Source organism: Delphinus delphis, chromosome 11 (genome assembly GCF_949987515.2).
Source record: "Delphinus delphis chromosome 11, mDelDel1.2, whole genome shotgun sequence".
In the NCBI taxonomy this organism is placed as follows: Eukaryota; Metazoa; Chordata; class Mammalia; order Artiodactyla; family Delphinidae; genus Delphinus; species Delphinus delphis.
In genome coordinates, this window is record NC_082693.1 from 81,384,348 (window position 1) to 81,528,526 (window position 144,179).

General features: G+C 39.8%; 2 protein-coding genes across 6 annotated transcripts; both read left to right on the forward strand.

Annotated features, from left to right (window-relative positions):
* The first annotated feature begins 2,152 nt into the window (after positions 1 to 2,152).
* NR1H4 (nuclear receptor subfamily 1 group H member 4) lies at positions 2,153 to 68,158 on the forward strand. 5 transcript variants are annotated; one of them, XM_060025457.1, is made up of 11 exons: positions 2,153 to 2,373; positions 18,124 to 18,280; positions 18,924 to 19,058; positions 33,873 to 34,238; positions 47,959 to 48,111; positions 50,039 to 50,172; positions 51,671 to 51,769; positions 52,095 to 52,194; positions 57,010 to 57,156; positions 64,577 to 64,690; positions 66,658 to 68,158. In XM_060025457.1, exons 3-11 carry the CDS (start codon positions 18,980 to 18,982, stop codon positions 66,894 to 66,896), a joined length of 1,431 nt encoding a protein of 476 aa, XP_059881440.1. In that variant the 5' UTR covers positions 2,153 to 2,373; positions 18,124 to 18,280; positions 18,924 to 18,979; the 3' UTR covers positions 66,897 to 68,158. The 5 variants fall into 5 exon arrangements, with proteins under 5 accessions (XP_059881440.1, XP_059881441.1, XP_059881442.1 ...); XM_060025458.1 differs by having other exon boundaries at positions 2,154 to 2,373; positions 47,959 to 48,099; XM_060025459.1 differs by lacking the exons at positions 2,153 to 2,373; positions 18,124 to 18,280 and adding an exon at positions 20,267 to 20,623 and having other exon boundaries at positions 18,949 to 19,058.
* Positions 68,159 to 84,516: 16,358 nt separating this feature from the next.
* On the forward strand, positions 84,517 to 103,982 carry GAS2L3 (growth arrest specific 2 like 3). Its single transcript, XM_060023888.1, has 8 exons — positions 84,517 to 84,540; positions 89,486 to 89,654; positions 90,814 to 90,929; positions 93,199 to 93,340; positions 97,433 to 97,496; positions 98,421 to 98,559; positions 100,987 to 101,094; positions 102,620 to 103,982. Exons 1-8 carry the CDS (start codon positions 84,517 to 84,519, stop codon positions 103,946 to 103,948), a joined length of 2,091 nt encoding a protein of 696 aa, XP_059879871.1. The 3' UTR covers positions 103,949 to 103,982.
* Positions 103,983 to 144,179: the final 40,197 nt, after the last annotated feature.

The following is a 144,179-nucleotide window of genomic DNA, read 5'->3' on the forward strand; positions in this document are numbered from 1 at the left end:
CCCTGGCTCAGAGAACCCATGGTTAATTTAAATTTTCAGGTTTTTCTGAACTGGTTGTTAAACATAGTCACCATTAAAAGTTAAATTACATAAACTTATAATTAAATACATTTTAAATCAAAGGTAATAACTACTTAAAACTCATCACATTCTAACTATTTTACTATATTTCACAACTGTCTATGCTCTCATAGCTATTCACATCTATTGTATCTGAACAGTGGAAACCCTAAGTAACAGTGTGCCTCTGTACAGCTCTTCCCAAGTCTGTTCAGTGACATCACACTAATAGTTTGAAATTGGCCACAATGAGAATATTTACACCATGTGTATGAGCAAAATCCACAAGTCAGTACTCCATTTACTGCTTTGGTGATTGTCTAACAGCTTTCCTAACAAATTTGACCGTAGGCCTTCCACTAACTTTACAATAGGGAACATTGGCGTGCACACACACACACACCCCATGTGTGTGCACAGGCTCACTACTTTGGAAAGTTATCATTTTCTCAGCTCACTCATTGATTCAATTAAAAAATAGTTATACGATACTTTGTCCATGAGAAGCACTGTGCTAAGACCAGGGATTGATACAGAGGCAAGTCTGCTACTGTGCTTGTCCTCCAGAATTTTATTCTTGTCAAAGAGCTAAGTAGGTAACTATAATGTACAAAGCCAGAGGAATTAAGGGACAATGAGAGAATTATAAATAAAGGTTGAGGGCCGTTTGGTGGGCACCATAGGGGCAGATGAGAAACAGGGTTGGCTTCAGGGGGGACTCAGCATTTGAGATGGGTCTGTGGATATGAAAGGAAGGCTATTCAGGTAAAGGGAAGAGCATATGCAAAGGCATGGAGGGAGGAGAGCTTGGCATAGGTGGGTAAGAGGTTGGGGTCTCTGAAGAGACAGGATGTGAGAAAATGCTAGATAGATAGACTAGGGCTATCAGGGTGGAGGGGGTTCTATACGTCAGGCCATAGCATTTAGAATATATATATATATATATATATATATATATATAATTTATTTATTTATTTATGGCTGTGTTGGGTCTTCATTTCTGTGCGAGGGCTTTCTCTAGTTGTGGCAAGCGGGGCCACTCTTCATCGCGGTGCACGGGCCTCTCACTATCGCGGCCTTTCTTGTTGCGGAGCACAGGCTCCAGACGCGCAGGCTCAGTAGTTGTGGCTCACGGGCCTAGTTGCTCTGAGGCATGTGGGATATTCCCAGACCGGGGAACCTGTGTCCCCTGCATTGACAGGCAGATTCTCAACCACTGTGCCACCAGGGAAGCCCTAGAGTATATTTTTTAGACCACGGGAATCCATTGGAGATTTTTGATTAGGAGACTGTCTACCAAGGTGCTGGGTACCTAGTGTGCAGATAACCAGTATTTGTTCAATTGATAAACAATAGTGCCTAAAATTTATTGGGTGCTCGCTGTATGCCAGGCACTTTTCTAAGCATGTTATGTATTTTAAACTAGGCACGTAATTTTCGCCACAGCGTGTAAGATAGTTGCACTATTCCCATCTTATAGACAAAGAAACCAAGTCTCAGAGAGGCTGAGTGTCTTTCCCAAGGTTGCAACAAATGGGTAGGTATCTGACCAGAGCCCTACGCTTTACACTGCTGTGTAGTTTGGAAAACAGAAAAAGAAAAGGAGAGACGAGTTATGGGGCCAACCAACAGTGTTCTTTAGAAAGGAAGCTGCAGTAGGCCCAAATTAGCAGAGGAACACAGTGGGTTGGAAATAAGAGACAGTCCAAAGATAGAATCTACACGAATCTGTTATTACTTGTTATAGAAAGCCCGGGAGAGGGAAGGGTCAAAAAGGCTCAGAGTTGCTAACTTCAGTCCCTGGGAGGTGGTGGAGCTATTAAAAGCAATTGGAGAGAGGGAGGGAAGATGACGATTCAGTTTTAGATGATGTGTGTAGAAATCTGGGTGCTAAGGACCCTAAAAAGCAGCCTATGGAGAAGTGTTTTAAAAGGTGAGCTTCAGGGCTCCCCTGCTTTGTCACAGTCCCTACCCAGGGGCTCTGGGAGTTCGTCCTGGGAATCTCGAGGCTGTCCCAAGGTTCCTTTCTATGTTTATATCATTTAGCAGGGGAAGGATTGTTAATGACTAATCTCTGTCCATGAGGAACAGAGCCAAGGCAGAGATGCGGCTGCTGGGTGGGAAGGCCGCCTGTGATCGGCCACAGCTCCTGCTGGAACTCCCTCCTCCTCACCCCACTGTCTCCTGGACTCGCCCCAATGCAAAATCAGATTCTGAGGATTTGTAGCAAAGTCACTGGGTTTTGGAGAGGAAGACTGGACTCAGAATCCTCCCAGGGCTTTGAAAGTTCATCGCCAACCTAAGACAATCCGAGTGAGTATCTAATTCCTCTGGGCTACGGTATCCATCTCAGGGCAGCAGAGGAGAAGTTGTCATTGGAAGCTTCTCTTTAGCATCAGGAAGTTTGGTCGATGAATGAATTCTAAGTTGGTAGAGTTCGATGTAAATCCTGATAATTTTTTTTAAAGTAAAAGAAACTCTTCAAAACAAAGAAGCAGAAGTTCATGGGTCAAAATTAATTGAAAAATAAGCTGGTTTCCTTATTGAAAAATTACTTAGGAATATCTTTTTAACACTGTGGTTGCCCGGGAGAATCACTGGAGACCGTAAATTTCGGAAATGTCTCTGTTCTGATTCCATAGGCAATTTCACCTGTGTAGCGTGCTGTGATTTATCAAATCCTGATGTGAGTTGGGAAATATTACTAATGGCAGATGACTTCAGATCTAAGACTAGGATGACATTTAAGCTATGCTTTATTGAAATGAAATTCTTTCCTAGGAGGAGAGTAGGTTTAAAAAGCTTTCTCTTTTGACTTCTACTGTAAACGTTTCTATTGTTTTCCATTTCTTATATTAGTATCAGATGGAAATATTAAAATAAGATGGAAAATGTTAGGAGGAACTTTACTATTAAAATTGTCGAAGGTCTGAATGTCAGATTCAGATAAGGCATCTCTTTGTCTGCGTACTGCCAAGGAAGTAGACAACTATTAGGGAAGCCTGGGTCATTTCTCTTAACTGAGTTTTATTTAGAAGGAAGGGGCTGGGGAAGGGGATGCAAGTGACTCATGCTGGATTTTTTGTCTGAGAAACTCACCTGAGCTTTAAAGAAATCAGATAATGCCACTGATACTGCCTTAGAACCACTCAGTGGTATCCGACAAGAGAGATAGAGAAAGCCAACGCTGGGTTTTTAGCTGTGATTTTATAAAATGATAGACGTCTTTATCTCCCCCACCCTCCAAATGGTGGACTTGTGCCATTTGCACCGTGAACTTATCTGTTTTGCTGAGAATGTTGCAATATGTCTGATGCAACTCCGAGTTAGCTGATAAAGTACTGGCCAGACTCTCTTGTCCTGAGACCCTTCGTCAGGACCTGCAGCATTGTTTTCCACCACACACCTCTGCCTCTCCCCCAAGCTGGAGAAGGAAAGTAATGTAATCCCTGTCCTTCCTCTTATTTCCACACCTCCAAAATCTGGCCACATGTTCATGGAATACTCAATAGTTGTGCTTGGAAGGAAAAGAAAAGAACTCTGTATGTGCAAGAGTGTGTACCAACACGTCACAGGCTTTGCCTAAATAGCCTGTTTCCTTCTCACAATAACCCTGAATGGAAGTTCTTATACTCATTTTACAGATGAGGAAACTGAGGCTCAAAGAAAGCAAGTAACCTGTCTCCGGTCACACAGTTAGGAAGTAGCAGGACCTGAATATGAGGGCAGGTCTTTCTGACTCCAAAGTCTTCTCCTTGCTACCCCAATATTGTTGGAGGCTAGGAGAACTTGAAATCTAGAATGATGGGAGAGCAGGTGAACCAGTCCACAAATGTCTCAGCTTGACAGGGGCGATTTGTTAAGAGCCAGCACAATTGTGAAGATTCCCAAAAGCTCTTAGGGTATTGTCTAATAACTATACCGGGAGCAGAGGGAGTGGAGAGTTTTCAGCACTAACCCAAAGGTCAGTCTAGGAGAGCTGATTGGAGACTTCAGTTATCAGCATCTTAAAGACTTGGTGAACCCTCCCTGGTTGTTGTGATTGGCCGCTTGTATTTCCCTTTTGGTGAATTTCCTCTTTATATCCTTTGCCAGTTTCTCCCTTGGATTGTTTATCTTTTCTGCTTTTATTTATAGGACTTATTTATATATTGTTTGTACTAATTTTTGGCTGTTATTTATGTTGTAAACATTTTCTCCCAGTTTGTTTCATATATTTAGTTTTGTTTATGGTGTCTTGATTTCTGTCTTCTTGATTTTAGTGTAGTCAAATTGATTCTTTTCCTATTTGTTTCTTGTTTAATGAGTCTTCCTCAGTCTCTAAATTCATAGAGATCATAAGGGTGTTTTCCTATATTTTCTCCCAATAATTTTTATCATTTTAAAAATCTTTGATCCACTTGAGACTTATTTTTCAAGAATGATACAAGATAGGACCCTTTAATGTTTTTCCCCCAAAGGAATAGTCATTTTTCTTGACACTGTTTCTTGAATAGGCCATCCTTCCTCCACTGATTTGAGCTAAATTCACTCACTACAGCACAGAGGACAATGTATGGTCGCTCAGAACACAGCATGTTATTTTCCTCCCATAACCATCCCACTGCATGCCTTTTGCTTAGTCTAATACCTACTCCTTTGAGATTAAATTCAAGAACCAGCCCTCCACCCTCAGGAAGACTTCCCTTATTCTCTTAGTCACATCCATGCTTAACAACCACCAGTGATTCCCATTGAGAACACACCAGAACTCCTTGCCATAGTTGACAGGCCCTAGAGAACCGCTTACTCTCATACCTCATGTCCTACGCTGCCTCTTTGCTCGCTCAGCTCCAACCTCATTGGGCTTTGGCTGTTCCTCCCGTGCCCCAAGCCCAGGCCCTTAGTGCTTGCTGACCACTCTGTCTGGACTTATTTCCCCCTTGTATGGCTCACTCCTCCTTCTCCTGCACATCTCTGGTCAAATGTCCACTCTTTAGAGAGCTCTTCTAGGATCACCCTCTCTGAAAGAGTATCCAGCCACATCACTTTATCCCTTATCTCCTTTATTTTCTTATTAGCACCACTGGAAGTCATATTACTTGTTTATGTGCAAATTATCCATCTCCCTCATTAGAATGTAATCCCCATGAAGACAGGATCTTTTTTTTTTTCTGTCTCATCCATCCCTCTATTTCCAAGACCTAGATCAAAGCCTGATACATAGTGGAGAATTAATGCATGTTCAATGAATGACTGCCCTTGCTCGTGCTCCTGAAGGGACTTGTGCTTACCTCTGTCATAGCAATCCCCATACCATTTTTTTAAAACATCTTTACTGGAGTATAATTGCTTTACATTATTGTGTTAGTTTCTGCCAAAGTGAATCAGCTGTACGTATACTTATATCCCCATATCCCCTCCCTCTTGCGTTTCCCTCCCACCCTCCCTAGCCCACCCCTCTAGGTGGTCACAGAGCACCGAGCTGATCTCCCTGTGCTATGCAGCAGCTTCCCACTAGCTATCTATTTTACATTTGGTAGTGTATATATGTCCGTGCCACTCTCTCACTTCCCATACCGTTTTAATTGGGTTGCCCTTACCTGACTTTTCTACTAAGCTTCTTGAAGGATCATGATTTTTTTTTTGCCTTTATCTGTCCAGTACCTGACAGAGTCAATAAATGTATATTGACTGAATAAATAGGTGAGTGAATGAATTTACTTGGCATTGATATTGGAAATTGACATTGAAATGCCATTTTTTAAAGAGTAAATGTAGTATTCTTAAGCAAGTGCTCTCTTTTTGAGACCCAATAGGACAAAAGGCCACATGCCATACTGTTCATTTTGGGAGATGGTATCAGTTATCTAGTACTATGTAACAAGCCACCCCAAAAGTTAATGGCTTAAAATACAATGATTTATTATTTCTTATAATTCTGTGGGTTGGCTAGGTGGCTCTTTCCTGGTTTTTCCTGGGCTCATTCACATAACTGACGCCAAATGGAGGGTCAAGTAGGTCTCACACTCATGACTGGGGCCTTGATGCTGGCTGTCAGTGGGGCTAATGGGAACGGCCCAGTCTCTTTCTCCTAGAGTACTTCATTCCTGGCTTCTTCCTGGCATGGTGGTCTCAAGACATCATTCCAAGAGGGTGAAAGCAGATGTCACAAGATTCTCTTGAGGTTTACCCTCAGAAGGAGAAAAATTCTATTGGTCAAAGCAAGTCATCATAACAGCTCGTTCAAGGGTGGGAAAATAGACTTGACTGACTTATGAGAGGGATTGCAAAGTCCGCTTTTAGTTTGAGATGGCATTGCTCTCACTAAAGCAATTTGCTCAAACACTTTGTGGATTTCTTATGAGTCCTTCTGGGACTCACTCCATGCCTGGAAACTTATATCCATAATTTTTGTTTGTTTGTTTGAGATATACTTTCTACTCTGGACATGTTAAACTACTGCGAAACAATGCTGTGAGATAATGCCCCGACATTCTTAGAAGTTCTCTTACCTGGATGAGAGGGTCTCCTAGGTACCTCCTTACTTTTTGTGAGCTCTTAGCAAAGGATCTTACAGCCGCACCCATGATTTGATATTTACCATGGAGTCATTTCTTACTTTGAGACTCTTATGCCAGATGGCGAGACCAAAAATGCAAAACAGTCTTCTTTTTTGACCCAGCACATCCTGAACCTTTCATATTTACTCCAAATTCTGCTTTCAAAATGAACAGCTCCTTCCATAATCTCTCTCTCTCTTCATTACCTTATCATGAACTGCTAAAAATACCACCTGACGCATTCACCATACTACTTGGAAAGCTCCTTAATCTCAAACTGAGCCACAGAGGTAGCTGGAGTTCAGTCGGAAAGAGGCTCTGCCACTCCTGAAACCAAACCAAACCAGAGAAAAACAAACAAACAAAACCCACAGGTTCATTAGGAAATTTTGTATCTTCTACGTTACCACATGTTGGACAGTTTTGCCAATTGTTTTGTGACTGCAAAATATGACCCATTCCTTTTCCAGCTTCCTAGAGTGATTTCCTCACCACTCTTCCAATGTTCATTATCCGTGTTCTCACTGCCCTTCCAGGCTCTGCCCACCTCCCAATCCCCAAGCCAAAGCCATATGTTTTAGCTTCCTTTTTGTTTTTTTTAAACAGCATCCCCCTTCTAAGTGCCAATTTCTGTAGCAATTATTTACTTCTTTGTAACAGCTACCACAAAGCTTAGTGACTTAAAAGAGTAATGATTCATTAATTCTCATATTTCAGCAGATCAGCTGCTCTGCTGGTTTTGCCTGGGCTCACTCATGGGACTCTTTCTGATGGACGATCAAATGGAACAGAAGGTCCAAGGTGGACTCACTCATGTCTGGAGTCTTGGTGTGGCTGTCAACTGGGACAGTTTGGGTAGCTGACTTCTCTCTCCATTAGGTTTTTTATCTGGGGCGTCTAGTTGTATTGACTTTTTTCCCCTAAATGTGTTATTTTAATAAATATCTCATGAATGAGTTTGAAGTTTCAAAAAAAAAAAAAAATGCTGCCCTGAGACTGTCATGCTGCCCTGACATGACAGTCATGAGCGTGACAGTCTCAGGGCAGCATTCCTAGACTGAGAGAACAGAAGCTGCAAGGCCTCTTAAGGCCTAGCTCAGAAGTCTCACAACATCACTTCCACCATTCTATTGGTCAAGGAAGTCACCAGACCTGTTCAAGGGCTTGGGAAATAGCCTTCACCTATCGATGGGTAGTGGCAAACTCTCATTGCAAAAGGGCACATGGAATGGAAGAAGTTGTGGTGGCCGCTTTTGCAAATAACAAATAATTTATGTAAATAATAGTCATAAAATTTCAGAAGATCTAATGAATTATTTGAAAAAAGATGACAGGTCAGTCATGGGGAAAGTATAACATTTTCCAAATTCTTGACCATTTTGACTACAGCAGATAATGGGGAAAAACTTTCCCGACTATGAATGTTAAGAAGATAAAAAAACTATTCCTGGTAGTTCTCAAGGAAGAGAAATTAACAAAAGGAGATTTGGGAGGATTATTAAAACTATTTCCTGGGTGGTCAATTCACTTATAAAATGTGCGGGGCTCACTGCTTAAGAGATTTCCAACAAGAATAAATTTAGTTCACTAATTAGGGCTACATTGTGGGGAAGCAGCCTTAGTTGTCAGGTTTTTTGTGATTAAAAAAAATAATAAGTCCTTCTTCAGCTCTTAGGTGTGCTGTCCTTCTACATCTCTATTTACTATTGATCCTGTGGCTAAACAAGACTGATTCTAAAAATGGGTATCTAGTAAGGTATATTATTCATTCATTCATTCATTTATGTATTTAGTTATTCATTCATCCATTTATTCATTCAATCAATAAGTATGAACTCTGTATCTAATATGTACTTGGCAGTGGGCTAGGAACTGGAGATCCAGAGTGAGCTCTCCTGGAGCTGATGGTCCAATGGGGAGACAGACAGCCAAATCACCAAAAAAACAAAGGGAGAATTACAACCGGACACACACTCGAAGAGGTGCCCAGTGCTATGAGAGTCTTGCTGGAGTCTTGACTGCTAGTGCTAGCCAAGAAGGCTGAGAAGCAAGGGGACTTGAGTGAGACAAATGAGTTGCCTAGGGTACAAAATGCAAGCAGCCCTTACTTTCAGGTTCGTGGCCCTGGGGACCTCTACTGCAAGTGCTTCTTTTACATCTAGTTAAAAATAAAGGTCAGCCACTCTTTGTGCCCCATTGTGTAACCTCCAGAGCACAGAAGCGCAAAAAGCTGTAGAGGTCTGTTGGGTTAAAAGCATTTTTATTGTACATCACCTGAAGGAAGTATACCTTTAAGTGGACACTTCAGAAACAGCAAAAGAAGTTTGAAAAGAAACAAAATAACATAACAGGCAAACCCTGGAGAGTCTTACTTGATTGTGCATGCGATCAGCTAATGTTGAAATGCTTTAGGCAGACGTGACCTTGCAGAAATGCCAATTCACCCTCACTAGGCGTTGGTGAGCAGTTAGTGACAGTCTCAGTGGGAGCATTGTGTGAGAAAGCATGAATTTAGAGTGAGATGGTGGGTTTACATCCCTACTCTGCTTCTTACTAGTGGCGTGACCTTGGAAAAGTTGCTTAATCTCTTTGAGCCTCAGTTTTCTCATTTATAATGTGTGTATATTAATACCTGCTTAGTTTATTATAGATTAAAGGAGATAACATAGCATGAAAGCTGCCACATAGTAAGCACTCATAAAATGGTAGATATTATTTTAATCTATCTCCACAAAAAATGTAAAGTTTACTATGATAGCAGTAAAGGCCATCTAGTTCCTATAGGGCACCACCCTCAGAATAATGTGATCACAATGACCATATTGTTTGGAGGACATCATGTCTGACACGTGGTCACTACTGGCCACACGTTGTCCTTTAAATCTCTCTGCACTTCAGAAAGGATCTATTTTCTTAAATCTGTATTTTTGCCCTGTAAAAAATTATTGGGTTGGCCAAAAATTTCATAACGTCATACAGAAAACCCGAACGAACTTTTGGGCCATCCCGATACTTCGGTTTTATTGCTTCTGGGAAGACCAAATCCCTGGAAAGATAAAACCTTTTTTTCTAGAACTCCTTTCTCTTTTCCCTTAGGAGCATTCTTCCAGCCTTGGGCTGAATCCAGGGCTTCCCCTGGGCATGAAATTATGATGGCTAGAAAAAGTTTACTTTTCTCCTGCCCTTTATGAATGGACTACATAGATATCCAACAAAATGTATGCTTTGCCACCAACAACTGGGTTCATCTGAGAAAAATGTCACCAAGGATGGTGACTTTGGGCGTGGAGAGTTCATAGGGTACCAGCGCAAGTAACTGGTTTTTATCTTCATCTTCTGAGAGCTGAGATTCTTCAAAATCAGAGTCAAGGCTATTTAATTGGAGCAGGGTCTTTCCAAGGTCTCTTGCAAATGGTTTGTGCTAAATCAGAGGAACTCCATACACCATGAACTCCCTGTGACACACAGTATCTAAACAAGTACAAATTGATAACCAGAGAGTAGGAGTCCAGGCTACCAGTCACTCTGTGTCTTATCACATTAAAAACAAACAGTGCTTACCACTTCTGAAATTAATCCTGGGTCTTAAGTTATGGCTTACATTACACCATAGTACAAATAAACAGAAGTAAAATAAACATTTTGTCCCTGCTTCCACGCATACTCAAGGCTTAAACTTCATATCATCAGCCTGCTTTCTCTCCTTCCTCCTCCTCTCTGTATACGGTACTCAGGTCTCTTCCTTTCCATCTCTACAGAAACCACCCGGCTATGCACCTAATCATCTCACTTCCTAAATGAGAATTTCCTGAATCTTCCTCCTCTTTCACCGCTTGCCCTCCTCATCCTGCCTTCTCGTAAGAGTAATCTTCTTGAACATAGATTTCATTGTGCCACTCAAAATTTCCAACAGCACCTCACTGACCACAGTTTGAGTCCCCAGACATTTTATGGGAAGGAAGTACTTCCTCTTCAAAGCCTCAAGAGTGTGTGTGTGTGTGTGTGTGTGTGTAAAAGTATGGAAGAAACAGAGAATCCCTGTAGGAGTTTGCATATCTTTATAGATGAGGAACATTTTCACATATAGAATTTCATCCAATCTTTTTTATTATGAAATATTTCCAACATGCAAAACTAAGTAATATCATCAGTTTCATTGTAATTACCCCCTAGTTTAAGGAGAGCATTACAGATGCTATGGAAATTCCCTGTGTACCTGCCCAGTCATTCTGGACCACTGTTCTGAATGTGGGTTCAACACTTCCATGCATGTCTCTATAGGTTAGACAGGGATCACAAGCTTTTTTTTTTTTTTAATTATTATTTATTTATTTATTTAATTTATTTTTGGCTGTGTCAGGATTTAGTTGCTGCACGCATGCGGGATCTTTCGTTGCGGTGCGCGGGCTTCTCTCTAGTTGTGGCGCACAGGTTTTCTTTAGTTGTGGCGCACAGGCTTCAGGGCGCATGGGCTCTGTAGCTGCGGTGCGCAGGCTTAGTTGCCCCGCGGCATGTGGGATCTTAGTTCCCTGGCCAGGGACCGAACCCCCGTCCCCTGCGTTGGAAGGCAGATTCTTTACCACTGGACCACCAGGGAAGTCCCACAAGCTTTTTCTATAAAGGCCACAGAGTGAACATTTTAGGCTTTGCAGACCACGTGGACTGTGTCGCAACTACCTAACTCTGCCATTGTTGTGTGAAAACAGCCATAGACGATATGTAAACAAAAGGGCAAATCTGGTTCTGGGTGGGCTGGATTTGGCCTGTGGATCACAGTTTGCTGACCCTTGCAGTAGGGTATCAGTAGTAATATGTAGCATTGTTTTGCATATCTTTAAATTTATATACATTTTATCAAACTGTCTGTATTATTCTGCAACCTGATTCTTTTGCTCAATATGAAGTTTCTCAGTTTATCCATATGAATACTTAGTTCATTCATTTTAAGTGCTGTATAGCACTTACGAATATAATATACTTACAGCATAATGCATGTATTATTTCTTTATTGTACCCAACTTCTTGTTGATTGACATTTATGATGTTTCCAGCTTTTTACTATTGGAAACAATGCAGTAAAAATTTTGTACATGTCACCCTATATATATGAACAATTATGAAGTGTTACCTTTTAATCTTTACAGGAGTCCTATTATTTAGACTTTTAAACATGCAGCTGAGGCTCAGGGTGTAGTATGGGGGCAGGGTGTTAAGTGAATAGTTGCAGGTCATATGTGAAGCTATGAAAGGTCAACACTGGTTCTCCATTCTAATGTTCCTTGTTTAAAAAAAATTTTATTGAAGTATAGTTGATTTACAATGTTGTGTTAATTTCTTCTGTACAGCAAAGTGACTCAGTTATACACACACACACACACACACACACACACACATACATATTCTTTTTCATATTCTTTTCCATTATGGTTTGTCACAGGATATTGAATATAGTTCCCTGTGCTGTATAGTAGGACCTTGTTGTTAATCCATTCTATATAAATAGTTTGCCTCTGCTAATCCCAAATTCCCATTCTTTCCCTCTCCTTTCTAATCTTCTCATTGCCTCCCCACACCGAATTTTTTTGGGCCGCGCCATGTGACATGTGGGATCCTAGTTCCCCGATCAGGGATTGAACCTGCACCTCCTGCATTGGAAATGCGGAGTCTTAACCACTGGACCACCAGGGAAGTCCCATGCTTCATCCCCCTTGACATCTGTACTAGATCACAGCTATTATTTCTGTGTATGTATAACACTGCTAGCTGTGATGGGGGGTACAAAAGTAATGTAAGCTATGATTCCTGCCTTCTAGGAGTTTACAATATAGTGGAGAAGACAACAGATGCAATTAAATCATTAATGACCACATGAGGAAGGGGAAGATAAATGACAGGGGATGCATCCATGGAGAAGTTGGGAAATAAATGGAAAAATAATCTACAAAATTGAGAGTTATAAAAATATATTCAAATAAATGGAGATATACCTTGCCCCTGAAAGGCAAAACTGAATGTTAAAAAGATATAAATCTTCCTACCTAAATATATAGGGGTTTGGTACCATATCAAACTCCCAAAGAAACTTTTTTTTTTTAATGTGATACAAGATGTGATAGTTTATCACAGAGAATGAGAAGGTGAGAATACCTTAGAACATGTTGAAAAAGAATGAACAATAACAGGGAAACACGATGTTGAAACAGATGTAACTGTATGATCAATGGAAAACTAAATTCAGTCTCAATAAAAGAAAAATTATAAATCAATGGGAAAGGGGAAAAGTATTCAACAAGCAATTCTGACAAAATTCACCCTGTACTAAAAACTAAAAATAAGGGGCTTCCCTGGTGGCGCAGTGGTTGAGAGTCCGCCTGCCGATGCAGGGGACAGGGGTTCGTGCCCCGGTCTGGGAGGATCCCACATGCCGCAGAGCGGCTGAGCCCGTGAGCCCGTGAGCCATGGCCGCTGAGCCTGCGCGTCCGGAGCCTGTGCTCCGCAACGGGAGAGGCCACAGCAGTGAGAGGCCCGCGTACCGGAAAAAAAAAAAAAAAAAACTAAAAATAAAAAGCAATAAAAGCTTTAAAAAAATCTAATATATTTAACTACATACAATGCAAATCTTTTCAAGTAAAGATAATTAAAAGACAAATGAAAATGTTTGTAGTAAATATACCAGAATGCTAATACATTCAATATACAAAGAACTCCTCTAAGTCAATTAAAGAAAAAGAACACTTCCATAGAAAAATGGCAAAGAACATAAAAAATGGAAAGAAACTATCACATCTAGACAATATAAATTTTTTTTCAATTTCACTCATATTCAAGGAAATGCAATTTAATACAGTGAGATAGGATTTGTCACTGGCAAATTAGAAAAGATTGTTGAAAGTGGGAGTAGGTAATGCCAATGAAGTTGTGATGAGACAGGCAGTCTTATCCACTGCTGGTGGGAGTGTAAATTGGAACGAAATTACAGAATGCCACCTGACATTTTGTAAATGCTTTTCTGTATTGTCTGAATTTTCTGCAATGACCCTTTTATTTAAAAAACACTTTCATTTGGAAAATAAATTTTAACAAATTTTCAGGAAAACAGTGCATGAAGTTAGAGAAGGTATTTTTCTTTATCTGTTCCGATTCCAAACTTAATTCTTTGTGTGTTAACACATACATGAATTCACCTGAATAGAAATGATGGCTTCCTGCTAGCTGGGCTTTTATTACTAACTCCAGAGAATTCTTAGGCTCTCTGTCTGCAGTTGCTCAAAGTTCATTATTTAATCGGAACCTTTACCCGTATTTCTAAGAAGGTGTTCTTCCCCTAGTGCGTGTGCTCTGTCAGTGCTGGCTAGGGCTGTTGCCCAACAATCCTGTCTTCTGTCTGCATGCTCTTTCCTCCATACCAAACTGCTTTCTCCACTCGTGCTGTGGCATGGGAGAGAGTGAACCACCCTATTTGCAGAGAAAGTCTAATAAGCATTAATAATAACAGCTAATAATAAACTTAATCCAGAAAAATTTTTATCTAAACACTTAAAATCTTGAAGTCATTAGAAATGTTTAAAATCCAAATTTATATACAAAATTTAGTCATAGAAAAGTATGATAGAATGATCAATAATAGACATTCAACCATTAAAATGTGCTACATTAGGGTAAAATTCTGCAGTGAAGTGGAATGAAATGGGAACTCAAAAAAGGACAGGAATGGTTAAAAATTTTTCCAAATTTTAAAGAACATTTTCTTGTATTTCTTAGAAGGATGAAGAAGGATATTAAGTTGCTGTGGTATTTAGATTTAATTGAATAGATCTGAGTAATGTAATGACATGTAAAAATGCCAATTTTTGCAATATGTCAGAAATTACATTTTTTGCAACTATTTTATTTTTCAGTGAAAAACTTTAGATGTCAACCCAAAAATGTGTTGAGAGAGCATAGTGTTTTTTAAAACTTTGTTTAGGGGGGAAACAAAAAAAATTCAAAGGCCACTAGAGTACAGAATACCCATTGCTTATTCTGAACCTATAAAATGACTCCTTATATGAAAGGGAGGATTCAAAGGGGAAAAAAAGACTCCAGAGCTAAGATCTTCCTTAGAACTTGCAGGGCGTTATTCTCCTATTGCATTTCTTCCCCTAAAAAGAGGGTGAAGAGTATTAGAGAAAGGACACAGAAGTAACCCTCATGAAAGAAATAACATAAGTGGAAACGCTTGCCAAATGCTTGGGACATAGTAGGTGCTCATTTAAATCACTTACGGCAATTAAGGCTAAAGCTGCCAAACCCAGGAAGGAGCTGTTAAGAGGTAAAGAAGACCCTACTATCATGGGATGTATACAATTAAGTTGATTTATATCTCCAAGGTACTCATTACAGTTATTCATAGTTTACCTATGATGTTACTTTGATTTTTTAAAAAATTTCTTCTGTTATTTGTTTAAGGCAGGAATTAAACTTTTTCTGCAAAGGCTAGATGGTAAATCTTGGCTTTATGGGTCATACAGTGTGTGTTGCAACTACTCAACTCTGCCACTGAGAAAGAAGCCATAGATAGTCCAGAAACAAATGGATGTGGCTGTGGGCCAATAAAACTTTATTTATAAACACTTAAATGTGAATTTCATGTAATTTTCACATGTCATGAAATATTTTTCTTCTGATTTTTTCCCAACTATTTGAAAATGTAAAACCATTCTTAGCTCACAGGCTTTACAAAACCAGGTGGCGGGCCAGCTTTGGCCTGCGGGCAATAGTGTGCCAGACTCCAGCTTAAGGTATGGGGCCCTTTATGTTAAGAGAGGGCATAGTATCAGAAGGATACACAAGAAACCAGCTATGGCGGTTGGTAAGGGAAATGCATGACAGAGCTAAAAGGAAGACTTATTTTTCAGTGTACTGTTTGAATTGCTTACCATGTGCTTGTGTTACCATTTCAAAAATGAAACAGTTTCCTATTTATTAAACCTCTTCAGGAATCATAAACCAACAGACCTGATTTGAGCAGACTCGGTCAACTGTCTGGATTCTGGAGGGCTTTTTGTTATTGGCTAATCAGGGGCACCCACGCAGGGGATCTCCAGCCGGGGTAATAACCCAAATGATGCAGAATTAGGAGAACTGGACTTTCATTCAGGCGAGAAACTGGTACATTTTGTCCCTTTTGCCAATAGGAGAATGAAATCCTAGTCTTGTGCCATTTCTCCAGGAAGAGCATGCCGAGTGTCAGAGAGTTTGGCAGAACTAAGCAGTAGAAACAATTAACACAGATTATTTGATTGAGCCAACATTTCTTAGGGGCCTATTGTGTGCCAGGTACTTGAATTAAAGATGCCAAGTTTATATGAATATATAGAGGAAAATATAAGAATCCAGAATGAAAATGAGCATACATGGAAAATACTAGAGAGTTGTAATGTGCTGTGGAAGTATGGAGGAGCTTGGTGACCAGGATGGAAAGTTAAAAAAGACAAACGTGGGCTTCCCTGGTGGCGCAGTGGTTGAGAGTCCGCCTGCCGATGCAGGGGACACGGGTTCATGCTCCGGTCCGGGAAGATCCCACATGCCGTGGAGCGGCTGGGCCCGTGAGCCATGGCCGCTGAGCCTGCGCGTCCGGAGCCTGTGCTCCACAACGGGAGAGGCCACAACAGTGAGAGGCCCGCGTACTGCAAAAAAAAAATAAAAGACAAACGTGAGAAAAAGCACAGAGGGAAACCCAAAGTAAGAGTCACAGAGCTGAAATATCCTATTGTTTTTTAAAGACCAGAGCAAATATGTCTTAAATGACAGAGGGTAACTTTGGATTGAATATTAGGAAAAATTCCTGACTTTGCTCATTTGTGGATTCCTGGAAATTATTATTATGGGAAACTGTTGAATTTTCTACTCCAAAGATAAGGGTAACTATTTAAAACAATAATTGCCTAAATTTGGGGGGAGCTTTTCAACCTACTTATTATATGATATGCAGACACATACACAATTATTATACGTAATTCATATATATATTAAAATATACACATTGAATAGATACCTATACAATTCATATGCACATCGTGAAAGTTGCATTTCCCTAGTTCTCAGCTAGCTTATGAGTATGAATGAGGTCCCATCAATAGTGACAACTGAACTTTTACTGGCTTATTCCTCAGGACCTCCAGTTCCCTATCAGAGGCCTCCTCCCCCTGCAGGTATTTCAGGAATGCCCTGAGTTCTCTTCATGTTTTTTCATAATCAAGTCTACTCTGGCCACTTTTTCCACTACTTTTGGTGTCCATGGGGGAGAGCAGTGCCCAACCAGTGGTCACGGTTCCTCTGCTGGGCACATCTCCACAGGTTATGGTGATACCTGGCATGGTTCTGCTGTTTCACAATTGCCCCAGAAAGGCTTGAAGTCCTCTTGGAGTCAAAGCTCCACTGTGATACATGGCAGAGTTGTTTGAGGGTGAGGGTGGAGTTGAAATGGCTCTCTCCTACTTGTTGCATTCTTTTGGAAGATCTATCCTACACTTCAGTACTTCCAGACTCATATTTATTTATAACCCTTTCCCTTCTCACCTCAGGGTGGCAAGAAGGCCTCTTGAATCTATTTTGGGTTGGTCAAACACTGTGCCACATTGAGAATTACACATTCCTCTAAGGACTGAGGCTTTACTTTGAGGTGAAGATCATGGTTCCTGGTTCCTTCTGACTTTAGGATGGGTTTTCTCCTAAAAAGCCCCTTGGCTTACTGGACAGTAGACTTTGGTAGGGCCAGGCCATTGGTTACCAGATGGACCCAGATGTGTCTGCATTCCCACAGTGGACACAGCTTGTATCATTTCACAGAAGCTGCTCTCTCTCTCATTTCTTCAACTTCTCTGGTGTATTCAGATGTGACCTAGTATTGCCTACCTTTAAAAATTGCCCTCAAAACCACATTTTCCTCCAGCTACTTCTCTACCTCAACTCCTTTTCACACCCAGCCTCTCCCCATCAGAGCATCCTCATCTTTGCCTTCATCAGCAGCTTTTAAGTTAATACGTAATCATCTATGTATTCCTGTGATTGTTTTTTAATGTCTTTATTCCTCATTAAGCTTGATGTCATAGATTTTGGATGATTTTTTTTTCCTTTAACCATTTTATTTCCAAAGATCCAACACAGAGTTTAGTTCAGAGTAAGTCCTCAATAAATATTTGTTGAAAACATGAATAAATGAATGAACGCAGCAAATGCAGTCTGGTGTACTACCTTACCATCAGCCAGATGTCTGCTTGAGCTGGAACATTTTGCTGAGTGAGGGAGAAAGAAATAGAGACATGAATAGTAGGGAAGTTCTAATGAAATAAATATTTGTCCAACAAAAACCCTGTATTCTCTTTCTGAGTAGCAAGTATAAGTAGGTATTTGTAAACGAAATGATTTCTTGGTGGAGATAGGATGAAAGGTTTAGAAAATCATGCTCAGAAAACAGCCTTGGAGAAAAGTTCTGATAGCATACATTTTCATTATTCAACTTTTCTCATTACTTTTTCAGGGAGGTAGGAGACATTGGAAGGAAGGAAGAAAGGAAGGAAGGAAGGAAGGAAAGAAGAAAACAAGACCGAGAGATATAGCTAGAAGTGAACACTGCATATCTTGGATTTTTGGATGCATTCTGGACATCTCCTCAGGATGAAACTTCAGACATTTTGGTGAGATTTACCACTTTTTTCTTTTACCCTAGTTAAATATATGACCAAGGTAGACCATGAGAGTGAAAATGCAAGCCCCTGAAATTTTCTCTAAAAGGCTAAATTAAAGATGATCTTGGGTGAACACTTTTTGAATTTTTATCTGCTAATATGATGCCTACTCGACTTAAGAAAGAAGGAAGGAAGGAAGTTGTCTTGAACCACTCTTGTGTCTTTGCAAAGACCTGTTCAACTTTAGAATAAAATTTAAGATAATAAATCATCAATTCATCCCATTTTAATCAAGGCTTTTATATCTGTTTCTGTTTTTTCTACATGTAAAAGAAATAAAGACGTAACTAAAATATCATCATATCTTGCTCAAATCTCCCAAGTGCTGAAACAAATGAAAACATATGGTGTTTTCCCAGATAAATTAGAGAGTATCTATTCTGAAAGCATATATCTTAGATATTTGTAAGTCCAAATGAGGTGTAAAAATGGTAAATGTTGAGGAAAGATATGTACAGAAAAGCTATGATAAAATGTCTGCAAAGGGAACCATATGTGCTTTTTAAAATTAGCTTGCTCTCTCTCTCTCCCTCTCTTTCATAATCACCTCCCTACCCTTCCCAAACACTCTATGTATTTATTTACCTTTCAGGGGATTTTTTTGAAGACCACCATAACGAAGATACATTCTCAAACAGAAAAGTTTGGATGGGATCAAAAATGAATCTCATTGAACATTCCCACTTACCTGCCACAGATGAATTTTCTCTTTCTGACAATTTATTTGGTAAGTTGTCAAGTTCATTTGAATATTAGTAAAAACAAACTGCAATTTGGACATACATAAGAAAAAAAACCTGACTAAGTCCAACAGAGAGTCCAGAACATTTTTTTGTTCCTTCTAAGTACTCAATAGTACTTAGCTATTAATAGCTACTATGCAAGGTTAGAGGTAAATCGGACCTTGGATTCATTGAATCTAATGATCTTCTGTTTTATAGATGAGGACTGCAAGACTCAGGGAGCTTTGTGACTTGTCCAAGGCCATGAGGCTAGGTAATTAACAGAGCTGGGAGTAGAAATGCATTCTTGTTCTAGGGCTAATTCTAGTATTATTATAGCCTGTACTAAATTATGAAATCATGATTCTTATGGTTTAATATTATACCTATTAAAGTCTGAAATTACTTAGGTTATAGCTCTGCGATAAGGTTTCCTTTCCAGCATTCTTCTGGTGCTGGGGGAAATACAGCACCGTGTCAGGATTAGTCATTTAAGATGGATTGAGGACAAATTGTACTAAGTTGTTTTCAGTAGATCTGTAACTAGATGATACCATAAAATGATCTATTGCTCCACTTTATGCATTTATAAAATAACGTCTCATTATAAAGAGTCTGAATTGAGAACATCAGCAAAATGCCGGCAGGGGCAATATTTTGGGTGGGGCAGGGCAGCTTTCTGCCACGCTTAAAATAATTCCCTTCTGCATTATAATTCTGCTGGGAGGTTTGGATGCTCCAAGTTTTTCACTCTATATTAATATATCAACCATGATTGATGATGATAGTGAAAATGCAAACACTTGAAATTCACAAAATTCAATGTGTTAAGGCACGATCCCCTATTTGGTTGCAGAAAGCCCTGGGAGACATTAATCAATAGCTTATACGATTACCTACCAGTCATTAGCTTTAGTGTGCAATGATTTATCAGGTCATTTCCTGATAGGAGGGGTCATTATTTTATTATCTATTTACATGTCTACCAGCCGCCATTCAGTATAAGAGTATCTAAGGACAGTGACTGTATTTTATTAATCCTAGTATGTACTTGATAAATAAGAATCAAATAATAAATAATAGAGGGAAGGAGAAAAGAGGTTTAGGGGAAAAAGAGATGTTTATCAGTAACTCTCAGAGAGATCAAAGGCAGCAGTTATTATTTATGCAATGCTAGTTCTCAGACATACTTTCTACATCTTATTCCTTCCAGTTGGCTTCTCTTCATCCTGTGGTTACAGTCAAGGGCAGTGGGACACCTACCTCCATGTCTGGACACTTGACCATTTGCTCCTGGCCTACCCTTCTATGGGTCCTTAAAAAAATCAACGTATGGACATCTTTATAATTTGTGACCTACCCATCAGAACTCACAGGATGATTAGGACTGTAGGTGCATATCACAGACTAAAGAAAATTACTCTTGAGATGATTTTTTTCACATATAAACTCCATTTCCTGCTCTGAAATTTTACAACTGCATCTTAAGATCTCCAAATCTAAACTCTGGTGTCATCATTATTAAACAAATCCATTCAGCTCTCATTTGTATATACATCAAGGAGAAAGGGTAAGATCTTTCTTACAAACTAGCCCACTTTAAGCAAGCCCATCAGGTTGAAAGTTGACCTCAGTTGTCATGAGGTGGAAAAGGATGTAAGTAGATAGAGAAAAAATTGTGAAGGAGCTGTCAAGTTAGAAGCATCAGAAAATGATTGCTAAGGAAGCCCCGTGGTTCATGCTTTCTTTCAGTGGTGCTCTTCCCTCATCCCTCCTTTGCTGGACCACATTCTTATACAGTTTCCTAACACTTCTTTTAAGACTTCTTAGAATATATAGCACAAGATGCGTAAGCGGCAATGCATAGCTGTTATTCCCAGCTGGAGCAGTTTCCTCAAATCTTCATCTGGTCCACCTCTCTTGGGAAACTAATCAGAGCCATGTGACCATTGGGACTCCTTTTCCTCTTCCCCATTAAGTTCTAGAGCCAGGTCGAAGCATTTTTTTCCCCACGCCTCTTTCCCCCAGGGGAAAACATACCTGCGCTAAAGGGGAGGACAAAGAGTATTTTGACCCCTTTATTCCTCCTGCCCATCTTCTTTTATGTCCTGATGACACTGTTGGACTCTATGGACCTCCCACCCTGAGCTTAGGGTACAGAGCACCAGGGAAAGGACTGTGGCTCATGGATGAGTAGCCCACAGTGCCTAACTCACCACTCCTAGATCTTGAGATGTGCTCGAGATTCAGAAGTGTTAACTCATGGGCTCAATTAGCCAGAGAGCTGTACTCTTTTCCACTGGTGTAACTGTAATCAAAAACAGCCATCAGGGCTTCCCTGGTGGCGCAGTGGTTGAGAGTCCGCCTGCTGATGCAGGGGACGTGGGTTCGTGCCCCGGGCCGGGAAGATCCCACATGCCGCGGAGCGGCTGGGCCCATGAGTCATGGCCGCTGAGCCTGCGCGTCCGGAGCCTGTGCTCCGCAACGGGAGAGGCCACAACAGTGAGAGGCCCGCGTACGGAAAAAAAAAAAAAAAAAAAAAACAGCCATCATGTTGTTATAACAAGGGCAAGTGAGGTTTACTCTATTGCATGTGGATGGCTATAATTTCTTCTAACCAAACATTGAACACTGACCATATGCTGGATGTTAGAATAAAGCAAGGAAGAAGACAGGAAGTGCTATGGAAACAACAAAACAGTGTGATGTCATAGTGACTGGAAGAATGAGGCTGCTCTAACCGGTGTGGTCGAGGCCTCTGGGGAGTTGACAATGGAGCTGAGAAAGACAGAGCCAAAGAGAACATTCTAGTTGGAAGAAATAGCAAATGCAAAGGCCCAACGTCTAGAATGACTTGGAAGGGCCTTGTCTTCTCGTTTTTAATTTAGGCAAGTCGAAAGAGTCTAGAGAACTGGCTCTGGACCCCATATTTCCATTAATTAGCACTGGTAAAAGGAGATTATTAGGCTGGGAATTCTAGGACAACCTAGGATTAGCATTTGAGTCGACAAATTGCTACAGTTTTCATGTCAGGAAGTGGTGACTTGGACCCAGTGATACTCACCTGACATGACATGACTTTCAAGGTGGTCCTGGGCATGGTCCTCCTTCCTGCAGGTTACTCTAAAGGCCATAATTAAATCCCAAGACACTGGGATTTAATTTAAGACATTGAGAAGGTGACATAAAGATTACTCAACAAATACTGATGGGCACTCACTAATGGGCAGTGGAGACACTAATGACCTCTTGAGTGAGGCCTTTCAGCTGCTTCTAGAGAGGGCTGTGGACCCCTCACTCTCTAAAGGCTTTGCTCAAGAAGGGGAAGCATCTCCACCCGTATAAATGGTTACCCTGAGAAGCAGAGTCTGAGGCAATGAATTGTGTGCAGACAGTTTATGTGAGAGGTCATCCCAGGGAGCAGAAGCAAAGGACTGGGGTGATGAGACAGGGAAGGAGGGAAAACCAAGACGAGTTGAATTATGAAGATCGCTGCTGTGGGCGATTCCACTGGGAGAAGCCGAAAGAATTGTCCACTGAGGCACCGGGCATGGGGGCAGTTATTAACCGACCTCTGGCTCCCGTTGGTTGAGGGTCGCCCTTGGGGGCATTAACTTCCCTGCACTTCTGGGCTGTGCTTCTGCTGCTCCCAATGGAATCAAGCCGGGTGGTCTCCTGTGGCATTGGAGAAGCTCTGGGAAGAAAGCAAAGAGATGTGCAGCAGAGTGCCAATGTGAAGTGAGTCTGAGCTTGCACGTGATTACCTGCTACAGCTGCAGCTGAAATGAGAGGATGTGCATCATCACCAGCGGGGCTGCCACACAGTATTAGTGTGATTTCCCCCCAAAATCAATTGGAATGTTTAAAGGAAAGCTAAGGTGGTAGGTGAGGGGAAAAGGTGGAGATTTGCTCTATAGCTCTGTTTTCTTAGGCTGGCCCTTGTAGAAAAGAAGTAAAGAAACTTAGAATAGAATTACAGAGATGGGGCTGGAGTCACCTTGGGAGGTCCTTTAACTTATTCTGCTGCCACACATCCCTAACAAATCCAGATGGGAATCTAGCTCATTGGTAACTCAGTCCACACGCAGAACACAGGGTGGAAGGACGTGGTGACCTAAGAGAGACAAGTCTGCTTTCCTTTGGGAGATCCTGAGAGCCAGGAAACTTGGTCAAAGATTAATTTAGTGGGTTAATAAAGGCGTCTCTGATGAATGAAGAAGGCAGGGTCTTATGCAATTAGTGCATAATAAAAGGTAATAATGACAAAGTCCACAGCTTCCCATGGTTTAACGTAGTGAATAGGTAGAATGTGGCATGTTAATTAAAATCTGTGTATCCTTTTAGCAAATTGTGGTTTAAGAACTAAAGAAAAAAAATCACAGAATTTTAAAGACTCAGTAAGCAGAAAAGCATTCTAATAATAGCACAGAATAAGCAAGAAAAGTATAATCTTATGTTCCCGTACCAAATGTTTCCAGTACAATGGGTCCAGTTCCTTTAGATTGGTGAAACTGGGAAACGTTCAATGAATGTGAGTGGAAATAAACAATGAAATTGAAAGAAATAAAGTCTCAGAGGCAACTGAGACTCTGAACTTCAGTTTTCTCCTCTGTAAAATGGGAATAATAATGACATTCACTTCACAGTTTGTTGGAGGATTGAATGGCTGTGTGGAAAGTGTTCTGTAAATCTCAAGGCATCATAAAGCAGTATCGTTACTCCAGGGTTTGAAATGTAGTTGTTATTATTTAAGTTGTTAGAATAGTAAACACCACTCTACTTATTAAAGAGAGGAATTTCTGTTAATCTTATCATTGTTGAGTGCTAAGAATTTTCAAGGAGCCAACAAAAACCAACAATATGGAACTAAATTTCTGGGTGCTCTAAGGAAAAAACACATGTTCTATCTCACCTTGGTATTACAGCATTGCTAACAACAGCTATGGAATCCACGTTTTTGTATAAATTTTATTTTTGTTTCTAGTAGTCTTTCCAAAGCCCCATTCTGAATAAGGCCTAGCAAGGGGCAGGAGGGCAGATTCTATATAATCCTATTCACTCGCGCTTCATTTCCTTTAGCTACTTCTCATAACGTTATGCTTTTCTCAGCTGTTGATACTCATTTTCTCTGGGTAGCTTTATTTTTATTGGAATCTGGTTCTTGCCTATGTCTTTTGCTTAAATTAAAAGAATCTTTCAGATGTTACAGAATCAGCTGGATGTTTTAAAATACAATGAAAGGTCTTGAGATGCAGGGTTGTGTAATATTTCTGACATTTGATTTCAAGTCTTTTTCCATCTCACTGAGTTTAACACAAGTGAATGTAGTTCTGACTTGATGGGTCAATCAAAGCCAAAAGTTTCCAGAAGATGGAAAGATACCACTGTCTCAGACAAAATGGAACGTTGCTTTAGCATAATTTAAATATTTTGTCACTACCATTTCTTATCCATATCTCTTCCACAGATTGAAGCAGCCTCTAAGATTTTTTACTAATTCCCTGTGGCTTTGGTTTTTGCTCTCCCAGGATTCTCAGATCTGGTGCTCTTGTTAGTGAGGTTAAGAAATGGGAGAAGGAAAAGAAATATCAGAAGAGCCTTTCCTTATGACAACATAAATTACTGCTTCTTTTAGATGGGGCATGCATAGTTTGGAAAATGCATGCAATGAGGTGCATGTTGGCCAGCTAGTGGGCAAATCCGTTGCCATCCAGAGCCTGGCTCTCAACCTTGCAGGCTAAGAAACAGGTCTCAGGGGCTCTCAGAATAACCAAACTGAGAAAGGTTGACTATGAAAACAGACTGCAAATTTATACATTTACAGTGATAAAAAAAATTGGGATCATAACAGCTACCATTTCTTGAGTGCTTTCTATATGTCAGGCGTCACGCTAAGCACATTTTCCATTTGTTAGTGGACTCTCATTCGATCCCATCTCTGCCATTTACTGGTATGTGGTCGTAGGCAAATTCTTTAACTTCGTGCAAGTTACTTGTCTTATTTAATAGAATTCTCAGAAGAATGCCTGGCACATTGTAAGTACTCTGTAACTATTTGCCATTAATATTAATACTCATAACACTCCTATAAGGTAGATACCATTACTAGTCCCCTTTTACTGCTGAGAAAATGGAGATTTAAAGATGTTAAAGAATCTGCTGAATTTCCATAGATAGTAAGTAGGCAACCAAATTATGGTCAGCACAAGGGATCGGAATTGGATGATTACGGATTCAGGTTAAGAGAACACTCCTGTTCACCTTCTCAGTGGAGAAGGTCTTTCCAGTGAGATTATTTCACTCAAAGTCTGTTAGCCAAGTCTATTCTCAGGGATAGTTCTCAGAAAAGCATTGCCAGCATTTGCTCTGGGACTTCCCTGTTTTTTATAACATCATATCTAACGCCCCTCCTTGCCATGACTGACACTTTATTCACTTTGCCCCAAGTACCGTCTACAGCGGTGCTGTCCAATAGAACTTTCTGTGGTGATAAAAATGTTCCAGATTTACTTTGTCTAATGCAGTAATCACACGTGGCTACTGATCACTTAAAATGGGACTAGTGTAACTGAGGAACTGATTCTAATTTTACATAATTTAAATTAACTTAAATTTAAGTAGCCATACATGGTTAGTGGCTACTGTTTCAAACAGCACAGACTTGTAGGGGAAAAATGTACCTTGGGAAAAAAAAATAGCACGAGGCAGTTGGTCCTCACTGCAAAAGAAGCAAAGGGATTCAATCAGTCTTATTATGAGAACATCCTGTGTGAATTTCACTCAGCAACAAGGGTCTCCTGGATCAGGTAAATTATCCTGCTCATTTCTTTTTTAGTATTGAAGTTTCTGAGGGCAACAGACAGGCTCATCTGTCTGACCAGTGAAAAACTCAGTAGAGACTTCTTGAAATATAAAATTCAGAGATAGTTTGTCCTGGTTCTTAGCCTTTGGGTAGCTCTTCCAACTTAGAGTCCCTCATGGCAAGTATAGCTCTTGGGTTGTGAGGAGGGGAGAACGAGGTCAGAAGTAAACTGAGGATTGAGAACAGCTTTGCAAATGGTGATTCTTCGTTGAGCAATCAAAGCTGAAATACACCTAGGAACCATCACTCTTTCCTTTTTCTTGACAATTAGGGCAAGCGTGCTTTAGTTTTTCCACCACAAGGTTTTGAGTGAGAAGACCTTGGTTAAAGCCTTTGCTTCATCCCTTAATAGCTGGGTGACTTTAGACAAATCATTTAACTTCACTGAGTTGACCTTCCATGTCTGTAAAATAGGGTAAGAGATAGTGGGCGTCATAAATTATACCTTCCTCAAAGGGTGCAAGTAAGGATCAGATGAGATAATGCATGTAGAACCACCTTTTAAACCCGTAAAGACTGTAGAAATGGCTTAGCAGTGATTATCACGTTTATATAGATCACATTTGCCTTTTAAAACTGCTTTCACACTTATTATGTGATTTTATCTTCACAACGGGTCCATGAGGGAAGTAGAGCAGGAATTATTATCTCTGTTTTACCATCTGTTGATGTAGACAAATGAGGTCTGCAGAAGCTGAGAGACTGTCCTAAGGTGACACAGTGTATTTGGTTGCATTATCCCTAAGCTCAACCCTCGACCTACTGAGTCCTATTCTGAAGCCCTCCCTTCCAAAAAATACCCAACAGTCACAAACTTGGTATCCACAAGTTATGCTGCAGAAATTATTCCTGCTCGGGAAGCAAGCCACCCTACAACAAGAGTCCAAGGCTAAATAATTATAATATCAGTATGATGATGGTGGGTAACCACACACTCTGCTAAGCATTTAATAAATATTTTATTTAATCCTCGTAATAACTCTATGAGGTTGCATGATTATCAGTCCCATTTTACAGATGAGGAAATTGAGGCATAAAAGGGTTCAGCTAGGGGCAGGACAGCAATAAAGACGCAGACATAGAGAATGGACTTGAGGACACGGGGAGGGGGAAGGGTAAGCTGAGACTAAGTGAGAGAGTGGCACGGACATATATACACTACCAAATGTAAAATAGACAGCTTGTGGGAAGAAGCTGCATAGCACAGGGAGATCAGCGTGTGCTTTGTGACCACCTAGAGGGGTGGGATAAGGAGGGTGGGACGGAGACACAAGAGGAAGGAGTTATGCGGATATATGTATATGTATAGCTGATTCACTTTGTTATATAGCAGCAACGAACACAACAGTGTAAAGCAATTATACTCCAATAAAGATGTTAAAAAAAGAAAAGAAAATGGTTCAGGAGTTTGTCCATGGTCTGCAGAACTAGTGAGTGCCAAGAGAGCCTACATGTATTAGTTTGCTAAGGCTGCTATAATAAAATACCACAGACTGGGTGGCTTAAATTGCAGAAATGTATTGTTTTACCATTCTGGAGGCTAGAAGTCCAAAATCAAGGTGTTAGCTGGGTGGGTTCTTTCTGAGGGCTGAGAGGGAAGGATCTGTTCCTGGCCTCTCTTCCTGGCTTGTAGATGACCTTTTCCTTGTGTATCTTCACATTGCCTTTTCTCTCTGAGTTTCTGTCTCTGAAATACAAATTTCCCATTTGTACAAGGACACCGGTCCTATGGGATTAGGAGGGGACACACTTCCACCCATAACACTGGATAGAAACCCAGATTAGTTTACCTCACGCCGTTAAGTATTATGCTTTAATGATTCCTGACATTACAAAATTATACCAATCTGTATCCTTTTGAGAGGAACGAATGTCAAGACATAGAACATGGCATTTGACCCCCAAATCGACTTTTAGAGCCACTGAACAAAAATCTGTCCTCTAAAAATTCCTAAATTGGAACGTGCTCCCCAAAAATGTTTATCTAAGAGACTGCTTTCCAGCTTACTAGGCAATTTGGCATCGAGGACTTTTCTCATAAACATTTACAAATATTCTGCTCAGTAATGAAGTTAATCAGTAAACCCCACAACCTCTGGCCTCTGTCACTCCTTACCTAGTCTCATTTTCAGTTGCTGTGAGTAAGCTAAGAATGGTAATGCAGTTTCCGGAGTTAGAAAATCCAGGTCAAATTAGTCCTTGTCACAGCTGCACGTCGTTGGGATTTGCCATGGAAATGATGAGCATGAAGCCTGCTAAAGGTAGGCGGAGGTTCTCAGATGCTGGCGGTGGGGCTTCTGCCACTGGACTGAGGAAACACGGGGCACTTTTGCTTGAGATTCCAGTAACAGATCTCTGTCAAAGATGGCTCAGTCAGAACCAGAAGACTGGGGTGAGAAGCTGGGGTGGTGTGATTTCTATAGGGCTCTAGGCAGGTGTGTATCTCATTGAGACTAAATCTAAGTGTGTTTTCCCTATAATTCTTCACTGGATAGTGTGTAAAATTAGCACCGTTCTTCCAAGTTAAACACTAGGCAGTTCTAGCATTAATGCCTTGGACACTTGAAAAAACATTTTAAAGTACATGATTTCATGCAGTGTTTTTAAAATGGCAAGTCTCAGATCCCAGTGGGTCATGATATCTATTTTGTGACTTGTGACCAGCATTAAAAATTTAGAAGAGAATAGAATAGGAATACAATAGAAATGTCAGAGTGCCCGTCAAGAGGTAAGGATAAGTGTTATTTCACGGAAATTTTGTTTCAATTATTTATACATATGTATAAGTGTGTATGGGGTAATGATATAAGATTTATTTCAAACTATGCGTTGTGATGAGAAAAATAAAAAGAGATTAAAAAAACATTAATCTACTGAACTAGTTTCACAGTAGATTTCTCCCAATAGTCAATGGAAAATCAGATAAGTAAAGAGTTTACCTTTAAGCCCGCTTTGTTTTCTCTGAAGTAAAATATAGATTATAATTAAAACATAAACAGTATAATATAATGTTGTCTGTTTTAATATTTTTTTCAGAATAGAATCTTACCTTTTGAATTTCCAGCTAAAAGTGAAACTCAAATCATTTTCATAATAATTACAATTTTGAACATATTTCTGGTTGTAGACTTGGCAGCACGTTATTTTGTTTAAATGTGTTGTTTAAAAATGGCTGACACTGTATTTTTTTTTTAATTAACTTATTTATTTATTTTGGCTGCGTTGGGTCTTTGTTGCTGCATGCGGGCTTTCTCTAGTTGTGGCGAGCCGGGGCTACTCTTCCTTACAGTGCGTGGGCTTCTCATTGCGGTGGCTTCTCTTGTTGCAGAGCACGGGCTCTAGGCGAGTGGGCTTCAGAAGTTGTGGCATGCAGGCTCAGTAGTTGTGACTCACGGGCTCTAGAGCGCCGGCTCTGTAGTTGTGGTGCATGGGCTTATTCACTGCACGGCATGTGGGATCTTCCTGGACCGGAGTTCGAACCCATGTCCCTTGCATTGGCAGGTGGATTCTTAACCACTGCGCCACCAGGGAAGCCCCTGACACTGTATTTAGAGATGGAAATTAGTTGGAAGGCTGCGGAAGTAAATTTTCCATCGTTTCAATTTAATAAGCATTTATTAAAGATTTACACTGTGTCAGGCTTTTTGTAAGGTGCCAGGAATGAAGGAGAAAAGGGAATGTAATATATAGTAATCTAATGTATTCCCCAGGAGTTCACAGACTAACCACAACAACAAAAATGTATTGAGGAGCTTCCCTGGTGGCGCAGTGGTTGAGAGTCCGCCTGCCAATGCAGGGGACATGGGTTCGTGCCCCGGGCCGGGAAGATCCCACATGCCGCGGAGCGGCTGGGCCTGTGAGCCATGGCCACTGAGCCTGTGCGTCCGGAACCTGTGCTCCGCAACGGGAGAGGCCACAGCAGTGAGAGGCCCGTGTACCGCAAAAAAAAAAAAAAAAAAAAAAAAAAATGTATTGAATGTTTATGCTTAGGCACTATGCAGTTTACATTCTTTGTCTTAGTTTATCTTTATTACAACCTTTCACCTAGATACTATATTTTGTTTCAATTACTATATTATCCCAGCTTTTCTTTAAAAAAATTTTATTGGAGTATAGCTGCTTTACAATGTTGTGTTAGTTTCTGCTGTACAGCAGTGAATCAGCTATAGGTGTGCATATAGCCCCTCTTTTTTGGATTTCCTTCCCATTTAGGTCACCACAGAGCACTGAGTAGAGTTCCTTGTGCTGTACAGTAGGTTCTCATTAGTTATCTATTTTATACATAGTAGTGTATTATATGATCCCGGCTTTATAGAGGAAGGAACAGAAGCTTAAAGAAGTTCAATGTCTTTCCCAAGTTCATACATCTAGCAAGTTGCAGGCGAACTGAATCCAGGTTTGTCTACACAGAAGCGCTTGTAACGAGTATGTCCTACCACCTCAAATGATATAGCATGAAAGATAAGCCTGTAAACCAACAAAAATGATGGTACATGCTTCTGAGTGCTGCAGTAGAGTGTGTACAGAGGGTAGGAGAGATTAATTCTACCTAGGAAAACTGGGACAGGCCTCACAGAGGAGGTGATGGGTTGACAAACCAGGTGGGGAGAGGCACCAACATCACAAAGGCCTGGCACCAGGAACGGCGTACAACTTCATAAACCAAGTCATATCATCTGTTAAGAAACCATGGATTGGGAAATAAAGGAAGGCCGAGAAGGCAATTTTTCCATTCATGAAACATTTCGACAAACATTCATGAAACGTTTACTAGAAGCAGCTTTGTGCCAGGGATGAAAAACTGGACATAATCTGAACCCTTTATCGGGCTCATCAGAAACTAACTGTGGGTTTATGAAGAAGGGCCATCCCTTGTACGTGAACCTGATTCTCCCATTTGGGTTCACAGTGGTTCTGGTCACAAACTCCTTAGAGCTGCGCTGTCGGATATGGCAGTCATTAGCCACATGCAGCTATTTAATTTTAAGTTTTAATTATTTAAAGTTACATAAAATGAAAAATTCATTTCCTCATTATTACTAGCCGTGTTTCAAATGTTCAATATTCATATGGTTAGCGGCTACCATGTTGAAAGGTATAGAATGCTTGCATCTCAGAAGTTTCCCTTTGATGGTACTCCTTTAGAGAAATTGTTAAATGCTACCAAATGACCCTCTACCCAGAAAAATGTTGCTTCCCTTTACAGGGGGTGTCAGCCTCTCCTGGAGTCCATTCAAGTGTTCGCATTTAAGAACTCTTCCCTAAACTCCCATGGAGAATTTGTGTTATAAAGAAATCCAAAATCTCCTCTTTCTTGATAAACTGATTCTTTAAAAAATCACTCATAAATTGCATTAAAATAGAAATGAATTTACCTTTTCCGAAAGTACACTCTAAAGTTGACTTACCTTTGCCCTCTCCACATCTTATGCTCTGTCAGAAAATTCTGTATTTGCTTACTTGGTTTTATCCCAGCCCTTGACATACTCCCACCTCTCCCCACCCCAAATACACAAACAAGAGAAAGTCTGGGGCCTCTTCTATCTGTTTTCTGTCTGTCTGTCACTGTTGTGTCCTCGGAACCTAGGACAGTGTCAGGCAAATTGTTCAATATATTTATGAGTGAAAGAAGTATCCTATAACTTATAGCATCAAAACAGACTGATGTGTATTAATATTTACTAATTAACTAACTATTAACTATCATACAATCAAGATTTTGCTAGGTTCTTTAGGAAACAAACATGTCTTTTTATGGCACTCCACTTATCAAAACTTTTTCTCAGAAACTGTATCTTACACTCAGAATTACCTTATGAGATAGCGAGCCTGGGTGTTAGTAGCCCCATTTTACAGAAGAAACAGAAAAATGTTAGGCAGTTGTTCAAGGTCTCACAGTCAGTTCATGGAAGTTATTCTTGTCCCACCATTTTGGAGGATGTTGTCCATGCTGGGGTTTTTTATTGTAAGTTGCCTGTATATTTATTGTCTCTACTCTGTGGAAATTTGGTGGGAACACCGTGAAATACTAGAAGTGGATGTGCTTTGGGAATAGAGGCATTATTTAATAATATTGTGTACTGATCTCATATTCTTACCCTGTTTTGTGTTGTTTTCATATAGTAGAATTGATGTCTTTGTGAAAGTGTTCCATTTTAACTGAGATGATTCCAGATATTGATAACATGATTTGACTTGAGTTGGGACTCCATTGTGTCTCTTGACTATTAAAAGATTTGTTGAAATAATGCTCAGAGATCTTGGAATTGTCTTATGAGGAGAAAACAACTACATATTTCCTTAGATTCTACGGAATCCAGATTCTGACATTAATTGATTATGTGACTTCAGGCAAGTTGCTTGACTTTACTAGACCTGTAGGTGGAGAGAAACTGGGGCTGGGGGTGGGGATGGGAAGTTGAGTGAGGGTAAGATGGGTCGGAGGATAAAACCTAGATGAAACGAATGATTTTAATGCTTTTAGCTCTTTTCAGTTGTATTCACTCCAGAAATTTTAACCATATTTAGTTATTAAATAGATCAAGATTTTGCTCATATTTTAGCTTCTCTTTTTTCTGTAATAATTCCATATTTTTATATTTTTCCATTTTGCAGTCATAAGACAAAGCCCCATGGCCAAAATTTTTTGACTGTCAGATATACTGACTCAGTGCTGGTTTTATGTGGATAAGTTGGGCATGAAAGTAACAAAATTGATTTTGCACAGATATTGTATCCTTTGTGTTCCATCAGTGATTTCCTGTCTCAATGCAGAAAGCATTTTATTTTAAACAAACATTCAACATACATATTTTCCACTTTGCGTTGTAGAAAGGCCCTGAATTCTAATGCCCATAAACTGTTGGTCATACACTTATAGAGGTTTTAGACATAAAGAAGAACTATAACATCATGCAGCATGGAGTCTTCTCTTTACAGATAAGTAAAGGGAGGCCCATGAAGGGTAGGTAAGTACTATACAACTGGGTTCAGACACCCAGGGACCTAGGTTTAGGGAAGACTTCCCAAGAGAAGCTATACTTAAATGGAAATTTAGAGGTAAGTGGAGAATAGTGAGATAACGTTCTTGGAGGGGATGGCTGTTGAGGAAATTTCCAGGCTCAGGAAGCAGCATGTGGGAAAGGTCCTGAGTCTGGAAGCAGCAAGGCATATTTAAGGAATATGGAAGGCGGAACATGGGAAATGGCTGGAAAAGAAAGAAAGGGTAAGATCATGCAGAGTCTTGCAGGCCTAGCTATAGGTTACCTGAAAGCGGAGGCATTGAAGGGACTAACAAACTCAAGTACAGAGGGAGGAAGAGACAAGCTTTAAAGCATCACACATTTGAAATTATCGCAGAGAGGAGCAATTCAGCACATGGGCTTTGAAGTCAGACTCAAAGTCCAAATCTCAGCTACTTAGGTGTGTAGGAATAAAGTTGCATAATTACTCTGTGCCTCTGACTACTCAATTTTAAGTAGGGATAATACTGTTAACCCACTTTATAGGATTTTGTAAGACAGAAATGACAAAAGATAGCATTTGTGTATATGCCTGTCCTTTATCTTTGTTTTCTGTGGATTGTTGAATGTTTTCCATGTTGAATAGTTTTTTTAACTTTCCTTTTTTCTTTTTCTTTTAAACATTCTTGTTTGTTTTCCTTTTCTCCATGTTGAATATCTTCTTATTGGTTTGCAAAAGCTCTTTACATATGAATGATGAGTGTTTTTGTCTGTCCTCTATGTTGCAGATATCTTTCTGAGCTTTTAATATTGTCATTTAATCTGTTAATAGTTCTTTTACTGTAAAAAAGTTAATTTTATATTAAAATTTTAATGTAAATATGCAAATATTTCAATCTTTCCTTAGAGCCTGTACTCCTAACCATATGCTAAACTACCTCTCTTATTTATAGAATGATGACATTAATTCCAGTTTTGTTATCGCTTTTGTTCAGGTGTACTAACAGAACAAGCAGCAGGTCCTCTGGGACAGAATCTAGAAGTGGAACCATACTCACAATACAACAACATTCAGTTTCCCCAAGTTCAACCACAGATTTCCTCATCTTCCTATTATTCCAACCTGGGTTTCTATCCCCAGCAGCCTGAAGAGTGGTACTCTCCTGGAATATATGAACTCAGGCGAATGCCTGCTGAGACTCTCTACCAGGGAGAGACTGAGGTAGTGGAGATTCCTGTGACAAAGAAGGCCCGACTGGGTGCATCAGCAGGGAGAATAAAAGGGGATGAGCTATGTGTTGTTTGTGGAGACAGAGCATCCGGTTACCACTATAATGCACTGACCTGTGAGGGGTGCAAAGGTAAGCTTCTTTTGGTTGGCAGTTTTCTCCTTATTAAAGTTTTTCTCTACTGGTTGTTGAAATCCCTCAAACTGGATTCTTCCCTTTTCCCAAATAACTTCCCATTTTCTCCTCCTCTGCTCTACTTCTTCCTACGTCTTCTCCTTCATTGGGATGTCATAGATTTCTAGGGAAATCTTATTAGAGTATTTAGCTTGGATATAAGTAAACTTTTTCCCATTCACAACCTCACACATAGTTAGAAGGAATTTATGATTGTGGGTTTTGTTTGTTTGTGTTGTTTTTTGAAAAGAAAGAGAAATTGCTGAACTCATCTCTTTTAAAATTAAGGTCAAGGAGAATAAGATTTTATTCAATAAATATTTTAACATTCATTTTCACGTACTTTAGTTAATTGAGAAAGAGACAGAGGAAGAAAAGCAAACAAAAGAAAACAAAAAGGAAGTAATGATAGCCTATATTCAACAAATATTTCACTTAGCAGGAAAATAGATCTGTGAGCAATGATATAGGGGAAATCGATGAAATTGTAATCCATTTAGGATGGATAAGGTATAACACATGAAACATGAAAATGACTCAATATAAAGCCCTATGTGATATTCTCCCGATAAGGACACAGATGATAAGTTTGTAAAATGTGAGAGGAAAGAACATAATGGACTAGTAGGTTCATCTATTTATTTTTGCATTTGTTCTTTCAACAAATATTCATGGGATGCCTACCATGTATTAGGCACTCTGTTAGCTTCCAGGACTTTGAAAGCTGATAAAGAACTGTCCCTGGAGCAGAATCTGTTGAATGGCGAGCCAGTTTGGTATTTCCAGATGCCAATGATTGCCATAAAAATAAACAGAGGACCCAGCCACATAAGAATGGCTCTAGGACATTTCAGACCTTTGAAAGTTCAAGTGATCAGATTGTCTAAAATTATATTAGTCAGCTCTTTAAAACTTGGTGTGATTTCATTAGATTTTTAAAAAACAAAGTAGTATTTATGCCCCAAATTTTAAAACAGATCTATAAAGAAAATTTCAAAGATCTCGTTTATGGCCTTTAAAATACTCTTATCCATTTTGTGGAGAGCCAAGTCTATATGGGTAAAAGTTACATATAAGTTCTTTGAAGACATAGATTGTGTCTTCTTCAGCTCTGTTACTCCTCATAGCGTCTAACACAGTGTCCGGTACAGAGTAGATGTGTAAATAAATAAAAGCATAGTAAATTTGGAATGCCATGATGAAAATCCATGCTCATCGCTTCCTAGCTAAGAAGGGGTGTAGCTTCAAATCTCTTGCTTCTAAATCTAACCCCAGAGACTCTATTATTAACCACCAAGTGATCATTCTGCTCTCTGAGCTATTGTTCAAGGCTAACATTGACTAACTTGGTGGCCAAAGGAAGAGAATCAAGTGCTCCATTTAGGTGTCGAGGTATCGGTATTATCCAAGCCAAGGGGATAAAACCTTAAAGTTAGTAACCTGGGCCAGCTCACCTCCTTACAGGTGAATGCTGGAGTGAAACCTGGTCCTCCTGAGAATTCTGGGGCATGGCCAGGTGAGTAGAGGGGGACCAGAGTGCCATGGACAACCCTAAGAAACAGCGACTCAAAGACAGGCAGAGGATGAGAAGCCCATAAAGGATAGAAAATAGAAGTCAAAGCTAGGAAGCTACTAGGCAAGTGCAGGGTCAGGAGACCAGGGGACAGAAAACTGGTCTAAGGAGAACCGGTCCTCTGGGGAGCTCAGGGAGGAAAAGCTGGATCTGAACGTAGGTATATTTTTAAAAGCAGAGAAAGGTAGGGCTTTTTCTTTGATTTTGATTTGAGACTTTGCCCCCATGATGACAGCAGAAGGACAAGAGTGCAAGAGCAGATGAGATACAGCCAGGCAGGGCCCATGTTCTACATCAGGGTTTGGCAATTGTTTTCTGTAAAGAGATGGATAGTAAATATTGTAGGCTTTGCACCATAGCGGCCTTGTTGCGATTACGCAACTCTGCAAACTCAGCCACGTAAGAGTGGCTTTACTTAGCCTACAAAAATAGGCAGGACAATAAAAAACAGGCAGTGGGCCAGATTGGGCCCAGGGCCTAGCTGTAATTTGCTGACCCCTGTTCTAGACCAATAACTCTCAGAATTAACTGGAAACTATGCAGTGAGAGAGCACAGCACTCAGGGTATATGTGCAAGAAAAAGAACCTTTTTTGTATAATTGGATTTAATCCAATTTCAAGCCCTGGTGGAAACTATTTCATCAGTTCAGAATGAATCTACTGAGTTTTCTGGGTCCTGGAGGTGGGGCTCTGGTTCTTGGTGCTGTTAACATAGTCCAGCGTCTGTTGAGGGCTGTTCTCTCTGGTCTTCGCTCACCAGTAGGAAAGGTCTCGGAGGTGCTATCCTGGCATCCTGAGCACACCCCTGCTTCCCATCTGGCCCCACCTGCTTCCCTGCTGCTCAGATGGGTGGGCTCCTGATGCTGCCGCACTGTCACCTGGAATGCCTGGCTGCCCAGGGAAACCACATGGCCACGTTATCCGTTCCTGTGCCTTGTGGGGTGCAGGGAACCCCAAGGGCCTCCCCTGACTCTCCCCAGGAAAGAGCACAAGAATCCCTCTCTTCTAGGATTTCTCAATGATGTGGAGTTCCCATAAGCTTTCTGCACACCCAGTCCCAGGAGGGGTCTGGTGTGTGAGGATGAGGGGGTGGGAGGGACAGAGTTCAGGACCTTCTCGTGTACTTAACATGTCTTAACTCTTTGGTCGTCTGCCTCTCCCAATTTGGGGAAATTTTGTTAGTGTCTGGGATCTTGGGGCTTAGGCTTTGGTGACTGAAAAGCCAATAATTGGCTCCTTTGTGCTTTTTATTCATTTATTTTTATTTTTATTTTATTTTTTTGCGGTACGCGGGCCTCTCACTGCTGTGGCCTCTCCCGTTGCGGAGCACAGACTCCGCACGCGCAGGCTCAGCGGCCATGGCTCATGGGCCCAGCCGCTCCATGGCATGTGGGATCTTCCCGGACCGAGGCACGAACCCTCATCCCCTGCATCGGCAGGTGGACTCTCAACCACTTCGCCACCAGGGAAGCCCCCTTTGTGCTTTTTAGATGTTGTCTCGAGAAAACAAATGAAAATCATTCTGGCTTAGTAAATGAGGAGGAAGTGCACAGAATAGGGTAGAGTTCAAGCCAAAGAACCAGTGCCTCTGGGCCAGGCAGGCCTAAAAGCTTGGCCACCTTCATCCCCCCGCCCCACACCCCTTGGATATCTGCGCCTACCAGATACAAAATGAATTTCACGCCATAACTTTCCATCAGAGGGAGTATGAGCTCTGGGATTTGACAGGCATGAATTGAATCTAGGCTCTATACCTCTTGGCTGACTAAGCAAGTTCCTTAATATATTGATTAGTCAAAGTTCAACAAAGTAAAGCAGAAACCAAATTTCAAGCAGAGAAGAATCAGTACAGGAGAACTTGGAAGGGCAGAGGAACAGGTTCTATGCTGAGTCTCCAAGCCACACTGCAGAACTGGTTTGCCGGGGCAGTTGTTATTCAAGAAGATGGGGGGTCAGGAAGCTAACATAAGAATTATTGACTCCAGGAAGACGGTACCTTAGTTGACCTTTAGGGATCAGGAAGTTGCCTTCACTGCAATTACTGGCTCCAGAGCCATGGTGCACCTGCTAAATCTGTACATACAGAAGATGAATACCCTGTGTCTAGTCTCTCAATGCCCTGGAAGCTAGCAACTGGAAAACAAGATGCTGCCACAGCAAAACCATGATCCTGCTTGCCAGCAGAAACAACAGAAGCACAGCTCTTTCTTCACTTCCACTTTTCAAATATCTTACAAGGGCATCTGTTTGGCAGAGCTTAAATTGTATCCACATTTAGCGGCAAGGGAGTCTGGGAGAGATTGTGTTCAACTGTCCTGCCTTCACAGTAGAGGACGCACGAATCCAACTAGCCAACCTCAGTTGACAGAATACGTAACTTCTCTGAGCCTCCAATCTGTGAATTAGGAATAATATCTATTTTTTACAGGGTTCTTGTGAGGATTAAATTAGATTTTTTTTATGTAAAGATCCTGGTAGCTCTCTTGCCTTAGGACTTCACTGCAGATCTTTCATGAATGTAATACTTTAAACACACACAGACACACTCATACATAGCCACGAGAATTTTTTTCTTTTTTTGGTTGCTCTGTGTCTTAGTTGTGGCAGGCAGGCTCCTTAGTTGCGGCTGGCAGGTTCCTTAGTTGTGGCATGCAAACTCTTACTTGAGGCGTGCATGTGGTATCTAGCTCCCTGACCAGGGATTGAACCCGTGTCCCCTGCTTTGGGAGGCGGATTCTTAACCACTGTGCCACCAGGGAAGTCCCAATTTTTTAAAACTTAAAAATAAAACAAAGACCACGGTTAAACTTCCTGATTTCACTGGTCTCTGTTTCTGTTAGAAATACTTTAATTTTTTTTAAGGTTTTATTTGTTACAGGTATTCATGGCATCAATGAGATAAATTTTGACTTTTTAAAAAAACAACAACTGCAGAACATAAGCATAATGCCAAGTGACAATGAGAGCCATTTGCTCGGCACTAGATTAAATCGAGAGCTGTCCCTCCCCCTCGGTTATCAGTGTGGAGCATATGGAAATATGCTAAGGTCTGGATGAATTTTGACTCAAATCTCAAACCTCAACTGAAAAACTGATCTGCATCTGACTGGATATTTCAAATGGCTGCATTCCCAAATAGGTCAATGTCAATGCCACTCACAACCATCTCCATGCCAGGAAAGAATGGTAGAACGTTTAAAAGGCATTTTATATGAGCAAATGGGGGACTTTTCATCCTTTGGAACATATTTTTATATAAGATAGTGAACCAGCATTAGACTTAGTTCTGAAGTTTTAGAAAAGATTCTAGAATTATTGAAACAATTGTGACATATAGGATAGATGTAGCGAGTTTCCAACAGGCCTTTGGTTTATGGGTTAGAGCTGAGGAGCCCTGACTTACTTATAAACTTACTGAAATCCTATTTGATTTTGAGGTCTGATTTTATAAAATTTAATAATGATCCCAATGAACTCTATAGGTCAAATTATCTTAGAGTGTGATTCAAGGGGTGAGGATTAAACGATTTCACTGCATTGGAAGACTTTTGTTATAAAAGTCTTGGGAAGAGTAGGACTCTGAAGGCAGATAACCTGGATTCCAACCCCAGCTGATTCTCTTCCAAGTTACTTAATGTCTCTGGGCTTCAGACTTCGTACCTGTAAAATGAGGATAATAATAAAGATGAGGAGGAGGAAGGTGAGATGATGGCAATGTGATGATGATAGACAGAGAAATAGCATACATCAAGTGATTATTTTGTGCAGGCTTTATCAGGAGACTTTACGTGTACTAACTCATTTCATCTTCAAGAAAACCCTTTGAGGTAGATTTAAATAAGGTAATGTGCGTAAAGCGATTATCATAGTCTTTGCCAGTAGGAAACCCTCAATAAATGTCTGCTATTATTACTATTATGATTGGGTTGTCATGAAGAAAAAATGAGACATTTGTGGGGTTTTTTTGTTGTTGTGGTTCTTTTATTTTTTTTAAGTTTCCTTTTGTTTTTTCACAACTCACACACACACACTGTATTTTATTTTTACAAGAGATAAATAAACTGACACCAAGCATTGTAAATGGATGACCACAACAAAAGCAATGATGATTGCAATTACCAAACACGAAACACACTCGCGCTATGTCATAATATTGACATTCAGTCCAGTAATCCACCACTGTAACAGCTTCTTTACTTTGCAGTGAAAATTGATTTGTATATTTTTGCCTCTGAGTCCTTGTGGGATTTTTTTTTTATTCAAACAGAAAGTCACAAAAATTATAATCATCCTCAACAGTTCACTCAGTCCCATGTAATTAATTTTTTTTTCATCTTGATCTTTTGTTAGCACTTTTACGAATTCATCAGTTTTCCATTAGAGTTCTGAAAATGCTTATTCATTCACTTCAGCAGTATAGTCGGTTACCAGAAACCTGTACTTGTCAGTCTTTTCCATGAATTCCTTGAAGATGAGACCCTTTTGTAGGAACATTTTTGTGAAAGCATCAGAGTACACCCAGAACTGTCTCTAAATGACAAACGACTTAAAAATGACCACGGTTAAAGATTTTATGAAAGTTCATAATAATGCAATTGACAAGGAAATTTAGTTATTTCTGAGATACACATTTTAAAGTAATAACTAGAATTATGACTTATAATATTATACCAGAACATATAAGATTTTTAGAAATTTCATGTGATATCTGAAACATTTATATTAACATATTTCCATATAAATAACCCAAAGAAAGTTTAGTATTAGTTGTTTTTTGTTTGTTTGTTTGTTTTTTTATACTGAAGGTTCTTATTAGTCATCAATTTTATACACATCAGTGTATACATGTCTGTCCCAATCGCCCAATTCAGCATACCACCATCCCCACCCCACTGTGGTTTTCCTCTCTTGGTGTCCATACGTTTGTTCTCTACATCTGTGTCTCAACTTCTGCCCTGCAAACCAGTTCATCTGTACCATTTTTCTAGGTTCCACATACATGCCTTAATATACGATATTTGTTTTTCTCTTTCTGATTTACTTCACTCTGTATGACAGTCTCTATATCCATCCACGTCTCAACAAATGACTCAATTTCGTTCCTTTTTATGGCTGAGTAATATTCCATTGTATATATGTACCACCTCTTCTTTATCCATTCATCTGTCAATGGGCATTTAGGTTGCTTCCATGACCTGGCTATTATAAATAGTGCTGCAATGAACATTGGGGTGCATGTGTCTTTTTGAATTATGGTTTTCTCTGGGTATATGCCCAGTAGTGGGATTGCTGGATCATATGGTAATTCTATTTTTAGTTTTTTAAGGAACCTCCATACTGTTCTCCATAGTGGCTGTATCAATTTACATTCCCACCAACAGTGCAAGAGGGATCCCTTTTCTCCACACCCTCTCCAGCATTTGTTGTTTGCAGATTTTGTGGTGATGGCCATTCTGACTGGAGTGAGGTGATACCTCATTGTAGCATTTCTCTAATAATTAGTGATGTTGAGCAGCTTTTCATGTGCCTCTTGGCCATCTGTATGTCTTCTTTGGAGAAATGTCTATTTAGGTCTTCTGCCCATTTTTGGATTGGGTTGTTTGTTTCTTTAATATTGAGATGCATGAGCTGTTTGTATATTTTGGAGATTAATCCTTTGTCCGTTGATTCATTTGTGAATAGAGACATTGTTTTTAAAACCTCCAGCTCTGTACCTGGCACACCTTGAGTGCTCATAAAACATTCGCTATTGTTGTTTTGTTGATGAATTCCTATTATTTTATCATCGTTATTCTTCTCTTCATCCAGCCCCCTTAATTTGGATCATACACTATTTTCAAAACTATCTCTCTTCCTATTAGTTAACTAATTAAGCCTCTAGCTGCTGGGAGTTTGAATTAATTAATTCAATTTTTTTCAGTAAATATTATTAAGTACCAACTATATGCCAGCCGCTATTCTAAGCCTACGCGATACAGTGGTGAACAAAACAAAATTCCTGCTCTCACTTTCACCATTTTAAAGCAAAGTAGGAAAACAGTTTACATAATTGAGCTAAAATAGAAAAAAAGAGAAACCAGTAAAACAAACAAACAAAAAAGATTAAAAATACAAAAGCAATAAAATGGTATCTAAAAGAACAAATAGAAAAAGGAAACGATAGAAGGGTGATTTCCAATGAATAAAAGTTGATATATCAAATAAATACAGAGCAATGATATAAGACAAACTGAAGACAATAGAAATTAGATTTAAATAAGAAAAAATATTTAAACTAAATATATAAGCAATATATAAATAGGAAAGTAGCGACTAGAGGCCACTAGTCAGTATAAGCCTCCAGCTCCTGGGAGTTTGCCTACCTGGGAGTTTAAACAGCTGTTAAGGGCCTGAAAAGCCCAACCCCTGCAGATGTTACCCTTGCCCTCAGTCTCCCAAGGATACCCAGTAGGGATTAGGGTGTCCACGGATTTTTGCTTTCAACTCCTTTAGACAACTTCGTCACTTGAACATTTTGTCAAAGCAATGAGTACATGTCATTCAAAAGTCAAACGGTAGAAAATCCCCTGCACAACCATTTCTGCCCCAAGTCCTGTTCCCCAGAGGCAACCACTGATAACCACTAGTGGTTTTGTGTTTTTGTGTTTTGCATTTTGTTGTTTGATCATTTGGATAGGCTTTATTTCCACAGAACCATCTCCCCTCCTTACAAACACAGAATTAAAGATATAGAGAAGGCATACAATTTTTAAAATAATATTCCTTTATTATGCTTTTCATATCCATGGAATTAGTAGTAATGGCTCTCTTTTATTTCTGATACTAGTAATTTGTGTCTTCTCTCTTTTTCTTGGTTAGCCTTGCTAGATATTTTTCAATTTTATTGATCTTTTCGGAGAACCAGCTTTGGTTTCATTGATTTTCTCTGTTGTATTCCTATTTTCTTTTTTTTTTTTTTTTTTTGTGGTACGTGGGCCTCTCACTGTCGTGGCCTCTCCCGTTGCGGAGCACAGGCTCCGGATGCGCAGGCTCAGCGGCCATGGCTCACGGGCCCAGCCGCTCCGCGGCACGTGGGATCTTCCCGGACCGGGGCACGAACCCGTGTCCCCTGCATCGGCAGGCGGACTCTCAACCACTGCGCCACCAGGGAAGCCCAAACTATGTTATTTTAAGGAACTTTTATTTCACAGTATTTTTTTTTTTTCCAGAGGGAGTATAGAAGTTTTACGAATGCCCTTTGACTACTAGGTTGTTTGTTGATTTGCCTACTTTGGAGTGACATTAGGCAACTTCCAAAAGTAATTCAAAGTCAGTTCTTTTTAAACCTATTTAAGAAAAAAAAATTAGAAATTATAATGATAAAAGTAAGTGTTGGAAAATCAGGTAGACATTTTTTTGTGGCTCCCTAACAGATAAAGGGGGAAAAAAACCTTAAAAGCAACATTAACAAGAACTAAATAGTCAAGAATAATTTTTATCGACTGCATCTCAAAAGTTTGAGAGTTTGCTTTTTCAAAAACAACGACCTAAAACAGCTCCTGCCAGGCGATCAGGAGTCTATTACTGAGTTCTAAAAATTTCAGCAAACAACTCAAAGAGAGGAATTGAGATCCTAAAGCCTAAGAAACTGTGTGATGGAGACCAAAGCTTACCTGGTTCAGTATTGGCAGCTGTTCTGTCTAGTTTGTGCTACTTTGCAGTTTTCTACCAGTGAGACAGAGGTGGAGCAGACATCTGGAGTGGGGAGGGAGAACAGGATGTTTCTGAAGAAGCTTTGGAGATAGGGATGAAACTGTGGAGCACTTCACCTGCAAAATGGGATTTGGGGAGATTAATGTCAAAAGACAATTTTTAAGAATGTAATCTCCTAACTAGAAGGACAGCATAATATAGTGGTTAAGAGCATAGAGTACGGAACTGAGCCTATCAGCGTTCAAATCTGAGCTCTACCATTTACTATCTGTAGGACCTTGAGCAAATGACTTAATTTCTATGTAACTCAGTCTCCTTACCTATAAGAGAGAGATAAGACTAGGTCTACCTCATAGGATTGTTATTAGTGTTAAGTGAAACGCCATATGCAAAGTGTTTAAAAGTGCCTGCTACAGAATAAGTCCTGTACAAGTCGGTGGTGGAGTCCTTTTTATTCTATGGTCTGCTGAGGCAGAACTAAAAGCTGACTTTCTTTAGGCCGTATTGGATGTTAACATAACTAATTCCTCAGTCCTATGTGTCTGTTGCTGTTTAAAAAGTCAGGAGACCCTTAGAGGTTGAAACATCAACCAACATCTTATTGATTTCAAAGTAATGTGTGGCCTACTGTCAGTCCCTGGAGTCCAGTATGTGCATGTGTGTCTGTGTGGGCATGTATGTAAGTATGAGTTGGGAGTAGGGTATGGTATGGGTTCTATCTGTATAAAGAAGCAGAAAAGCAGGATGTCCAATATTCTGCGTAACTGAGGGATCCATTTTACCATCCTATAGCTTATTCGCCTGCCACCCCAGGAAGCCCCCTAGCGCTACACACTCCCCTGAGGGCAATGCCAGCCCTGTCTATTCATCTTCCTTTACCGGGGAGCCTCTGTTCCTCAGTGAATTTCCTTTCCATTCATTTTCATATGACTTTTCTGATATGGGCATTGTTGAATATGCACAAGAGAGAGGCAGAGGTATGTGTACGGATTGATTTGCATAAGTATAAATACAGTATATGTAGCCTTATTTAAATGATAGAATGATAACATTGTGTTGCCACCTCAGAGTGAAAGCTAATTAATTCAGCTATTGAGATGATAATGAGTCCTTTCTCAGTTAATACCAGAGCAAAAAAAAACCTGCAGAATTGTCCTAGCACTGTTCCTTTGACTCATCCTGGAATAAGGAATTTTATTTCAATTCATTATTGAGCTATCAATATCTATCATGGTTTTAGAGGGAATTGTGCCTGGGAGGGGCAGAAAATTAGTGGGAAGATTGACTCAAGTAAGCTAAAGTGGTCATTGAGATCAATCATTTGGTATCAGGAAAAAGTTCTTTTTTTCTTTTCTTTTCTTTCTTTCTTTTTTTGTCTGTAGTTTCTTTTGAATTGCACGACGTGGTGTTTGCACTCCCAATATCAACACTGATCTGAAGCACAGTCTTTTTTTAGACTCTATGTGGTTGGATTTGACATTTAGGAAAATGGTAATACCATTCCTACTGAAAGTTATACCAGCTCACAAATTCAAAAGCAAGTCTATGACTTTTTTAACCTTGACATCTCTAACTTTTTCTTCAGCTTGTTTTCATATTGAGTTAGTTATCAAGTCCTGAATGTTCCTCTGTTTCCTGCCCCCCCACTCCCCGCCCCATATAGGTCAGGCATCAGTCACCCTCTGGCCATAACAGTCTCTTGCCTCCAGTCTCCGATCTCCCTGTCCCACCTTTCTTGACCTTGCCCCAAGGAGTCTTCCCAACACGCAGGTTAGGTTAGACCCTCCCCTGCCAAAACCCTTTAAAGGCTTCTCTCTCTCTCTACTTGATATAAAGATTCAACTTCTTTGCTTGGAATTCAACGGCATTTAACCATATTCTGTCCCACTACATGCCCTCATCCAGCTCCCACTAATTCTCCCCACACTCTACCCTCCCATCAAGATGGATTATCTACCCTTCCTTGGAATTTCCATAACTCCGTGCACTTGCTCATTTCCCAGACTGTCCTTCCTCCCTCAAAGTCCATGTTTCAAAATCCTACTTATTCTCTGAGGTCCAGCTCAAATTCTACTTCCTTCATGAGGTCTTCTGTGGTTCCCCCTACTTGGAATTAATCAGGGCCATTCCCAGCCCATATAATGCCTTTTCCTCGAGACACTAGACTTTTAGCTGATGGGAAATTGTCATATTATACTTATTTTACTAGGACAATTTTTATTGCCTTCTGCTTGGAAAATTGTCATAACAAATGTGCAGATCTCCAAGTCTGTGATGGAATTGCTGTCTCCCTTTAATGTGGCACGTCCTTCACAAGCATTTAGTGTGGCCATGAAATGATCACTTTTTCATCTACCTTCCAATAATGTATTACTTAATTGGCTATCCTGTCACTCTGCATTTTTATTGTGTTGTGATTTTACTGCTTTGTCTTCCCCCTAAGTTGGAAGCTCTGAGGGACAAGGAATGTTTTCTTCATCTTGGTGTCTCCCTTGCATTCTCTGATGCAGCTTTCAGATAGTAGGTATTTAAGATTAAGTTATTCTACTCTCTTGTGATGCAAGGGGGGCAATTATAACATAGTGGTTAAGAGCGTGGGCTTTGGTGCATGACTGCCTGGATTTAAATTTTTTTAGTCCAATTATTAACCATGTTATCATGGCCAAATATTTAACCTCTCTGTACCATTTTTTTCATCTGTAACATGGGGACACATAATATTATCTTCATCATAACATTGATATGGAGATTAAATAACTAAATGCAGGTGAAGTGGTTAGAACAACAGAGTGGGTGCTTAGTAAATGTCAGCTATTATTCCAACAGGCTGTTAAAATAGGAAGGACACTGCTGTCTCAATTTTGGCAAAGGCGTGAAGACAATAGATGCTACATTCCAAAGTGAGCCCATCTTGCAGTGGGTAGTTAAGAACTAGTTAAATACCTCGCTTACTCTGAGGGTATGAAGTGAGCAGGAGTTGGAAGTTAGAGAGTGATCTTTAAAGCTTTTGGAACATGTGATTAGTGTGCTAGGAATCCCACATTCCCATTGCAAAGGGGTGGGGTGGGGTGGGGTGTGGCTGTCTGCCCCTGGGGGCCACCGCTGGAAAGTATGGGACTTTTGTGAGAATTAGAAAAAGGTGTCCCCCTTCTCCAGATAAAATCTGTACACTAAGGAGGCCCTGCTGCCCCAGGCCCAATGGAAGGGTCTTCAACAGGATCACTCAAGGAGATTGACATGTATTCCCTGCAGCTGAGGGACACTGAAGATTGGCGTCTGACTTTCACCTGAGAAGTTGAAAGGGCAAGAGGGTGGGTGGCTGACTGCTCATAGGTAGGTGGAAGCAATTTTCTCTGAGTTTGTTGGAGCAGAGAAAACTGGCATGGGGTTGAGTCCATGGAGTGGAGGGACGTCAGAAGGAAGAGGATGCAGGTGAATTGCCGAATTCCAAGAGGCTGAAGAATGAGATGAAAGCCATGGGCTAGAAGAGAGACATATTTGCCCTCAACAAGGAACTGCAGAGGAAAATATCCCAGTGATGGGAGGAGTTCTCAAAAGAACCCAAACCAAGGGAGAAAGAGTCAGTTTCCAAAACTTGCTAGATACAAACCAGCTTCTAACAACACCAGGCAAGTAAGCTCTTTCCTGTCACTTCTTCCCCTGCCTCCCCCAGCCCAATCCTTATTCACCACTCCACCTCGACTCCAAAAGTGTCAGGAACCATGGTCATCCAGGTTTATGGGTGGAGGAGGAAGAGGAGAAGCAGAAAGGAGGCCAGTCAGTCCCCTCCCCACCTCCAGGCAGCTGAACTGTAGCGGCTGTAGCTGTGGCTGCATGCTCTCCGGGGAGATGTTTATTTTAAAGCAAGGTTGGCATGTTTATTATTATACCAAGCTGCGTATATTAAGTACTGAATTGAAACCTCAATGCTCACTTCCGAGTCTGACCTCTGTATCCAGAACTGATCATTCAGTCAGCCTCTCTGCCTCCGCACAGCCCAGGAACACGGAATTTCGCTAGTTTGGTTGTTTGCCTCCCTTTGTTCTCAACCAACCCGTAAACTGTAAGAGGGCAGTGATAACTTATTCACCCCTGTACCACCAGCACCTAGAGCTCATTAGTACATAATGGTCTCCCAGTAAAGATACACTAATGAAAGTAATCTATCTTTTAAAACAAACCAAGATTTTTCCAAAGAGAGGCTATAATTCAAATGTGTCTTTATTTTTGAGAAATAAATCATTAACAACAGCAGCCGTCTGGACCGTGCAGCACAGCCAAAAGTACATTTGTCACCGATATGGTCAAGGATGGCCTGAGTGCCCCACGGGGGTTGATGAGAAAAATGCTGTGGCATCTCTCAATCCAGGTGTGTGGTTTGGAGCCTCTTACTTCTTTCCGTTTCTTCCCCAGGTTTCTTCAGGAGAAGCATTACCAAAAATGCCGTGTACAAGTGTAAAAACGGGGGCAACTGTGTGATGGACATGTACATGCGAAGGAAGTGCCAAGAGTGTCGACTAAGGAAATGCAAAGAGATGGGAATGTTGGCTGAATGTATGTATACAGGTATTCGCAACAAGCAATTAAATTCCACTAAAAATCTCTTAAGGAGGCAGATGTCAGGTAACTCACATGATTGGAATTGTACGTCACATATTAAAGCAGAGACTTACTAAGCCGTCTAAGTTCTTGAAAAGGGTAATGAACCACTGAAATTGTCGAAACTGTCATTTAAAGAGCATCTTATGCACCTGAAAGAAACAGCTGTGTTTTGGTGTCCATTGTTGCCATGAATTATACGTGAAGTGAAATGGCATTAACATACAGTCAAAGCAACATGTTTTAATAAGCTACAAAGAATGACAGTCTAAATGTTTCCTCCAAATATGATTTAATATCCTTCTTATTTATTGTTTAATCAGCATAAAAATTCACAGTTGTGGGAAAAATTAAGAATGTTCTATAAGGTGTAACTGCCTCTGAATTGTCTAAATAGAGTTTTAAACCTAGTCATTTTATTAAGACTCCTTTTTCTCTTAGTGCAGCTTTGAACCAATTTGTATAGGTTTACACAGGAAATTACTCCGAGTTTTAATATAATTCTGTCCTTCAATCAGATAAAGAGACACTATTAACTGCTGGCTTTGTGAGAAACCCTAATCTTCATCAAAATTTGGAATGCATGCTCGTACATAACATATTAATTTTTCATTCTGCAAATTCTACAGACCACTCAGATTCTGAGATATGTCCTATTCCTGCTCAAAACACAAATAAACAAACAAACATCACCAAGGGGATGATAACACTCAGAGACGGAATGCCACATGAAATAAAAGCCTTTGGAAGGTGACTCCAGTTCTATTGTTCCCCAACTGCAGGCAACTGGGATGGACCCAAAGAAATAACGCGTGCAGGAGGGGGGTAAAAATAGGTCAGTGTAAATAATCCTGCTCTGGATGGATGAAAATTTTATAGTGCCCGATCACAATCTCTTCTTAGCGTATATGAAACAAGAGACTGCGGTAGGGGCTGTGGCTGGAATCCAATCTTGCAGTGGAAACACTTACTTCGATCCTGGGTGGTTCATGTTCCTCATCACTTAAATATGAACCTGTTCCAGCAAAGTCCTGAGGACATTTTTCATGACTCTACCTACAAGAGTCTATAATGTTATTTGTGAAAACACACACTTATCTAGTAACAGATATAAGAGCTTTTGTATGATCCTATAAAGTAAATGCCCTGGACAAAGAAACTCTTGGAACTTCGTTTCGTTAACATTGAGAGAATAAGGAAGTTAAATAGGAACATGAGAGGTTGTTCTTCACTATTTTACTAGTTCTGTTTAAGTGTAAATTTATGGTGATATTGTATGATTATTCAAAAGAAAATTTCAAAGTCCCCTGGAGATATTTTCATCTGTAACTATATTCTTAATAATTTATACAGTTCTGAAAATTAACAGGACTTTAAAATTTTTCCCTAAAGGATGTTGACATCATTTTACTCAACACATTTCTTTTGTGTTTAATGTGAAATTGGATCTACTTCTTACAGTACAGTTATGTAAACATCGATGGAAAACAGTATTAATCCTATGTTTTGAAACACTAGCTTTCAAGGCCCCCTAGGCCAGGAAGAGGGTGAGTGTCATTCACCTTTTTTATTGAGTACCTTACATTTGTACAATGCTCTGGTGTTACAAATTCTTTGCAGAAAGCTCATTTTAAAAAATGACCTAATGATATTTAATCTACAGATAACTCTGTGGGTTAAATATTATTCTCATTTTACCAAGGAAGAAACTCAGGCTCACAGGAGATACATTTCTTGTTCAAGACCAAGTCTTAAACTGTCAGTAGGGCCAGAATTAGCTCTGTGCTAAATGGCGAAGGAGACCTTTTGAGCTGACCACACCTCAGCTGCCTTGGGACCACAAACCCAACAGGGCTTTCCTTGGATGGCGAAGACTCTCTGTTTATGTTTTCAGGCTTGTTAACTGACATTCAGTGTAAATCTAAAAGACTGAGGAAAAACGTGAAGCAGCACGCAGATCAGACCATTAATGAAGACGGTGAAGGACGTGACTTGCGGCAAGTGACCTCGACAACTAAGTCATGCAGGGTAATGACGGGCCAGCGTGTCCACCATAGCTGGCGGCCACTGAGCTTCTAGGATGTTGTGACTTGGGCGGGGAGCTTTCACACCAGGGCCACAGCCACAAGCAGAATTTCATTTCAAGTGTGCATCAAGAGCTTTTTAGTCAAGAGAGTAATACATGCTTCCATGTAAAAATTCAAAGGATAGCAGTTACGTAAACATGGATGAAGTAAAATCAGTGAAAGTTCTCCATCTCCCTGATCCTATTCTCCTCCTGCTTCCCAGAGGTAACCGGTGGGAATGGTTCGGGCTTTAAAACGAGTGTCGATGACATTTCTTTCCCTGTCAGTGAGAAGGGAGGCTGAGACTGGAAAGGATGTGGACTCAATAGGGGTCTGTGGATTAGTCCTTATCGAGGGGTAAAACAGGGTGAATACACATCTGTGGGTCAATAGAGAAAGGCCCTTCTCCCTGAGGTCACAAATTACTCAAGAAATCCTTTGCGTGACTCAGGACAAAATAGAGGAACAGCATCTTGGATGCTTAGCCAAACATGCTGTGATAGTTCACAGAACATTTGGAGGAATTTTAATTTGCCATTAGTTGCAAAACCTATAATCCGTGATTGATTAAGTCACACTCTTCTCAATATTTATTATACTACTGACAAAGAAAATTTCACCCAAGTTTAGTTTTGCAAATATGTTATTTTGTGTTCATTTCAGAAAAAATAATCTTATGTAAAAAGTACAGTTGACCTTTGAACAACTTGGGGGGGTATTTAGGGATGTCCACCCTCGGGCAGTCGAAAATCCACATATAATTTCACAGTCTGGCCCTCCCGTAACCTCAGTTCTGCCCCTGTGAATTCAACCAACCACAGATTCTGTAGTGCAGTAGAACATGTGTAGTAAAAGAAATCTGTGTATAAGTGGACCCATGCAGTTCAAACCTTGTGTTGTTCAAGGGTCAGCTGTATTACTTTGTCATAGTGCTTCACCAATAACACTTTGGTAAAGGAAGCAACAAGTCGACACTATTATTCACACTCATCAAAAGATGCTAATCAGGGGGAAAGAGGTGTTTGTGGTCTGAATTGTCCAGATTGATGACTTACTACTTTGGGGGTTGGCAACAGTTCTGTAAAGGGCCAGATATTTTAGGCCTGGCCACATGGTCTCTATGAGAACTACTCAACTCTGCTATGGTAGTAGGCCTGACAGGCTTCATATCCTGCTTATTATTTATTCACAAGAAATACATGAAAGGAATATTTTGTTATCCCTGTTTCATAGATAGGAAAATTACCCACTTGGGACACATTTAGTGAAATGTGATGTGGCTTGCCCAAGGAACTAGAGAAAGCAATTACACATTATAACAGAGTGCATGCACAGTTTCTGCCATATTTAGGGCTTTTTTCAACAATTTCTGCTAGTGGTTTACTCCAGATGACAGTACACATGGGAAACATGCCTTATAACCAGCTTCCCTGACACCTTTCATTTTTTTGCCAGTGTAGGAGAAAACTGAGCTCACCCCAGATCAACAGAATCTTCTTCATTATATTATGGATTCATACAGCAAGCAGAGGATGCCTCAGGAAATAACAAATAAAATTGTATGTACAATATCTGAGGATTCATGGGTTTAAAGTTAATATTTTCTGGAGCTTTTACTACCTTGGGGGTCAAATTTATATATGAATATGTTAGTTAAAATGATTAGGGCTTAGAGTTTAAGTTGTATATTTAAACTTTTTGCAGCATTAAACAAAGAGTAAGAAGTCTCATACCTAGCTTGGTAATAGTAATTGTTCTCCAAGGATCTGAAAAATTTGAGCTGGGTCTTAAAATTTATTATCTAAATATGGTTCTATAGTATAACAATATTATATGGATTTCTCCTTCTATCTACTTACCATTTGCTTTTTTCTTAAAATTTAGTTAAAAGAAGAATTCAGCGCAGAAGAAAATTTTCTCATTTTAACTGAAATGGCTACCAGTCATGTACAGATTCTCGTAGAATTCACAAAAAAACTTCCAGGTATTTTTACATGTAGTTACTTTTCTACTACACTGTACAATATTCTTGTGACATTGAGAGGCAGTCTGTTCATCGTAAAAAGGGAATAATGCCACATCCGCTTTATAACTTTTTATTTATCTACTTATTTTTAAAATTCTATTTATTTATTTATTTAATTTTTGGCTGCGTTGGGTCTTCGTTACCGTGCGCGGGCTTTCTCTAGCTGTGGTGGTCCTGGGCTACTCTTCCGTGCGGTGCACGGGCTTCTTCTTGCAGTGGCTTCTTTTGTTGTGGAGCAAGGGCTCTAGGCACGTGGACTTCAGTAGTTGTGGCGCACAGGTTTAGTTGCTCCGTGGCATGTGGGATCTTCCCTGACCAGGAACCCTTGAACCCGTGTCCCCTGCATTGGCAGGCGGATTCTTAACCACTGCACCACCAGGGAAGTCCCCCACATCTGCTTTAAATTAATGTGTCTAATTACTATAGACATGAAATATTAGAGCCAGATGGGATATTTTAAATTATAATAATTCTCCAAATTGATAGATTAAAAAATTGAGACTTTCCAAAGTTGTCATTCATCCATTTATTCATTTAATAAGCATTTTTTGAAATGTACTCTATGCTAAGTACCTAGCAATTACCATCAAGGAGAGTGATTAAAGGCTAAAATTTTAAAGAACCCCAAAAAACCATGTATACAAAGTGCTGTTGAACAGAGAGAAAATGATTCCTAATTGTATCTGAGAAAGACAGGGAGGATTCAGAAAGAATCATATTTGAGTGTAAAAGAAAAAATGGTTTTTCCCAGTGGTATGAAAGAGAAGGGGCATTCCAAGTCAAGAGATCTGCTTGTGAAAAGGTAATGAGGCATGACCAAGAATAGGATTATTAGAAATGGAAGAGAAGATTCAGTGTAGCTATAGAATAATGTCTGTGGTGGGCTCCTTGGCTAGACATAAGGCAAGTTGGTACCAGACTGATAAGGATGCCCTGGATGGTAAGAAGTTTTTGGTGGCTTTTTTTTTTTCTTTTTGAGAGGAACATAATGAGATTTATGTTATAGATATATGGCTTTATTGGGTTTGTGTAAGATGGATTTGAATGAGGACGGACTGCAGGCAGGGAGGATCAGTTAGTATGCTACTGCACCAGTCCAGGTAGAGGGCTTGAAATAAAGCAATAGCAGTGGGAGAGAGAAGAGGAAACAAAATGAAGAGAGACTCAAAGATTGGTAGGGCTTGATGAACAAGTGTATGAATGGGATGAGGGAGAGGGACTTATCCATAGTCATTTAGATGGTGCCAGTACAGAATGTGGAATTCAAGGTTCTTGTCTCCCAGTGCCACTCCTCCCCCATTCTTTCAGCCACATTATCAATGCTCTATAAGGCAATAGGTTTAAGTTGTTTCAGTGTTTTTAAAATATTTTAGTACATTAGAATCCATGGTCTAGTAGAGTATAATAAATATCTTGCATAGCAGCATAACACTGTAATATTAAATTACAGAAGGTGACTTCTGATGTAGGATTTTAATTAGACAGTTTAATTTGCTTTCTTTTGTCAGCATTATGCTATTATTTTATTAAATGTGTCATGGATAGACATAAGCTTATATAAAAGTCATAAGATGTGGGGAGAAAGTTCTTGTTATCATTGAAACATTAATATTCTCTCATTTATTTATTAACAATGAAAGAGAAACTTAATTGTTATATGCTAATTTGGCTGAAGGCAATCATGATTAAAAAAAGATTACACGAGAGTGATAACTGTGGGGGGAGAACTGGGAAAGGGAGAATATGATGTTCTTGGTTGTTTATGGGAAAAGGTTTTTCAGTTCAAATGGTCAGTTGGTATTGAATCAGGAAATAATTGAAGGCGAAAAAGTATCTTATTCATAAGAAGGTAACTTATCTGAAAGCAATGGCAATATCTTACACACTTCTTCATTTCCAGTGCCTAACCTATTTCCTGAGGGAGAGAAAGAGTGCAATTAATGCATGTTTAACGAGTAAAGTAGAAGGAAAAAAATTTAAATGCAGCAGGAAATAAAAGGCAAGAAAACCTTGAGACAGAAAAAATTGTCTTTTAACAATAATTATAGAAATGACAACATTATTATATATAGTAATAATAGTGATATATAATACCAATAGGAAAGGGTGTTTTGTGAAAGACCCAGGGGAGTCACTCCTTTCAGCAGTTCATTGAGCATAACCTGTGCCAGGCACTGTCCAGGGTGCTGGAGACTCAGCATGGCTCCTGCCCTCAAAGGAGCTCTTAGGTTCTCTAAGGTAGTGACTTTTTGAAGAGTCATAAAAAAAGACTCAAGTTCTCAGAACAGGGGAAGGTTATTCATTATCAACAGGAAAAGAGATGGTCAATGCAGAGCTGATACTTAGAGAAGATGTTCTGCTGCTCTCATTGATCAGGCATTTGTGACACTGAGGTGAAAATGAGACTTAGGACTGATTTAAGTTTCTAGGTTATATTTTAGGAAGAGAAACAAAGAGGCATACCTTCTAAGAGAGTGATTCAGAATCTTGGGTAGAGGGAGACAGGGAGTATAGATTGAAAAAGCCTGTTCTTTACTCTCACGATCTGATTTTACACTTGGGGAGAAATGCAAATTATAGAAAGGGACTTAAATATTTGCTTATCAACATAGGGGTTGAATTTAGAAGATCAATGGACTTTGATAAAAAGTCCTACCAGATACTGCTGAACTGAATGAATAAGCATTTTCAGAACTCTAATGAAAAACTGATGAATTCATAAAAGTGCTAACAAAAGATCAAGATAAAAAATTAATTACATGGGACTGAGTGAACTGATGAGGATGATTATAATTTTTGTGACTTTCTGTTTGAATTTAAAAAAAAAAAAAGTCCTACCAGAGACCTTTCCAAACATCCTTAAAATCATGCCTCAGAGAGCTGGACCATCTCAGAAGGCAGGCTCAGCAGGCAGGAAAAGAAGGACATTTTCACCCCATTTTTAAAGTTTTGTATACAAAAACTCCAAATAGATTGGTACCCATTGTAAGTAATTCAATCATGCAATTCAAACAATGCAGAAATTTATGGACCAGAAAGTTAAAGTCCCCTTCACAGCCATCCATATCATCTTTATTATAGGCAACTATTGACAGAAGTCTGGTTTGATTTCTTTCATATATTTTAATCTATACACACATACACATACATAGATTGTTGTTTTTAAACATGTAAGTGAGATTATATAGTACATATTTGTTTTGGGGTATCGTTTTTTCTTTAACATCTTCCCATATATGTATACCAGCCTCATGCTTTTAACAGTTGCATAGTATTCCATTGTAATAATAATAGTTAACATTATTTAAGTATTTGCTGTATGTCAAGAACTGTACTAGGCATTTAATATGATTGCCTCATTAATACTTCTGCCAATCCTAAGGGGTGGGTGCTTTTATAATCCCTATTTTGGAGGTGAGGAAACTGAGACACTAAGAGAGTGAGTACGTTTCCCAAGACCACAAAGATAGTAAGTGTCAGAGACAGAATTTTCTTCTAGGCAATCTGATTTTAGAGACCTTATTTTATACTGCCCTCCTATGGATCCACCATAATTTATTTAAGTAATCACCATTAATGGACTCCTGCTATGTTTTCAGTTCTTCAATTCATTCATTTATTCATTGAGCAAGTATTTTTGAATGCCTACCATCAAGGTAGTGACTTTTAATTCTTAGCATTACTCTCTTCTCTGAACTCCATTGTTATTTAATTCTTGGATACCTATTATATGCCAGGCACTTGGGATACAGAAGTGAATAAAACAGGCAAAGTCTCTGTCCCCAAGAAGTTTATACTCCAGGAGAGGTGGCAGATAATTAACAAATAAGCAAATAAACTTATAGTATCATGTCAGGCAGTAGTAAGTTTTATGAATGAAAATAAAGCAGGTAGGGACTAGTGAGTGCTGGGGAGTGCTATTTTAGGTAGGGAGGCCTGCATACACTGAGGGAGTGGGGCATGGGGATAGCTGGGGAAGAGCATACACCCTGAGGCAAAATCAGACTTGTGTGTTCACCACAGAGCCAGAGGTCTGTGTGGCTGGAGCACAATAACTGAGGAGGAGGTGATGAAGGAGAAAGTGAGGTCAGAGAGGCCACTGGGGACTATAGCATATAAGCCTGCATAAGGACTTTGGATTTTCTGGGCAGTGTTATATTTCTTCAGGTCATCAGTTTTTTCCTGTATGTCTCTGATTTTCCCTACCCCACATGTGCAGTGCTGAGCTCAGAGCAGATACCTCAGCATGGCCCTGATTGGTTTTTTGGCGGGCGGGGTGGAATGCTACCCATTCTTCACATTGATTAAAGACTCATCGAGTTGGCCGAATATTCATTTAAACCTCTGAATACATGTAAAATGTTTTCTGGCTTGTGGATGCTTCCATTCTGCAGAGTTGACCCTCTCTGACCCTCTCTGATGTGACAAGATATGACTAAAATAATGGCTCAAAGAGAATCTACTTTATCTCCAATATTTCATCTGAATTAGCCTGTCTCTTCCATAGTATATAAGTATACATATTTGGTATGGACTTGATATCCTCTTTAGTCTGGACTTGTTAAATAAATCCTGCTCGATGAAAATAAAAGTCAGCTTCTATTTGGGGGAGTACAATAGATACTTATTGACTCAGTTTAGCTGTTCAATCTTAAAACAATTACAAAATCACTTTATGGAAAGGTTTTATCAATGGGGATGATGGTGATGATGAAATATTGTTATACAACATTCACAATTTTTGATACTGATTTGATTATCATCTTCACTCAGGGTTTCAGACATTGGACCATGAAGATCAGATTGCTTTGCTGAAAGGGTCTGCAGTTGAAGCTATGTTTCTCCGTTCAGCTGAGATTTTCAGTAAGAAACTTCCAGCTGGACATGCTGACCTATTGGAAGAGAGAATTCGAAAGAGCGGTAAGTAATTTGGCTAATGGTAAAAAGTCTGTTCCTGCAAGTAAGAATTTGTACATCCCATGAAGGCAGGCCTCTTGCCTATCTTATGCAGTTATATGCCCACTGTGACTAGCAATGGCACTAAAAAGGACACTATCTTATGCAGTTATATGCCCATTGTGACTAGCATAGAGAACGATACTAAAAAGAATAGATGAGAATTTAGTGACTTGGTTCAAAAATTCTTGTTGTAATAGCAAAATACCAAAAATACTCTTTTCACTGCATTAAGATGAAGGACCAAAGGAGAAATTTTTTAAAGATTGGAATATTAGTCTGATTTTTAAAATAGCCTAAAGGAGCTGGGATTATTCAGTCTAGAAAAAGTTTCATTTATTCAAAATCTTCAGGTATGAATGACTATGTATCAAACTATTATCCATCTCAATGCAAAGCAAAATAAGAAATAATACTAATAGCAACACTTATACATAATTTATTAGGTTTCAGACACTGTTCTGAATACTTTATATGTATTAGTTCATCAAATCCTCATAAAAATCCTATAAGTTCTGATATTATTCCCATTTTATAGATGAGAAAACTGAGACAGAGAGTGGTTAAATAACTTTTCCAGAGGCAGACATGAAGCCTGACTTCAGAAGCCATATATATTAACCACTATACTCTACTGCCTCTCAAGAGATAAAAATGAAATAATGAATGAATAACACAATTTAACTTATTATGGAGGAATACTGTGACAGGGAGGGTATGGAGATGACAATGTATGGTCTTTGTCCTCCAGGAACTCATAGACTAGTGGGGAAGGTGTACAAGCAAGTGATTCTAAATCAATGTGCAGTGTAATAGGGACTATAAGGAATGTGTATATAAAATGAAGCGTAAAGACGTGCCTGCCTTCCTGTGAATCTACTTGGTGAGTCACACAAAGTTGACAATTGAACCATGGAACTTGTCAAGAACAAGTTAAGAACTTGTCAAGCCACAAAAGTCTGAGAAAGGCATTCCAAGAGATATAGCCATTATAACATAATAATATAGAAATTGCAGGTACAAAGATGTGGAGAAATGAGAGAGCATCTGTGTATAGGACTCACAAATACCTTGATATTGCTGGAAAATAATATTTGTGGAGTTGAAAATGTAGTGAGTACTAGATTATTAAAGATGGCAAATACCACAAAAGGAGCTTTAGTTCTTATATAATGGGGATTCTTGGTAATATTCTGAGCAACTATGATACGACCATAGCAGTACTGTGGAAGATCTTTCTAGCAGTAATTTGAAGGAAGGTTTGGAGGAATTGAGACAAGAGGCACGTCTCTATAAAGAGACCAATGCAATAACTAGGTGAGAACACATGAGGGTCTTGCAGGTTAAAAATATGTAGTGATCAAAAAGAAAAAACCTTGCTTGAGAACATAAGTTTCAGAACTTGTGATACTGCAAGTTTCAGATGAGTTCAAGAATGAAGTTTTCCAGAACACAATCTGTATGAATAAAATGCATGCCTCCAGCTCATAATAAGATACTTTACCCAAACATCAACCACATATTGTGACAATAAAAACCATCCAAACTCACATGCTGCTTCGTATTTTATTATCTATAATGATGCTTCCATTTATTAATATTTATGAATTTGCTTCTCCCAGTGGATTTTCAGAACATTGCCTCTTCCCCACACCACAGAAAAACCTGATCTTGCAAGATGACCTTTCAGAATAACTTTTTATTTTTATATAACACATTCTTATTTCTACTGTACATTTAATTCCAGAATAACATAACATTTCAAAGTTACCCTGTTTAAGCCTATAGAACTCTTTAAAGAACATCATGTGAAATTTCTTTTCTTGTTCTTCAAATTCATACTCTTTTGTTTGCTTTTATCAAATCCCATCATATATACAAAGATACTGTCTCCTGAGACACATTTACTTAGTGAGGGTTACAGGGTTTATTTATATTAATTGAGGCTTCAGAACACATATCTGATACAACCTGTGGCTGAGTTGTCTCTACATAATTCTAGTGCATCAATTTCTTTATTCCTAATGTGGTATTATGCAAAATTCATTTATAAGCTGGAAGTTTTAATAAATATAGGAATAATCATACGAAAACATAAAATATGATAGAACTGGAAAGGGCTTTCTAACACTGAATGAGTTTACATTTTAGCATTAAGGAAGTTAGCAATAACTTCTCACAGACTTAACAGAACAACTTGTTCTATGTTCACGTCAAATACAAATAACCTCTGAAATTTATAGGATTTTTCGGCCTTTTTTGATTCTCCGCAACAGACATGAGTGAAATATTCAATTCAGTAAGTGTTTATCAGGATGAAAGTATACCTTGTGATCTTACAATGGTTTGCTTTTACATGCATCATCTCCTTAGTATTTCCAATGGCCCCTAAATGTGAGTGCTGTGTTCCTATTTTATAGATGGGGAAACAGGCTTAGATAGGCTAGGTGACCTGCCCAAGGTCATACAGCTAATCAGTAGACTACCAGGAGGTGAACACAGGTGTTCTACTCAAAGCCCAGTACCATTTCTGCCCATTGCACCTGTCACTCGCTAAGATATAATATTTGCCCAACTGTCAGCTGGTAGGGAATATTAAGACCCAGTAAGACATGGTTCCTGCCTTTTGGTTGAGTGAGAAAGCATAAGCAGCAGCTAGTAATTTGAAATTGCTTTTAAGCAAATGATAAAATGAATAAAGACAATGAGGTCAGAGGAAGGAGAGATGCTTATAAGAGTGATGAAGTTGTAGTAGATAGTAAAATATACTGTACATAGTATATTGTGCTTATTTTTTCTGCTCTTTAAATATATATGATTTTGCTGCTTTAACCTTGGCAACTTGTGCAAGATGAAAACAATAAGAACTAAATTCTCTGATGAAGCCCATATAAGCTGATTATCAGTTCATAGTCTTGGAAAGAGAGGTTGGAAATGTACAGAAACAAATGACAATATTTATGAGAAAGTTTAATTTAAGAATTAGAATTCTTACCAACTCTCATGTTGCTTTTTAAAGTTGTCACACAGTAATTTTGGCATGGACAAATTTGGGAGTCAAATTATAGGAAGAAACCTCTTCAAAGTAAAAGAGATTATTAAACTAATAAAAGCGTCGGTATTTCCATTGCCCCTCAGCAGTATTCCCCAAGCCTTCTGTACTTGCCCAGTTTAGGACATTATGTATTTATTTATGTATCTGCCTTCTCCATTAATCTGTAAACTGTTTGACGACTATTCCCAGCACCATCACAGTGCCTGGCACAGATGAGGCACACAAAAATTGGTGAATTTGGTTGAGATGAATCTGAAACTTGACAGTCCAAATCCTGGCAACTCTTAAGCATCGTTATCCTAAGATAAATTTTAGCCAGTAGGACTACTGGAAAGTATGTTATTTATTAAATATCTTAAATATTTTACATTGAAAGCAGTTATTTTTTGAATTGCTAATGTGACGGCAGCTTTTTACTCAAGGCCAACAGTATGGTACAAATGACTCACTGAGTGGAGGTTAGCAATTGAAACAGAGGCCAAGGTCCAATCTCTTAGCACCAGGAGAATGTTTCCATTGTCTGAGTGGCATCCTTTCCCCTAGCACATCTCACAGCTATGTAACCTTCATTGCTAGGCACAAACAAAACATAACATTGCCTAATTTAACAAGCATTTATTAATCTCCTACTCTGTCTCCAGCAGGACCCTAGTTACTAAGGATACAGAGAGGAATAAGAAACATCTTTATTGGTTAGGCAGTCTGCCAGGCATTGGGAATACCGCAGTTGACTCCTGCTCTCATAAACTGTATATGGTATTTCACTCTAATGGGAGGGAGAGATATGAATTGTGAGAGGTGCAATAGAATTGAACGTAGAGAAGGGAGCAACTAATTCTGCTTCACCGTGACAGGTAAAGCTCCACAGAGATAGCAAAATTTGAACTTGGCCCTGAAACATGGGTAGGGTGTCCTAGCCGAACAAGGATGCCTTGTATATGTGCACTTGTGTATAATACACACACATACACACCTTGGCTTTATTTTTGTCCCCAATGAAAATAACTCAAAAGAGCATAGTGTTAATTCTATCACATGGTTATTCTCTCAGGGAATATTTCTTATCACTGGACAATTAATTTATCAATCACAGACCTCTTTTTTTTTTTTTAAGGCAAACAAGAAACAGAGGAGCAGAAACAATGGTTTTTTACAACTGAACATTTCCATGGTAGTCTTTGTGATTAAGTTAGAAAATAGCCCCCTCTTGTGACCAAAAATCAACTAATTGGACTTGAGTAAGTTTCAGAAAGGAGTCAACAGGAAAACAGGAAAAGACTGCCCCTTCAGGACGATGCTATTGTTACATTTCTTATGTTAGAAATTGCTGGCTCATAAACACTTAAAACACCCTTTGTTTATGTTGGTGTGATTAATTCTGATTATTTACTCTAATTCCAAAAGCAAGTTTATATTTTATCTATCCTGTAAGAAAAATTTTTTTAAACTCTTCTATTATTTATTTTCTACATTTTCTCTATATTCACTGTTGTTCTTTACAAGGTGCACAAGACAAACAGTTGTAATAAATATTTTAACCTGTTTTTGTTTTTTTTTCCAAAAATTATCAATTGCAATTAGATAGCTAATGGAGGTATCATCTTTGGAGGGTGAGAGAGGATTTAGAAAAACAAATAAGATAGAAAATTAGGTAGTCAAAGATGATTTCATAAATATTTTCAAATCTGTTGCCTTTAATCTTATCTCCAAACCCTTATATACTATTTAAAATAATGACAGTCGTGAATTATTATTTTAGGTAACCACAATTAATGGGTGTAATACCCAACTATTGAAGACTGCCATCTTTTGAAGATGAAAAAGAATAGCTTTATTAACAAATACAGATCTTAGCTTAGCTTTAATACTTAGAAAAATACTAGGGCAAATCACTGATCAGCCAATTTGTATTCATCCCTAGCAAACTGCAGAATGCAAAAACAAAACAAAAACAAAAATGTAGCTTTGTAAACACAAAAGTACATGAGCTTAATCGAAGGTTGAGATGGAACTAATGTGTTGACCCAATTCTCCTGAATAACAACATTAATAGTTCTTTTTATGATTATTTGCTCTAACATTTATTGAGGGTTTACTATGAGCCAGGCTTGGTGCTAAGAACTCTACATATATTATCTCATATAATACTATTGATATAACTCACATTTCACAGATGAGGAAACTGAGGCTTAAAGAGTTTAAGTAATGTGCCCGAGATCAAGTCATATGTCAGCTTTTAAACTCAGGCTTACTACCTCTTAACCACTATGTCTGTTGGAAACCGGGACTAGTAGTCCCAGCCTCACATACTCCAACCCTCTGCATTTTAAGTTGTATCTAGTTTGGTCATGGGTATTCAGTTCAGTCTGTAACAGCTGGATAGAGGGCAATCTTCCACATGGTGTCATCCCCAAGTTGCTCAACAAAGACACTGTCGTTAAGAGAGCCAACTGGGGTTGATTAAACGTCAAAGGAGAAGAAAGTGTGCTACTTTGACTAAAGACAGAAAGGCCAAGGATTCTGTTTGAGAAGATTCTTTAGATTCATCTAAAGGTGAGGATTCAGGCTTTCTGATCCTGTGAAGTATAACATTAGATGATAATTATACTCTTTAGCATCTGGAATCCAACTTTATTCTGGTGTGTTTCAACTGAAGCTCTAAGGCTTTTAGGTCGGGTTTGGGATGGAATAGAGTAGTCTATTCTAGTGTGGACCAATTCTGGGAAACTCATCTTAATTCATCCATAAGTCACAACACACCTTTTTTTTTTTTTTTTTTTTTTTTTCTGTCTGCACAATTCCCCAGTCAAAGCTTTTCTGGAGTGGAGCCACGCACAGAACAGGCACCAATCTAATAGCTGTTGAATGATTGGAGGAAGTGGCACAAAGGAATCTTAAATTATGAAGAGGAGTAAGTTATAAAGGAGAAGGAAGATATTCCAAGTAGAGAGAACATGTACACAACTGGGCAATAAGAATTGTTTAGGGAACTCCGAGTGCCTGAACATGGCTGGAGTATAGGCTGTGTGATAGAAAAATAGTACCCCTTAGTCACAACTAAGAGCCAGGACTCTGAAGCCTACTAGCTTTGGTTTGAATCCTGGTTCCACTTCTCACCAGCTGTGTGTCTTTGGTCAAGTTACATAACCTCTCTGTACCTATCTCATGGGGTGTTAGAAAGATTAAATGAGTTCTAGCATAAGAAGTGCTTAGAACAGTGCCTAGTACATAATGAGTACTCAGTAAATGTGAACTATTGCTATCATGTGGGTGAGTATTGGATGGTGGGAGAGGCAGGAGACGGGTCCAGGAGTTTCCTATGTAAAAAGGAAGAACATTTATGCCAAAAGCCATGGAGAGTTTTTGAAGGTTTGTAAGAATTGGGGAGACAGAGTGTGGTTTGAATTTTAGAAAGGTGATTCTAGAATGGTTTAAAGAGGACCACACTGAAGACAGGAAGACCAGTAAGGAGGCAATTGGAGTGATCCAGATGAAAAGAAAGAAAGACTTAAACTAGGTCAACCAGATGCAGTGAAGAGGGGAGAGAGCACCAAGTGAGAGTTAGCTGGTCAAATACGCAGGACTTGATTCAATCCAGGCACTGGACTGAGTTAGAGGAAGGCTGAATCTTGGTTGTCAGGTGGCGACAATTGGATGCGTGAGGATACCAATCACTGAAAATGGGAACATCAGGAAAGGAGTGGATTTGGAGGAAGATGGGGAATTTAGTTCTATACATGGTGTCTTTGATTTTGGACACACTGAGTTTGAAGAGAAGGGCCAAGTACCATTGCCTACTAGGCAATGGATAAACAGCTTTGGTACTTCAGAGAGAGATCAGAACTCTGATAAGAATTCTAGCCAATGTATTAAGTAGAGTTTATATTTCTGCACTGAAGAACAATAATTTTTTGTTGGTTAAGATGCTGTCTATGTCTTGATTATAGATAGTAATGTTAAAAAGATTAACTAAAGCCCATCGAGAGCATGGTGAAGTTCAGAGATTCTTTTGGCAATTCGAGAACATTATCATTTATTGTTACACAGTAGTGACTAAAACAAAGGCACTGCCAAAATCAAAGACATACAAATCGCTGATTAGGTTATATTTTGAGGATTTTAACTGATCTTCTTTGCAATGCTTCACCTTTGGCTGGGACATTTAATATATAGTCATTATTTAAATGTGGCTGGGACGTTTATCAAATATCTGCATATGGGTATATTAACATGTATGTATATATATATATATAATGTTTGTAATTTTACACTTTTCAGTCATTCAAAAATTTTACTATGCCTCTGCAATTTTTCACCTTTCCCCCATAGGTATCTCTGATGAATATATAACACCTATGTTTAGCTTTTATAAAAGTGTTGCAGAATTGAAAATGACTCAAGAAGAGTATGCTCTGCTTACAGCAATTGTTATTCTCTCTCCAGGTAATTTCAATGTTACATTTTTATTTTTATGCCATTTGTTGGTTTTCCCCTCAAGTATAGTAGTAATATTAAAGAAAATCTTGGATAAAAAACATAAAGAGAAAGTAAAATGGCATATAATTCCACCAGTCAAATGGAACCATTGTTAACATTTCAGTGTAGTTGTTCTCAGCCTTTTTCTAAACATCATACTCATTCAGTAATTTCATTCTGAACACCTTATATGCACTAAACATGTTTCTAGACATTGTGGGATATAGCAGCAAAGAAACAGGCAGGATACAGCTACATGGAGCTTACATTCTAGTAGGGTGAGAAAGACAGTAAATAAAGAAATGAATGCAAATAATTTTTAGGAGGTGGTAATACTACAAAAAATATAAAGATGTGGGTATAAGGAAAGAAAGCGGCAGCAAAATGCTGTTTTAATCAGTGGTCAGGGAAGGCTTTTTTAAGGGGTTGAAGTTTGAGCAAGGACATAAATTATATACTTTTAACATAATAAAGAACATACTGTCTTTAAGTGTACTTTTCCCATGTCATTAAATAATTATATTGGTAAAAGTTTGTTGTAGTATGTACATCATATTCTATTGTATGATGTACAGTCATTTACTCAGTTTTACCATGTTTTGATATTCAGGATGTTTCCAGATTTGTTGTTGCTGTTGTTTTAAACAACGTTGAAATGAATACCTTTGTACATAAAATTTGTCTATATTTTTGATTAATTATTTGGGAATAAGTGATGCCATGTTCATGATTTGTAAAGCTTAATTACAATGATAGCCTTAAACCACTTTTTTTTTTTTTTTTTTTTTTTTGCGGTTCGCGGACCTCTCACTGTTGTGGCCTCTCCCGTTGCGGAGCACAGGCTCCGGACGCGCAGGCTCAGCGGCCATGGCTCACGGGCCCAGCCGCTCCGCGGCATGTGGGATCTTCCCGGACCGGGGCACGAACCCGCGTCCCCTGCATCGGCAGGCGGATTCTCAACCACTGCGCCACCAGGGAAGCCCTTAAACCACTTTTATACATGATACTGAGGCAGAAGCTAGTTGTTAGTTTTACCATAAGAAATTATAATTTAAAAAAGAAAAACTTTTCAGCGGTACATACTAAAGTTACACACATTTATACCCTATAACCCAGCAATTCCAGAATATACCCACCAGAAATGATACTTATGCCCATCATAGAGTTTACCTTGAGTGCGTTTATTACCTAGTCCAACCTCGTACTGCTCCCTGCATGATGGGCCAATAAATCAAGAGACGAGGTGTTGGGACAAGGAATAGCAACTTTATTTGGAAAGCCAGCAGACTAAGAAGATGGTGGACTAGTGTCCTGAAGAACCACCTTACCCGAGTTAGAATTCAGGCTTCTTTTCTACTAAAAGGGGAGAGGGTATGGCTGGTTGCTGCAAACTTCTTGATGCTGGAATCCTTTGTTCTTGCAGCTGTCCACGTATGTGCGGTCACAATGTTCCTATAAACCTCCAACAAGATAAATGTTATTCTCTGTTCTGCAACTTTTTATCTCTATGTGAATGGAAAAGTGTTATACCTTTAAAGGTCAGAACCTTGAGAATGGGATATCGCGTATATTTCAGGCTCTAGGCAACATACTTTCACAAAAGGCACAGAGCCAGCATGACTAAGCACAAGCAACAGAGCACAAGGGTTAGAGCTAAAGGAATAGATTCAGTATGGAGCCTTTCTGGTACACATTGATTGGAAGGAGAATTTAGGGAGGCCTCTGGGGGGCAGTAAAGGTCTTATAGCTTGATCTAGTTGTGATTACATGAGTCTAAATACGTGTGTGTAAAAATTCATCAATTTGAATACTTAATTTGTACATTTAAAGTGTACATTTATAACTTACACTTCAAAAACGTTAACATTACTGTAATTATGCCAAATTATTACTTTTCCACTTTTTTTGTCATTTTATTTTAAACTTCTAAACAGACAGACAATACATAAAGGACAGAGAGGCAGTAGAGAAGCTTCAGGAACCACTGCTTGATGTGCTACAAAAGTTGTGTAAGATTCATCAGCCTGAAAATCCTCAACATTTTGCCTGTCTTCTGGGTCGCCTGACTGAGTTGCGGACATTCAACCATCACCACGCAGAGATGCTTATGTCATGGAGAGTGAATGACCACAAGTTTACCCCGCTTCTCTGTGAAATCTGGGATGTGCAGTGATGGGCATTGCAGGGGCAGGGTCTAGCTCTTCATTTTCCTCATAATATAAATTCTATATATAACTTTCCTTTATTTCATTTGTACCTGGTTTTATGCAAGAATTCTCATCAATATTTATGTGGTAGTTATATAACCTCCACAATTGTAAATGTGGGGCTAGGTTGAAATACTTTCTCTACATTGTATTCTACAAGGCTTCAGGGAACCTTTCACTCAAATTGGTATGCCCTGTTTGCCTAATTAAATTAATCATTACTTCAAGTCTATCTGTTGAAATAGGGAAAATCTCATTTTGCTCTTCATCTTACCTTACTGCATATATTTTATTAAAAGGCTGTGTTCAATTTGGGCAATAAACTGAACATAATGGCAACAGGCTTTTCTTTGGGAACAAAATTTGAAAAATATACAACTTATTTCTTTAAATGATGAATAGCATCCTATCGAATCTGAGGGGGTAATTTCCAAAAAGGTAAACTCTTAGGACATAAATTGTGCTTTTCTCATCCCTGGAAGCCCTGGTGAATATTCATTCATTTTCCATAGCCCCCTGATCATTTCATATTCTTTGAAGTTCAAAGAGAATAGCATACAGAAAAGTTAATTATTGTCACATGAAACATTCCCTCAAGCAATCTCTTCCTTAGTTAGGGTCTTGAGGCAGCAGATAACTCCAGTGATGGGACATTCCATTTAGTCTCTTAAAAGTGCTCACTATTGGCTTTAGTGCATATAATTAATCATTTTTCGTTTGTTTGTTTTGTTTTTGGAAAACACTCCTTCAGCAGGGTGCACAGCTGTTGTATACTTCCCCCAAGGCAGGAATTAGTTCATTTCCTTCCTTCATTGTTATACTGTTGCATTCTTCTCCCCATTTTCCTTTGGTGAATACAATAAAACACCTATAAGTAATGGGCTTATATGTCCCTTTCTCCTGAAATCAGCCAAAACGGAGCTTGCTTAGCAAGCAAAGAGGTTTTCCTATTAAAATATTAGGGCAACCCTGAAGTCCTAAAAATGGCTAGTCAGCAGAAAATGGAGTGAGTTGGGGCTAACATTAGTTGGATTCCATTTGCTACAACAAAAAAGACTTGAGTCCCCACTAGGTAAGATATTGTTGCTAATCTCCATAGGAGATACAAAGACGATTAAGACACAGTAACTGCCTGGAGGGTCTTACAAAGAGCAAAGCGCTGTGGGCTCACCTGGGAAAACCTCAAGGAGGAGGTGGCATTTCCCCTGGGCTTGGAAGGATAGTCAGGACTCCATGGGTCAGGGTGGGAGGGGAGGGGATTCAAGGTGAAAGGGGTGGCAGGAGCAAAAGAAGGGAGAAAAGGGAGTTGTGCAGATGTTAAAAGACCACAAGTAACCTGGGCCAGAGAGGGAGGGTGCACAGTACCGTTGTAAGCCCCAGTTTCACCACTGCAAAATGAAGATCTCAGTACCCACCAACTAAAGGGATTTAGCTGATGAATGAAGAGCAAATGGGAAATTGCAGACCCACTAGGGAAGAGGGGGGTAAGGAAAGGACATTTAAGACAGAGAAGTAAATTTCTGAATGCCTGAGGGAGTAGGTCCAGTTTGGGGAATTGAGTGTATTTTGGGGTTTCCAGATCATAAGGCATCTGTGGGGAAGGTGGTGGGAAATGAGTGGGAACTAAGGGGGCACTGTAGACAGAGCTAGGAGTTAATCCTCTAGGTCTGGATTTATGCAAGTGGTTAAGACCTTATAATAGCAAGTAATAATGCTTCTTATGTGGAAAATGAATTGTGATATAATGAGAAATATATATTTGGTCTTTGTCCCCAGTTTCTGACAGAGAGCTTCTAAAACGCTTGGCATTTCCTGAGCAATAGGAGCATCTTTCATTATTCATAACAAGACCCTTTCAACCACACCTGAGTTTATGCTAATAAGGTGACTTGGGAATTCCCCATGGGTTTGATCCCTGGTTGGGGAACTAAGATACCACATGGCACTTAGCGCGGCCAGAAGAAAAAAAACTGACTCCTGGTGGGCCCCTAGATGCTTCAGGATGGGACATGGCTGCCAGAGGAACCAACCATGTGATTAGAGGGTTAGAACTCTCAGTCCCATTCCTCAACCTCCAGAGAGGGGAGAGGACCCCAGAGATGGAGGTCAATTAGCAACGGCCGATGATTTAATCATTCATGTCTATGTAATGGAACTTCCAATTTAAAAAAAAACCCTAAATGATGAGATTTGGAGAGCTTCTGGGTTCGTGAACACATCGAGGTACTAGGAGGGTGGTGTGCCAGAGCATGGAAGCTCCATGCCCCCCTCTCTATGCCCTATGTCTCTTCCATTTGATTGTTCCTGAGATGTAACCTTTATAATAAACTGGTAATGGTAAGTGAACTGCCTTCCTGAGTTCTGTGAGCCATACTAGCAAATTAACAAACCTGAAGAGGGAATCATCTGCAAATATCTTATTTCCAAATAAGGGCACATTCTGAGGTTCCAGGTGGACATGAAATTTGGAGGGAACACTATTCAACTCACTATATAGATATGATATTTTAGTATTGATCACAACTGTTGTTATCATACAATTTTATATCATTGAATTACTTACAGATATTTGTTAATGTAAATCAATAACATTCCTTTATAATAGAACTTAGTCTTGTTTTTAATGTAGTTGGCTCTCAGCTCATCTGCTGAATGAGTAGTTTGTGAATGAATCAAGATCTCTATTGTCCCAAAATTTCATACAGCAGTTCATACAAGGCACAATCTCTAGACTGATAGTCAATAATGTCAAAGCGTTAAAAACAACAGCAGAAACTACAAAATGCAGAACAAAACAACTAATAAACCAATAAAAAGAAAAAAAATTCTCCAACAACTACAGTAAACTTCGAGCAATAGAGAATTCTTGAAGAGCTGTGGGGAAAAAAAATCATGTTTCAATATTCAAAGGTTATATAAGAGACTCTTCTGTATTTGGTAGAGATGTTTAGTCAGATGAACAAATATCCCTAATGTAATAACTTGAAAATTTTAGATCTCCACGCATGGTGCTTTCTTAAAGCGGGCACATAATCACAATCTCAGGAAAGTCAGAACTAAAATACTTTATTATCAGATGGAAGCAAACTGATGAGTCTTGCCTTGCATGTTACAACCATGTCAATTTCAAGTGAGAACATCTAAAACATTGCTATTAACCTAACCACCAATTAGAAAATGTACACATGAAAGCAGATTGCAGCTCATCAGGTGAAACCCTCAATTACTAATTGCAGTGTTAAAATCAAGGTAGGTAAGATGGTGAGTGTGCTTAGGGGGCAGGGTACTAACTGGGAATTCATGTAAAAGTGAGGTTGAGGGAGCAACAAGGGGAACTTTTCTCTTTTTCACACATAAGGGAAAAGCAACAAGAATCAAAAGAATCTAGAAGGGAACTCTTTACCCAATCCCCACATTTAACCAGGAAGTTAAATGTGGAAGTTAAATGTGAGGAAGATGGGCTTAGAGAAGTGATTTGCACAGATTTCCTGACTTCGGATTCACTTTCCATCACAATGTCCTGTATCTTTTAGAGGAGTTACCAAAACAAACTGAACAGACAATGAAAATAAAAAGAAAGCAACCATAAAGATACCCTGCTGCCAAACTTTCAGCAAATGTCTTAGAGAAATATTAAGTGGTGTGTGTGTGTATTTGAATGAGAATGTGTACATACTTCAACTAGCATAGTTTCCATTTTTAATAAGTGGTATTCAAATGTTTAGTTACATAGTATGTATGTAAGAAAAAATAAAAGACATGTTAACTACTGGCTCATCAAACAAGATCCGTGTGACACAATTTACTTATTCTTAAGGTTCTGTAGAGAAGTGTACATATTTTGATATTAGGGCTCAACAAATCCAATTTAAAACCAGAACTCCACTTGAAATTTGGCTAAATGAAATGGTATGGAAAATTGCCCTTTAGTTTTTGTTTCTTTTTTTTTTAATAATTTTTGGCTGCATTGGGTCTTTGTTGCTATGCGGGCTTTCTCTAGTTGTGGCGAGTGGGGGCTACTCTTCATTGCGGTGCTTGAGCTTCTCATTGTGGTGGCTTCTCTTGTTGCAGAGCACAGGCTCTAGGTGTGCGGGCTCAGTAGTTGTGGCACGCGGGCTTAGTAGCTCTGCGGCATGTGGGATCTTCCCGGACCAGGGCTTGAACCCATGTCCCCTGCACTGGCAGGCGGATTCTTAACCACGGCACTACCAGGGAAGTCCTGCCCTTTAGTTTTAAATAGAAACACTATAAAACATAGGTTGATTTGAACAACAGGTCCTGTGAAAATGAATCTATAGCAGTCATGGGCAGCAAAGGGTTCTGGGATAGACATCAGTAAAAAATGGAGCAACCACTCTTGGGCATCAGGTTCAATGACCACTTAAATGTCAACTTTTGGATGGCCATCTTCACTTGCTTAACCCAGAAGGTAAGCTCTGTGAGAGCAGGACCCCAGTGCTTAGGATGGAGTCTGGTGCAGAGAAAGTGTTTAACAGTATTTGTTGAATTGACTTCTCAAATCTGTTATCTCTTTCACAGACTAATTTAACCAGCTTCAGACCTAACTTTCCAACCATCTTCTGAACACCTCAACCTGCACGTTCCTCTCACATTTCAAAGTGAACACAACCCCACACCAAAATGCATTATTCTTCCCCCACAGTTGTTTTCCCTGTGCTCCTTAGAGCAGCATCGCTGTCACATGATACCAAGTCCAGATAAATCAGTCTCTTGAATATCTCCAGACACCTCTTTCTCACGCTCCCTTCTGAGCTAGTTTATGTAATTATCATCTTTTAATTTTTAGAATTGCTGCCAGTCTTACTCCTTTCTTCAAAAATCCTCAAAAATGAATTTTTTTTCTTTTCCTGAAACACAAATCAATCACAATTGCCTGCAAGAAAGGATCTAAATTCCTTAGTACCTATGAGGGTTTTCATCTGTGCCTACTCCTCCAGCCTGATCTACCTCCGAATCCCCAAACTTTAATCATTCAAAACTACTATTCCCAGAACAACTGCTCTCACATCCCTGGAAGCTTGTTTTTCTCTCTGCCTAGAAAGCACTCCTTACTCTAAATTATCCTCTCTCTTGACAGATCCTTATTCGTCCTTCAAAATTCAAGCCCTTTCAAACCTCTGACCATCACCCTACAAGATTGTTAGGTGTTCCATCTTTTCGCAGACTTCCACTGGTTTCCACTGAGTCATTACCACGCTGCTGGGCACTTGAAGGCAGGGGCTGTCGTTTTCACTTTTGTCTCTTCAGCAAGCAACAGTACCTCCTCATTGTTTTTGATAGGTGAATGAAGGAATAAATGCTGGGGAACATCATTCCAGGCAATTCCACTCTTTACAGATGGGAAACTGAGGCCCAGAAAGGCAACATGATGTGACAAAATAAAACTAAGAAGAGGGGAAAGGCCTGGCCTTCCAGGCTTTCGGCACCGATTTTGCCCCCATAATAAGCCACAATTAGTGATCACGGACCTACCTCTTGTTACATTCAAGACCAGTCTCCATACTTCAACTCTGGGAGCTAGTACGCAGCTCTCATTGCGTTGAGGTTACTCCTTCTCCTCCCCTCCCCCAGACCCTGCTCCGGTGTTTCCTCAAGGAAAAGCCAACATCCTCTTTCCGCTTTCAGTTGTGGCCTGCAGCTACAGGATTTCTCTCCATCCCTCTCCCCACACCCCTCACAGGACTCCCATTCCTGCAGGGTGACAGTTTGTATCCGGAAACCTAGCGCCCTCAGTACAGCCAGATCGCGGGTGGATTTAGAATTGGGAGGGGCTCTTAACAGAACAGGATAAAACTCAGAGCAACTCTACCGCGCACTATTCCGGGATGCTTGGAGAAGTTGATTCACCTCTTCTTCTAATAGGGACAAAAAGGGTTTGTTGCTGTCGCTGAGGGGCCAGATGAGAGGAGGTACTCTGTGACCAAGCCATTTTCTGTGAGAAGAGGAGCTTAGCCCCCCAGAGTTGTGAGACGCCAGGCGGAGGAAGGCGAGGCACCCCTCGACTCAGAGGCCCGCGGGTCTGCGGCTTCCCGGCGGCTTGGGGGCGGGGCCTCCAGCCAAGCCCCCTCTCCGCCTTCTGATTGGTTCCTTCGAAACAGGCGGCGGCGAACCGCTGCGAAGCTCGAGGCAGAGGCGGCGGCTGCGGCGGCGGTTGGGCAGGGGCGTGCCGGCCAGGCACAGATTGAGCGAAATGTCGCCCCACAGGGAGCAGTGACCCTCCTGCGTCTGGGCGGGTGAGTACTTCCCTGTTTGCCTTCTCTTTCCTCGCGAACTCTTACTTGCCTTCTCGGCTGCCGCGTCTCAGCTTGCGCTCGAGGAGCCCCCAGCGCTCCGCGCAGGGGAAGCGGTGGTTCGGTTGGGGCCCAGCTGCGGGATCCAAGACGCTGTCCGATTGGCCCGCTGCGGGAGTCCTGTGCTCTGATTGGTCCCCGGGGCCGTCAAGGGGAAGTTATGCCTGCCTTCCCATGCCCACCCGGGTGCGGTGCGAGGGGCCACAGGTGTGCTGGGGCGGGGGACGGCAGGTGTGCGTGTGCTAGTTAGGGGAGAGGTAGCGACCCGCTGCCGCTCTGCTTTAGACTCCAAGGAGGGATGAGAGCCTGAAGCTAGTTTAGGCTCACCAGGGGCACCTTCATTTCCAAGCACCTAGCACATATAGGGTCGCTTGATTCCTTAGTGCCTCCCTCAGCAAGAAGTGATGAAGTCACTGACGTTGGAAGGAGAATGACACACAGTCATTTTGCACTCTGGCAGAGTTTACAGTTTCTTCCCTATTTGTTCCCTCCAGTCGTTGCAAGGCCCATGTCGCCGAATAACTGGAGGCTCTGTTCGATGCTTTCCCCACCCACACGTCTCGGTTTGAAAGGCTGCGTTACGGGGAGGTTTGTAGATTGCCTTGGAAGTAGGAGGAAAGTTTTGGAGGGAGTGCTTGACCATGCAGTCATTCCTGGTTCCTAACTTTTCGAACCACGGGATTGAGTCTTATGGATTTAGAGTGCTTTGTGGTACGTCTGGTGAAGTTGAGTCGCTATTAAGTGAAGAGATTTTTTTTTTTTTGCAGGCCCTGTCTAGGTCAGAGTTTGGGTTTTGCTTCGTTTGTGTGGAGAGTGCTCATACCTACTCTCTCAGAAGATAAGCAGTTTGTGAACTGCTGTCTGATTACCTCACTTGGGACTTAAATAATTAGGAATTGGAATTCTCACCACCTCAGATTCCCTTTGGGAGGAGATTGGAATGGATTTGAATGAAAAAGTGGAAACTGGTGATAATCATCTGGTGTAGAATCCTGATACATGTTACCTGTCTGACTCATCTCTTTCAAAAACTCATTAAAAACCCACAGATTTTGAATAGTGGGTGTCTCTGCTATTTTTATATTAATGAATTATAAGTAATATTTCTTTTAATGTAGCAGAGTTTCTAAACATGGGGGCTCTGAAATCACACTTTACTATGTGTGTGACCTTAGGCAAGTTACTTAATCTTTCTAAGTCTAAGTTTCATACTGTGCAAACGAAGGTTAATAATAAATAGTTCCTACCTTATTGATGTGAAGGTTGTTGTGAAGATCAAGTGAAATAATCCATAGTACAGTGCCTGACACATAGCTTGTATTATTTCTATGCTGTTTAATTTGGATTAAAAGTTTCAAGCTATCCCCACAGCGCAGGCAGAGAGGAGCAGAAGGTGAAGGCAGTGCCAGAGGTCATGGTAGCTGTCATTCGTTGATTAAGTTAGTCCATGTAAAGCACTTAAAATTATTTCTGGCACATACTAAACACTCACTACTGCTTATAACGTATTATTACCTAGAATGTGTCAGGTACTGTTCTAGGTGCTTTACTTATATTATTGTTAAACCTCTTAATAATCCTGCAGTCTCCTTGGTGTTTTCTCCATGTCATAGATTAAACTGAAGCTCAGAGAAAGGAATTAAGCTACTAAGGTCCACCCAGAATTCAGTCTAGACTGTCTCCAGTGTCCAGCCTCTTTTTTTTTTTTTTAATCACACTACTCTTGCATTTATATTCCCAGCTATAAGCAACTTCTCTGCAGAGTTGTTTGTATGGCCCAGGTTCATTTCTGCTGTGGGTATCAGTTTATTTTGAATACTTCATTAAAAAATAGAACTAACTTGTGATGGTAAATCAAAGTGTGTGATAAGGGAATAATGTTAACAGTATACCTGCTAATATACTAAAAAACTAAATGAGTCCAGTGATGTTTGGATGATTGGTCAGTTCAGAAGTAATGTTTCCTAATTTATATTTTCCCATTTAGTTTTTGCTCATTTACTGTACTTTTTACTAAGCAGCACTTTTTTTTTCTTTCCTGTCAATCTCAATTTAAGTTTGGAGATAAGAATGAAAGTGCAGTTATTTCAGTAAGTTTTTTCAATCTGGCTGTTGATGAGAAAAGTAAGGGATTAAGATTAATGTGTATTGTTATGTTTTGCTTTCTTACAGTAACATGGCTGTGTATGTATGTCTATGTATGTGTGTTTTACTTTCTTCCTATTATTTGTTGCTTCTTATACTTTGATATCAGATATACCTTTACATCCTTAATGAACCATACAGTGTACATAGAATTTGAGAGACTAGGAAACTTGAGTCTGTCAGTCTGTTGTCTCATTTTGAATTTCCCTATTTTAGTTGAAATGTAACTGCCATAGAGAAATGCCTAAGAAGTAATGTTTATAAGATGCAGGCAATAATTATAATTGTATCTCTTTAGTGTTTCTCCTTCTAAAAACTCATAAAGTTTTATCATGTTATTATGTTGTTACAGAGTAGGTGGTTTTAACAGAATGTTGCCATGTATTTCATAAGTGAATTACTAATGTACAAAGACCTAGAATGTATGAAATGTAGCAGAGACATTAAATGCAGTTTTGTTTTTGCTGCTGAAAGTGTCATGGGGATTTACAGTATTAAAACCATCCGTCATATGTTAGATATTGCTGAAGTGCTGATAGAGACTTCTGCCTACTCTCACAAAACATAAACTTTTTTGTAAGAAAGTATAAGCTATGGTGAAGGACTCACTTTATATGGAATTTTAAACATTATGACTTTGTTTTCCCTTGATGGATGACTTGTTAATATTTTTGATCCCCAAAATAAAATTGGCTCTTGGGGCTTCCCTGGTGGCGCAGTGGTTGAGAGTCCGCCTGCCGATGCAGGGGACACGGGTTCGTGCTCCGGTCCGGGAGGATCCCACATGCCGCGGAGCGGCTGGGCCCGTAAGCCATGGCCGCTGAGCCTGCGCGTCCGGAGTCTGTGCTCCGCAACGGGAGAGGCCACCAACAGTGAGAGGCCCGCGTACCGCAAAAAAAAAAAACAAACAAAAAAAACTGGCTGTTGAAAAAAATTATTTAACTTTGTTCAAGAGTTTTTCTTTTTCACACACACACACACACACACACACACACACAGTTTAGAAAACACTGTGATCCCAGTAACATACTTAATTACTGTACTGCAGATTGCTTTTGGTTGCATGACATATAATAGACATCTTTTCATATCAGTACATACAGCTCTTATTCTTTTTTTTAATGTTGTTTTTACATTTCTTTGTTACCGTATACATATGTTTTCCAGAGTCTTTTAGTCTATCATATATAAAGGCAAATGGATTTTAAGTTTTAAAAAAATTTTTGTATCCCACAAAATTTTATGACAAACTAATAATTCTGTGTAATACAAAATTAAATTATTCAGGTTGGATCTCTGCCAAACATTGCAAAAGGAAATTTTCAAATAAAAAAGTAAAGACTCCCAACAAATGAAGAGCCTTTATATTTTGCAGATAACATGTGATGTTTTATTACGTAGTAAGAATCTTATTTCTTCCTCTTAAAAATCTTCATCTGCTTTGGAAGCTACCTTTACCTTAAAGGAATATACCACAGATTTATTTCATTATTGTTTCATATTTCCTTTAGTAATAAATACAACACATATTGTTTAGGAGTAATTCCAGGGCTAAATTTAGCACTGAGTTCTACATACAAGTGGAAGAGATGGAGAAGGTTACCCCCTTACGAATCTTATTTTTTTTTAAGTATAGAGTACAGCAAAATAGAAGCCTATATTGCTATAAAACCTAAACAGGGGAGGAGGTTCACAGAGGCTTTTTAGAGCAGTTGAATCTGAAGGGTAGGTAGGAGTGAGTCTGAAAGAGGGGAGGAAGGGGAGTGTTCCATGTAGATGGATCACAGAGATGAGAGAGCAGTGTGCTCCACGGGCCAAAAGAAGTTCAACATGGCTGGAGTGTAAGGGTCAGAGGTGGCTGAGGGGATCCTATAAGGCTTTGATGGCTTCCTTAAGGACTTTAGGCTTTATCCTGAAGGCAGTGGAGAGCCATTAAGGGTTTTTATTTGTTTATTATTTCTGGCTGCGTTGGGTCTTCGTTGCTGTACGCAGGCTTTCTCTAGTTGCGATGAGCAGGGCTACTCTTCTTTGGGGTGCATGGACTTCTCATTGCGGTGGTTTCTCTTGTTGTGGAGCACGGGCTCTAGGCACGCGGGCTTCAGTAGTTGTGGCTCACAGGCTCTAGAGTGCAGGCTCAGCAGTTGTGGCACACGGGCTTAGTTGCTCCGTGGCATGTGGGATCTTCCCGGACCAGGGCTTGAACCTCTGTTCCCTGCATTGGCAGGCGGATTCTTAACCACTGCGCCACCAGGGAAGCCCCCATTAAGGGTTTTAAGCAGGGAAGTAGTAACATCCTTAGATGGGAGTTTGTGAAGGCTCACTCTGGCTGCAGTACAGGAACAGGTTGGAGGCATGAAAGGGTAGAGAGAGGGCGACTGGTTGGAGGCTGTTTCAGTAAACCTGGAAAAGGATGGTGGTGGCTTGAACTAAAGGAGTGGCCTTGGGTATTGAAGAGAAAATGTAAAGGTAGAAACAACGAGATATGGCCACTGATTGTTCTGGCTGAGGTAGGGTTGGAGCCTGGGGCAGAGCTGTGAGAGAGGATGGAGTCCGCATGACCTGGAACTTGGTGAGTGTGGGTGCTGTTCCCTGAGACAGTAAATGCTAGGAGCCTTTGTAAATATTTAAATGAATGAGTGAATGAATGATCTCAGATGTACAAAGGCAGGGCCATTGTTGATGACGACAGCACACACACAGCACTCACAATGGCTTTTACCTGTAAATTTTGCATCTTTTTTTTTTTTTAAGTGTACTATATACAGCTGGTGCCCTTTACTCGTTGCTTCAATGCATTGGCCTTGCTACGTCTTCTAACCATGTTTGGATACGTATCGCTTTCTCTAGGTCAAATGTCTTGACCCTTTGGGAATATCTTCCTTTCTTTGCTTAAGATGTGTATTAGTTTCCTATTACTGCTAGAACAAATAACCACAAACTTTGTCGTTTAAAACAACATAAATGTATTTTACAGTTGGGAGGTCAAAATTCTGAAATGAGCTAAAAAAAAGAAAAAGACGTTCGTAGGGCTGAATCCATTTTAAGGGTTGGGGGTGGGGGGGTAGCTCTTTTCTTCCCCTTTTCCAGCCTCTAGCAGGCACCTGCGTTTCCTGGCTGCTTCCTCTCCAAGCCGGCAGCGTAACAGCTCCAGCCTCTCTCTTTCTCTGCCTCTTGTGTCATGACATCTCTTTCTCTCTCTTTGCTTCTCTTGGCACATCCCCTTCTCTGGCTGTGACCTTTCTGCATCCCTCTTATAAGGACTCTGGTGATTACATTGGGCTCACCAGGATAATCTCCCATCTCCTTAGGCCCTTAATTTACTCAATCGCCAAGATCCATTTTGCCCACGAAGGCAGTATATTCACAGGTTTTGGGGTTTAGTACATAGACATCTTTGGGGACCATTATGTGGTCTACCACAATGGAATTTATTTAAAGCCGTAATAAAAATGTACCTGTCCAGGAGGGCAACCCCATGAATTCCTGAGTAGCACATCGCTCCCGGAGTCCTTGTGCACTGGCACAGCTGTTCTGTCCCGTTCATTTGGACCCTCTGCCAAATACACCAGTTTTAGTCATTTTTTTCATAGTGATTCCTCTGGTATATCAGGCAGCTCACTTAACCTGCTGGTACCTTGACTAGTAACCACTTCACATATTTCACCTTGGACATGTTTGGTGAGAGGCAAAATTATTTATTGGGTCACATAATAAATAAAAGTGAAAAATAATAAATAATACCCAAAAAAAGTCTCCTGTCAGACATGTGTCTGCTGTATGGCTATTTCCAAGCTTTGCTGTCACATTTCACCTACCTGTTTTTTCCTAGAGATGTTCACATATCTCCCACCAGAAGTGTTTCCTAAACTTTCAGCTTGAATACTTCTCTCAACACTACTTCCGACAGCAATCCAGGAACTTAAAATATACTTGGTCAAGCAATGTACAGAAACAACGAAAAAATAGTATAAAGCACTGTAAGGACAGGTAGTTGGGAGAAATGCCATGTGAATTCAAGAGCTACAGATATAGGCAGAATTAATTCAGGCCAATCAGGAAGGGCTCCTGGGAGGAGGTAAATCAGAAGAGGTGTAAACCTGGATTAGTCGAGGTAAGGACTCTATCTCCTTTGCTGACTCTTTCTCTCGTGTCTAAATGTTGGTTTTTTCCAGGACTTGTTCCTAGATCCTTGTCACTGCTTTCTCCATTTCTTTCTCGCATGATCTCATTCTTTCCAGTGGTTTTATCCCCCAAGGATTGCTGGCAATTTCTATCTCCTCCTGAACTTTCTTCTTAGCTCTAGATTAGTATTTCCAACTGCCAACCTGACATTTCCGCTTGAATGTCTTTGAAGCCTTCTCAAATTAGACATGACCAAAACATAGCACTTTTGCCCTGTCTCTGCTGGGTTCCCCGCTTCAATCTGTTCAGACTCCCATCATCTTCATCGCCGCAAACGCTGCAACTATCCATTTGCTCAGCTGCTTAAGCCAGAAACCCAAGAGTTGTTCCTGACGCTTCACTCTGCCCTTACCTCCCTCGCCTTCACCCTCCATCTCTAACCATTATCAAGTCTTGATTCTAACTCCAAAATAGATGTCAGACCCATCCACTTTTCTCCGGTGGATACTTTGTCAGCATCCCTGCCCAGGCACCATCACTGGTCACTGAACTGCTGCAGTGGATCCCCTCCTTTTCCCCTTCCGGGCTGCTCTCCAACTCACTTTCTGTGTGCTCAGTTTCCTTTGCTCTCACTGTTTCTACCCCTCTATGCTTCTCCTTCTCTCAATGTTTCCACTAATTCTTTCCCCCACATCTCTACCCACCTCTCCTTCTGTTTTCTTCCCCCTTTCTCTGTTAAACCCATCAGTATTTCACTCCCATGTTTCTCTCTCCCCCTCAGGGAGCTCTGTTAAACTATGAAATACATTATATCTCTCCCTTGGTTAAAACTCTTCCATGACTTCCCACTGCAATTAGAATAAAATCTACTTTCCTCAGTATGGCGTCACGTGGTGGGGCTACTGCCTGACTTTCCAACCCTATCCTAAGCCGCACGTGCTCCACGCTTCAGCCATACTGGCTTCTTTCAGTTCTCGGAATGCGCCAAACTCTCTCCCCTTCTGTACAGAGTCTTTGCAAAAATTATTCTCTATGCATAGAACTCTTCCCTGTCTCTCTCCCTGGCTAATTGCCACCATTCTTCAAGTTCATGTTTTTCCTCCAGCAAAACCATTTCTAAATCACTCTATCAAAGTCTTAAAGTAGGCCCCTGCTGTCTCTCTCTCTGTTTTTTCTTTCAAAACAATTACCATGATTTAACCTTGTGTATTCACTACATACACAAAGGAATGTAGTAGCTCCATGAGAGCATCACGTCTGTTATGTTCATCACTGCGTCTGTTGCCTGCGGTGCCCAGTTTAATAAAGGGTGTGAATAAATGATTGTTTAATAAATGAAGGAGTGGACACTGCTTGGACAAACGTATAGCTTGAACAGTGATAGAGCCACAGAAATGAGTGAAACCAATAGAGTGGACGGTGAGGAGACAGCCTGAATGGAGCAAAGGGCCTATGTGTGACACAATCCTTAAGCCTTATTCTAGCAAGAGACTTCTATGTTACACATTCGTATTTGAGTATGGATGTTGGTATTAAAGTTTTTATGTTCACTTACAACCGTATTTATTTTTATGTTAGTAAAAGAAGCTTTCCAAATTACACTTCATGATTTCTCGTATTAGCTTTCCAAATTACACTTAATGATTTCTCGTATTAGCTTTCCAAATTACACTTAATGATTTCTCATATTAGCTTTGTTTTCTTACCTCTTTTTAATTTGATGAATTATGTTAAATGAACTATAATTATGTCCTATCATAGTATCATCATAACAAGGCATTTGTTAAGTGCTAGCTATATATCAGGTACTTTATTTGTATCACCTTATTTAATCTTTACAACAAGCATACACGAGAGGTGGTGGTACCCCATTTAGCAGATGGGTCTGCTACTTTCTACTACCCCGGTGGTGCCTTTATGGTGATTTATTTTAGTATACATTAAAAAATATGAAATATGTTTGGTATGGATACAGCATTTCTATTTTTTCTTCTAGGCACTTAGGAAATATTTAACTCAGAATTTTAAAGCTGAGAAAGTTGTTTTTTATTCCCCTGAACAAATCAGGATATCTTCTTTAACTATTTTTCTAAATGAAACATTAAAAATGATGAAATGTTTTTTTTGACACACAGAAGGGCGTACAGACCAGTATAATACTACCTGTGTTCTCACTGCTTATCTTGAACTGAAATCTTACCGGTACAGTTGAAAGGCCTCTGTGCATTCCGTCCTAATCTCATCTCCGTCCCCTCCTCAGCAGTAACCACTGCGCCAGCTTGGGCATTTACCGCATCCCTGCAGCTTATGTGTCTTGGCAGTAATCTGTCGGCTGGTGCCAAATGTATATGTGTTGCAGTGGCAGTTAATGTTACTATTTTTCTAAGGAAACTTACTTTATTTCTTTGCTTTTTTGCCATTCTTTTCCAAGTCGGCCCCCAATTTGTACCAGGATTGAGACATACCACCTTGTGCTCTCCCCACCACATTTTGTAATGTGAGTGAGGAATTAAAACATACTCAGTTTCAGAGCCTACAGCTGTGGAACAAAGGAGCAGCTCCACGGGCTGGCATTTTTTTCCTTTCATGATCTGAAGTCAAACTGGTATGAAGAGCCTTACCATAAATAATCTTGAGGACCTCATGGCTGAAACTGTTTCTAAGTGGGCCAGGCCCAAATTCTGTTTAAGTTTCAGGTGGATAAGTGCACTCTGTGCTTCTCACATTTTCTCCAGATTTAAAAAATTAAGTATAGTATTCACTCGTGATCTCTGCATAAGCTGTTTGTCTTGTTAAGGCAGGGTTAGCGAATAGTTTGGACTTGGTCATTTGAGAGCTCTTTTTTTTTTTTGCCCAAATCCGAGGGAAAAGACTTCCTCAAGACGGCACAGAATTAAAGTAGTCTTCTCCAAAAAGACAGACGAAAACAGAAACCAAAAAAAGCCAATAAATTGTTAATCAAGGTGCAGATCCAGAAATGAAGAGTTGCTGATTCGGTATAATTGGTTTATGTGGGGAAAAAAAATGTAGAGTCTGAGACTTTTAGGGAAAGATAGATAAGAGGAAAGCAGGTAATAAACTGAGTAAGAAGCAAGAATTGGGATTGTGATGCAGATTGGGGACTGGGCTAATGGTAGACAAGAATGAGACAAAAATGATTTGGAAAGAGAATAGTGAATGACTAGAAAGTATGAATAACTGGCTCTTAGGATCTGGAGCACAGTAAATACTCAGGAGTTAATGATGATTCACTGATACAGTCTCATCAGTTTATAAAAGTTTTCCAATAAAAGCATATCTTTGTGTACCTGATAGTTTTTCACATATGAAGATATATTATAACTTATCTGAGTACCATTTATTAAATAACTTCTTTTTAAAGGTAATCCAGATGGTTAATTTTGTTATCTTTAAAGTAGTTCTTTCTATTTCATAAGAATGATGTGGGGGAAGATATATATATATATATATATATATATATATATTAGACTCTGCTAAAGTTCAGTGATTGAAGGTTGTGCACAAATTCTTCATTTCTTTCATAAAACTAATTTTGAATTTTCCATAAAAACTGCAACTACTAAACATTCTTGTGATAGCTTCTTTGTGACTGTGTCACTGTTCTTGATTTGCACACGCCTTATAATTCAGGCCTTCTTTTGTTTGGGGTTGGCAGTTCCAGCTGTTCAAGCTCTTGTCTGATTATGTGGGACTCCTTATTTTAATGGGAGCAGCTTCTTTGCTGTATTTTTTAAAAAATGGTCTCGGAAGCTTCTTACTGTGGATCTTTGTTGGGGACAAAGGATTATTTATGCTAAAGGAAAACGTATTCCCCACTGAGTTAGCTCGTGGGAAGCATAACAAACTCATTAGTAATGCCCAATTGTACTTTGGCCTTTTGCTAGGGTAGAGAGAAGGAAAAATGACATCAAGGACATTCTGCTGTCCTTTGCCTTCTTGCAAAGACAATGTGATGTGTAACATCAGACTTTTCAGTTAGGTTTAGCTCCAGTTCAGCTTTGGTACTGGAAGAAATGTTCCTGAGAGGAAAGTGGGATGTGTAGTTGGCACATCTACACATCTGAGGTATGTTTGGTATAACTTAGGGGAGAAAGTAACTTTTCCTTGAAAATTGATAGCCTTATAAGCCTTTTTCTATTTTTTCTTAGAATATTTTAATGGTGGTTTACAATAAAAAATAGACTAGTATGTTATGCTGCTATAAGCAGTATAAAATCCTAGGTTTTATATAGTCTGTTATTCTGAGTGTTTTCAAACTCTTCACTTTCTTTCTGAAAATACATTAAAGAATTGTATTAATCTAACTTAAAGTTGTGGGTTTTTTTCTTGTATGTTTCAAGAATGGTCCTTTAGAGTTCAAATTGCTTTTTTTTTTTGGTCTTTAGCACCTCATGGAGAAAATAACTTATGGAAAATTATTAAGGAAAGGCATTGAGTATTGTTTCATAGTTAAAATTGATATTTTTCTTTATTACCTTGTCACCTGGTGGAAGAAGCTTATGGTTAAACTTGAGAATTTATACAAAGTTTGGATGAACTTATCTCTTTGTAAAGATCAGATGGGAGATACTTGACTTTCAGTATCAGTTGTTGTGATATTTGTATTTACATTATATTTACAGTGTGTTTACAGGGGAAAATTCTGGGGCAGTTTTAAGGTAAGCTAAGTTTTATTGTTAGTTTTATTTTACTAGTCAGATGCTTCAAGAATTACTTTGATATTAGTGCCAGAAACTACATATTAAAGTGTGTTTCAGATTTTCCTCTTTCAAATGAGGAGTACTTTTATGAAGTAAGAAACGAGGAGTATGATTGCCTTCTCCTATGGTCAAATTATTCCAAATAGAAAAGTATTAGGTTTTCAGTCAGATAGGAGAATAAAGCAGATTCCTTGTAATTTGAGGGTTTGGGGGAGTAGGAAAGCAACCATTGTCTGCATATTAATGTTTTGTTTTATTTTCATAGCAGCAGTATCATTTCAGCATAGATGACCATGCTGCCTGCAATTCAAGTAAGTGGTTTTCTTGGGAAAATATATATTTAAGTTAATGAGACTAATATAATAAGATTACAATAGTTAGAAAAAAACTAAAATTATCACAAAAATTTTCTATTTTACTGTTTTTTTAAGCATCAAATTTAATAACAGGAATACTATATTTTCACTTTCCAGTTCTGAAAAGACTTTAATATTAAGCTTTCATTTATACTGCATATTTGTAAGAATCAAAAATATCTTAGGATTGGTGGGTTCATCGTATTTGTACTACTCTGGGAAAAGAATTGGAATAGTTTGTGATTTTCTTCTCATTACAATTTAGTATATGTTTGTAGTTAAAAGAGCTTTCAGTGAAAACAAATATAAATTCTTAATTTTAGATAATTATACATGTGCCCTGTAATGCCTGTAAATAATGTGTCATTAAAACTTAAAATTTAGAGTGGTTTTTTTGGTTAGTTTTTTGGTGAGGGGAAGCAAGATGGAGGTAATAAGACAAACCAGAATGATCTTACATTTGAATGATTTCCAGAGTTGGTATTTATTCTTAGATCCTTTAAAAGTTTTCTTTCTTTTGGCATAAATAGAACATGACTGAATTTTAACTTAAAGATAAAAATCACCTTGAAGGTCTACCTAGGAAGATGTAAGCAGCTGATAATAAAATTTGCCTTTGAAAGTGAGAATTTTAGAGTCAGTCCGATTTTGTGTCTGATTTTTGTTCTGCCACTCTGCTTGTGAGATCCTGGCAAGTTATTTTACCTCTCTGAGTCCACGCTCCCTTGCCTCTGAGGTGAGGATAACAGCGTGTATTTTTCAGGGTAGTTGTGAGGAATCAATGAGATAACATGAGCCAAGTGCCTCCTGGAATGTGTTGTTACCTAGTAGGCACTTCAGAACTTTGGTTGTATCATTGGTACAACGAAATTATCCGGATGTAAAGCTGGAGATTATAACTGTGTCGTGAAAGTTTTTTTTTTTTAATTAAGAAAGAAGGCTTATCAAGATAGCAGTGTGTGATAGCCTAGAGAAGATAACTTACTTATAAAATGGTTAAGAACAATTCTGAATGGGATGCTGCTTTCTCCCTCCTACGCTGTGCAGCTATATCCTCCTACTCTACTAATAAAGAGTTCTTTTGTACTGTTTTCCTTTGGGGACTTGGGAGTCCATGGCAGTCTCCCAAAAGGTCTTACTCTTCCCCTTTGGGGTCTTCTCTAATCCACATTGAGTATGCTCAGAACTCCTTATTTCTCAAAACCACTTTTTATCTGATTACTTCTATTCATCTCTTTTTATCCAAGTCTCAGAAATGTCATCAGTTTCATGTTGATTATATTTTCTCTATTCCTTATAAAGTGCTTTTTATCATTGCCACATTGACCATGTTTTTCTCATTTCTCTCCTAATGGCCATTAATACTTTCTTAAATTGGTGATTTTTTTTCATAGTGTTGTCTTATAGTTCCACGAACCCGTCTCTGACCTAGATTCCACAGATCTGTCCCTATTGATTCTTCTCCAGGAGTACCCTTGACATCCCTCACAGAAGTTTTTGCTTCTCTCCCTGGTGAATGTGAGAACTTCCTCGGATTTTCATCTCTTTGCTAATTAGGCTTCGTTTTTCATAAGTGCCTTGCAGAGAGGAGACACCCAGTAGATAGCTGGTTTCTTATTCATTTAATCCATGAAGGTCTTCCTTGCCCCTTTTTTATGTCCCTGATTCTGATTAGTAAATAAACTTACAGTCTAAAAATCAATGAACTAGATAGTTCCTAATCTCTTTTGGGTCACAGACCCTTTCCAGAATCTAACAGAAACTATGAACTCTCTCTCTCTGAGAAAAGGCCCATTTGTACATAGACCTAAATTTTTGTCTAAATGTAAGTTAAGTTTATATACTGATTCAAGTTCTTCTGTAGACTGCCTATGGTTAGGAATCTCTGCAATGTGACAGCTTTCAGCATGATGGAGAACAATCTTTATACATGCAGGTTTTGTTCTTAACATCTAGCTTTTAACAACATTAATATGCTACTGACTAGCCCAGGTTTTCTGCTTGTAATAATAGGAAAATCCAAGTACTCTTCTCCCTAATGTGGCAAGAACTTAGAATGACTTTTGTTAATTTTAGCTTCTCCATTTTCATACATGATATTTTCAAAACCACGTTCCTAGATAATGTACATGTTTCCTTGACAAACATTTGCATCTTCTCTGCCTTTTGTCAGCTCAGCCAAATGGTTAAAGGACAAATAACATTCTGTTGACTGTAAAATACCATTTATTGTAAGATGCATCTTGATTTTGATGGTACAAAGAGTCATTTGCTAGTATCTGTTCCTCAAGTATTCAACTAATATTTTTGACTGCCTATCATGAGGTAGGTCTTATACTGAGTCCTGGGATTACAGAAGCAAGACATTCTTATGAAGGGAAGATTTAGATATTATATCTTTGCTATACTCCCTTTGAAGTAATTCTAAGAGAATTTGGGGAAATAACATCTTGTTTTTTTCCAAAAACGTTATGGGATCCTCATGTATTTAGGAGTTCATTCCCCAAATCTCTACCCTCAGTTTCTGAAATAATGCCCCTCGAATAACAATGTTTCTCTTAGTATTTGGGTATTTTTATTAAGTTTTGCTACTCCTGCTTGCCTCGTGTGGTATATATTCATTGTCTTCCTTTGCCTGTGAGATTTTTAAAGAACGTGTTTATTTCTCATCATAGGAGATTGGAAGCAGCTCTTTTTTTTTCCCTCTATGTTTGTCTGGGTTAACAATGGTGTTGTTATGGCTTTTGATTTGGTATAGTAACACTTGCCTCAAATAAACCTCAGTAAGTTTAATATATTGAAGGGGGGGAAATTATCTGCATTGAAAAATCAAGACAGAACTAGATTCACTTGGTATTACCTATACTTATGCCTCTTTTTAAAAAACTTTTTAAAATTTTATTTTAAAGCAATCACAAACTTGCAAAGTGATTGTTAAGTGTAGAGCAGAGATATTTGTTTGCTGAACCATTTGAGAGTAGGTTGCAAATCTAATGTCCCGTTACCTCTGTTACTTTAGTGCATTTATCGCGTGCAAGGACTCCCTCCTATACAGCCACAATGAAATCATCAGAATCAGGATATTAGCGTTGGTACAAAACTACTATGTAATACTCAGACCACATTCAACTATTTGTCAGTTGTCCCAATAATGTCCAGTTCAGAATCACCTGTTGCGTTTAGTTGTCGTGCCCCTCAGTCTTTATTAGTATTTGCTTTCTTTAATGACCTTGACACTTTTGAGTATTACAGACCAATTATTTTGTAGAATGTCCCTCAATTTAGATTTGCCTGATGTTTTCTCATGATTAGATTCAGGTTATGCATCTTGGCAGGACTATTACAGAGGGATGTGTTGTCGCCTATCCTGTCAGGTGCATATGATTTTGATTTAGCCCGTTGTTGATCATGTTCACCTGTGTCACTCGGTTAAGTTGCTGCCTGGGTTAAGTTGCTGCCTGATGAGTTTCTCTACTGTGAAATTACTTTTTTTCTCTTTGTAGTAGGTATTTCTGGGGAAGTACTTTGAAAGTATATGGAAATCTCATTCCTCATCAAAATTCCAGTTTATTCATTTATTTATATCTATGTGGACTCAGAGTTGTCCATTTTATTCAGTGTGTTATAATCCACTTATATCATTATTTTGATGCTCAAATTCTTCTCGATTTAGCCAGCAGAAGTCCCTTCAAGCTGACTTCTGTGTCCTTTTGCATGTCCCTATCATTCTTTGAGCGCTTCTTTGCTTTCTGGTAAAACTTACTCGATTCCAACACCATGGGGTTCATTCTAGTTTTCTCAGTCCACAGTTGTACCTCTTTTCTTTGGCAGTGAGAAACCTGGCTCCCATTTGATAAATCCCCGTGTATGTAACCCGTGTCTCTTTGTTGCTGCCACCCCTCCCTGAGCTGATGCCCTTCTCAGCTCAGTTGGGCTCTGACACCCTGCACTGGGATGTTCCCCCGTTGTCCCCAGTGGACACCCTCTTTATCCTGCTCAGGGTCTGATGCTGCACAGGGCCGTTGCCATGCGTGGATGCCCTGTCACCTCACTCAAGCTCTGACTCTCCATTTCAAGCTGCCCTCCTGTGAGGACCCCTTTATCACTTCACTTGGGCTCTGATACCCCTTCCTGAGTTGAGATTTGACACAGTCTTTTCTCTAACTAATCTTATATTAAAGTATATCTAGTTGTATTTCAAAATTTTGCAAGTGTTGGTTTGATAGCATATTTCTGTCAGTTTTTATTCTAAACCAGGGATTGACCAGGTAGTAAACATTTTTAGCTTAGTGAGTAAGTAGGCAGAATCAAAGCTATTATGTAGGTACTTACATAACTACCATTTTAAAATGTAAAAACCATTCTTAGCTTGTGGGCCATGCAAAATCAAGTGACAGACCACATTATTTAGAATTATTTTTAGATAACACTGTTATTATGATTTAAAGTTTATAAAATGCCAACTGTGCATTCATTCATTTATCCATTATTCAACAAATATTGTTAGGCCCAATGCTAGATTCTACAAAGATGTAGCTTATAAGGCAGGTATTATTAATTCATTTTACAGCCAAGATGCTGATACTCTGGTCAAGTAACTTGTTAAACTTATGCAGCTAAGAAGTGAAAGAAAAAAAATATTTGTTGACTTTCATCCCCTCAGTTTGATGGTAGAACCCATTCATTAATTACGGATTCACTTACATTTATCACAGAATTGAATACGGAAAGTGTCTCAAGTATCCAGGCTAATAGTTTGCTTCTAGTTTATTAACTTTCTGTGAGCTGCTGCAGCTCTGTATATTAAATATGGTCTGTAATTCATTATTTAAATATAAATGTTAGGCATGCTGACTTTTAACAGGGTTGCGTCCATTCAGTTGGTTGGTGTTTTCTCTAGGTGTGGTTTGGAGAAGACCTGCCTCTAAGTCCACGGAGTCCTCTGACCCCCAGACATGGGCCAGGTTTGGCTGACGTTTGCCAGTATGATGAGTGGATAGCTGTGAGGCACGAAGCTACTCTGTTGCCCATGCAGGAAGATCTGTCGATCTGGCTCTCTGGTTTATTAGGTAAGGCTTGCAAAGATGCTCAAAACTGTAATCTCTTATTCAGTAAATGTTTATTGAGAATCTTACTCTTTGTCAAGGAATGATAGTTCCAGAGGCTGGGGATCCTCTAGTGAAGGAAATATTTGATGTCCTTTTTCTCACCAAGCTTACATTCTGGTTGGGAAGATATTCTGATTCACCCTGACTCTCGGGGCTTGAATAGTAAGCAAGTTTGAGGCTTCATGGAAGAGGTCAGTAGTAAGAGCTGTGAATAATCAACATTTTAATTGTTAATGTTAAAAAAAAATTTAAGTGAATAGGTCTAATTTGGGAGTCTGTATTTTATTGATTTCTTTTTTCTCCTTAAACTTGTGTAAGGCATGAGATTCTGGGTGGAATATATGCTGTCGTTAAAATGATTCCTGTTTCTGAGGCTTCTAGGGGCAGAGGTATATGAAACCTAGGAGGAAATGTCAGCTTGGAGAATGCATGGCATCATATTTCTTTACTCAGTTAGAGGGACATGAGTGCTCTGAACTTTCTCCCTAGAAAAAAATTCTCTTTTAAATAACAGAATTTCATGTAGCATTGTAAGGTTTTCGTGAGGAGGAATATATACGTATAAAGCTCATCTATGGTCTTTGAAGAGAATTAAAAACGCACTAAACACTCACTCTTATATCAGTTTGAAGATTTGGATAATTTCTTAAAAGTTTATTATGTAATAATGCTTCCAAATAAGGGATTTTAGAGGTGAAAAGTTGGTATTTTCTGAGTGCTTGTTACATTGTTATCTTTAATTTTTAAATTGCAACAAAGACCATCTTACTTATAGAGAATCTTTCTTGTGCAAGCAGTTGTAATGTGCAGTGAATCAAAACTTAACCTTAATAGTGGATCTTGAAATATAAGACACTTTGGTGTTTTTCAGTGAAATAAAGTAGATGTCATTTATTTTTCCTGTGCTTCTACACCACAGATATTTTTGTTTCAGTTGACTTTCTCTTAATTTGATATTATCTGCCGTTTTAACTGTACCTTCTAAGAGTGAATGCTCGGAGTCTGATCTAATATTTGCCTAGTGTTTCAGCTATAATCCGATTACATTTAATTAAACTTTAACCATATTGTTTGAATTTACTGTTTCTAGAAGGCTCTTAGCTTTGAAATATGTTTTTAGGTATTGAAGTTAAGGCAGAAAGGTTATTGGAAGAACTTGATAATGGAGTACTGTTATGCCAACTGATTGATGTTCTTCAAAACACGGTGAAAACATGCAACTCTGAAGAACCAGTGGTAAGAAAATGTTTGACAGTAGTGATTTAATACCTTGGTACATATTGATTTGCTTATGTACATTTCTTATCATCTCTACAAGGTTGTAAACTTCCAACGCAACTATATGTAAAATCTTGGATAATTTACTTAATCTTTTTGAGCATCTGAAAAAATATTCTCACTTGTAAAATGGAGATATTAACCTTTACCTTGTAGGATATATTTTCGAGGATTCAGCAACATTAAATGAGATAATATATAGATAGTGGTTAGCTTATATAGATAATGCCTGGTGCATAGTAAATATCTAAATAGCTAGTTCTTCTTGAGAACAATAATAGTACCTTCCTTATAGGATTCCTGTGAGAGTTAAGTGAAAAAAGAGGTTGTGATGGTTCCTGGCACACAGTTAAGAGCTATTATCATCATCTTTTTATTCTTTATATATTGTCTTCATGGTAAATTCATAAATATTGGCTGAATGAATAATACTTTTTTTAGATACTTTTCTACCGTTGACCCTGAAGTTGGGATTTGAGGTAGATAAGGTTTCCTCTCTTTTCATCAAATATGGTTATTTTCACTCATGGGATCTGGTGTCTGTGAATGTGTATTCTAGATATTAACATAGTGCTGGTGGAAATATAAAGTAGTACCATCTTTCTTGGGAGACAATGGGTAACATATATCACATTGAAAATAAAGCACATCCTTTGATACGTAACATAATTCTAATTCCAGGAATTTATTCTAAGAAAATAACCACAAATTCACAAAAACGACTGTGCAAAAAAAATTAAGAACAACCTAAATGCTCATCAGTAGAGAAGTTGTTTAAAATTAATTATGGTACCTGAACAGAGTAGAATATTATCTATTCATTAGAAATGACTATTTTAATTTTTGTGTTTTTTTTTACCTCAAAAGATGCCTGCAACCTATCATTAAGTGTGCATGCACACATACACAAATCAGATTGCAGAATAGCCTGTTTACGTAGCATTCTGTAGGTACAGATATACTTGTGTATGGAGATGTCTTACTGAAATGTGGATAAGAAGATTTCAATTGATACTAACCATCTTTGTATTTGGCTGTGTTGATTTTTTTTTCCTATATACAACTAGAAAAACTCACAAGGTTATTGTAATCCTAGAAAATAATAGTAACAGGAAGGAAACATAAGGAACTGGTAATAGTGTGGTTCTCTCCAAGGAGAGAAAGGAACTGAGGGGTAGTGGTAGGAGAAAGACTTATACTCTACTGTGCCCATTGCATTTAAAAAAAATCATATGCGTGAGTTTCTTATTCAAGTAAAAATTTGAAACAAAACTAAAAACCCCTCAGCCGGGCTTCCCTGGTGGTGCAGTTGTTAAGAATGTGCCTGCCCCAGTGCAGGGGACGCAGGTTTGAGCCCTGGTCCGGGAAGATCCCACATGCCGCAGAGCAACTAAGCCTGTGTGCCACAACTACTGAGCCTGCGCTCTAGAGCCCGCAAGCCACAACTACTGAGCCCATGTGCCACAAGTACTGAAGCCTGCACGCCTAGAGCCCGTGCTCTGCAACAAGAGAAGCCACTGCAATGAGAAGCCCGCGCACCACAACGAAGAGTAGCCCCCGCTGGCCACAACTAGAGAAAGCCCGTGCACAGAAATGAAGACCCAATGCAGCCAAAAAAAAAGAGATGAATAATTTCTAAAAAAACCCCAAACCCTCAGCCTCAGCAGGATTATCTGAATACTCTTGGTCCAGGAAATAAAAATGAATTAGGATTCTGTAAAACTTAGCTTGTCAGTTTTTAAAGAACTTTAATTAAGAATGGGCTACTACTTCCTTGTTTGAAAGTCTCCTCAAGAAACTCAGAACCATATTTATGAATCTGCAAATAAGGAAGTTAGCAAAATTGAGACTGTGTAAACCTTTAACATAGCAATAATTTTGTGTTTGTATTGAACTGTGTTTGGAGAGATAAATTATAAAGATGTGCTTTGGAATTATTAGACTGTCATTTTTTATCTTAACTAAGACTCTCATGTCATTTTAAAAAGAGAGGTTAGATATGCGTGATCCTGCTGCTAATTTTGACCTGTTTTCCTAGGAATCATTTTCTAGAATATGCTTAATGAAAAGCAAAATAAAATGATTTTTGAAGATGCCTTTTTCCTCTAGTGCTATGCACTTTTTAGTTACATTCAATGCACTGAACATTTATTTAGTAATATTAAAATGGATATTTAATGAAAATATCCTTGATGCATGTTTGAAATTATCCTTTTGTCTTTTTCAGAATTTTCCAATGAGAAAAGTGCCCTGTAAGAAAGATGCTGCATCAGGTTCGTTCTTTGCTAGAGACAATACTGCGAACTTCCTTCACTGGTGCAGGCACATCGGGGTTGATGAGACTTACCTCTTTGAATCTGAAGGTTTAGGTAGGTGTTGTTGTTGTGTTTAATGTTTATTAGGATATTTTGGTATGCCTCACTTCTAATTTTTCTTTCCAAGTAAGGACTCAAATGCCACATTTCATTTTACTAGAAACATTTATACTCTAGATATATGTAAACAATTGGAGAATCAGATTCCAGATCAAATGTATGATAAAAGCTTTTCATTTATGTTTTAGATCCTATATATCTAGAATGGCCTGGACATACTTTACTTCCTAAATGAGTTGGCTATGGGAAGGTTCTGGATTAAGGCTTAACTAATTAATGTTTTCGTCAAGAATTACTCTATCAAGTCTAAATTACTAGTAATTTATTTTTAACTAGATAATTACAGAAATAACAGAAGGCCAAATGATGTATGTTCATGGTGTAAACAGCAGGTGCCAATTTGGTTATCTAAATGGGCTAATGCTTTTAAAAAGTCATGCTGTATTGAAGAATTATTGATGTATTTTCTCATTTCATTTAAGTCAACAGAAACATCTGTGCAGTGACCAAAGTGAAAGCTATCTAAGTTTTAGACTATATATTTCCTCAAAGTATTTATGTGTGTGAGTGTGTGTGCGTGCACACGCAGACACACACACACACGCACACACACAGAATTGATAATGTTTTGATAAGAGCAGTAGCATACCAAGGGCGGGGGTCATGGGAATAGTATTCGGTCCTGGTAGAGAGAAGTATTTTGTCACTGACATTGCTTAGACTTGCCGGTTCATGGTGATAATAAAAAACAAACCAACTTTTTAGTTGGTTTCATTATTGTTTTAGGTTATTAATGTTGTAAATATTTCTATTGACCATGCACACCCTGTTGCCTGCAGACAGGTAGCTGTTCCCCACTGCTACCTGTTTAGTATGCCTCTGGATATTCTTATCCAGTGTAGAATTAAAACGAATGGATTGCTATTTTACCCCCCAGTTTGCACCCTGCTTTAATCCAGGTGTGCTGATCATTAAGCGTATTAGGTTTCTTTTTATTCATAGCATTTAAAAACATTGAGGTATGTTCACCTAACATAAAATGTATCATTTCAAAATGTAGACTTCAGTGGTTTTTAGTATACTCACGATTTGTGCAGATATCACCATTATTAATTCCAGAACATTTCCATCACTCCAAAAAGAAAACCCATACCTATTAGCAGTTGGACCCAGTTACTCCATATCTCCATCCTCTGGCAACCATCAGTCTACTTTCTTTCTCTATAGATTTGCTACTCTGGACTTTTCATATAAATAAAATCATGCAATATGTAGCTTTTGTGTCTGGCTATTTTCAATTAGCATTATGGGTCATTTATGTTGTAGCATCTAACAGTACTTCATTCCTTTTTATGGCTGAATGATATTTCGTTGTATGGATATACATTTTTTAATCTACTATCAGCTGATGGACATTTTGATTGTTTCTATTTTGGGGTTATTATTAATAATCCTGCTATGAACATTTGTATGTAAGTTTTTGAGTGAACATATGTTTTAAATTCAGGGATGTACCTGGGAGTGGAATTATTGGGTCATATGGTAATTCTGTGTTTATCTGTTTGGGGAACTACCAAACTGTTTTGACAGTGGCCACACCATTTTACATTCCCACTAGCAATGCACAAAGGTTCCAATTTCTTCACATAGTTGTCAACACTTGTTATTATTTTTTAAAATTACAGCTGACCCTTGAACAATCCAGGAGTTAGGGGCAGTGGTCCCCTAACCCTGCAGTCAAAAATCTGGATATAACTTTACAGTCAGCCCTTTGTATCCACGGTTCTGAATCCACAGATTCAACCAACCACAGATCTTATAGTACTGTAGTATGTATTTATTGAAAAAAATCCATGTGTAAGTGGACCCACACAGTTCAAACCATGTTGTTCAAGGGTCAACTGTATAACCATCCTAGTGGGTGTGAAGTGGTAACTCATTGTGGTTTTGATTTGCATTTCCCTAAAGACTAATGATGTTGAGCATCTTTACATGGGCTTATTGGCCATTTGTATATCTTCTTTACAGAAATGTCCATTCAAATCTTCTCCTCATTTTTGGGGGAGTCAATTGTCTTTTTTTTGTAGACTTGTAAGAGTTCTTTCTTTATTCTGGATATTAGGCCCTTATTAGATATATGATTTGCCAATATGTTCTTCTGGCCTTTGGGTTGCCTTTTCACTTTCTTGATAGTGTCCTTTGATGCACAGAAGTTTTTAATTTTGATGAAGTTCAGTTTATCTTTTCTTTGATTGCTTGTGCTTTTGGTGTCATATCTAAAAAACCATTGCCTAATCCAAGGTCACACAGATTTTCACCTATACTTCCTCCTAGGATTTTTATAGGTTTAGCTTTTACATTTTGGTCTGTAATGCATTTTGAGTTATTTTTTGTATACTGTGTGAAGGAGTCTAAATTCATTCTTTTGCATGTAGATATCGAGTTGTCTTAGCACCATTTGTTGAAAAGACTGTTTTTTCCCCTTTGAGTTGTCTTGGCACCCTTGTTGAAAATCAATTGAACATAAACATATGAGTTTATTTCTGGACACTGTTTCATTCCACTGGTCTGTATGTCTATCCTTAAGCCAGTAAACACTGTCCTGATTACTGTAGTTTTGAAATTGGGTAGTATGAGTCTTCCAACTTTGTGCTTTTTAAAAGTTGTTTTGGCTATTCTATATTTCTTACAGTTCTTTATGAATTTTATCATCAGCTTGTCCATTTCTGGAAAAAAAAAAGGCTCTTGGAATTTTGATAGGGATTGCACTGAATCTGTAGGTCAGTTTGGAGAGTATTACAATAACAATATATGTCTTCCAATCCATGAACATAGGATGTCTTTCAATTTATTTATATCTTATTTAATTTCTTTCAACAATATTTTATAGTTTTCAGTGTACAAGTCTTACAATTCTTTGGTTAAATTTATTCCTAAGTACTTTATTCTTCTTGAAGCTACTGTGAATATAATCATTTCCTTAATTACATTTCAGATTGTTTATTGCTAATGTATAAAATGCAATGACTTTTGTATATTGATCTCATATCCTGCAACTTTGCTGAACTTGCTTATTAGCTCTATTAGTTTTTTTGTAGATTCTTTAGGGTTTTCTAAACAAAGGACCATATCACCTGTAAATATAGTTTTCCGTCTTCCTTTCCAATCTAGATGGCGTTTATTTATTTTTCTTGCCCAAATGCCCTGACTAGAACCTCAAGTACAATGTTGAATAGAATTGGTACGAGTGGACATCCTTCTTTTCCCTGGTCTTAGCCTCGAGGAAGACATTCAGTCTTTCACCATTAATAATGATGTTAGCTATGGGTTTTCCAGAGATGTCTGTTTTCATATTTATAAAGTTCTCTTCTGTTTCTACTTTGTTGAGTCTTTTTTTGTCATGAAAGGGTGTTTGATTTTGTCAAAAGCATTTTCTGTCTCTACTGAGATAGCTGTATGTTTCTTTTCCTTTATTTTATCAATATGGTGAATTATATTGATTGATTTTCATACGTTGAACCAACCTTGCATTTCTGGGATAAATCTCGCTTGCTGCTGGATTCAGTTTGCCAGTATTTCATTGAGAATTTTTTACATCTGTGTTCATAAAGGATATTTGTCTTTAGTTTTCTTGTGATGTCTTTTTCTGACTTTGATATCAGGGTAATATAGGCCTCATAGAATGAGTAGAGAAGTGCTCTCTCCTCTTCTATTTTTGGAAGAGTTGAAGAAGGCTGTTAACACATAGTCCTGTGCTAAAGATAGTTTAGAATAAAATTGAAGTGATAACGTTTCTTCAATAATATCTCCTATTAAGAGATCTGAAATATTAATAATTTAATGTTACTAAGCTCAGTTTTTTAGACTTAAAATACTACACAGGTAAGCATCCATGGTAAATTTTAATCTTCTGGTTGACCATTTTCTTTTTAATTTCAGGAAGATGATAATATGTAGAAGAAATAAAAGTCTTTTCTGAGTCTCCAAATAAGTAATGCTACTGTCTTTTATTTTACTTCTTTCATGCCGTAAATATATTTGCCTATTTAATTTGCCCCCTAAAATATGTGGTCTTATTTTTCACAGTTTTGCACAAAGATCCGAGACAGGTGTATCTTTGTCTTCTTGAAATTGGTCGAATTGTGTCAAGGTATGTATTCCACAATATTTCAGAATTTCAATGTCACAAACATTTTTTAAGTTGCTTTATTTTATCGAGAACACTATTTTCTATAAATGAAAATAATTTTTGATTGGAATAAAGGTAACTTAATTTACTGTTTTCTCTTTCTTTTTGTTTCTTTATTAACTTCGTTCTGTTCACATGAGCCATGTCATGTGTCAACATCTGCTTGCTCATGTATCTTGCCTTCATTTAGTATTAAACTGTAAAAGTGGATACTTACATTTTTCAGATCAAAAGTAGAGTAAGAGGGCTTCCCTGGTGGCGCAGTGGTTGAGAGTCCGCCTGCCGATGCAGGGGACATGGGTTCGTGCCCCGGTCCGGGAGGATCCCACATGCCGCGGAGCGGCTGGACCCGTGAGCCATGGCCGCTGAGCCTGCGCGTCCGGAGCCTGTGCTCCGCAACGGGAGAGGCCACAACAGTGAGAGGCCCGCGTACCGAAAAAAAAAAAAAAAAGAAGTAGAGTAAGAGCATGCAATCTTTAAGCAGTTCAAGGTGAAGCAAGTCCTTTGGACACAAAGAGGGTCTGATAAGAAGGCTGAGGCCTGGTATCCTCCATACCTAGCTCGACCCCATCTTCACTCACGAGATGACTTGTTTTTTGTTTTTTTTAACAAGCTGATTTTTAAAGGTACGTTTAGGATCCCTGATTGAATATTGGGAGCATCCAGTAACCCAAATATATATATACTATGATGTAAAGATGATAATCTGAATTTTTGGCAATCTGTGGGACATTATAAAGCATTTCCAGATGTCCCAGTGAAACAACTGGTAGAAGAGAGTCATACAGACTTCATTTAAAAATAAAAGAAAACCTATTGTGATATACATGGAAGTACTTGCCTCAGACTTCACTTGTTTGATGAGATCTCATGATTGGTTTTCAGCTATGGGGTTGAGCCACCAGTATTAGTAAAATTTGAGAAAGAAATTGAGCTAGAAGAGACCTTACTTAATACTTCTGGGGCCGAAGATTCCGTCAGCATTCCAAAATCATGCTGTCAGCATGAAGAGCTGCACGAAGCTGTAAGTAATTGCACACTTTCTTTCAAATATGATGCGTCAGAATCTCATAGTTCGCCAAAAGTGTTCCTCTTTCATTTTTATTATACTTGAAGAGGGAAAAAAAAGTAGCATGAATGAAAGTATTTATTGCAGTATTACTTATAAGGCTGAAAAATTGGAAGCAATGTAAATACTCTCAAATTGGACAATGGCTAGGTAAATTAGGATTTACTATTTTAGCAGAATAATCATTTTTTGTAATCATTATGAAGACTATATAGCAACAAGAAAAATGTTTACTTTGTGAAAAGTATGTATCAGAACAAGGAGAATGAAAATAATTGATGTTAGGGTAGTACCTTTACAGATGATTTTAATTTCTTTAGCTTTTTCCTTTAATGTTAAAATGTTAATTACACAATAGCTAAAACCAGAAGAGAACATTTTTTATTCACAGCACTTACTCCTTTTAGGCTCACCAACTTATTTAGATTGTGGGTTAGTGCTGATTTGTACTGCTGAATATAAGTGGTATTTGGATATTTTAAACAAAGAAAATAAGTGACCTTTCATGCCTGCAAGCTTGTTATGAAAACTAAAAGGAACACATTTCTTTAAATATATATGTGCTATATGAATATATTCAGAGTCCACCTACACATATGTGACCTGCTGAGATCTTATGGTCATGTTTAAAATTAAGGAACAATTATCTGATTCATTATTTTGAGTGCTGTTAAGAAATACACAACTGCAGTTCTGTGTACCTAAGAAACCTTAATGGATAGAAAATAATGACTGAAATAATTACCTCCTTTCAAATTACTTTGTTATCTAACTTGTAAATGGTTCAAATAATTGTAAATTCTTTACCCAAGTTCAGAATATTTTTTAGCCATCTTATGCATGTGGTATGTATGTGTGTGTATGCATGTGTGTACCTATGTGCCCATATAACCAAACTAAACAAGATAAACTTCATTGAATCGCTTATGAAAATCAGTTCTATTTATGATCATGTTATTCTGTTAAATGAATGATGTAGGGAGATAAATCCGGATCCTTCTGATCAGGCCCGGGTGAATCCACATGTGTCCATTTTGTGTAGATAATTAAGACACTCATAAATTTCTGTTAGTGCTCAGGTAAGTTGGGTATATCTGAAGAGACTTTCTTTAACATCATGCCTAAGTGCAATTAAGTGTATTTGTTTAGATATACTCTGTGTGACAAGTAGTTGAGAAGAATATACTTTTTCAGAAATATAATTTTAGGAAAACAAAATGGTTTCCATAGTGGCTGATACGTGACTTTTTTTTTCAAATCAAACATATCTCAGCGAATATTTTCATTTAATCAATTTATATTAATTTCCATGTTTTAAATAAAGAATTCCTGAATTTTAATTTTTATTCCAGTTTTTACCTTTTTTTTTTTTTTTTTTTTTTTTGCGGTATGCGGGCCTCTCACTGTTGTGGCCTCTCCCATTGCGGAGCACAGGCTCCGGACGTGCAGGCTCAGCGGCCATGGCTCACGGGCCCAGCCGCTCTGTGTCATGTGGGATCTTCCCGGACCGGGGCACGAAGCCGTGTCCCCTGCATCGGCAGGCGGACTCTCAACCACTGCGCCACCAGGGAGGCCCAGTTTTTACCATTTTTAAGATATTTACTGCAGTTAAAAATTCTGTAAGCCCCTCGAGGAGTAGAGGTAGGATTTTCTCCTCAGTTCTCATCTCTTTAGCAGACTATTGAAACAAAGTGAGTGCTTTTAGAAAAATGCCTCTTGAGTTGAAATTTTTAGAATTTACCTAGTCTTGGGTGAATATTGGATTGGCCAAAAAGTTTGCTTGGGTTTTTCGTAAGATGTTAGGGAAAAACCCGAATGTACTTTTTGCCCAGCCCAATAGCTATAAATGCATCTCTGCCTATTTTAACAGTAACTTTGGAACAAATCTGGATATTCCCCCATACATACAGTATTACTTTCACATGGTGGTAAGGGACAAGTGAAAATTCCTGGTTAAACTTTATCTAACGGGTCCATCTTTGATTTGACAGATATATTAATCCAAGTCTTAAAACAATTCAAACTTAGTAACGAACTGTTTCCTATGACTGAATGAATGTGTTTTGAATTGACTTCACTGTGTACACATTCACAGACCTTCTCCGGTGATCAGTGAGTACACGACGAGCCTGATTGCACTTGGGCAGAGAGAGAGAGAGAGACTCCAGACTTCCTCACTGTTAGGTTTTATTAGATTAGCTAATGTCTAATCTCAATATTTGACAACAAGTAAAAGGGAAGAGATAATAAATAGTTGAACTGTCTTTAAATTTTTTTCTTTGAGTTTGATTTTCCCAACTATCAAATAACCTTGCATTTTAACATTAAACAAAATAGTTTTTGTCACAAGCACTAAATCTTGTTGTTTATTTTTAATCTTAGGTTAAACACATTGCTGAAGACCCTCCTTGTAGTTGTTCTCATCGATTTTCTATTGAGTACTTATCTGAAGGACGGTATCGACTAGGAGATAAAATACTTTTTATAAGAGTAAGTCCACCGTTTACATCCTGTTTAGATCTTGTTTTGAAATTGAATTTATTGCTTTACCAGCCTTCTTTTGTTCCCCTTTTACTTTTTAAAAAATTGCAATAGAGGATGTTATTAATGGAAGAATTTCACTGTATAGGAGGAAATATATGGAATATTTTCAAGAGTATATAATGTGTTTAGGCAAATACGCTTAACACAGCAAACAACTAATTAAGCTAAGACTATTTGGACATTGAATATAATTGGGGGAAAAAATTTTTGAATACCTCAGGTAACTTATTCCATTTTTTAGATTTCCTAAAGAGGAATAATTTTCTATCATAAGAAGAAGAAAAAAGCAAAACCAGAACATCTAATAAGATTAAATGTCAGTAAGAAGAAAAAGAAGTAGAAACATTGCAGTTGATAATAATATAGACTTTGGGTCTTAAGTATGAAGCCTTTTTTTCACTGACACAGCATCAGCATCTATACTAATATGCTAATATACATGCTTATTTTCTTCCTTTGTCCCATTTGCAATCTGCAATTGATTAATTGTCCCCTTTGCTGATAAGGAGATTGAAGTTTACCTGTTCATCATTCTGTCCACTTATTGATACAAGAGCTGTTTTATTCCCAATTTAGGAATGTAATATAAAAGTATGTAAAAAATATAATTTTACCACCTATATTTTCTTTTATTTCATATATTATCATTAGTTCCCCATACCCTGTTCAACTCATACAGAAACAGGCATATGCATTTTGTCTTTTAATTAGATTTCTCTTCTTAAGCAGTATGATATAGTGATAGTGCACAGAGCATGGGATTTAGAGTGAAAATTTGCAGAGCAGTCTCATACAACTTTGCAGATTTGCCTGCTGAATGAATAGGGGCCTGAGTCCGTCCAGCTCGGGCTGTGCTGGCAGACCCAGGATATATCTTATCAACACAAAAGCACCTTTTGGGTTGGGCAGCCTGGTGCGTTTGAGGCCAGGCCAAGCTGTGTGGTTTGAGACAGTTTCCTTAATGTCTCAGAGCCATAATTTTCTCATCTGCAAAGAAGAACTAGTAATAAATTATATCAAAGTTTTTGAAAGATTAAATTGATATGATACATATGAAAGTAATTTGTTAAATTCTAACATACAAGTTTTGGTAGTTTTTATCTTTCTTCTGTAATTATGTTTTTCTTTAGTATGAGTCTTTTTTTCTCTCCTCCCCTCCTTTACTCTCCCTTTTCCTTTCTTCCATCAATATTCAGTCCTTGCAGTTTTGCGTATTAGTAATTTGGATTTTTAGGATGTGTAAATATCTTCCTGACAAACTGGAGGATTCTCTATTGTTAGTTGCATGATTCAATATGAATTAAATTTGTTACTTTAGTAACACAAGAAAGAGACTAGCAATTTATAGTGAAGCTGTTGGCAAATACACTGAATTTCATAGTCACAGACATCACAGACTGTGACTGCTAATGAACCGTAACTGCACCTTACAGTTTTACAGCTTTACTTTTTACTTTCTTTTGGGGGAAAGATGCTTCACGGAAAACATGTCATGGTCCGTGTCGGTGGAGGCTGGGATACTCTTCAAGGATTTTTGCTTAAATATGACCCCTGTCGAATATTACAGTTTGCTACACTAGAACAGAAAATTCTAGCATTTCAAAAAGGAGTTTCTAATGAAAGTGTGCCTGATTCGTCCGCCAGAGCACCTCAGCCTCCTGAAATGAATCCTTTGTCAGCAGTTAGCATGTTTCAGAAACAAAATTCAAAACCTGGCACACCAGTTGGTATTCCAAGGAGCAAAGAGAAGCAGGTACGTCTGCCAGGTGTGTCGCCACCAGCATCTTCCCTGAAAGGAGGCAATCTGGCCTGTGGATCAGTCCGTTCTAAATTTCCAAATTCTCCAGCAGTGTCCTCTCATCTCAAACTCAGATCTTCAAAGGACGTAACAAAGAAACCGCAGCCTCCTTCAAACGATGCATCATCTGCATCTGCTTCTTTAAATCCAGTAGGTAAAAGCACTTTTTCACCAGCTTTATTAAGAACTGCACCTTGTGTATCTGAGTCGCTGAGAAAATGTATCTCATCACCCAGTACTCCTAAGGCCAAGCTTATTCCAGCCCAGAAGTCAAGAGATGTGCCTGAATCCACACTTTTGCCAAATAAGTGTTCTGGAAAAATTGAACCAAAGCATTTGAAACACCACCATGTGTCTTCCAGGGATTATGCAGTCTCTCACTCAGCTGCACGTTTAAATTCATCATCAAAGTGTCCAAAGCCACCTAAGGCAAATCTGCACGTAAGGCCTAACCCTTCTCCTTCTTTCCAGTCTCCTGCAAAAGTGACAACATCCAGTTCCAAAACGATAACCACGGGTCTGAGAACACAGTCTCAGCCACGTGTTGGAGCTCCGCAAGCGGGGGCAATGCCAGCACAGAAACTTAAGTCAGCCTTGAATTTAAACCAGCCACTTTCTGTATCCTCAGTTGCTCCTGCAAAAGCTGCAGAGAAGTTGAAAGATAATATGGTTTCAGTTGCCAAAAAGCAGGCTCAGAGTAAAAGCACGTCCCAGAAGACAGGACCCAGCTCCTCCAGGTCCCCGGGCCGTACCCCGCTGTCCATTGTGAGTCTTCCCCAGTCTTCTGCCAAAGCACAACCTGAACCAAAGTCAGCACAGACTGCCACCAAGAGCCAGTGCTTAGCCAAAGGGCTTCCCAAAAGTGGCAAAGCCCCGGCTGCAACCAGGAAGCCACCCTCATCTGGCAAGGAGGCAGTTAGTGGAGATAAAAAACCTGCAAAGAAGAAGGAAGACAATGATCATTATTTTGTTATGACTGGAAGTAAGAAACCTAGAAAATAAACATAATGTGTCATTCTAAGAGAAGAGAGGAAAGAAAGAGAGTGAGTGTGTTAGCTGCACACCTTAAAAGTTTCTTCTATTTGTGTTTATCCAAATAGGTTCAGACATTAAGTACAATAAGATGGGGGTAGAGGTTGGGGCGAGGAGGGGCTCATCAGAATTCACACACCTGAATTCACCAGAAGGTACCCTTTTAAGGTGAACAGTGGTAAAATCACCGGGAGATTCTTATTCGTTATAGACATTTATATGATTTTCAGTCCATGACATCTTTGTTAATGTCTGCCCATTAATGGAAATGTAAAGTCAAATAACACTGCTAAGTTTATAACTGTAGTTGCTGTATTTTGAATATGTGTTAAATGTGGAGGTTATTACCTGCTAATAGGAACGGAGGTGCTCTTAATATAAGTTACTGCATTTTAGTTTAAAAGCAACGGTTTGGCACTTGTCTTACAAAAGACATCTTATTTTGTTTCCTGTTCAGGATTGCCTGATGGAACAATACTAAGTACCAGTAGCTGCTGCTGATTAGCTTACTGTTACTCTGGGTTTGGTAGAATTGCTATTATTTAAAATTTTTTTAAGCTTTCCAAATCAGAAGGAACTGATTTTTTTAACTGACTTCTATTAACCTTGGTAATATTTTGTTACCAGTATTTTTGGTAAAAAAAATAAAATTAAGGTATTGAAATATAAATTGAAACTTGGAAAAAAATTTTTTCACATATTATTTATAAGAACTTATACCTTATATTTTAGATGGACATTGTGCAATGTGAAAGGGGAAATGATTTAGTAGCTTTTAGCATATTAGAAATATTTTCTAATAGTGTAATTTTCTGTGAGTACAGATATCAATTTTTACATTAAAATAATGTTTAACATCAGAATTATGTTTTAACAATCTTAAAATTAAGGTGATATTAAAGAATATTAAAGTGGTGCTACATAAAAATTCTGTCATGTGATTACTATTTTTCTTTAGCACAATAATACAAGTTTTAATTAGAGGTTTCCAATTATGTTAATTTTCTTCAATGAAGTCATGCTGCCTTCAGCTTTCCAATGGCAAATGGACAGTATGTATGCAGCATTTTCTATTCTGTAGGCAGATTCTCCAAGGAACTTACCCAGATCATGCAGTGGCTATATAGACTCTCGATCTGGGATGATATTTGTAAATAATATGTTTTTTAATAGATTGTGACTATTTAAAAAATTGTTAATGTACTTTCAGAAGTTTTAGGGGTGTGTTTAATAACTTTACAGTATTATCAGCTATCACAGGTTATTTTCAGTATTGAGGTCTGTGTTTCCCTATTTTAAACTAAAATGTGTCTTCTAAAGAAAAATAACGGTTCACACAAATGTGCAATCGTAGAATAAGCATCTTAAGCTGACTACTGATGTTTGTAGATTTTAAAGCAAGAAACTTTTGTATAAAAGTAAGCTATCTTTTGTCTGAGAAATACAGTTAAAATCAAAGCTGCGTGCAGGCTAGTTCTTGAAATAATTGATGCTTCTCTTCTTAAAAGAGACAGTCACCAAATATTTAGTTGAGTTCCACTGTTGATCTGGGCATTGAGGGAGATAATATTTACATCTTTGGAAAGTGAAGTCAGTGTTCAAGAAGTACCAGAAGGGGCTTCCCTGGTGGCGCAGTGGTTGAGAGTCCTCCTGCCAATGCAGGGGACACGGGTTCGGGCCCTGGTCTGGGAAGATCCCACATGCCGCGGAGCAACTAGGCCCATGAGCCACAACTACTGAGCCTGTGTGTCTGGAGCTTGTGCTCCGCAACAGGAGAAGCCGCGACAGTGAGAGGCCCGCGCACCACAATGAAGAGTGGCCCCTGCTTGCCACAACTAGAGAAAACCCACGCACAGAAACGAAGACCCAACACAGCCAAAATTAAATTAATAAATTAATTAATTTTTAAAAAAAAGAAGTAAAGCAAAACCAAGTAAAATTCATTAAAAAAAAAAAACCAAGAAGTACCAGAAGCTTTACATTTTTAGTGATGAGAAATATTTAATGCATCTTTCAAAGAGGAAGAATTTTACCTTTAAGAAGGAGTTTATTCCTTTGTAAGACCAAACAATTCTGTATCAGTAACTTCTGGAATAAAAGTATCATCTGGCAGTTCCAAGAACTGGTTTTATTTTTTTGAAAAATTGTAAGTTAATTCATAAATAGCCCTATCTTCATCAGGCTACTGATGGTAGGAAGTTCCAACTCCTATAGTTCTGTTATAATTTCACACTTGGTACAGTGAGAATATTCTTGAAATACACATTTTATCCAGTATTCATGATCAGGGAATTTCTCCAATTATATTCACATTGGATGAATTTTTATTTATATATAGCTTACTCTTCCAAAATAAATTTCTTTTTTAAAGTAAGCAGTGGCTGAAAGATACTTTCTTCAAATATATTTTGAAATGCCCTTAAAGACCTAGTGTTTCTAATTGTTTTCACAATTTTAAAAGTACATTGTTGAAGTTAGAAAGAAATCATTTCTTCTTAATAATAGTGCAAGATTTTAAAAGTTTCTTTTTGTTTAACATTTAGTAAAATGAGTATTAAGCTTAAATTACTGATGTACCTGGAAGAAGAAATAATGTGTACTTTCAAAAAAGAATGAAATATTTAAATTTTTCGTTTCTATAATTTGTTAACGTGACTAACATCAAATAAATCTTCAGAGGAAAATGAAATGCTGATTATTTTTGCATTGTTTGAGCTTACACTAGGTGTTTAAGGCTTATATCTTTAAAATGCTTTGATAAATTAGATGATCTCTAACTTTCCTCTCCACACTGAGTTAACAATTCTTAATGGATAAGGGAAATTTTTTGAGAAAAGAAATTACTGTTCCTTCTGCAATATATATCTGATACAAAAATCTGTTACTTCTTTAAAAGGCTTTGTTACAAGTTGTCATGATACAGTCATATCCAGGTTTACATACTGACTCCATTTGAATCCAAATTTGTGTCTATTTTCTTGTGCCAGCAGTGTTTGTATCAGATTTTAACTTATATTTTCTCAAGTATTAAAGTTTAAACATATATACCAAGTCCTCAGTTTACATTTTTGTGTGTTGTGAATACATTCTGATCACTTGGTTCATGTCAGAAGTTACATATATGAAGCATTCATAATTTGAGGATCGTTTTAATTTTATTGCTATTTAAAATGCCCTTCTGATACCTGTGGAATTTATTTCACTGCTCCTAGGAGATTATCAAGGTTTTGCCATTAATAACGGTATTTGTTCCGCAAGTTGTTGTATCTGCTAGAAGTTTGTCTCAGTAAGGCTAGACTCATATTTAATAATCTCTGATGACAGAAATAATTTATAAGTTATGAAAGCAGAATTCTATAGATCACATAAGTATTGTGTTCACAGAAGGCTACTGACAGTAGGAATTTCCAATTCCTGCAATTCTGTTTTAATTTCACACTTTGATACAGTGAGAATATTCCTGAAATATTCATTTTATCCTATATTCATGATCAGAGCAATTATAAAAAGCAGTTAATTAAATATGTATTTTTTGTGATGTGATGTTTGTGATGTTTCCAAATGAAACATCACATATGTGATGTTTCCAAATGAAAACAAAAACACCACTTAGACAAAATCAAAATTCTTATTATATTTTCCTAATCATTTGTGAATGTAAAAATTTTAAACAAGTTCATTTTATGAAATTTTGGGGAATATCAGGAAACTATTAATGAAACACTTGCCAGTAAATCTGAAAATATAAAGACACATATTTTATTCAATTAGCTATTTTCCTATAAATATACTGTTTTGTTCCTGTAGAAAAACACCATATGACTCGATCTTGAAAAAATAATACATGCAAAGATTTAGCTATAAGGATGTTAGTCATAACACATCATTAATATTGTTATGACCATAAAATAGAACACGATACAGACATTAAAAAATGATGTAGGTGTTGATTCTTTTTTCCTTTCCCTTTTTTTTTTAAAACCTTTTGGTTTATTTATCTTCATGTAGATTATGTAACAAAGTTTATTTCAGTAGTCACTTAAAACTAAATTCCTGAATTCTCACATTGTGTAGAAATATCACAGGAATCCTTTCTGGGTTGAGCAAGACGTTTGTATCAGTTCATGAGGTATAGTGATATATTCTTGAAGTTGGCTGTGGCTATAGCCAGTTTGCATATCTGAATATGATGACAGTACTTTTGATTAGTCACAGCCACTGGTGAGGATAATTGACTAATTTAAAAAATGCTCGGCAAACACTTGGGATTTATCTTAAAAGATGTATGTATGGGGATGAAGTGATTTGTTTTGAGAGATGGCAACGCTAAAACAATATATAATATTTCTGAATTGTCTGTGTTCTGCCAGGCACAATACTTATTGCATGGTGTGTGAGAGGACTTTTTCCTGAGGAAATGTTGTGGTAGAGTTTGAAGAAGCCTGCAGATATGACCTGCTTATTTCTGGAGGGGAATGGACAGGAGAGGGGAAGAGGGCACTAATAAGAGAGGCCTTGAAGTTATGGATTTCTTCCATTACATTAAATAACAGAAAATGCTGCACTTTTACAGAGGAAAAATGTTACTATCTTACTATCCAGGTTTTTGTTTTAAAATATTTATTTTTGGGGTTTGAGAAGATACTCAGAGCATCATGTATAGACTTAGATTAGCAAGGGTCCTGCTACTGCCTTATTCAAACTCAGCCCAGGGAGTCTGTTGATAGAGCAGAGCGTGTTAACTACTGAAGTCACACCAACGTGTGAGCAGCAGAGGGAAGTCAAGGCAGTGGTCCCAGGGAGCTGTGTGAGTTACCCCGAGCGCTGGCCCCTTCAGTGGGTCCTAAATGCATGGGGTCTAGCCCAGCAGATTCCTTGTATTACCTGTATTGATGATTATTCCAAAGCAATCTACTCAACCGCAAGGCACCGAAACACCAACTCACTCATTTGCTCATTTAGCAAACATTTTTTCTGAGTGTCTGTGGCAGACACTAAGCTAGATGCTAGGGATGCAGTAGTAAGAGCGGTCAGTGCTCTCCAGGAGAGGACAGTCTTCATTCAAGTGGTTAAAAAAAAAGAAAAAAAAAAAGTATGATGTTCTTTTTGACTGTAGCCCACTCAGTTCTTTCTGGGATAAGATACCTTGGTGAAAACCGTCTGTCTTTTCTCATATTGCTTCCGATCAGGAGCCCATAGAAAAAAGTGAAAAACTTGTATTTGTATCTGAGCCTTGAGAACAAGAGTCATTCACCACCAACTGTTTCTCAGAAAATAGAGCAGAAAGAATCAAGTCCTAAACAAGGGATGGGAAACAAAGAAATCTGGGCTTTCTCTGGATAAGCCGTCAAGAAGCACACATCTCTAATACAAGGATGCTCTTCTAACTCTAGAATGTTTCCTGTGACAGTGGGGATTGATTCCCACCCTGACCCATCCACAAACTCCACCTTGGCCTTAACAAGTGTGCCACAGACCGAGGTGGGATCTCAAACCAGCTGCCTGTGGGAAGGCTGGTCTCCCTCCAGCCACCTCAGTTATGCTGGAGGAACACAGCTTCGAGCAGATGCTCCCTGTGATTTGACATCTCAGTGCCTCCTCCTACTGCCTCAGCAGGTGATAGGAAAATTGTCCTGTAAAATGCATTGCTGTGACTCACAGAACAGCACCTTCTGGGCCTTTGCAGCATCTTCCTGGCTGGCCTGTAGCCCCAAGGGACCCATAGGTGTCCTGGGAAGACCTGGTGTGTTAGGTCAGCTCTTTTGGTTGCAAGAAATAGATTTATTTCAGTTCTCTTTAGTACCGTGTTGTTTTATGGATACACAGAACCTAAAGGACGAGAGGAATCCGGCAGCAACCCAGAAATATCTGTTCAGTGAGCCTCACAGAAATTGGAACTGGAGTCGTTGAGAATGGGGAGCTCTAGAGACAGGTAATCTCATCTCCCTTCTGCAGCCCGAGTTCCCCCCCTTCACTGTGGTTCTCTGCCAGGAACATACTCTAGCCAGCCTCCAACCTTCTGATCCTCTTCGTGGGTTTTCTTGCATCTTTGAAAAAACCCAGCCAACCAACCAACCAACCAACCAACCAAACAAAACCTACCTGATACCATTTACCCGTTCAAAGTCTCAAGAGAGAATTTGATTGGTTTAGTTAATTACCGTTGTTCTATTTTGGGCAGTTTTTTGCTCCAGGCCACTGCACAGGTCACTAGTCAACCAATGAGTTGGCTGCCCTCCATATACCCATCCCCCTTGATGAACCAGCATGGTGAACAGATAGGTCACGTGGTCTAGAGCATGGCTACCTTGATGTAAGGAATAGCTTGGTTCACTTGTCTTAGCAGAAGCTGCAGCCAGTTTTCCTTAAAAGGCTAGGCATGACTGATTTGTCCAGTTCTCTTGGTAAAGAAGCCCAGAGTTGGGTTGAATTTGGCCTGAGCTACCTAGGGAGGTCTCTTTGCATCAAGGAGCCATCAATTTCCAGCACTGACCTTTTCTTTCAAGGTTATTGAGGCCAATATGACCTCCAAAATCCAAATCTGCACTTTTGATGGCTGGAAATGCTCAAGTACATGGATGTTACTGAGGACAAGTATAAATAATGTTCAGCAATGTTTGTTTTATCCCTGGATCTTGGAGACTCACCAGCTTTCCCTGAATTGGCCCACTCTGGGATATTTCAAAGCCTTTTTCTGAGTGGGAGAGAGAATGTTCTAGACCCTCGCTTCCCAATTTCTAAAGAAGCCTCTCCAACCCTTACACTACAGTGTCAAAACAATCAATTGATTTATCAATTTTTTAAAACCATCAGTGAAACCAGTGCTTGGGAATCATGTTATAAAACAATGGATCTTTTGACTTTTTCTGTTGATGGTTTTGGTATTTTATAGACACCGTCTGAGATGCCCAGAATGTATTTTATCAGCCAGAATCATTTCTAACCCTGAAATTCTGTCCCAGTATGATTTTCAATCACTCCTTGAAAGTATTCAAGGGCTTTTACCTGTGCTGAGTCTGATTGTTTTTTCCCTAAGAAATTCCTATTAGATGAAATGGCACAGCTGCATAAGATAAATTAAGATTGATTTTTATTTACTAACACTAGTTTTGAAGCTGGTAGAGATGTTAAATGTATTCATCAATGCCTGTTTGCCTCCTTGGAAACCAGAGCTTTGCTGTTCCTTACAGTTCTTCTTTGTTGTTTAAGTGATTGCAGGAAAAAAAAAAAAACTATTAGTAGATTTCACCACCATATTTAGAGCTTATCCTAAAACCTGAAGGGGTTCTGAAATCATACTTAAATAGAACTCACTTTGTGCCAGATGCTGTTCTAAATGCTTTATGTGTAGTAACTTATTTAATTTTTACAACTCTGTGAGGTAGACTCTATTACTATCCCCATTTTATAGATGAGAAAACTGAGGCACTGAGGAGATGTTTCTTCCATTCTTCTGTGTGTTAAATTAGAAGGCCTGACACTTAATCATCTCAGCAAATACTTGATCATCAGCTCTTTAGCTTTCTCCAGAAGTGATTCACTGGGCAGAGAAGTGTGCTGGCCACAAATTGCGTGTCACAAGTGTCTCCTAGTTAGGTGTGTTGGCAGTGTATCCAGTGTGTCTGATCTGTGGTATGCTGATGTACACAGCAGTAACACAGCCCTTGGCCTCCTCCAGAGCCGAGGCTAACCAGCTATACCTTCTCTTACATCCAATTTCTCTTTTCCCCAGCCTTTCCCCCTTAATCCTACAAACATGCTCAAGTCTCTAATCACACTTTCTCTCTTCTTTTTCTCCCACATCCCCAAGTGGCCACCACATGTTGGTCAGGATGGGCTAGGCTTTGCTGCAAAAAAGAAAACACTTTTCATGGCTTATAGCAACAAAGGTTTTACTCCTCAGACATGCTAGATGTCCATCAGGGACATCTAGGGCTCTGCTCATCTTAGTTGCTTGGGGACCCAGGTTGATGGAAGCTCCATCTTGACAAACACTAAAGGGATTACTGTGGCAGGGAGGAGGGGCATGGGAATGGCCAGCCCCTCCTTTCTGAAATTCCTCCCTTGGTCCTCGTGACGCGATTCTGATTTTTCTCATGATTCTCTGATCCCTCACTCCTGTGTTCTGACTTGTGTTCCGTCTCTGCCCTTTTCATGTAGCTACTCCCTAAGGACCATTTATTCCTTGGCCCTCTTCTAACAAAAAAATATTTCCCTCCTTCTCTTCCTTCCTTCCTTCTTTCCTTCCTTCCTTTTTCTTTCTTCCTTCCTTCCTCCCTCCCTCCCTTCCCTTCTCTTTCTTTCTTTTTCTTTCTCTCTTTTTCTTTCTTTCTTTCTTTCTTTCTTTCTTTCTTTCTTTCTCTTTCTCTCTTTCCCCTCCCTCCCTCCCTCCCTTTCTTTCTTTCTTTCTTTCTCTTTCCTCCTTTCTTCCTTTCTTCTTCCCTTCCTCCCTCCCCCCTCCCTCCCTCCCACCCTTCCTTCCAGTTCTGTGTGAATGATTTCCAGATCTTTATTTTCAGCCCAGTTTCCCTGAGTCCCACTTCCACTGTCAGTAGCCATCAGCCTTCTCCCATTACTAACTCAAAATCTCTTACCTAAAAAGAAAATTTCCATCTCCACCAAATCTACTCTTCCTCCCAACTCCCCTATTTCTGTTGACATCCCCTTCTCTCCTCATATTGAAACTTGCAAATAATTTTAGAATGTGTCTCAAATCCATCCCCCTCCCTGTGGTACTTCCCAAGTTCACGGCCTTCTCACCTCTCTCCTGGAAGACAATAGCCTCCCAATAGCTCTTTGACCACGCTTTCAGCCTCTCTGCATGGCTCAAGGCTGCACATTGTACAGCTCTAGGAGCATCATTCACGGTGTATTCTAGGTCAATGACTCCCTCTGGAGTTGTGCAGTTGCCCTGCAGGTCCACACTGAGCCCACAGTAATCTGCCTACAGCTCAACTTGAATCCTGACACACCACTGCTCAAAAACCTTCCTGGGCTTCCATTCCAACCTGAATAAAGGCCAAATGCCTTGGCTCTATTCCCCCCACAGGCCCCAATGGGAGTCACCCTCTCTCTTCTGTCTCCTACAGCAAATGGCATTTTCTACCCTGCTTTATAGTGATTTAAGAATAGTTTTCTTCACTTACTCTATGAGTGAGAAGGTAAATTAATTGAGGGATTAAATTAGTAAATATTATTTGTTGCTAATGGTAGAAAAACTCAAGCCAAAATGGCTTAAGTTTTAAAAGAGAATATCTTGGCTCGCGTACATGAGAATTACAGCGGGTGTGTCTTACTGCTTCAGGAATAGCAGGATGCGGGGCTCAGCAGAGATCCTCGGGACTCCTTCCCTCTCTTTCCACCTCAGGAAGCTGAAACCACAGCAGGCCAGTCTGGCGGGAGCTACAGCCAAGGAGGAGAGGGAGCTGCTGCCAGAGATGCTGCCCACTGCACTAGAAGAGGAGGGACACTCTGGCGTCCCCCTTCTCCTGTCCTCTAGTGGCCCACTGCTGCCTTCCATTGGCTGATGCTGGAGTCTAGGAAACACAGCCTGAAGGGGAAAGGGAAGAGGTGGGTCTGAGAGCAAACAGGTGAGTCACCAGCACAAGTACCTCGCTCAAAGTCACACAACGGTAAGTGGTGGAGCCTGTCTTGAGCCATAGCTGAAGTTCTGAATCCTGCCACTCCTGCTGCAGCCAGCACAAAAGAGTATTCCAGCCAGAGGCATCTGTGTGAGCAAAGGTAGCAAAGTCTGGAACATGTATGGAAATAGCAGAGAGTTCCTTTGAGCTACAGTGTAAGGCGCTTGCAGAGGAACAGCAGGGACTAGGATCCATACTATGTAAAATCTAAAGGCCTGGCTCAAGAATTTGGCCTTGGTTCAGGAAGCAAAAGGAAAGTTATCAGAGGAAAGAGTTAAGGTAATTTATTTATAGCTATAACGATGTCAGAGAGAGGAAGGAAATGCTTGGACTCTCTTCAAACAATCAAGATACAAAGTGAAATAATTCTCAAGAATAAAAATTACAAGCATAGGGCTTCCCTGGTGGCACAGTGGTTGAGAGTCTGCCTGCCGATGCAGGGGACATGGGTTCGTGCCCCGGTCCGGGAAGATCCCACATGCCGCGGAGCAGCTGGGCCCGTGAGCCATGGCCGTTGAGCCTGTGTGTCCGGAGCCTGTGTTCCGCAACGGAAGAGGCCACAACGGTGAGAGGCCACAATGGTGAGAGGCCTGCGTACTCCAAAAAAAAAAAAAAAAAAAACTACAAACATAATAAAGAGTTGCTTTTTTCCTAATTTTTGTATAGTTGCCATCTTTGATACTGGTAATAGAAATTAGGAAATCAGAAGCAACAAAAACAAAAATAAACAAGTGGGACTACATCAAAGGAAAAACTGCACAGCAAAGGAAACCATTAACGAAATGAAAAGGCAACCTATCGAATGGGAGAAAATATTTGCAAATCATGTATTTGATAAGGGGTTAACAGGCAAAATATATGAAGCGCTCATACAACTCAATAGCAAAAAAACAATCCAATTAAAAAATGGGCAGAAGACCTGAATAGATGTTTCTCGAAAGCAGACATGTGGATGGCCAACAGACACATGAAAAGATGCTCAACGTCACTAATCATCAGGGAAATGCAAATCAAGATCAAGATGAGATATCACCACACACCTGTTAGAATGGCTATTATCCAAAAGACAAGAAATAAGTGTTGGCCATGATGTGGAGAAAAGGGAACCCTTGTACATGGTTGGTAGGAATGTAAATTGTTGTAGCCACTATGGAAAACAGTATGGAGGTTCCTCAAAAAATTAAAAATAGAGTTACCATATGATCCAACAATTCTATTTCTGGCTATATAACTGAAAAAAATGAAAGTGCTAACTTGAAAAGATATATGCACCCCAACTTTCATAGCAGCATTATTCATAATAGCCCATATATGGAAGCAACCTAGGTGCCCCCCAGTGGACGAATGGATAAAGAAGTGCCATATAAACGTATGATTTATAATTATGGGATATTACTCAGCCATACAATAGATGGAAATGTTGCCATTTGCAACAACAGGGATGGACCTTGAGGGCATTATGATAAGTGAAATTAATCAGACAGACAAGTACCATCTGATCTCTCATATATGGAAGCTAAAAAAAACCAAAAAACAAACAAAAAAGAACAAGGAAACGAGTCTCCACTCTCTTTGCAGTACCTAACAAACTACTTAGCACCTAACAGATGCTCAATAAATATTTGTGGAAAATATGAATTTAAAAAAAGTGTGGTAATGGTAGATCAAATGCAGAGAATTTAGAAATAGATCCACACAAGTACACCCAATTAATTTTTGACAAAAATGCAAAAGAAATCCAATGGAGGAGAGATAGCTTTTTAACAAGTGGATTAATTGTGGTATATTCTTAAAATTGAGTAGTACAACAGCAATAACTGCTGCTACACACAACAACATAACGAATCTTACAGATAAAATGATTGTCAAAAGTAGCCATATACGAGAGCTTAATAACAACAAATAGGAATGAACATTCATTCAGTCAAGTGAGGACCTACTATGAGCTGGGCTCTGAGTCGAGGCTTTAGAGCATGTCAACATGAATAATTTGTTGGGCTCTTCTTATGTTTTCCTTTCCTTTTGAAGTTGCAGGAGAACACCCCATGTAATGACGTTTGATCTGAAAAGAGATCTGTGGTATCCAGAAAATACACAAAATGATTGTTCACTTTGTTCTCATTTTGTGGTTTTAAATCTCAAGGTCATATGCTCTGGCTGGCTTTATTTGAAGTTAAATGGCTTGACCTCACTTGCAAATGAATGGAATGTGCACAAAAAAAGAAATGTCAGCTAAGAAGGAAAATGTCTCTGGGTGAGGGCAGTAAACTGGGAGATTTTACATCTTTTTTTAAATTTATTTATTTGGCTGCGCTGGGTCTTAGTTGCGGCACGTGGGATCTTCATTGCCGCGTGCGAGATCTTCACTGTGGCGTGTGGAATCGTTAGTTATGGGATGAGACTGAGTTAGTGATTAAGCCCCTTGATACTGCCATTTGTTTAATCACAAACTGAGGATACTTGTTATTTAATAATATGTATATCATCATCATCTTCAACGGCACAGATACGCCAACTAAAGGTCTGGCTGTGAGCCATACAACATTAGGCATGTCACAAAGGGGACACTAAATGTTATCTAAACTGGGTTCCTGAAGGTGGCTAGCTTTACAAATTTTAATCAATAGGCAGTGAGTCAAAAAATATGAATCCCTAGGTGGTTGTAAAGTTTAGTTCAGCTTCCCTGCCATGACCTTACACTTGCAACCCGTTCACTCATGCATTCATTCAACATTTATTAAGTACTTTCTCTCTTCCATGATTTCAACAAAGATTTATTACTGGCACGTATGTGCTCGGCTTTGGGTAATGGTGAATAAAATAGATATGAGTCGACCCTAACAGAAGTACTGTTTACGCCCACGGTTTGACAGAGATCGTGCTGTCCAAAAACTCACTCTTTAGCAGGAAGACAAACTGGTAAGCCAACCCGCAGACACAATGTCATGAGTGTATGGAGGTGTTCACTGGGAATAGCGGTAAGCTCTCCCTGTGTCATGGGAAGGCTTCTCTAAGAAGCTAATGCAGTAGCTGGACCTTGAAAGAAAAACGAGAGATTTCAGACATTTGGGGAAACATGTTTTTTTAAATTAATTAATTGATTTGTGGCACGCGGGCCTCTCACTGTCGTGGCCTCTCCCATTGCGGAGCGCAGGCTCCAGACGCGCAGGCTCAGCGGCCATGGCTCACGGGCCCAGCCGCTCCGCGGCATGTGGGATCTTCCCGGACCAGGGCACGAACCCATGTCCCCTGCATCGGCAGGCGGACTCTCAACCACTGCGCCACCAGGGAAGCCCGGGAAACATGTTTTGAGTAGAGCGAGTGGCAGGATGCTGAGGCATGGGAATGTGAAACATGCACGGTTTGGAATGCAGAGCTCTGAGGGCGTGGGGACGGGGGCAAAGCTAGGCCATGTGAGGCCTTGTGAACCATGTCTTGGAACTCGGATTTTATTGTGAGGCGTATGGAGGCGGTTGATGGTTGTGAAACAGAGAAGTGACATGATCAGGTTTGCCTTTTAGGAAAACCATCTACCAACATTGTGACTCCAGGAGCTACTAGAGAGACTGGATCAGTGCAACTTGGCCACTCCCTGGATGCAGGTGTGTGTGTGGAGGTGACAGGGTATGGGGGGGGGGGCGTCTAGGAGACTCCCAGGCTTCTGGCTTTTTGCAGCAGCCTCTGTTTGACCCCCAGACTCCAGACTTTTCACACTAAACGCATTCTGCAGGTGACAACCAGACCTATCTTCCTGGAACGGATCCTTTGTCATGTTGCTTCCTTGTTACAAAACATTCAGTCAGGATTTCTCACTCCACAAATACGAAGTTCTGAGCTTCCTTCCAAGGCCCTTTGTTGGGTCTACTCTCTGGTTCCAACTTTAAATCCTTCTGCTCACCAGAACGCTCCTCTTTCCATTGCTGCAAAGACATTCCTTTCTCTTCCGTCTCGCTGTCCCTGTATCTTCCTTCTGGATACCTTAAGCGCACCATCCTCCAAGCCTAGCCTAGCTTCATCTCCCTCATATGGCCTTCTCTGACCACTTCATGCCTCACTGATCCGCTGTACCTTCATCTACTGCAGTTTGGAGCTAAGTACGTAAGACTAGAATATGAGCCTCACAAGGGCAGGGATTTTGTTTATTTCACTGCTACATTCCCACGCTTGGGAACAGTGCCCGGAACATGGTAGGTATTTGATAAACGTTTGCTGAATGAATGAATGATGATCGGTCCTCCATAAATATTTAAGAAAGAAAACATTCTCAAGAAATAGAACATTTGATGGGTCTGATCACTAAGTCAACCAGCATATACTGAGTGATTGCTCTGTGACAAGCATTGTGATGGTTTCTGTGTATTCAGAAAGTAATTACGGGCTTCCCTGGTGGCGCAGTGGTTGAGAGTCCGCCTGCCGATGCGGGGGACACGGGTTCGTGCCCCGGTCCGGGAAGATCCCACATGCCGCAGAGCGGCTGGGCCCGTGAGCCATGGCCGCTGAGCCTGCGCGTCCGGAGCCTGTGCTCCGCAACCGGAGAGGCCACAACAGGGAGAGGCCCGCGTAGCGCAAAAAAAAAAAAAAAAAAAAAAAATTACACCTGGAGTCCACAGTGAGAACAAAGTCGTTATCCTACAGATCAGAATCTATTTACATTTTAGCACACATAAACATCAGTAGGGAACAGCACAAACCATTTTTGTTAAAAAACCCCACAGAATTTCATGTCCCTTAGATTTCAAAGTTTTGTTTTCAAAGACTTATTTTCAAAGTCTGATAATACCAAACTTTGGTAAAGATGTGGAGAAATAGCCACCCTCAAACACAGCTAATGGGGAGGAAAATTAGTCCAACCATGTCGGTGGGCAGTTTTCCAGTTATCTAGTAAAAGTGAAGATGGGTGTACAAGACAGTCCAGTAATTCTACTCCTACACAGGAAAGTTCTCAGACACGTGCTTGGAGACAGAAACGATAGTGCTAAATGGTAGCACAGTTTGAAACAAACAGCTAGAAACAACCAAAATGTCTCACCAGCAGCAGAATGGATAAATAAATTGTGGTTGCATCCCGGTGGTGGAATCTTCTGGAGCTGTGACATGAATGAGCTTTGAGCTATAACTGTCCACATGACTCAATCTCACAAATGTTATATTGAATTTTTTAAAAAATCAAGGTGTAGAATAATAATGCATAAGGATCCTCTTTACATAAAGTTTAAACGTAGAATATAATACAATATATTATGTGTGAATTGATATAAACGTAGTAAAAGTATAAAATATGCCTGTTAAGGTGACCAACCATCACAGTTTGCCTAGAAATTTGTTTTACTGCTGAAAGTTCCATATCCTGGAAACCCTCCATTTTTCAGGCGCACCAAGACCATTGGTTGCCTTACCTGAAGAAGAGAAACATCCGGCTTAGAGTGGGGGTGACTTCTTCAGGAAGGGAAGGAAATGGGATTGCGTAAAGCTACGCTGAGTATAATTCAGTTGAATTTGTAATGTTCTGTTTCATAAACTGGATCATGGGTATGCGGGTATTTGTTATATTATTCTCCATTTGTACATCTTAAATATTTCGTAATTAAGAAACAACCCCCCCCCCGCAAACCTCCTATAATGGACGCACCCCCAGCTTTCAGGACTGAAGCACTCACTCCTTCAGCTGCCTGGAGTGCTGGCAGGTTCATCATCTTACTCTCACCTGAGTTTTGAACTTCCCCCATTCCTAACTGGCTTTGTTTGAATGGATACACTTCATTTCTGGGGGCAGCCTGCAGTCAATGACTGCTTGATACATGGGTGTAAAGGCTCATTCCTCATTCCTCAATTCGGGACCCTTCTGAAGGGCCACCCAGGCTTCAGAGCTCCCTGCAGGGTCAGCTGAAGTGTCTGTTGTGATGGCATCACAGCCCACCTTCTTCTGCCCAGTCTCGCCTCCTTCTCTTCCCTTCCAGATGTTGACCTGAGAGTACTCCCCGGTAGACAGGATGCATGCAGATCTCCATCTCAGAGTCTTTTCTCCAGGAGACCTTGACCTGTGACACTGTCCTTCCAAGAAAAAGCGAAAGAGAGAGAGAGAGACACTGAGATCACAAATTGTGAAATGACTCCCTTGCCTCTTTTTTTCTTTAGCACTTGCCTACTCCACCTTGTATCCCAGTTAATTTTTAAATCTCAAGCTTATATACTACACAGAATTCTAGGTCTGGATGTAGAAAAGAAGCAGAGAAACACTGATTATTTTTTAATGGACAATAACAAAATGATATAATTTTTATTTCCCACAGAGGGGTTTTGTGGGTTAGAGAACATTCTAGCACCTGTTTTTGCTGTTCCCACCAAATGAGTCATTGAGAGGGATTGGGTGATTCCATCTGAGCAGAGGTGTATGACTCTGAAAAAAAAATAAACAGAGTCTAAAACAATACATAATGAGCCACTGACTTGTGTCGTGTGGATAAATAAATCCTCTCAGAACAGAGAGGAGGGGCAAGTCAGTGAGGTAAAGCAATGGGATGAGGTTCAGAACACGGTTACAGAATAAAAACAAATGAGAAAAAGAAGGAGCGTCTCAAAGCAGTCATCTTTCCACAAGCCTAGCAGATCTAGGAGCAAGTTCAGTCATTTGATCTTGGACCATAACCTAAAATCTGCCAAGACCACTCTCACCACTATCCTTTCCCAGTCTCGATAACCTTCCAAACTCCAAGACTGCAGGGCTCCCTCCCCTAGAAACACACACACACACACACACACACACACACACACACACAGCCAAAATTCCTACCATGGTTCCTAAGCCCCCTGATAATGTCTCGTGTCTCCCTCGCCAAGTTCCCTAATGGGAGGAGGTACGGTTTGGTACTGCTTTCTAAATTCTGCCGGCAGGAAAGGGCTCTGGAAGTCAGCTAGATGTAAATCACAGCTCTACCACTCACTAGCTATGTGACCTGGGTCAAGTAACCACACCTCAATTTCCTCAACTATGAATTGAGAATAACCCTCCTAACGTAGGTAGGAGGACTAAGCAAGAAAATGCTTGCTAAGCATTAAGGGCAATGCTTGGAAGATCTGTGTAGAGTTTAATAAATGATGGATTACTTGAATATTTTTAAATGTAAAAATAATGATTCTAAGAAGGTGTAGGAACAAAACACATACATATTTCAATACTATGCAAATTATTTTAAACTGACTGTGATGTAGGATTAAAATAAATCTAGTGAGGAAAGAAGGGAGGACTAAACTTCACGTTCCTACCAAACCATCTGTAGAAATGTTAAAATTAGAACATTCTTGTGACAGAATTGTCATGTTCATTGAACTGAATTGTCAGGGGAAAAAAATGGTCAGGTTCTGTTCAATGTTACAATTCCTATGAGAGTAATTAAAATCTGAAGTTCTGTTTCTTTATTTAGAAATAATGTCTGCTTGAAAAAAGAGCTCTAATTGTCCCTATTTACACACTGGCTGCAAGAGCCCATTCTAGGCAGACAGACAACTCTGTAATTAGCCCCCTTCAAGAACAAAGCAGTGACCATCTTTCAGCTGCTTTCTGGCTTTTGAGCTTAGGAAGCAAAGGAGAGTTTTTGGCTTGCTTGCAAAATGGAATTTAAATCTGCCCCAAGCAGTCAGTTGCAAGAATGATAATTGCGCAGTTTGTTACAATTGATTTATAGAGGCCCCAGGAAAGAATGAAGAGCTTCTAGCTAAAATTGTCAAATGAATAATCAGTGATATGTGAAATTTTCTCTCTTAAGATTTTAATGGCTGTATTTAGAATAAAATGGTAATGTTGACCTATTTCTCATGCAGTGAATAAACCAGCTGATATTTTGGAGTGTCTATTAATCATTCTTATAGACACCACCCTTCTGAATATCCACTAGGGTCTGCTTTATATTAGTATTTTGCACATTTCAGATGAACTTTCAATGAAACAAATTTCAATTAATTGAATTATGCCTTGTAAAAGAATGTAGGCAAAAGTTAAAATTGTGCTACTGGGACCAACAAAAACTTTTATGTGCTATCAGAATCTTCTGCAAAGAGCGTATAGACTGAATTAACCTACCCCCTCTCCCTTGCAAAACACACATATAATATACACACGCATATATACACACTCAGCTCCAAAGAAATGGAATGATTCCACTTTGGTGTGTCACATGCAAATATTCTGCTCGTTTCATTCAATCTAGAAGTCTATGATGTGAATTTAATCTAGCTACATTTATTGTGATTACTGATGTAATTTGGACGCTGTCTGCTCTTTTACTCTGCTATTTTATTAGTAGTTTTCCATAATTCTTTGCTCTTGATTACAGCGTCCATCCTTTATCTCTTTTAAGATTTTCACGTAAGTCAAGCTCCTTTGGGGATTGCTATATTTCTATTTCTTTGGCTAATAAACTTCCCTATTTGTTTGGTTTGTTAGTATCTTTCCTGGGTTTGGATTACTGCATGAGTTTGTAAACTTGCGGCCTCATCCCTCGCTCATTACTCTGGATGACTCTTCCTGTTCTACGATGACTTTTTTTTTTTTTTTTTGCAGTACGCGGGCCTCGCACTGTTGTGGCCTCTCCCGTTGCGGAGCACAGGCTCTGGACTCGCAGGCTCAGCGGCCATGGCTCACGGGCCCAGCCGCTCCGCGGCATGTGGGATCTTCCCGGACCGGGGCACGAAGCCGTGTCCCCTGCATCGGCAGGCGGACTCCCAACCATTGCGCCACCAGGGAAGCCCCACAATAACTTTTTAAAAAATTGTGACTATAGATTTTTAAATTTGAGACTATATAAGCTATCATTTTAATGTATCTGGGCTGGAATTAAAAAATTCCATGTACTCTTCTCTATTGTGACAGGAAACCAATTTATTTGACTTAAAAATCAAATATTGAAAGAAAAGATAAAGCAGAAAAATATATCAAACATGTTTATAGAGTTAAATAGGACACTGGAGGAACCAGCAATGAAGCCCAGATCAGATTTTCAGCTTAGCAACCAAGAAGTTGCTGCTGCTACTCATGAAGGTAAGGGCCTTGGAGGAGGAACAAGTTTGCCTCAGATTTCCTGCCCGTATATTAGGGAGAATCAAGCTATTGTGAGGGACCAGGTATAACAAGCCTCTTAGGAACTAGTTGTGTGCTTCGTTAGACGAGCCAGTTCCGAGCTGTCATCTGCAGGGGCTCTGGGGGAAAGCAGAGGGCCCACACAGTACGGGGAGTGGGATGGGGGCCTGAGGCAGAAGTGTCCAGGAGGTCCCTAGGGGATTTCTTGTCACCTTAGAGTGACAGTAAGAACTGCACAGAAGGAAGGTGAAGGAACTTAGAAGCCTTTTAAGAAACATAACAGTAGCCATACGCTGCTTGAGAGCTGAGAGAAAGAAACCATCCACAAAGAGGTCAAACTCTTGACCTATGACTTTCGGTTAGGATTTTGTGTAAGTTTTTATCTGCTAATACCATATCATCATGCTTAACAGTTTTTAATGTTGCATTATTTTATGTCATCTTGTAAAAACTGTGGAGGGTAAGAAGAACAGATATTATCTCCATTTTACAGATGAGAAAGCTGAGGCTCAGGGAGATGGTCTTATTTAAGTTTTCATGGCTAGAAAATATGAAAATCAGGATTAATGCCAAATATTTTGATTTTTATTTCCTTGCTCTTCCCATTTCTTGTTATTGCCTCTCAACATGCATCTTGTTAGTGGGGAACCCTTTTTCTCATCTCCTGATGTAGCCTTCCCAGGAAGGACACTCCATCAGTTTAACTCCTGACCTCTCTCCCTTTCCTCACTCCAGCCCGGGGAGGTAGTAATTTACCTGATAGGTAAATTTAGGAAGAATTCTCCCCTTATTCCTTTTGTGAAGGAGTTTGCCTGCCCAGAGAGAATATCTACTCTACTCTGCATTCTAAGAGGTATGGGGGAGATGGGTCGGTGGGTGGGAGTTGGGAAGATTTTCTAGTTCATTTCTGCCCAGAATTTGGTACTTAAATTTGCCTAATCCAGTCAACAGGCCCATTTGGTTAATACCCTAAACTCTACCCTCCCATCTAGCTTCTATTTTGAATCACAGTGGTATCTTGGCTTCTATCCTTACTCATTATTTTAGTTCTCATCTTGCTCAGAGCCTGGACAAAAAATAGGGTTACTATTTATTGGAGACCTCCCATATAATCTGCAACACCCTAGGGAGTTTGGAAATAAGAATGAGGTATGGGAGCAAACAGTCATGACCAAATACTACAATAACCACAGGAATATTGCACAACTCAGAAAATATATTAGGGACTTCCTTGGCAGTCCACTGGTTAAGACTCCGCGCTTCCACTGCAGGGGCCATGGGTTTGATCCCTGGTCGGGGAGCTAAGATCACCCCGCATGCCATGCGGCGCGGCCCCAAAAAAAATTATATAAAAAAATAAAATATATTAGACATCAACAGAACTTAGCTAGGAGAATCCATTTAAGTATGAGTAGCAATTGATAGATGGAAATGCTGAAAATGAAACCCATTCTCTTAGGAGAGAAATCAGTGGACCAGGTAACAAATTAACCGCTATTCACTGCTTAAAGTCTCTAGGAGCAGAAATAAAGTCAATGCATACGAGGTATGCAGTGGTTCAAAGAAATAGCATCAGAAATGAACACTAAGGTGAAGCATTAAGCTTATGGCAAAAATCTGTTTTATAAAATAGCCTTATATATGAGCTTCTTTCCTTAAAAAGCACCTTGATAGTCACTTCTTCAGTGCAGCCTGCCCGGATTAACCTTACCCAAACAACCTTTTTGTTAAGTGCTTACTATATACTAGACACCTTTTTATACATAAAACGTACACAAATACATGGGTAAAAGCAGAATGTGGCTCCTTACTGAAGAAAGAAGTGTAGCAAACTTCTGAGTGGGGAATGAAGATGAATTTACCATGAGAATCCCTTCCACTTTGGAAGGGCTGGCAAGCCTGTGAAAGTGTATTTGCAGGTCCTGGTTCTTGTGGATAGTGGATTCATGTGTTAAAAACACCAAACACATCCCTGCTCAGGTCAGAATAGATATCACACAGCTAATCCCAGAGGGAAAGGAGAGGTTCAGTATTTCTCTACATCTTCCCATCTCTCCTGCTTCTCTCCTGGAACTGTCAGTGTGTGTGGTCCATGTGTGTGTGGTCACCCTTTGCTCACCGCCTCTGAGCCTCTGACGAGGATGGTCACCTCAGGATGCTTATCTCGACTGAGTTTCTGTTGCTTTTTCACTTACTAATGAAGTAATATGAGATCAGCACTGCGTACCATTCTTGAAACCTGCACTGAAGATGGTGTGATGTGCATACGGTAGATAGCTCAAAACAGAAGTGTTGGAAAGCATTTGGTACTTTTCATAGTGATTTTTTTCTTTTCTACTTTGGATTTTTGGCTGGATGCTCCTGAAATGACGTATACGCTCCTCTGCCAGCCTCCAAACTTCCTGCGGGCACGAATCGAGTCTTACTAATCTATGTAACCTCTCCCCAGTGTGTGCATACAGATTGTGCTCGATAAGTACTTGTTAGATGAAAGACTGGTCGCATTACTGAGGGAAGAAAGAATCCTAAGCCACCTTGAGATTTACTAGTTACTCTAACTTAACATCAGGCTCAGGATACTCTGCAGATGCATTCATAATGGAGAACCAAGATGTCGGGCTGTAGGGAAGAGTGGTTCTGGCAGCGGGAATTTTTTCTTGATATCTAAAAAGTTTGTGCATCAACTTTAATTATGTGCTAGTAGCTTCAAACAAAAGAAAAACACTTTAGTGCAACTAATCTAAAAATATTTTTATTTGTCAGAAATAAAATTAATTTATTAGGATTACTAATCAGTGTTAACTGATTTTTATATTTATTGATAAATAAATTTTTATATTTATTTTTTAAAATATATTTATTGATTTTTATATTTATTGATAAATATCACCAACTGCTTTTCAAACAACTTTTCTCGGTTTCCTACGCCACCAGAGGGATCAGAGCACACCTTCCACATCACTTCTCTCCCTTTCCCAACTCTGGGTAGTAACTTTTTTTCCCTAAAGTTTCACTTAATGAAAAATGCTAATTTGCGGTTCTTTTCCTTCTTATTTCTTTGACTACACTACTGAGGCTGAACAATTTCTCCTATTAATGTCCTTTGCTCATTTTTATCCCCAGCAATCATGGTGGTCTTCTTGCTAATGTGCATAAATGTTATTACATAAAGGTAAAAAATATTAACTGCTGCCTATGTCCTTGTTGTATAGGTAGTTTTTCCAGTTGACCTGTCTTTTCCTTGGTTATATTTTTTATGTGAAGAAGTTTCAAAATTGTGTGCAGTAAAATCTCTCCCACTCATGATATCTTCAATCACTCCCAAGCTTGGAAAGTTGCACTGCCCCCAGAAGTTTGATAAATTTTAATTTAATTTAATTTTACTTTTTAAAAAAAATGGTCTGAGTTTTATATATAAAGACTTAATCCTTTTGGAACTTACTGGGGTACATGTGTAAGATAAAAATCTAAATAATTATTTTTCTGCCAAATTGATAGTCACGTATCCTAGTACCATTTGTTGAATTATTCTCTCCTCTACGTTATTTGGTGATGGCTTTGTGAAAAATCATTTAAATTCTTATATGTAATAGGATCTCCATCTTCTGTTTATTCTAGTCCAATGATCTGTTGTTGAAAGATTACCACACTATTTCAAATTTTGCTTTAGAATCTTCTACCATGTAAGACTTTTTACCACCAATGACATTACTACTGCTTTTTGAACGTTATTCTATATTTACCTTTGTTTACTGCTTCACGTGAACTTTAAAATATTTTCCTTTTTTTCCCACGAAAATGATTCTGTTGGGATTTATCTATGAATGAATCTGCAAAGAACTGACGTGCTATTTAGTTTTCTAATATGGTATACCTTTCCATTAATCAAGTATTTTAACTCTAAGCAAAATTTTGTATTTTCTTTAAAGAGGTCATACACATTTCTCATAGAAGTTACTCCCAAGTATGTTTTTTTTCTTGCGACTGCAACTGGAATCTCTTTCTCATTATATTTCTTAATAACTTCTCAGTGGTTTGCAGAAATGCTATTAATTTTCACAAAATGTATTTAGCTCTTATCCAGCCTTTTCAAAACCATGGGTCCTATCTTTTGTAGAGGAGTATTAGGGGAAGCATTCATGGAAGAACATTTCTGTGCCATTTATAGAAAATCCAGAGTCGCCATGTGACTCAAACGCCCTTTATATGAAAGATGAACATAGGTTTCTTTTATGGGGTGAAGAGATATATCTATGCCCTCTGCATCCCTGGTCTTAAAAACACTGCTTTCCCTCCCAAACCGTGGGAACAATCCCAGCTGTTCTTCAGGAATGCTCTTTCCTAGTCTCGTTGGTGTTCCAGTCCTTGCTCTGGGCCTCTTGGCTTGCGCAGCCCATTCACAGCGCTCTGGTGGCTTTTAGAGTGTGACCTCTCACCATGCCCTCACAATGCTACTCCTCTAGTTTTGGTGTCACCAGCTGCTACCACTGAGCGACTCCTTGTCTCCATTTGTCCTTCTCACCTGGGAGTCCTTCCAGCCAGACTAGACCCTGGTGCAGAGCCAGAAGCAACCGCCCATCTTGTTTCCTTTTTGTTCCCCAAGAAATCCAAAGCTAAACTTGGATGATTTAGCTTACCCCATGCTCTTCTCTTCTTTTGATGGTTTTTCAGTCTTCTAAATATTTTTCATTGTCTTGTTTTATATGTGATTTAGCATAATAAACCACATCAAGTCTTTCCTAAAAATAGGCAAGATATAAATCTTAGCAAATTTTTCTAAGATTTATGGTTTTATGGTTAAGATTTTATGATTTATTAAATAAATTACACCATGTATGCTATTCAGATTAACAGCATTAAAAAAAAAAAAAAGAATGAAGCAGTGGGGAAAGGGCACATGTATTACTATGTAACCAATTTTCCATTCAGAAAACAAGCTAGAATACTTCCTGGGTGTCTATGTATGTATATATGTGTGTGTTTATTTTTTTATATATACCCATGTGTATGTACATATATAGGTTATTCAAAACATACATGTGCACACAGGTGATATTAAAAATAGTTTAAAACAACAGTCACCTAAATTCGCATATAAATAAAAATTTTAAAATACATTCCCTTTTGTTCTCTAATAAAACTGCTTTAAACAATGTAAGTTGTAGTGAAAACGGTGCATCAAATAATTTCTAAATTGTTTGTTGATTTTTAGAAATTGCTGGTGTGACATTGTATATGACCTAGCTGTCACTGGCTAAATGACGCCCCCTTCTGAGCCCGGAGCTGTGTCAAACTCTTCCAGCTACTTCCCTACTGCATGGATGGACATTAGGTTCCCATAACCAGGGACTTTGTTGCAGGCAGAGAGCAGCTAAGCCTGCTGTTCACTGTGACAGCCAGGCAGCCTCTGGACGCCAGCGCTTCCCACATAGACTGGACCCAGACTGCCTTCACCTCGACCCCTGCCCACGAAATGGTCTCCTTGTTTCCAGAATACTCCTGGCCACTCTCCCGAATCGGGTCAAGGAAATGGGTGCTACTTCCTAGCGATTCCTGGAATCACCACTGATAGAGGAGGACCCAGAACAGTCCCCATCCTTATTTAAGCTGAAGCAGACAACTGCCACCAGGTGGCGCCAACCTCAGCGGCCCGGACGTGAACAGATATGGCTCTTGCAGCTCTGGCTGTTAAAACTGGCCTGTCGTTTAACTAACCTGGCAATAATGACCCCGCATTTACACGGTGAGTTTTTTGGGCTTCACTTACTGTATTATGGGTGAGGGAGTTAGATTTTAGATTGTTATGAGGCTGTACCTAAATTTTTTTCCCCTTCTCAACAATTTGATTTGGAAAAATTTGAAACCTAGAGAAAAAGTATAAGAATAGAATATATTTAATGACACCCATATACCTTTCACCTAGATTCACCAATTCTTAACATTTGGCCACATGCTCACCCTCTCGCACTATATCATCTCTCTCACCTCTATCTCTCCCTGTCTATGTGTACATTTTTCCCCCCGAACTATTTGAAAATTAGCTGCATCATCCTGACTCTTTATCCCTAAATACTTCAGCATGTTCTCCCAAGACCAAGGACATTCTTCTACATAACCACAGTCACACTCAGAAAATGCAACATTGAAAACGATATCATTACCTAATATTGAAAACGATATCATTACCTAATATATAGATCTTAGTACTGAACTTCCTAAATTGTCTTAATAATGCCACTTATAATTTTTTTTTAAAATCCAGGATCTAATCAAAGATCTCACACTGTATTTAATTATTTAATTGTCATGACTCTTGAGTCACCTTAACCTGGTGTGGTTCCTCAGCCTTTTAGAGTGTGTTTGTGTGTGTGTGTGTGTGTGTGTGTGTGTGTGTGTGTGGTCTTTTATGAAATTGACTTTTTTGGAGAGTCCAAGCCAGTTTTTTGCACTTGTCTGATTCTTCCTTCATGATTAAATTTGGGTTAAACATTTTTGGCAAGAACACCACAAGGTGATGCTGCATTCTCTTAAAACAGTTTTTAAAAGATTTCAGCAACACTATTTTAACAACATACTTTTTGTTCTAGAAAGAAAACCGGTAATCACTGGCTCTTTAATTTTAAAACACATACGCAAACCTTGGGGCTTCCTCCTTTGTCATTCTGATGCCATTTCCATGAGTATACCACAGATAATGGAGAGCATGTAAAACAAAAGGAAATTACACCATGAAAACCAGCAGATCCAAGTTCATAAGGGATTACATCTAACTAAAGTCCCTAGTAGTTCTGTTAACACATGGGTTGTCTGTACAGCAACCTTCCTTTCAATGGCCACCAAACTTCCCTCTCCATGTGGCCTTGGTTGGCTGTCAATCATGGGACTTAACCTCTCCACCATGGTGATTGGTTTAGGGATAAGTAGGACGTGACCTGAACAGAGCCAGCCTCTTCTTTGAGAGATTACACATGGATTCTGAAAGAGAAGTCTCTCTCTTCCTCTGGAATTGTGAGATAAATGGTAATGTTGGCTGGAACCATTTATGGTCATCTTCCTGGTTTTATGGAGGAAACTCTGCAGGAGAAGAAAGTTCACATAAACAAAATGAAGCAGTGGCAAGTGGAAACAGAAAAGATCAATAAAAAGAGACAGAGTTAGTCCATGTGACATATGTTAGTCCCTGGATCTAGCCATGCCTGAAGTTGGACCCTCTATAAATTCCTCCCCCCACCACCCCCATAAGCTAGTTCGAGTTGAGTTTCTGTCTCTTGCAGCTGAGTTTTGAGTAATGCAGTCATGATTTAAGGACTTGGTCAGAATCTCAAGGATCTTTTTCTTTGCCATTGGCAAAGCCATGGCCAGTCACCAAAGAGCCCCAGTTTCCTGGGCTATAAGTAGGGATGATAATTCACACTTCAGGGTACCTGCTGTGCAGATTAAGAGGGGACCTGGGCAAGCACTTCACAGCACCTGGCTCATATTAGGAAATCGATGGTCGCTAGAACTGTGTACAAAAGTCTAGGGCACCTCTCGAGGCTTCTGCCGTTTGCTCTGTGCCCTTGAATTTTCCCTCACTCTACCCAGACTAAACCAGACTGTGCTGAGAACAGTGCTTGCTCAGGTAGTAATCATTGCTCACTGTCAACATCGTGGTTATATTCTCCCCATTTGTCCTATAAGCGCAACAACATGAATAGAGCATTGAATATGTGTTGAGGGTATTCTGTGTTTGTCAGGTTATTATTTTTCCAGGTGAGAGAGAAGCCAAGCGTGAGGCTAACAGATAGCAACTGCACTGACATTTTTGTCAGCAGGCACTCCCCACATGAGCTGGAGTTGAAACTCGAGGGTCAGGGCAATATGAACATTGGAGTTGGTATGTTTTGGGGGGCTACCATGTGTATTTGTTTTGGCCTCATTTATCCTATTTCTGCAACTGTTTCCAGGAGGAAGTTTGTCCTATCAGAGCCCACAGTACTTGTTGCTGTCAAAGGGGCCAGTTGCAAACAGTCTTTCAGAAAAGCAAGATTCCCAGAGAAGAAATCATGAGGTTTATGTAAGTACCATCACAACGCAGGCGTATTGCAGGGATTCCAGAGTTGCACAGATTCTCACAATTGCTGCATTTTTCTGGATTCCTGCTCTAAAGTACCTTAGCAACTGCTAACAAGGGGGCAAGCAGGAGCTAACAGATGTCCTGGCTGATTTCAGGCCTGGAAGATCAGTGGAGGTGACACAGAACTGCTGTCCCTAGCATGAGTTTGTGGCCGGCGTGGACTTTCCACCCAGTCCATGGTGTGTTTAGAGTGGGGATAAGGGTGCAACAGTGACCTCTCATGCCTGAAAATTTCAGTGTCAAGTGGGAAGAATCTTCTGGACTTGGCTTTGTGGAATTCAACCAACTCAGTACCCCAACAAGTTCTTGTATGTTTTGGAGTTGAGTGCTGGTAACCCCAGGGCTGGAAGCAGGTGTTTTGAGCACATCTCTTTTTGCTACTTGGATTCACCTGTACCGGGAAAAGACTGCTGGGTGGACCCAGCAGGATCCTCTTTTTTTTTTTTTTTCTGCGGTACGCGGGCCTCTCACTGTTGAGACCTGTCCGGCTGCGGAGCACAGGCTCTGGACGCGCAGGCTCAGCGGCCATGGCTCATGGGCTTAGTTTCTCTGCGGCATGTGGGATCCTCCCTGACCGGGGCACGAACCCGTGTCCCCTGCATCGGCAGGCGGACTCTCAACCACTGCGCCACCAGGGAAGCCCCAGCAGGATCCTCTTTGCTTGAAGGGCCATTAGATCCTCCTTGGGAAGAACTGGTGCTAAGGACAGAGGTGCAGGCACACAAATTCAGCCCAAGAACAATGTCCCTGCGGCCTGAGGCAGGAGTGGTTTGAGTACAGGGCAGGCCACCTCCCAGCGAGAGGAGAAGCCACCGTAGAAACCCAAGAGCTGCTCTCACACGTCTCTGAGCGTCTGCAACACAAGTTGGCCCTGCTTTGGGCCATGCCCTGGGGAGGGTCCAAAAGGCACAGAAAGAGCGCTTCCTCCTTCTAGCAAAGCAGCTGCGGCATCATGGTGAGACTTGAAGGGCCAGTGCAGAGTGTGTGAAGGATGGCGGCAGCTGTGGTTGCCACAGGGAGGGGCCTGCTTACAGCTCTCCTGGACCCCAGTGCCTCAGGAGCAAAGGCAGACAGTGGTGTGGTGGGAAACAGTGCCCTCTACTGGGCACCAGAGGGAGTACCACACTGGGCCTGCTCCCTGTGGTTCGACCTGGGCAGAGACTTCAACAATGGGGATGAAATGGTGGCTGGTAGAAAGATGCCCAGGATCCTGTACTGGTGAGTCCATGAGGCCCAGCCCCAGGCTTTCCAGAACTAATTGGGGGAAACAAGGTGGGACAGGGGAGTGGGAGAGATGTAGCAAAATACGATTTGTTACTGTAAATGTAATCCCATTATTACCCTTTAACTCCCAAGAAGTGTGGCCTAGGGTGGAAGGGAGAGAGGGGACCATGGGCTCCACCTATAATTTCAAGTCTGCTTATTCTGATGATAAACAGCTTGTGCCACAGAAGAGTAGAAACGAGTATGACGTGGGGTTGTTTCACTTGATTAGCAGAGCAGCAGAATTTGGAGGAAGCCTGATCCTGTGCCCTGGTGCCCCAGACAGCATCAGGAGCTCACAAAGGGACTTCTGATGACCAACTTATAGCTTTCCTTTAAATTCCTCTGAGGACCAAGAGTCTCCCGTTAGCTCTGGAAATGTCTAGGGATTTATAAGCAAACACTCTCGGGAGAAGGTTTGAGCTGAAGTATTAACAAAAGAGAGGATCCCATCTAAATCAACTTAAGATTTCAGGGCATCATCTCCTCACCAGTCGCAGCAGAGGGGGAATTCCATAATTACAATAAAGCAAAGTAAATGAAAGGGAGTAATACCTCGATAGCTCCAATACAGGCTCTTTGGAATTACCACTTGCAGAAATATTGACTACTTTGGATCGCCCATGTCAATCTGTCATTCTCTAGTGAGACTAATTTGCATGCGGAAGTGTAAATCTTTAATAGGATTGCTGAAGCCATGCAGTCTAGTTTTATGATTTGGTTCTTGGGAGAGTCAGTATGGACAAAGGACATTTACATTGTAATCATAACTCGGTTTGCACTACTTATTACTAGCTTGTGTGACCTCAAGGAGATCACACCTCTCAGATTCAGTTTCCATACAGGTAGACTATGGATAATAACTAATTCGCTGAGTTCCTGTTAATTGTGTGTAAGAAGCAAACATCTCTAAGTTTCAGTATGGGTTATTAACACAATATAATATTTATTGTGATCTGATTTTAACAAAGTCTGTATGAGCAGAAATAGATCTGATAAACACACGTTGCAAATTAAGCTAACCACTGAAATGATCATGACAGGTGTTGGCATTTAGGACCTCAGGTTAGGTCAACACTGTTTGCTCTCACTTTTCTATTGGCTACAACTGTGGGGATGCTGAATCTAAGGCTCAGCAACTTAAACCTGAATCAGAACAATGATAGTGTTAAATCCTTTGAACCTCGGTCTATCTAGAGCTGAAATGGTTCGATACTTCAGAAAAATAAAACACCAACACTTGGATGAAACATTAAGTTTTAAAGGGCTATGGTTATGCTACACTGAGTATCCAGAAAACCCAAACCTCAAAGAGGAAATGAAGTTAAGGTCTAGTTTCCCTGTTTAATTTGAGTTTCTACCCTGCAAGTCATTTTCCTTGACTGTACCTTGTAGTTCAGGCCCCGCAAAATCGGGATCCACCCCTGAGTAGGATAAATAGAGCGCCATGAGGGCACAGAGACGGGACGCAATGTCAGGCTAGGAAAACTTCCAGGAGGAGGTGGAACTTAAAAATGAGACTTAAGGGTTGAGAAGGGGGTTAGCTCCACAGTTATGGGGAGATCAGAGCAACATTCCAGTCAAAGGGAATAGTCTGTGTGAGGAAAAGTATGGAGGGATGGATGAGTGGATGGGTGGGTAGGTGAATGGATACCCTTTGCCTAGAAATAAAGATATCTCCTAAATATGACTAGAGCTTACGTTAGTTAATGGCGGATACCGACTCTTCTCCCACTGGAGGTGTCGTAGTGGCTCAGGGCATCCATTGTATGATTGGTGAGACCCCAGTTTGAATCCTGGTTGTGTTGGTTACTTATTACCTGTGTGGTTTAGAACTAGTTATTTTCTGCAACTACTTAGGCCTCAGGCATCTCAGTTAAAAAATGAAGACATTAACATCCACCTCAAAGGGTTCTTCTAAGAATTAAATGACATTTTGCAAAGTTGTCAGCACAGTCCTTGGCATGTAGTAAGTACTGGGTTAATCATAGCTTTAACCATCATCATCATCAACAACAGGTGATTTCCATCCAAGAAAAAGCAGTGACTGACTGTAACAGCCACCTGAATAACATTTAGCAAACGCCAAGGTGAGCTAGGTCATCGCAAAAGCAGAGATTTTGAAAAGAAATGCACAGGGCTGTCATCTGAAGATCTTCATTAGTCCAAACACATGACTCAGCCTTAGAGACCACAGACTGGTTTGGGGTGCCGGCTACTGACCCGGGGACAGGGAATGAGATGTGATGCACGGTATAGTAAATTCTTGGTTCTATCCAGGCAGTACAGAGAAGCAGAATGGCTCATCTGGAAAGAAATCCCGGGGGTTGTTGTCCTTTATAAGAGCTGACACTTATAAAGTGGACTGTAATTCTTGCCCCGCACAGAGAGTAGAGGTGTGCCCCAAAGAGACCAGTTACAATACTGTCTCCTGGACTTACTGGCTCTGTACACTTATTTAATAACTCTTGTGTTTCTTCATCTTTAAAATGGAGACACTCTTCCTAACTCCCAAGGTTGCTTTGAGCAGTAGACAAATGATGGAAAGCGACAGACAGGGTCTATGATTACTGGAGCCGCTGGTAACCAACAGCATCCAATTCTTAGACAAGTTGCTTTTCTCAGAGAGCAGAATGCTACCTGCCTATAATAAATATTTCAGGGATGCTGAATTATTTATTTATTATATACCTGGGTTTACAAGGAAGGAAATTGGTTCCTTTAAAACAATAACATTGATTGGCTTAAATAGCAGAAACAGCACTCTCCCATCCTTATTTACAGACCCTGGACTGAGCTCAAGTGCACAGCGGCACATTATGGATGTTCCTGCTGACCTGCAGACAAATAGGAGGGCTAAAGGATCAATTAAATAATCTTAACTCATGAGCGGCAGGGAAAATATTTCAGCTGCAACACTGATTGTTGTTCTGAAAGGTAAGACAGCGGAGCTAAACAAGTTCATGTATTCACAGAGAGTGGGCCCCATTTCCTGGCTTGTATCCCAGCCCTGGGGGCCTGTGACTGATGGAAGGGAAACAGAACCCAAGGGTAGGAAAAGAGGAGAAACAAGTATTTATTAAGCGCCTCTTCTGGCCAGGCAGTCTACCTAGCCATTTCACACAGGTAGGCCACCTAATGGCTTTTAATATCTGGGAGGTTAAGTTCCTTGTTCCTTATATTCAGGTGATACAACTGGTCATTGGCAGGTGTCACTAAAACCAGGATCTGCCTCACAGACCAGTGTTCTTTGTCACCACCAGCCTGACCATTCATTTTGGCAGTCGACAAACATCCGTTGAGCTGCTTCCACATACCAGGCACTTGGGATACGAAGACATAGCAGGTAAGTTATCTGCCCCCAGGGGTCTCACAGTCTAGGGAGGGAGATAGACAAGGGAACCTCCAATTTCCACATGGGGTGGAAAGAGTGGGATCAGAGGGCAATTTACTGCAACGCCTCAGGACTCCTCATTTGTATGTGTCCCTTCTAAGTAAATATTCACTCTTATACCTAAATCTGTATTTGAAATTTTGTATTATTTTTCTTAAAGGGTATCCTCAAATTATATAAGATTTGGGACCCACCACACCTGGATTCAGCCCTTAGCAGGATACAGTGAGCCCCATGGACGTGCAGATACAATATCTATATCAACCCGCAAGGCTTCCAGGAGGTAGCCCTTGAAATGAAACTTAAGCAAGAGAAGTATTTTAGCGACACGGAGAAGTGGAGATGGGGATGGGATGGGCAAAGAGAAGAGATGTATGAAAGCCATTGGTGGGCGAGTTCAAATATCTCAGCTTATTCAGGAAGCAATGATGCCATAGTGCTGGATGGTTGTTGAGAAAGATGTGTTGGCTGTGAGGGCAGCTGGTAGATAATGGGTTGCTGGTGCAGGAGGGGCAGGAGAGACGCTGAGACCAGGGTGGGAGGGACTTTTGTGCTGAGTTCTACAGAACTTTAACTTTGATCCTTCATGCTAGAAGGAAAAACTGAAGGATTTTTAGGATCTACTTTTTAGAATTATATTTTAGAAGCATCCCTCTGACAGAAAGATGCAGGATGACCTGGAATTAGGGTGAACAACTGTTTGTACCCAGGACTGTCCTGCTTTTAGCACTGAAAGTTCTGTGTCCTAGAAAACCCTTCAGTCCCAGGGAAACCAGGACAGTTGGTCACCTTACCTGGAAGAGGGTGAGCCCAAAGCCAAGGGAACCACTGAGGAATTCTTCTCCATAATATGCATCCTGCTACCTACTTGACAGCTCCACTTTGATGTCTAATTGGCATCACAAAATCAGTGTGCTTAAACCCTCAGGGCCTTTGCACTTGTTCCCTCTGCTGTTCCCCAGGATAACCACACGGTTCACTCCTTCAGGTCTTTATTCCGATCTTATCATCTCAGCAAGGACTTCCTGAAACCCTCTTTTACAATTGCAATCCCTACTCCTGATATTCCTTATCCTTGTTTTGGTTTTGTTAGCACTTCACCACCATACAGCATACCTAACATACTGAATATTTGTATTTTTTATGGTCAGTTTTCCCCACTAGAGAAAACCCTTCATGAAGGCAGAAAATTTTTTTGTTGCATTTGCAGCGTCCAGGACAGTGTCTGGCACGTAGTACAGGTTGTTTCACTGAATAAGCTGAGACTTCCTTGATTCCTCTCTACTCTCTCATACCCCACATCCAATTCATCTGCAAATGCTGTTGACCCTCTGTTCACAGTAGATCCAGAATATGAATAGCTCTTACCACCACCGTGACCACCCTGGTCCAAGCCACATCATCACTCACCTGGATTATTACAACCAAGGACAAAGGATGACCCCACCTGAAAAAGTGTCAGTGTTACACCCCCTACCGGACTCTTACTCGCCTTCCCCGCCATGTTGCGATGGTTACGAAATTCCTGAGCCCACCTGGGCGATGCCCACCTGGGCAACAGGACCTGTCCCAAATAAGGAAAGGCATCTGGCCTGTCCTACTCCCACCCTACAGAAGGAAGGTATATGTGCCTCGATCAATCAGTAAACGAAATTTTCACCTCGGACCATTCCTTTGTTTTCTGGCTATAAAAACTGATCAATAGCACATGTTCAGGCTGGACTCTCCCAGACTACTAGGAAGTCAGACCGCTGTTCTAGCAGCGACCCTTCCCTCTAATAAATTTCATCTTCTTTACATTCTGCCTTGTGTCTGGAAGTTCTTTTCCAACCTGCTTTCAGACCACGACACCTCCCTCCCTGGGCTTCCTGTGTCCACCCTTGCTTCTGGACAGCCTGTTCTCAAATCAGGAGCCAGGGGGATCCTGCTAAAATGTGAGTGTGATCATGTCACTCGTCTTGCTCACTGTCCTCCCCTCCCCCACTTCCCTCCCCTCCCCCACTTCCCTCCCCTCCCCCACTTCCCTCCCTGCCCTTTCCTTCCCTCAGGCCCACCTCAGCCTCTGGGAAGGCATCTTCAGCTGTGTCCAGGTTCTATCCATTCCAGCCACAGAGGCTTCCTTTGTGTGCTTCAAACACACTAGGCACTTTCCTGCCTCAGGGCCTTTGTACTTGCCATTTAATACTCTTCTCCAGGCATTTGCATGGCTGATTGATTTCCTATTGGTTGAGCTGAGACAGCTGTGGGGAGCACTTTGATTGACAGAAGCAATGGGAGAGATGCTCTTTCCAAAAAAAAATCACCTTGCTGCTTTAGAAGAGGAGGCGTGGGATTCTGGGCAGTAAAAAGGACAAATATTCCTGAGAAAGAGAAAGGACAATGTCTGCTGAGTAAAGGTAAGAGAAGCAGGAAATGACAGCACACAGAGGAGACACATAAGGTGACTACAAAGAAAAAAAATTGTGGAAATTCCCAGGTGCCGACAGGGACCTTGCAGTGTCTGTTCCCGTTTGATGTAATCTCCTGTTACTGTCCCTTTTTTTCTTTCTGCCCTGGACACACTGGGTTTCTGGCCTTCCTCTATCACACCAGATACATTCCTCCTCAAGACATCTGTACTTGCTGTTCCAGTTTCTGGAACAGTCTTCCCTCAACGATCAGCATGGCTGTTCCCTTATATCCTTCAGGTCTTTGTTCAAATTTCATCTTCAAAGGGATGCCTTCCCTGATCACCCATTTCCTGCTCTCCTGTCCCTCCTTCTCTGCCTATATATTGGATATTATTACCATCTCACATTATGTACTTATTTGCTTAATATGTGTCTCCCTTCATGAGAATAAAAACTCCATGAGGGCAGAGATTCTGTAACCCCAGTTTCTAGAATGTTCCTGACATGTTGTAGGTTCTTGATAGATATTTATCGAATTAACAATGAATGGTTTCTCCTCTCTCCCTCCATTAAGGCTATCAAGTGTGAACATAAGGTTTCAAAATGACTGAGAGAGACAAACCCCAAACTGAGGTTCTGGGGCAGGCTAGAGGGGGACCAAGAATATCCCATAGAGGCCTCTGTGGGAAACATGCCCAGAGAATTCTCTGCCCACCCAACCACTGCACACGACGAGGAAGCCACAGGCAGATGGGGATTCTGGCTAGGGATGGAATTCCAATTTCTTTACACCATTACTTTCAATGTTTTAATTGATTCTTGTTGACATCTAGTTTCATAACCTTGTGGTTATTATACATATATAATAATAATAACCCCAAGAGGAGTGGTTGGCATGATCATCTGTTATTTTATAGATTCCTAGGGGCTCTGGGAAAGTGGGAAGACTAGCCAGCAAAGAAATGAGATTAATTGAGAAACTCATCAAAGGGTGAACTGACCTTGTTTTACTCAAATGAAAAATAATCCTTACCAGTCTTGCAGACCCACTCTCTATGTGGTGTTTGTGGGTCCCTTTTATCTTACAGTTTTCAAATACAAAAGTTGACTTATATTTCTTACTTTCTAAGTCACCAGACAGCAGTATTAAGTTTTTGTTGTCGTTGTTGCTGATTTAGGTACAAGTCTGCAAAATAATGTTTCTGAGTTAAATGCATCTCCAACTCTAATTTCAAGTTTTCTGAGAATTAAGTAACAGTAAATTAGCTAAAGTCTGAGGAATGATGAAAGCTAAGTATATATCATCAAAAATTGACTTAATGACCATGAAGACATAACAGCTAATGCTTATTGAGCACTTAAAATGTACCAGCACTATGCTATGTGGGTATGGTGGAGAGAAATGATCTTATTTAGCTCAGAAGACATTTCATTTCAGATCTATAAACATTTACTGGGCCCATATGTGCCAGGCAATGGATATACAAAGAGAAATTATCATTTCGGTCTTCAGTTTTCTTTTGTGTTAGATTCATTTCTTTAAGGTCAGTGAAATAGCATGGAAAAATCTCCTCAAGTGTGAAGACACGTGTGCCCGAATTATCTTCGTTTGGGTACACAGAGACCTTCACGCTGGCTTCACGCTTGCCCATCTTCCCTGCCACACTGTTTTCTCCTCAAGTCATATCCTAACCCTACTCATTTCCTCTAAATAAGCCACACGGTCTCACGTGCTTAGGTCTACACAGTCTTCCCTTTGCTTTGAAATCCCTGATCTGTCAGCTGAATTCCAAAGGCCCTTCAAACCCGATTTCACGCATCAACTCTTCCCTGAGGCTTTCTTTCAAGCCGCCTTCTGCTTTTGCCTTCCCAGCATCCAGCCTCCCTTCTTTTGGTATCAGCACCCCACTCTTCATTAAGGAAGTCACTCCTCCCACTCTTCATCCATAAGGCTTGGGTGGGACTGATCCCAACTCCACCTCCACCTCCACCAGGGAGTGGGCTCTTGAGCTTGAAGTCCCAGTTCGGAGGCACACGAGTGGCTCAGGGATGGACACATGACTCACCCGGACGGCTGAGGACCAGCCTCAGCACTTTTGCCAGAGCTGGTGAGAAAGAGGCTCCCTATTTCAGCTGAGGTTGCTAAGCTAGCAGACAAAGCTGGGGGCTGCCTTTGGCCCGTGTGAAAAGAGCCTGTCAGAGGAAAGTGGAGCTAAGGGTGGGGGGGAGAGAGAGAGAGAGAGAGAGAGAGAGAGAGAGAGAGTTCTAAACGTGCAGACCCAGCTTTGAAATGTTTGAAAAATTTACCTCTAGATAGTTCAACAGTTTATTGTTGAGTAAATGAATGAATGAGCCAATAAATGCTCCCTGTCCTTTAAGCTAGTCTGAGTTGGGTTGCAGTCATTTGCAATAGGAAGGATTCTATAAAATGGACCCTTTCTCACTGTTACATGATTGCTAGGTAGAGAGATGATAGAGAGAGAGAGAGACAGCGACAGATAGATAATGTAAACTGTGAGGTTCTTAAGGAAGGAGAATATCTTGTTCCTCAACATATCTTTAATACTAGCATGGTGTTTGTTGAATGAACAAAGGAGTGAATTTTCTTTATATAATGACATAGTAGAATGCTACAGAATTTTAAATGGACGTAGGTAATCCCAGGAACTTTCTGAGTCATGCTTAGCACATTTATGTCATATTGGTGATGACTTATACAAGAATAACCCTCAAAATCTCCTGGGAGAAAGTATTGAGATGGCCACACCTATCATTTTGTTACCATTCTTTCGATAAAAGACAAAAATCTTGCTTTAGAAAATTACAGTACCGTGTGATATGGGCCAGAGTTAAGTATAATAATAAAAAAAATGTATATGGTACTTGCTATGTACCAGGCTCTGTTTCAAGTGTTTTGCATGTTTTAACTCATTTAATCCTCACAACAACTTTATAAGTTAGATAAAATGATTACTTCCATTTACATCTTGGAAACAGAGGTATAAAGAGGTTTACAACCCCAGTTCTCACAAATAGCACATGGCCGACCCTCCTTGCAGTAAAGGATCCAGCAGAGGCTGGTAGGGGGTGAGTCAAGAAAGGCACCTAGAAAATGTCTTAGTGGAAAAGAAGGAGAGGAATACGAGGGAAGGCTTCATTTTATAGGAAGAATGATGCAAAGGTCCAGATTCTTAAAAATTCAGTGCCAGCTTTTTGCAAAATAAGGAATTAGAAGAAGTTTGTAATTAGCACCTCCCCTTTCAACGTCGAGCCCTTACGGTGACTGCTTACTGTGAGCAAAGCTCTGTCTCTAATGTTTATATGGTGTGGCAGAGATGATTAATTTCCTCCCAATATCTGTTATTCATTTCTTCCATATTACAAGAAATCCTGGTTTTCAGCTGTGCCTGTGGCTGGCTGGAATAAAAAAAAAATTCCCAGCTTCCTTTGCAGTTGGGATGGCCATATGGTTAAGTTCTGGCCAGTGGGATGTATACATGTGTCATGTGTAATGTTTAGGAAGCATCCTGAAAGGAAGGAGGCGTGCCCATCTCGCTGCCTGCCTCCCTCTCATTGGCTGTGCTGTGTACATGATAGGGATGCTGTGATATTGTGATTTATAATAAGAAATATATACTTGGTCTTTGTTCTTGCTTCTGGCAAAGAGCTCCTAAAGCCCTTGGAACTTCCTAAGTGATGAGAGCAATAAAAAAAGTCCTTTGTTACATTAATGAGGTGACTTTTAGAGGCACCTATGGATGGGGGCAAGGGTTAGAGGCACCTATGGATGGGGGCAACTTCCAGTCTCACTTCCCTGACCTCAGGAGCGGGGAGAGGGGCTGGAGGTTGGAATCAGTCACCAATGTGCAATGATTTAATCACTCGTGCCTATGTAATGAAGGCTCCATAAAACCCCAAAAGGACAGGGCTCGGAGAGCTTCCAGGTGGTGACTACGTGGAGGTGCTGGGAGAGTAGCGTGCTTGGAGAGAGCATGGAAGCTCCGATTCCCCTTCCCCATACCTTGCCCTGATATCTTATATTAGGCTGTTCCTAAGTTACATCCTTTTATTTTATATTATTTCATTTTTTAAGATTTTTTCATGTGGACCATGGTTAAAGTCTTTATTGAATTTGTTACAATATTGCTTCTGGGTTGGTTTTTTTTTTTATGTTTTTGTTTTGTTTTGTTTTATTTTGTTTTGTCTTTTTGTGGTACGTGGGCCTCTCACTGTTGCGGCCTCTCCCGTTTCGGAGCACAGGCTCCGGACGCGCAGGCTCGTCGGCCATGGCTCACGGGCCCAGCCGCTCTGTGGCATGTGGGATCTTCCTGGACCGGGACACGAACCCGTGTCCCCTGCATCGGCAGGCGGACTCTCAACCACTGCGCCACCAGGGAAGCCCCTATGTTTTGTTTTTATGGCCTTGAGGCATGTGGGATATTAACTCCCCAACCAGGTATCGAACCATACCCCCTGCGTTGGAAGGCGAAGTCTTAATCACTGGACCACCAGGGAAGTCCCCTATATCCTTTTATAATGAACTGGTTATCTATTAAGTAAAATGTTTCTCTGAGTTCTGTGAACAGATTAATTGAGCCCAAGGAGGAGGTTGTGGGAACCTCTGGTTTACAGCCAGTCAGTCAGAAGCACTGGTGTGGATCTGGACTTGGCTCTTGGCATCGGATGTGGAGGGCGGTCCCGTGGGATGGAGCCGTTAACTTGTGGAATCTGACGCTCTCTCTGGTAGATAGTGTCAGAATGGAGCTGGATTGTAGGCCCCCCAGCTGGTGCCCAAGAACTGCTCTGTGGTGTGGGGATACCTCCCCCCGCCCCCACCGTTGGAATTTGGGGCAGAACCTTTAGATGCTCAAGCAACTATCTTGGCCCATGACATTTGGTGCCATTTGCTAGAATGGCAGTCACACATGCTGAGCTTCTTCACCCATTATGTAAGTTTACCCATTATGTAAGTCACTCCTCCTCCCTTGGGGATCAGAGAAGGACCAGGAATGTGACTCTAATGGAAGTTTTCCAAGTGGAAACATGAAGAATGGGAAATCAGTGTTACATGATGTAGTATATTTTTTTTTTAATCTCAATTTTACTTTGGGAAACTAGAGTTAAGTAATACAATTGTGAGGCTAGGACTGTAGTTCAAATCAACCTGATTCTAAAACCGGTGTGCTTATCTACTATATAGACTGCATAGGTTACTATTACTAATAGTAGTGTGCTGGTAAAGATTTAACCAGCTGGGGCTGAGAGGAAGGACACTGATTTTTAGTGTTTTCCAATTTCCTTGGTGTAAATATTCCCACCAGGCCAATTTCAAGCTACCAATTGTTCAACAATTGACCTGCGAAATTCCTGAAAATTTAACAGGCTGCCCTTGTGAGCGCATATGAGCCAGCTCCAGCGCGCTTCTGAAAAATACTGAGCTGAGCCTGAGAGAAGACACTCCAGGCAAACTGCAGGATGTCTCCAACTGTCTTTCCTAACCTCCGGGTTGTAGGGCTTTGGGTCTAATTAGGATAACAGCATTCCAGAGCAAGCAGAACACCTGGGGAGCCCAGAAGATGACCTTGGGCAAGAAGTGATGGAAGGGTAACCGCTTGACCTATGGCCTCTGAGGGATGTTAGTGGAGCTTCATCAGAAGTGTCGTGGCTGCCCTGTTTCTTTTTGATGGGCGATCCATTTTCAGAGAGATCTTCTGGCCAAAAAGATTTTCAGATTCTCCTCCAGCTGACAGAACGCTTACGATACCATCACTGGAGTAGAGGGAGTGTAGTTCTGCAGAGAGAAGCAGAGCACATGGGTGTGTGAGAGAGAAAGCTCCACTGTCACAAATCTGCAAGCAGCATCTTGCAAGGCAAGTTGGAGGGACACTAACGTTTCCTCCTGCAGTCAGTGGATACAGTGAGGGCTCTAATTTCAGCCAGTGCTGGAGGGAAGACTGAGAGGCCTTAATAGGGTGTCTGTGGTGACAAGGGCAATGCAGGACACACAGACGAGGATTTGGACAAAACCTGCCCCGAGAACGTTCTCTTACCACATCCTTAGGAGGAAGGCTGGAAACTTATTGGAACCCACTGTACATCCTTTGTAGTGTGTGGACGGTGAGTTTATGCCACAACTATTAATAGTTCTCCTGACAGAGTGGGTTCAGTTACACTCAATAAATCATTTTGTTAACTACACAAATTCCTGAGCTAAAGAAGCTCTTTGGCTTTATGGAATAAGGATGCCCGTCCTGGAGGGCCCTGTGTGAGAAGGAGAGTCAGAGTTCTCCACGTGAGCAAAATTAGGCCATCAGCCCCCTCCCA

What these genes read in the sequence shown, in the direction of transcription:
- NR1H4 (XM_060025455.1), top strand. Translation starts at nt 28,068, where the DNA reads ATGGTAATGCAGTTTCCGGAGTTAGAAAATCCAGGTCAAATTAGTCCT. An exon ending in GAGCATGAAGCCTGCTAAAG is followed by an intron (nt 28,177 to 33,872) that starts GTAGGCGGAGGT and finishes GCTTTTGTTCAG; the next exon opens with GTGTACTAACAGAACAAGCA. An exon ending in CGACAACTAAGTCATGCAGG is followed by an intron (nt 50,173 to 51,670) that starts GTAATGACGGGC and finishes TTGCCAGTGTAG; the next exon opens with GAGAAAACTGAGCTCACCCC.
- GAS2L3 (XM_060023888.1), top strand. Translation starts at nt 84,517, where the DNA reads ATGACCATGCTGCCTGCAATTCAA. An exon ending in GCAACTCTGAAGAACCAGTG is followed by an intron (nt 90,930 to 93,198) that starts GTAAGAAAATGT and finishes TGTCTTTTTCAG; the next exon opens with AATTTTCCAATGAGAAAAGT. An exon ending in ATGAAGAGCTGCACGAAGCT is followed by an intron (nt 98,560 to 100,986) that starts GTAAGTAATTGC and finishes TTTTAATCTTAG; the next exon opens with GTTAAACACATTGCTGAAGA.